The sequence below is a fragment of the Hyperolius riggenbachi genome, chromosome 10, assembly GCF_040937935.1.
Source record: "Hyperolius riggenbachi isolate aHypRig1 chromosome 10, aHypRig1.pri, whole genome shotgun sequence".
Taxonomy (NCBI): domain Eukaryota; kingdom Metazoa; phylum Chordata; class Amphibia; order Anura; family Hyperoliidae; genus Hyperolius; species Hyperolius riggenbachi.
The window spans coordinates 16,311,219-16,455,397 of NC_090655.1; the positions used below are offsets into that span (position 1 = coordinate 16,311,219).

General features: G+C 45.0%; 1 long non-coding RNA gene across 1 annotated transcript; it reads right to left on the reverse strand.

Annotated features, from left to right (window-relative positions):
* Positions 1 to 4,286: 4,286 nt before the first annotated feature.
* On the reverse strand, positions 4,287 to 79,543 carry LOC137535805 (uncharacterized). The gene is made up of 3 exons (XR_011024475.1): positions 79,475 to 79,543; positions 8,493 to 8,770; positions 4,287 to 4,421 (listed from the first exon to the last, which is right to left on the reverse strand). It is a non-coding gene; the product is annotated as an uncharacterized lncRNA (long non-coding RNA).
* Between the last annotated feature and the right edge of the window lie 64,636 nt (positions 79,544 to 144,179).

Genomic DNA, 144,179 nt, shown 5'->3' on the forward strand with positions numbered 1-144,179 from the left:
TCCTTTAGGAGTCCTATACAGTCAACCTTTCTTTTTTTTTAGCGTTGATGTACTTGTAAAACTTCTTTGGGTTAGATTTGATATCCCTAGTGTAACGATCGGTGTAACACAGAGAGGGTCTGATTACCGGTGATCTGCAGTATCACCGAGAATACAGATATATACCCGATTATTGATGATCTGCAGTATCACCGATAATCAGATATATCTCTAACCTCTGGACACCTGGGTAATAAGAGTGTTTGGTGCAACAGAAATACTTTGAGGACTGCACCTGAGGAGCAGGTGCACAGCAGTAAGGAGTACTGCACAGTAACACATTCCTTCCACAAGCCTGAGACTCTCCTGAGGGAGGGGTCAGGCTAGGAGTAGGAAGGACAGAGTGTGAGTGACACCAAGGAAGTGTGTCACCCCCAGGTCTGTGAGCTATCTCTAGACTGAGGAGATAGCTCTCAAGGTCGGGCAAGCCGGGTCGGCAACAGACAGACAGATCAGGGACAGAGACAGGAGACAGATGCGGAATCTTAAGAAAAGCAGAGTTCGGCAACAGAGAATCAGATATAGCTAAGTACCTAATCAGAGATCAGAAGAGTAGTCAGGAAAGCAGAAGGTCATAACAAATAATCAACAATGCCTAGTCTTGGGTGTGAGCTCCTTGATCATCAACACCCTGGAACTGGTCTGAGTATAACTAGATGGTAAAGCTAATTCCTAGTCTGAGGTGTGAGGTCCCTGATCATCAACACCTAGGAACTGGTCTAAATAATAACACAGAAAATATCACAGATACTGACAAGGTCTGAGTGCTACCACGTAGTGATCGCAACGCCAGACACCAGAGAAATGACCAGCACCCAGTATATATACTATAGCGCTCTCCAGCGCCTCCCCTAAGTGCTGGACCAATCAGAAATTGTTGAATTGTCAGCTGACCGGCTTGGTCAGCTGACACCCTTCTGGCTGTCATAAAAGTTCTGCCTCTCCACGCGCGCGCGCGTCCTTCTGAATCTGTGTGGACTATCAGACATGTTTTGCAATGTATCCGCTGTGCAGGGCGCAGAACCAGCCGCACCGCTATCCGAGCATGCGGCAGTTTCTCCGCGTTCAGCCATGCTGACAGATGTAGACCTATGCGTACAAACCGCCGCGTCAGATGCGGAATCCGCATGTCTATGCGTAGGTAATGCGGCAATGCGTATCTTTGTACACGTTGCGGCCCGCAATAGCGCTAATTACAATCAGGAATGCGGAGAAAGCTGCGCGTGGCCAGTCCTGTTGGGCCTGTCGGCAAAAACGAAACTAGCTGGCATCGGGGGACCAGAGGATTAGTGAGGGGCTGCGAGGGCACAGGACTGCTGCAGGGGGCTGCTATATAAGCCCCAGGTGAGTAAAACTCAAAACTCATTTTTTTCTGGCTTAAGTGTCCCTTTAAGCATTAAACAGGTTGTAGAAGATTCTAAACAAAGTAGAAGACAGTTCAGCTTTGCATGTATCTGAATTTCCATTCATTTTGTTTTGCTCTGCCAAGGTTGTTATGAGAGTAACATAACGAAGACATCTGAGACAATAGCTTTTTCTCAGTGAAGACGTTCCTGAATTATGCAGGCCTAGTGTATGCCAGGGCAGCAACCGAACATAAGCAGAAAACTGAGAAACAAAAGAGATGAGCAAAATGTGATCAGAGGTGACATATGCTCATCTCAAAACTGTGGAGAAGTTTTTTGTAGCAGGAAGAGGAATAATGACTGTGTAGTAGATAGATTCCAATTAATGGGGAGAAATTGTTTGCAAATTGAAAAATAAATGGTTGTGCTCCCTGATCTTCTCTGGTTTCCTGGCAGTGTGTGTACAGAGCATGGAGCAGCAGCGTGTGTACAGAACATGGAGCAGCAGCGTGTGTACAGAGCATGGAGCAGCAGCGTGTGTACAGAACATGGAGCAGCAGTGTGTGTACAGAGCATGGAACAGCAGCGTGTGTACAGAGCATGGAGCAGCAGCGTGTGTACAGACACATGGAGCAGCAGTGTGTGTACAGAGCATGGAGCAGCAGCGTGTGTACAGAGCATGGAGCAGCAGCGTGTGTACAGAGCATGGAGCAGCAGCGTGTGTACAGAGCATGGAGCAGCAGCGTGTGTACACAGCATGGAGCAGCAGCGTGTGTACAGAGCATGGAGCAGCAGCGTGTGTACAGACACATGGAGCAGCAGTGTGTGTACAGAGCATGGAGCAGCAGCGTGTGTACAGAGCATGGAGCAGCAGCGTGTGTACAGAGCATGGAGCAGCAGCAGTGTGTGTACAGAGCATGGAACAGCAGCATGTGTACAGAGCATGGAGCAGCAGCCTGTGTACAGAGCATGGAGCAGCAGCATGTGCACTGAACGTGGAGCAGCAGTGTGTGTACAGAGCATGGACGAGGCTGATTGTGCAGGTGGACACAACTTCACAAGGACACTCCCACCCCATGCCACACCTCCACCTACCCCATATACCCTTCTGCAACATGCTACACCTTCACCAGTTCCAGACAAACACCTGACCCTATAGCAACCGTCACCTGCTTCAGGGACACTCTCACCTCATGCCAACCTCCACCTGCCTCATGTCCCCTCCTGCCACATGCCAAACTCCACCTACCCCATGTCTCCTCCTGCCACATGCCATACCTTCACCAGTTCCAGGAATACTTTGCCACATGGCACATAGTTAGGCATTCACAAGCCTATTACAGGGTACCTTAAAAGTCATGAATGTCTTGGGGAGAAGAACTGAGGATAAATCTCACCAGAAGGGACAGAAAGCATAAAAACTCAACAGAGCTTCTAATTTCATACTATCCAACATTTAAATATTTTTTCTTCAAGGAGTTGGGCTTCAATTTGTGGTTCCCTAGCATTTGAAGATCATAGATGGTCAACTGTAAACCCTTTTTAGAGACGCGTTTTTAGATACTTCATTATATTTTTTTTACATACAAGTTACATTACTATACAATTCAAATATTTTCCTGTGCTTTATAGGCAAAGAAATACAGCTAAAATCCTATTCCACAAAGTTGACGGAATTGCATGTTATTATACAAGTAGTTACCCTTTCGTGGAGTACATTGTTGACACCGACGAGTTTTATAAACAAGCCTGATTGCGCAGGTGGACACAACTCCACAAGGACACTCCCACCCCATGCCACACCTCCACCTACCCCATAACCCCTCCTGCCATACGCCATGCCTTAACCTGTTCCAGGCGTACTATGCCCCATGGCACACAGTTAGGTATTCACAGGCCCATTACAGGGTTCCATAAAAGTCACAAATGTCTTGGGGACAAAAACTGAGGAAAAAAATCTCACCAGAAGGGATACAGAAAGCATAAAATGCCAACAGAGCTTCTAATTTCATACTATCCAACATTAAATTTTTTTTCTTCAAGGAGTTGTGAATGATTCAATTTGTGGTACCTAAGCAGTTGGCGATCATAGAAGGTCAAGTGTAAAGCCTTTTTAGAGAAGCCTTTTTAGATACTTCATTATATTTTTTACATGCAAGTTACATTAGTATACAATTAAAATATTTTCTTGTGCTTTATAGGCAAATAAATACAGCTAAAATCCTATTCCACAAAGTTGACGGAATTGCACGTTATTGTACAAGTAGTTACCCTTTCGTGGAGTACATTGTTGACACAGACAGGTTTTATAGACGAGCCTGATTGCGCAGGTGGACGCAACTCCACAAGGATGTTCTCAAAAAAACAGAAAGCTCTTGTGTTTGAGATCTGTGCGCGGAGCCACGGGGAGCCGCATCTGTAAAATTATACAGGAAGCTTCCCTCAACAACTGATTCACCCTGACAGTTTTACTGGAGTATATGAAAATTAGTATTAAAGATGTGATATGTAGGCTCCCTTCCAAGAATTCCAATCTGGTTTCAATAAAATTGAGAGGCTGATTAGAACTGAAGATACCTCCTGGTTTTGCCTTTGGCTATTATGTGTTCATTCGTGAAATGACTGAATGCTGCAGCTCTTTTTAATATTCACCTTTTTTAGTTTATCTTCCGTCCCGGACACAGCGGAATGATTAAAATAGCACTGCCAACCCATGCCGATATTCCCTTTAATTTGAAGCAGCCCTTCCCCGAGAAGAAAAATGACTTTGCCTGTGAAGTCCATCCTGTCTTCTCATTCGCTTTCTCCATCGGCTTCTGGGCGCGCTACTCATTTGAAGGAGGCTGTATTATGTCTTACGAACGTACACTAAGGATGAGAAATTGATGTTTGCTAGTAAAGTGGGGCTCTACAGCTGAAGTAGTACTTTTATTTCTTGGTAAGTTGGTCATTGCGGTGACTTTAGGATGAGTTCCATTAAGCTTGGCGATCATGGAGTTGATTCACAAAACTTATCTTCCTTATTTTTCACTCCGACTGTAAGGGGAAAAAATTCACGTGCTAAATAAACAAGGAACAAAAATGTATGAGATAAGAGACACACCAGTCCATAGGCATTTAAAGAGAACCAGAGATGAAGCACCCTCATGTATTTTATTACATTTATCAGTGGGAACATGACAGTAAACACCTACCCTGCTTTTAGTTTCATTGTTATCTGCTTAATTAGTCTATTAGCAACTGTGATAAGAATGCACCGACTATTCAGTCGAGGTTTGACCTGGAATCATTATAGCTGAGTCACTCTTCTGTGTAGTCTTTTCAAGCCCAAGCCTTCCCCTCTCCTGGCTTAGATTTCATGCTTTGCATACTGAGAGCTGTGATGATATGGGAGAGGCTGCTGCTCCTGAGAGAGAAGCTCTGTGGCTGTAATATGATCCCTGTGTGCTCTGTGTGCACTAGATACTGATAATAACGGCAGTTTCATTCCTATGAGAGACACTTCCTACAGGCAGATATCATACCAAAATGAAAGCACATAGATGAAAGGCTGCATTTAGCCTAGATAGCAGCATAGTCTCATATAGCCTAGACAGCACATCCAGAACAACTGATAACCCGGAAGGAGAAGGGATATGAGCCGGTGGCCATATTTGATTTTTCCTGGAGCAATAATGGATAAAAAACACTAAAAAAGGCACACCAGAGCGGCAAAATTATCAGGTAGAGCATTTATTTTTTACAAGCTATAAACTGATATGTTTATTTTGTGTGCAACGTTCATCTCTGGTTCCCTTTAACTTTTTCTCCTGAGTTTTCTCCTTGGTGATATTTTCAAAATTGTCAATAAAATGCCATTTAAACCACAAGCAAGCAAACAAATACTCAAAATAATTTTGACAGTATTTTTTCACCTACTTTTTGGCACTGTTTCCATTGCAAAATCCTGAAACATTATTCTAAATCAAAGCTGAAAACTTGTCACCTGGGAGAAAACTTTGGAAAAAAAGTAAATTGCATATGGCCCCTTATTCAGTTAACTTTTTCTCCTAAATTCTTTTCCTACATGATATTTTCACACTTTATCAATAAAAAGCCCTTTAAAGCCAACAGCAAACAAGAAAATACTTTTGACAGACGGCAGTACTTTTTCACCTACTTTTCAGTACTTTTTAAATTGCAAAGTGCTGAAAAGTTATTTTAACACAGAAAATGAAAAAGTATCTCTTAGGAATAAAATCAGGAGAAAAAAGGCCCATATCCAATTCTCCTGAGTTTTCTCCAAGGAGATATTTTCGGACCTTATCAATAAAATACTTTTAAAGCTCCCAGTATCCCAGAAAATAGTCCAACCAAGTTTGATATTTCTTTTGTGCCTACTTGTTAGTACTTTTTCAATTGCTAGGCACTAAAACGTTTTTTTTTTTTTTTTTTTTTTTTTTAGAAAACAATGGCCTCAATTCACTTAGATTATGCTGGAGATAATTAGGCAAGAGAAAACGTACCACCACACATAGATCTTGCCTTATTAAGGTGTAGAGATAAGTTTTCACAGTTAGAGAGTTCTCTCTTCACCTCCTCGGTAGTTATTTTCACATGCAGCCTGTCTTTAACTTTAGAATTCTGGAGTTATTTTAAGGATTGAAGAGTTAACTTTAGAGATCTCACCTTAGCTTAAAGACAGAAGAGTTAACTTTAGGTTTGCCAGAGGTAAAATGTTTCCTGAATACTACATGCCTTATCACCATGGTGATAACTCTAGAAACGTTATTAAAGACAGGAGATAAGCTTAGTGAATTGAGGCCATTATCTCCTTGGAGAAAACGCAGGAGAAAAGGTTGATTGGATAAGGGCCAAAGTGAATTGAATAAGGGCCAAGAAGTGATTCATTATTTGCTAAAACAAGTAATGAGAGATAATATACAATATACATTTTGTGCAACATCCCCATTTCTTTTTATTTGTTTTAACCTACAGAGTTTAGCCCCACCCCCACCTGTTTTATCTCATGAATTATTTCTTCTTATCTGTTGGTCGCATGATTTATTTTACCTTATAGTTGAAGTTAAAAAACAAATAAGGTGTAATAATTCATGCGATACGTTTTGTGAATCAGACCCCATGTGTGGTGCTGCCTTCTGAATTTTAAATCCACTAAGTCAATGTAAGTCCATGGGGAACATTTACCCAGTAGTTGAGAGAACTATGGATGAACACCACAGCCTTCAGGCCATGCTACCTTTAAAGAGATACCGAAGCTTCTTAAAATTACACTTTTTATTCAATATTTACCTTCAGCACTTTCAGCTCTGCTAAAACGCGGCAGAAAGCTGTTTGCAAACCCCCCAAATGCCAGGCAAAAATCCACGACTTTCTTGGTCGTGTATTTTTTCTGCCCAGGGAGGCAGAGCTTTGAGCTGCAGCTCTGCCTCCATTCACGTCAATCCCCGCGGATTTCCGCCTTCTCCCACCCCTCTCAGTGAAGGAAGACTAAGAGGGGCGGGGAGAGGCGGCAATCAGCTGGGATTGATGCAAGTTGAGGCAGAGCTACAGCCCAAAGCTCTGCCTCTATGGGAAAGCGCTGGTGTAAATGAAGACTTCAAGACACATCACAAGTTCACCAAGAAGCAAAAAGTTCAATTTGTTTAAAGCAGAGTGACAGAGCCTTAGTAGCTCAGTTTCCTCTTGTTCTTTGTACAGAAGTGTTCTGCTGCTGATGTCTATTGTAGATGTTCTGACTTCACCTTATCTTCTGTTCCTCTATTTAGCAGACCTCCCTGACTTCTTTTACCTTTCTGTCCCTCTTTTGCCCATTCTGCAACTTTTTGCATACTACCACCTGCCCCAACCAGACTTTGAATTGGCAGAAACTGTGATACATGATTACCACTAAGACTCCTTTCTTGAATACTTTTTTTTTTTTTACCTTTTTCCCATGACTCAGCTCCCATGACTAATAGATGGGGCAAACAATCAGCATAGGATTCTTTCCTTGACCAAAATGCTTTCAGGATAAAAAGCCATGAGAGTCATTTAGACTTGAGGACACCATAGGATATCTGCAACCAGCAGAAACCAGCTTTAAATGGGTCCATGTAGCTTGGAAGCAGTCACAACCCCATAAGAAAAGGAAAATCAGCCTCCACTTCAAACTCAAATGAATTCTTCTGTATTAAATGAACAATTCACATATTTTCAATACAACCTGAATTTCTATGAATGCGCAAAGGGAATATAATCATAACAAGCCGTGACACTAGTAGTTTGATCAAAAAGCCTAGTTTACCTAGCCATTGACTTGCCATAGGATATGTTGGATAGCACTATAAAACTATTCATAAATCACTACCTGTCACCAAAATTGAAAGATTTTAAGAGCTAGAAACCATTTTCCTTCCCCCTGTGGCACATACCTGAGGAAGTAACCTTGTCTACGAAACATATTGTCAAGTGCGCAATAAACTTTGTCTTGGCTATTAAGCTAGCGTAATGAAAGTAATCCGTTTACTCAGAGGCATCTGCAGAAAGGATTATAAGAGGGAGCACACCACAAAAAATGGGCGTGGCCATCAATCACAACTTCCAGGAGCGGTAGGGCAAGCACAAGTGCAGTGCAGTAAGAGAGCCTAACTCACGGGTCACTTCTCGCACGTTGCTAAAGTTTGACCCCCCTTGTCCCTCCTGTGCACACCAATGCTTTTGCTTGCCTCTTTTTTTTTGCATATTTATCTATTCTACTTTATGGTCTTTTGGGTACTTCTTATAGTTTTAGCTTCTATATATTTTGGAGCATTTAAATTAATGTCTAGATAAGAATTTGCTAAATAAACCGTTGATTAAAAAATAATAATAATATGTCTGTATAGGAAAACATGTTGGTGTTCAGCCAGCTAAGATTTATCTTTCAGGAAGTACACATACTTTTTAAAAGAGGAAGACAAATGAGTCTGGAATGAGGTAAAAAGCGGAAGGTTATGTCAGGTTTATTATGCTGACAATATTTCATATTAAGTACTCCTGAACGGCAATCCGGGTGTTACAAAGACGGAATGGCAATACACAAATTTTCCATCTCTTTAAAACTGATTTCGGCTCTCATCTCTTTACCTGATACGGATAAGTCTGGGTCCTTTACAATGCAAAGTGAGCCTGCTGTTCTGTGGAAATGGATTAATAACGTTTCAAGGTCATGCAGATGACTGGCGAGGCCTACAGAACTTCACCAACCTAGAAAAGCCAAGCGATGTCTAGTTAACTGCTGGAAAGAGCTCCTCTCTATCTCTCGCTCAAGAACATCGATAACTCTTGTAACTTGTAAAAAAGGCTGGAAATCCAATATTTTTTTTCTTTTTGCTCCCACAGTGGCCAGATCAGAGGGAAGTTTCCTTTGTAAAGAAAAGAGCAGCTTATGTTTAGCATTAAAGGTAAAAATGACACTGAACTCTCAAAGACGATAATCTTTCCCCGAGGTACGGGAAGGGTACTTTCATGGAATCATTAGAAACCGTTCTCATGTAAAAGAAGTACACCTGTGTCCACAGCACATAATACAATTTGAATTTTTACACAAGTACTTCTGAGCCAACTTTCTTCCATTTAGAGTCAATGGGCTCGATTCACAAAGCGGTGATAACCCAGTTATCACGCCTAAAAGACTTTAGGCGTGATAACCATTGCACCACACTGGTGAAAAGCCCCTTATCACGCCTAAACTCAGTTTAGGCGTGATAAGTTTAGGCCTGATAATTGTAGGTGTGATAAGTTTAGGCGTGATAAGTTTAGATAAGTTTAGATCGTGCGCAAAGTCCTGTGCGCAAAGTAGCGCCATTAAACTCTATGCAACGTTTCACGCCCACCAGACTTTGCTAGCGCAAAATTTTTGATCAGCTGTGCACTGCGGTGCTAACCCAGTTGGTGCTTAAACTTATCACGCCTAAACTTATCATGCCTAAACTTATCACACCTAAACTTATCACACCTAAACGTATCACACCTAAACGTATCATACCTAAACTTATCATGCCTAAACTTATCACACCTAAACTTATCACACCTAAACTTATCATGCCTAAACTGAGTTTAGGCGTGATAAGGGGCTTTTCACCAGCGTGCTAACTGTTAGCACGCTTTTGTGAATCAAGCCCATAGTATCATCATTTTTTGGGTGCCTCCTGGTTGTTTTTGTGCACAGTATTGTTACTACCCTACACTAGCAGGGTATTCACCCTACAATTCAATACACTAGCAGGGTATTCACCCCACAATTTATTTGTAGGGTGACAATTTTTTTAGAGCAGTGACTAACACATTGTTCACAAAAGTCAAGTGGGGACGGTACCTCCTTACATGCCCAGACTAGTGGTTGCCTCGTAGAGCAACCCACACTTGTGAGTATATACGTTTCCACTTTATTGTCTTGCCCATTGTTTGGCATGATTACACCCGGTGTCCATGTGTTGTTTTTGTTTTCACCAGTACTGATCACCTAGTGAATTTTTTTGGCCATGATTGTCATGTATGTCCATGAAGAGGTCAGAAGTGGTATTGCCTTCACGGTACACATTGGGATGAAATAAATATGGAAACGAGTCATCTTGTCCACAGTTATGCTTGCTCTAAAACAGGGCTGGCTCTCTCACGAAGCAAGGTGAAACATTTGCATCAGGCGCATGGATTACAGGGGCAGCATTTTTGTACTGCGTTTACCTTCCTCAGGAGGAATGGAGTGGCTGAGGGTGAGCAGCTTGTCTGTCACAGCCAGCCAGCCAGAGTGTTATTGTGCTGAGCTGCAGAATGTCATGGGAGAACATTAACCACTTCACCACTGAGGGGTTTTTCCCCTTGAACACCAGAGCAATTTTCACCTTTCAGCGCTCCTTCCATTCATTCGTCTATAACTTTATTATTACTTATCGCAATGAAATGAACTGTTTTTTTTTTGCCACCAATTAGGCTTTCTTTAGGTGGGACATTATGCCAAGAATTATTTTATTCTAAATGTGTTTTAATGGGAAAATAGGAAAAAATGTGGGAAAAAATTATTATTTTTCAGTTTTTGGCCCCTATAGTTTTTAAATAATGCATGCTACTGTAATTAAAACCCATGAAATGTATTTGCCCATTTCTCCCGGTTATAAAACCGTTTAAATTATGTCCCTATCACAATGTTTGGCGTCAATATTTTATTTGGAAATAAAGGTGCATTTTTTTTAGTTTTGCATCCATCGCTAATTACAAGCCCATAGTTTATAAAGTAACAGTGTTATACCCTCTTGACATAAATATTTAAAAAGTTCAGTCCCTAAGGTAAGGTTATTGTATTTTTTTTTTTAATTACAAAAAAAAAAATTGGGGAGTGTGGGAGGTAATGAGTTAATTTATTGTGTAAAACTAATGTATTTGTATATGTAAAATGCTTCAGGGTGTAGTTTTACTATTTGGCCACAAGATGACTATATGACCACAGTGAGTTTATTTACATGCGACGCTTACAGGAAGCACTACGAGGCTGGGAAGATCACAATGATCGCGCTGTTTCTCAAAGAAGCAGCAGATCATTTCGGGGGCTTAGATCAACAAACGGGAAAAGATTTTCCTGTTCATTGATCTCCGGGCAAGTGGGCGGCGGCGTGCACGAGCGGTGGGAGCGCGCGCATGAGCGGCGGGAGCGCGGACAGCAGTGGTAGCGCGGAAGGTACGGATTTCTCTGTCCCTTGGTTTTTTAGGGGGGAAAAAAGGGACGGAGAAATTCGTACCGTGGGGGGTAAAGTGGTTAAATGAGTAAATTGTTGGGTGCTGTACAATCATTCCAAATGGGTGGTGGTTGGGGGGGGGGGGGCATCCACTCCTCACAAGTTTGCCTCAGGCAGCAAAAAGTCCAGAACCGGCCCTGCTCTGAAAGGAATCAAGTTCCTACGGGGTTAATTTTAACTAAAAAAAATAAACAACAACTGCAAAGTATTGATTGATACAATTGGTGGAATCTCTTACAATGCCATAGATATCATTTTACAGTCACATCTTATGGTTGCTTTACTATACTGAAGCTAGGTAATTCTGTTGATACTGCCAACAGGAAGCACCCTAATTTACCACCTCCAGGTAGTATGAGGATTACCTACACAATCTGCTCACAGTGTTCACAATTTGTAGATCCTCATACTACACGGTGGTGGTAAAATTGGTCAGCGATTGGCTAATTATAATTTAAAGAGAACCCAAGGTGGGTTTAAAGAATCCTATTAGCACACAGAGGCTGGGTCTTCATATAATGCCCAGCCTCTGTTACTATTATGTTCCCCCCCAGCTTCCCTCCCCCCGCACTCTGCTGCCCCCCCCCCCCCCAAGGAAACCACCGTGCTAGCGACACGCTGCGTAAGCTGCGCCTCTGTAAGCTGATTGGAGGGAAGGGACGCAGGCACGGGAGCAGCACTAAAGAGGAAGCGGGGGAGCGGCGGAGAGTGACAGTCTGCATGTAAACAGCCTGCTAGCGACACGCTGCGTAAGCTGCACCTTTGTAAGCTGATTGGAGGGAAGGGACGCAGGCGCGGGAGCAGCACTAAAGAGGAAGCGGGGGAGAGACGGAGAGTGACAGTCTGCATGTAAACAGCCTGCTAGCGACACACTGCGTAAGCTGCACCTTTGTAAGCTGATTGGAGGGAAGGGACGCAGGCACGGGAGCAGCACTAAAGAGGAAGCGGGGGAGAGGCGGAGAGTGACAGTCTGCATGTAAACAGCCTGCTAGCGACACGCTGCGTAAGCTGCGCCTCTTTAAGCTGATTGGAGGGAAGGGATGCAGGCGCGGGAGCAGCACTAAAGAGGAAGCAGGGGAGAAGCGGAGAGTGACAGTCTGCATGTAAACAGCCTGCTAGCGACACGCTGCATGTCGCTAACACGGCGGTTTGATTTATGGGGGACAGCAGAGCACAGGGGGCCTGGGGGAGGGGGAGCTGCAGACAGCTTCAAAAGTTTATGATTATTTATTCCTGTGATACAATGACGGCAGCCATGTTCTGCCACATTGTCACAGGCTGAGGGCTGGAGATGCTATCAGCTTGCCTGTGTGTAAATTCAGTCCCCTCTCCTCCTCCCTCCTCCCCTCTGCCTCTGAAATCTCTGGCTAATAACGTCCTCCTCCTCCTGCCCAGACTGAGCTCCCATAAGCCCTTGCTACAATGCCAAGGCACTGTGAAAAAGCTGTGGGCGAGGCTTGTTTAGTTTATAGGGAATTAGAGTATTAAAACAAAACAAAAGTATTTGGCTCGAGGAATGCCCTATAAACTATATGAAAGGAACACAATTATGCAATGAGTAAAAGTTTATTTCAGATCCACTTTAAGTCAAACATCTCATCTGCACGCTTATTCAGGGGCTATGACTAAAAATATTAGAGGCAGAAGATCAGCAGAACAGCCAATCAATGTGCATGGTTTAAATGGAAACAAATATGTCAGCTTCCATATCCTTCTCAGGTCAGTTATCCATTAAAGTGGACCTAAACTTCCTCTCTGCTCTAAAAGATAAGCAACAGCATAATAACCTTTAAAGAAAAAAATCTTTGTTACAGTTGATAGAAATCCTGCAATAAATATACAGTGTGTCTACTTCATACTTTTATGGAAGCAGATATATTATCATCCTATGTTTACAAATAAGCTGCTCTGCTGAGGCAGCCAGCTGATACGTCTGAGAGATCAAATTACAGATGTGATTGGTCACAGATGAAATGAAATTAGACAGGCTAAGCTCTCTAAATACATACAGGGTGCATTTCTCTATGTTTTTATTCTGTCCTGTGCAAGAGTTCAGGTCCACTTTAAATATACGTAGGCTCTAGAGGGGGTTGGGGGAGGGATCTAAAAAAAGCAGAATCTTAACCGCCCACACCCCCCTCCCCCCAGTCATTCCCAATAGATCAATTCATTCTATTTCTATCTATCACACCCACCTCTGCAAATTCCCTCTTCCTTACAGACCTAAAATATTCAGGAAAAGAAACCTATTAAAACCTCAAATGTTAATTTCTTAAATCATTTCCATAAACAAAGGGGAAAAAAAACTAAAACAAAAAACAAACAAAAAAAACCTGCTTTTCTCAGCAGGCAATTAAACGAGTGTATCTCATCTTGTCGTCACGTCTTTGGTTCATCCACAGTAAACACGGCTAACTACCAAGTCATAAAACACATCAGCTGGGTTCATTACTTTTGAACATCTTTCCAAACGCGCAGTAAAATAAAAGGCAGCTGCCATTTTAAAATCTTATTATTATCAAGGGCCGGCTCCTTCTGCAGCACCTGCTTAGCGGCAATCTGCTAGCAAAGAGGCTCTAACCTTTTTTTTTTCTCGCCTACACATATATTTTCTTTAAAATTTTACATCTCTGACAGTTTAAAGTCTTTTTGTTTTGTTTTTTTGTTTTGTTTTTGTTTTATTTTTGAGACGTCTTGTCTTAGGTGAGTCTCCTCTCCTCTGCTGTCCTTCGATGGCAGAGCGAGGGTCTCGGATTCACCTGTGATGCCTGCCTGACAGCTTCGCCACACACATCAGGCCCTGCCAAATGCTCTGCCATTAATTTATGATTTAAAGTAATTAACTTTTGCTGATTAAAGTAATTATTTCGAGTGCATTGCACTCAAGCCCAAATGATGCACGCGGCCCCCTCTCTCCAGTTTGAGATAGCAGCATGCCAAGTGCTTAAAATCTGCACCAGGGAGCATGTAGCGGCTTCTGCCAGTCACACAGATATGCCATGTTTATGGCTGGCTTGTACTAACTGCTCTTTTTAATACTGAACGCTGGCAGAACGTTGACACAGTGTGAAACCTTCATCCGGTAAACAAGAGCAAGCTTCAATCCGGTGACACCGATGACAGGGCAGTACGCTTGAAATGAATCTTGCCTCTAGGCTTCTGGAGGTGGTGTTTTTTTTTCTAACTGCAATATATTCTGTTCTTAGTTTGATGGGGACAAAATATGCAGCTTTATCCAGGCCCCTGCCCTAGAGCTGCGTCCTGTCATCTGTATATTCTTTCATGATGAAGATACAAAACGTGGCGGCAAGAAGAATGCATTTCCTGCCGGTGTATCCGTTGGTATGACGCAGATTTCTTAAAGTGGGACTCCTCCTGACAGCCATTCGAAGTTGGATCTTAAGGAGGAACTTCAGCCTAAGCAAACATACTGTCATTAAGTTACATTAGTTATGTTAATTAAAATACGTAGGTAATATAATCTCTTACCCACCCTGTTTTAAAAGAACAGGCAAATGTTTGTGATTTCATGAAGGCAGCCATCTTTTTGGTTGAAAGGAGGTGACAGGGAGCATGAGGCACAGTTCCAACTGTCCTGCGTCCTGATCACCCGTCCCAGCTGCTAGACAATGAGAACAACAACATCAGAAATCCCATCATGCTTTGCACAGCATCAGGGGGAAAATGCCCGGGCAGTTTTCTTTGATGGGGCGGAGCTAAGTTCTGATGCTGGGAAACAGTTAAAGAAACACAAAGCCTTTTCAGTGCTGCTGAGTAGATTTTTAGTCTGGAGGTTAACTTTAACTTTAGGTTTGCCTGAGGTAAAATGTTTCCTGAATACTTCATGCATTATCACCATAGTGATAACTCTAGAAACGTTATTAAAGACAGGAGATAAGATTAGTGAATTGAGGCAGATGTCCTCAAATACATTGAAATCAATGGGCATCACATATTTTATCTTCAAGAAAGCTTATTTTTGTGAAAATGTGTAACTTGCAAAAATCCATTTTATTTATGTGAAGATTCTGAGTCAGGCAAAAATGTGAATCTCAGTGTGAATATGACTTCGTCATATGACTATCATGAAAATAAAAATAATTTATTTTTTTTTAGCAACTGGGAGGGGTGATCAGGACAGTTGGAATTGTGTCTCATGCTCCCTGTCACCTCCTTTCAACTGAAAAGATGGCTGCCCTCATGAAATCACAAACATTTGCCTGTTCTTTTAAAACAGGGTGGGTAAGAGATTATATTACTTATCTATTTTAATTAACATAACTAATGTAACTTAAGGACAGTATATTTGTTTAGGTTGAAGTTCCTCTTTAACTCTTCTGTCTTTAAGTTAAGGCGAGATCTCTAAAGTTAACTCATCAATCCTTAAACACTTAAGCCCACAGGGTTGTTTGTTGTTTGCATCTGAGCAACTTTCACCTCCCATTCATTTGCCAATAACTGTATCACTACTCGTCATCACAATTAATTGATATATATCTTGTTTTTTTCCACCACCAATTAGGCTTTCTTTGGGTGGTACATTTTGCTAACAATTATTTTATTCTAAATCCATTTTAACAGGAATATTAAGAAAGAAATTGAAAAAATTCATTATTTTTCAGTTTTTGGCCAGCATAGTTTGAAATGAATACATGTTACTGTAATTAAAACCCATGTATTTTATTTGCCTATTTGTCCCGCTTATAACACCATTTAAATTATGTCCCTATTACAATGTATGGGCGCCGATATTTTATTTGGAAATAAAGGTGCATTTTTTCAATTTGCGTCCATCACTACTTACAAGCCCATAATTTAAAAAAGTATATTAATATATTCCTTTGACATGCATATTTAAAAAGTTCAGACCCTTAGGTAACTATTTATGTTTTTTTTATTGTAATTTTTATTTTTTAATTAAAAATTTTATTTGGGTAATTTTTGGTGTGGGGAAGTAAACAGCTAATTTTTAAATGTAATTTAATGTATTTATTTATTAAAAAATGTATGTGGGTGCAGTTTACTATTTGGCCACAAGATGGCCACAGTCAAAAAAGTCCTGGAAGTGTGTGCGATGATGCTTCCAGGAACTAGAATGAAGACAGGGAACTTTTTTTTGCAGAAATACCACAGTCTCTGATGAGAGACCGTCAGTTTTTCTGTGGGGGACTTAGATCGGTGAATGGGTAGTATATTCCTATTCACTGATCGGGGGGCTGTTAATTAACTGCATGTGAAAATAACTACAGAGGAAGTAACTAATGGTACATACACATGTCAAATTTTTCCAAATGACCGGTTGTTTGGACGTCTGAATGACCTGATGTTTGGACGCCAAATCGGGCGTGTGTACAAACGGTCGTTCAGCTGATAAGACTGGATTTGACCGATCCGCCAAGCGGATCCTTCAAAACCAGCGTTATTAGCTGAACAACCGTTTGTACACATACCCGATTTGACGTCCAAACGACCAGTCATTCAGACATCCAAAAGACCCTTCCTTTGGAAAAATCCGACGTGTGTGCGCACCTTTACGGACTGAAGAGATAAGATAACTCGCTCACTGTGAAAACTTTTCTCTACACCTTAATAAGGCAAGATCGATGTGTGGTGGTAAGTTTTCTCTTGCCTTATTATCTCCAGCATGATCTTAGTGAATTGAGGCCAATGTGTTTTCTTTTGCCCATATATTTATGCAAATATTCTTCTCGCGATAACTATGTGGTGAGACCACTTCATGTTGTTATTATGACCGTGTCAGTGGCAAGCTGAATGGACTTTTAATGCGATTTATGCAGCACACATGTGACAATGTAACTTTGACCCTACTAATATGACAAGCCTAACCCAGGAAACTGTTTAGGAATACATATTGTTTGAGGAACATTTTGGTAATATGGACAACATTTCAGAGCCATCATTATAGAATACATATTGAGGAGATGGACAATAGCCCAATCTGTGATACTGGATATGGTTGGGATCCTCCTTATTGAACTATTTCAGACTGTTTGTCTGCAGGCCTCAGACAGGGTTATTGTATATGGTGATTATATATTGCAATCCATTTATACAGTGCGCACTGTGAGGACATTACTTGGTTCACCCTATTCACCGATTTTTATATTATGATTTTCAGAATGTTTGCAATAAAGGTTATGTTTTAACTACAATAGCCAATGTTGTGTGATATTCCATACTGTTTGGATTATATCCCAGTAGTTTTCTGGGTTGACTAGTAGCTATGGATGTCTCTCAAAGCAAGGAAAGCATATAAGCCCCCATTAAACGCAGATATCGAATTTGCCATAACTACTTTCTGTAGCAGTGCATTCCACGTCTTAATCACTCTTACTGTAAAGAACCCGTTCCTAAATAAATGGCTAAAACATTTTTCCTCCATGCGCAGATCATGTCCTCTAGTCCTTTGTAATAGCCTAGGGACAAAAAGCTCATCCGCCAAGCTTTTACTGTATATTGCCCTGTGACGTATTTATACATGTTAATTAGATCCCCTTTTCTCCACACCAAATAAACCCAGTTTATCTAACCTTTCTTGGTGAGACCTTCCATCCCTCGTATCAATGTCGTTGCTCATCTCTGCACCTGCTCTAAAACAGCAATATCTTTCCTGTAATGTGGTGCCCAGAACTGAATTCCATATTCCAGATGTGGCCTTACTGGAGAGTTAAACAGGGGCAATATTATGCTAGCATCTCTGGTTTTTATTTCCCTTTTAATGGACCCCAAAATTTGATTTGCTTTAGCTGCAGCGGCTTGGCATTGAGTACGATTATTTATCATATTGTCAAGTTTGATGTCCCCATCTGTATCCCGTTATTTTGGTATGGTGCTAGACCATTGGTACGACCAAAATGCATGACTTTATCTTTTTCAACATTGAATTTAATCTGCCATTTATGAGCCCATAAAGCCACCCTATCCAGATCCTGTTGCAGTATGTCACTATCCTCCTGAGACTTGAGGAATCTGCACAATTTTGTATCATCTCCAAAATAGCAACATTGCTTTCCACTGCATCTACTAGGTCATTAATAAATAAATTGAAGAGCACTGGACCCAGAACAGACCCCTGTGGGACCCCACTGCTAACAGACACCCATTTTGAATAAGATCCATTGACCACAACTCTTTGTTTTCTGTCCATTAGCCAGTTCCCTATCCATGCACACAAACTCTTCCCCAGTCCTTGCATCCTCAACTTTTGCACCAGACGTTTGTGGGGAACAGTGTCGAAGGCCTTTGCAAAGTCCAAGTATATCACATCTACAGCATTCCCAATATCCATATTAGCGTTCACTACCTCATAAAAGCTGAGCATGTTAGTCAAACAGGACCTGTCTTTAGTAAACCCATGTTGATGCTGAGAAATAAGATTATTTTCTACTATGAAGTCATGTATAGTATCTCTTAGTAACCCCTCAAATAGTTTGCACACAACTGACCTTAAGTTTACAGGTCTATAATTTCCCGGATATTATGTTTTTTGCCCTTCTTACATAATGGGAAAACGTGGGTTGTATGCCAATCTATTGGAACTCTGCCAGTAAGGAACACACAGAGAATACAGGAAATCACAAAACCATAAAGATCATTGCAGCACTTTACATTTTGCAGTGACATCTTGTGGTTGCTTTACTATGCTGCAGTTTAACTAATAATGTTGTTACTACCAACAATACCCAAATGGGGCACTTTTTTCCTACAGGTTTCCTTTAAGTGCTACTCACATGAGGCATTCATCTTACAGTGTATACTTGATTTAAGGTCCATCACATGTACAGAGATTCATGGCAGCAATATCGTTCCTGAGCTAAATTGTTAAAATCATATGAAGAAACATCTGTTGTGGGGTTAATGATTAATGACATGACAACAAAAGAGATTCCATTGTAATGGGATCAGTGAATAATGGCGCACAGCACCTATGCATAAAAATGGCGCCGCATTCAAAAGATACACTTATCGCTATTTATCGTTAGTACTGCATAATAATGGCGCACAGGGAAAAAAGAAGAAAAACGGCAGACACTAACGTTATTTAACAATAGTGGCACACAGTAACGGTATTTATCAATAGTGGCACACACTAACGTTATTTACCAATAGCACCCTACATAAGCCAAACTGCAGACGTTATTTAACTGAAAAACGGGGAATGGATTTAATGTAACACTGTCAAGGTTAGGGTTAGGCACCACTGGGGGGGTCTTAGGGTTAGGCACCATCAGGGGGGTCTTAGGGTTAGGCACCACCAGGGGGGTCTTAGGGTTAGGCACCACCAGGGGGTCTTAGGGTTAGGCACCACCAGGGGGGTGGTTAGGATTAGGCACCATCAGGGGGGTCTTAGGGTTAGGCACCACTAGGGGGGTCTTAGGGTTAGGCACCACCAGGGGGGTCTTAGGGTTAGGCACCACTAGGGGGGTCTTAGGGTTAGGCACCACCAGGGGGGTCTTAGGGTTAGGCACCACCAGGGGAGTTTAGGGGTTAGGGATAGGTACAGAGAGGGTTCTGTGTGTTAACAGTAAATAACAATAAGGCTTTAACGCTAAATAACAATAAGGCTTTAACGTTAAATAGCGATAAGCGTCAAACGGATTAGCGGCAACACCGTGCGCCATTATTCGCAGGCGCCATTTTCAGATGGATGCATTGTAATAATTAATGTAAACATAAAAACTAGTAGCAGGGTGGACTCCTTCACCTACTTGGTAACTGTGGTAACCAAATTAGGAAGAACCAAAGAAAATAACAACAACATAAAAAAACATAGCAAATCAAATGTTTTTTTTTAACTCTCTGATTTGAAAAAATAAAGAAACACCTTCAAGATTCCAAGATTAATCTCGGGAATCTGTCTTTTTACATTCACATGAATCGTTACCAAGAATAGCAGCTCCCAATTACACACATTCATAAACGGAAGTCTCTGTAGAACTCTAGGTGTAAGAAGGCCAGATAGTATAACTGATAAAGATTTGTTGCAAGTGACAAATCAACAGACCATAGAACCCGAGACTAAAATTAGGAAATAGAATTGGATATAGGAGATCCTCTACGCAAACAAGAGGAAGCCATTGATAATACAGCCCTGGATTGGAACCCCCAAGGTTCTTGAGAAGACAGACAGCCAAAGATGACTTGGAAAAGAAGTGTAGAGAAAGAAGCCAAGAGTGATGGGAAATTCTGGAGAGAAGTCAAGGCTTCTAGACAGACAAATATGGAGGACATTTCCAAGTTTTCAACTTCCCTAGGATACAGTCTTTACAACAACAAGAAATAAATCAAGCATGTCAACTTGTCTGTTGTAAACCTCTAGCACAGCTTCTGCTAGTCATGTTGTTAATCCCTTTAATCCCATTGCTTATGTTCTCTCACATCTTCTCTTTCCCTGCGGTGACCTCTATTGGTCAGGGGTAGTGTTGGGCGAACACCTGGATGTTAGGGTTCGGGAAAGTTCGCCGAACATGGCCGCAATGTTCGGCATGTTCGGGCCGAACCCCGAACTCCCCGAACATCCCGCTTTTGGGGGCCCTATGGGGTCGCAGGCATAAGGGGGGAGCATGCCCCGATCGCGGGGGGGGGGGGGGGGTCGGAAATTCCCCCCACCCCCTCCGCTAGCGCTCCCCCCTCTGCCCGCTTCCCCATACAAAAGTTTCAGGAAGTACCGGTACTACTGCTGAACCGCCCGCTGCCCGGCCTCCCTCAACGCGTCACTCTCCGGACTCCTCCTCCTCAGTCACTCACTTCACAGTGCCGCCCACTGCCAGCCACCCACTACCACCGGACCGGTACTTCCTGAAACTTTTGTATGGGGAAGTGGGCAGAGGGGGAGCGCTAGCGGAGGGGGTGGGGGGAATTTCCGACCCTCCCCGCGATCGGGGCATGCTCCCCCCTTATGCCTGCGACCCCACAGGGGGGCAGTATTCGGCCGAACAGGGCCCTGTTCGGCCGAACAGGGGCCCTGTTCGGCGGCCATTTAGTAGTTCGGGGTGAACCCGAACTTAAAAGGCCGAACACCATCAGGTGTTCGGCCGAACGCGAACATCACCCGAACAGGGTGATGTTCTGCAGAACCCGAACAGTGGCGAACACTGTTCGCCCAACACTAGTCAGGGGTTCATCTGTTAGGGGACATACAACAAGTAAGGCTACCATAACAGCTCATCACAGTGACTCCTCCCACCCATAACAAGTGTGGCCACAACACCTGCTCTGAAAAGAAGGTCTGGTGAGAGGGGGTATGAAGTTGATGCCCTTCATGGCAGGGATGAGCAGAAACTACGCCAGTGCGAATTTACGCATCATAGTTCGCATCTACGCATCGTAGTTCGTAGGTGAAGTTTTAAAACTACGCTTACGCATTTACGCATAGCGAAGTACTGCTACGTGTAGCTTACGCCCACTATGCGTAGCTAACATGTGTATTGCGTAGTGAACTACGAATGCGTTACTTGCGTCTAATTTTCCGCGTGCGATTGTATGCTTACAAATTTACGCGTTGGAAAAGGGAATGTACGCATAGAAGAGTTCCCGTTATAACCAGTTAAAGAGGAATTAATGTGGCTTAATGTGGCTTAAGCATTCGCATACACTACGCTTCACACTACGCGTAATTGCGTATTTTAGCGCATAGTCTACGAAATGCATACAAAGTGAATATTTGATTTAGAAGCCGTAGTTTGGCGAAGCGTAATTGCGTAAAACTATGCGTAGTTCCAGCGTAGCGAAGTTGGCTGACTACGACCATCCCTGCTTCATGGCCCTGGGCCCTCCTATGTCTGCCTGCAATAATTATCAAGTGCCTGTAAATTTCATCTGCCTTATTTGACAAATGATGTATCCCTCCCTGTCATTAGTTTAAAGGCCACTGGATAACTTTAGTGGAACCTGAGCAGGGCCGGGCCGAGGCATAGGCTGGAGAGGCTCAAGCCTCAGGGCGCAGTGTAAGAGGGGTCGCAGAATTCATTCAGCTGTCATTCCTAATTGTGTTTGAAGCAGAAAGAAATAAGAAAAGGGGATACATGGCAGTGACTGCAAGCCAGATAACTACATATTAAGGTGTTGGGGAGGTTGTGGGCCCTGTGGCGCCTCTTAGTCTAATAGCAATCAGTGTGTGACAGCTGGGGTGGGAGGGATGGAGGGGCGCACTTTGAGGTCTCAGCCTTGGGTGCTGGAGGACCTTGTCCCAGCTCTGAACCTGAGGGAGAAGTTGGGTGGGAATTTTTGTACTATTAAGACTTGACTGAGATTTGGCCTTCTCTGCTACGCAGACCTTCAGCCTTCTCTCCTCCTTGTCCTACTCTTTTGACTGAGCCTCTTGTTTCATGGACACGTTTCCATGACCACCACCAGCATGTAGTCCTCATAAATGCAGTCTGCTGTAAATCAGCATTTAAAAATTGAGTGTATATATTAATATTACCAAATTGGTGTCTTCTGGGTACAGTCAGCTGTGTGAAAGGGAATGGAAGCTCAGGATTATGGGAATTGAAAGACAGGTGAGTGGACAAATAACTTTAGTAATGAAGGGAGGGGAGTATGAATTGTAGGATAGATTAGGAGCAGGGCTGGTGCTGCCATTAAGGCAAAGGGGGCAATTGCCACAGGGCCCCTAACCACTGCCTGGGCTCCCTCCACCTTGTTGAACTTCCTAGGTGGTCTCCCTTGTCGGCTCATGAGTCCATGGAGGCCTCTGCATTATGTATGGCTGCATTGTGATAGACTAGCTCACCTGTACCGCCGCCCTGCTTCGTCCATGCTCTGTCTACATCCTTGCTACCTCTTTGTGACCCAAAAGCAGGTAATTTTACATAACATGCAACGCATGGAGAAGAGATAGACAGCGGGACTGAAGACAGAGCATGGACAGAGAAGCACGGTGGGACAGGTGAGTTAATACAATTTGGCCACGCATTGTACAAGGGTCCATGCTACAATGTGGAAAAGCGAGCGACTTTTTAAAAGTTGAACTAAGCTCAATGATTTGCACACCTGCACAGCAAAAACTTTATATATTTGGAAAAAAAATTAGAATTTTGTAGTTATTATTACTACTATCAGCAGCCCCTGAATTTTGACCAGCTCAGACTTAAAGGGTAACCGAAATGAGAAGGATATACTATATTTATTTTGACATCCTTATTTTCTTTTAATCTATATTGATGATCGTAATGTTCTAATTACAATTATGTAAAATTTGTGTAAAATTTTGCAATTACGGCCATATGTAATTAGGATTGATAAATTCATTCGTTTTTGTATTATCCATTCTTAATTTCACGTAATTGCATGAAAGTCCGTGTAATTTCTTGCCAACTTTATCAGTTAATAGCAAAGTTCCCATATTTGCTATTGCCAAAATTGCTACATATATTAACCTCTTAAAGGATACCCTAAGTGACATGTGACATGATGAGATAGGCACGTGTATGTACAGGGCCTAGCACACAAATAACTATGCTGTGTTCCTTTTGTTCTTTCTCTGCCTTGAAAGAGTTAAATATCAGGTATGTAAGTGGCTGACTCAGTCCTGACTCAGACAGGAAGTGACTACAGTGTGACCCTCACTGTTAAGAAATTCCCCTTTTTATCTCTTTCTTGCTCTCAGAAGCCATTTTCTACTAGGAAAGTGTTTTATAGTTGAAATTTCTTATCAGTGAGGGTCACACTGTAGTCACTTCCTGTCTGAGTCAGGACTGAGTCAGCCACTTACATACCTGATATTTAATCTGACCTCCTTTTCCTGCCATCAACAGAGCTTTCTGTTGGTGGCATCTGATTGCTGCTGCGATTACATTAAAAAATAATAATAATTTAAAACATTTTTTTTATTTAATTTTTTAATTCTCCTCCCTCCAAGATCCAGCACAAGGATCACCTCTCACAGGCATCAGCCTATGAGAGGGATCCGCTTATGAGCTACTCCAGGGGACAGCCAAGTGACAGGGCTGTAGCCAGTACAGCACTGAGCTAGATCACAGTGCTGTACAAATAGTAAACAGATGTTTCTTTGTTTCTAAGAGCCTGCCAGCAGCAATTGCGGGCTGGCAGGCTCATCATGGACCCCCACAATGTTTGTTTACGGGAGCTTGCGCTGTGCCTTCCACTGCACTATTTGTCGCTCTCAAAGGAAGTGGGCAGATTTTGACGGCATAGACACGCCCAACATCGTCCCCAGAGCCCATATAACCTGGATTAGTGGGAACTTGCCCTCCAGCCTCCATAGAAGCAATAAACAGTGCAAAATGGCCATCAGGCGAGCAGTGCCCTGCACCCACCGCTACTACCACACCTTTGAGCACCGGTATGTCTATGCACGCTGCACCGATGTAATATACCTACTTACTTGGACTGTGCCTCACTTTTTGAAGAATAAATGTACCTTGTAGTGCCGATCATTCTTTTTTTCTTCTTTGATCCCTGCAAATCGTCCTGGAGGAACGAGAGAGCCACTCGGTGGCCACCATCCTGCATTAGGCGGTTTTCAAGCCTTGTAGTTTTTGGAGAAAATTGATAAAAAAAATGCTTGTTGACACTATTCCCCTGAACATACTTAGCAATCTGTGGGACAATAGCACGTATGGGGACTTTGCTATTAACTGCAGTCGGCACAAAATTACGCAAAAATTACATGAAATTACGCATGATTGCAAAATCATCCCTAGTAAAAGCAATAGCTCCTGCATGTGCACTTCTCTTTACTGGGCGCGTGTGGTTTGGGAACTCGTGCATGCATGCTGCATATGGGCTCATCCTCATCCATGGGGGCTTTCTGGAATTCAGTTGGAAGGAAAAATGCCAGGGGGATAAGGGACCCTAGAGCATGGAAACTACACTGATATCTTACGTTTATAGCACACGGCCGGGGCACTGTTTATCTGCTTATGTTACCATTTCCAGTTCAGGTACTCTTTAAATGGCCAAGCAGGGAGTGCAGGTTCAATGGATACATGCCACAACATGTCAGTAAGCCCACGTTCATCAGCCAGGCACTGACTGTCTTACAAATGTCTGTAACAAAAGATCAAAGCAAAATAGTGTGGCACATCCCTTTAAAGAGGAACTCCAGTGAAAATAATGTAGCAAAAAAGTGCTTCATTTTTTACCATAATTATGTATAAATGATTTAGTCAGTGTTTGCTCATTGTAAAATCTTTCCCCTCTCCAATTTACATTCTGACATGTATTACATGGTGACATTTTTACTGTGGGCAGGTTATGTAGCTGCTGCTAGCTGTTTTGGCTGTTACAGACAGCTGTAAACAGCTATTTCCTGTCTGTGAACATTGTTACATTGTGGCAGTTTGCCCAGAGTACCTCGGTACTCAGAGCTTCTTGTGGGAGGGGTTTCAGCACAAAACCAGTCATACAGCGCCCCCTGATGGTCTGTTTGTGAAAAGCATTATATTTCTCATGTAAATGTGGGTATCAGCTACTGATTGGGATAAAGTTCAATTCTAAGTTGGAGTTTCTCTTTAAGTTATTGTAAGCTGTGGCTTAAATCAAACCGGCATTGTCACTCTCAGACCATGTGGCAGCACCTGTACTCAGTCACTATCACAGGAAGTATACAGTATCACAGGAATACACTATCACAGGAAGTATACAAGAGAAAACTGTTCAACCAGTACAATAAAGAACACTAGAGTGTGCACCTTCCGTCCATGATTTTAATTTCTTCCACAGTGACAGTATCCATGTGCAGTACATTTACTTCATACTTCAGTGCTATGCGCCATACAATAGTGCAAACATATGGACAGATCTTAGGTATCCGTAGTGTACTTGGTCATCGGTGCAGGAGGTGAGCACAAAGGTGGTGAGCGACAGCCGTTTCACGAAACACCTTTGTGCCCGCCACCCACCTACTGCACCGATGACCAAGTACACTACTGATACGTAAGATCTGTCCATAGGGGTGGAAGGCACAGCGCAAGCTCCCGTAAACTGTGGAAGAAATTAAAATCATGGACGGAAGGTGCACACTCTAGTGTTCTTTTTTGAACTGACTGTCTTACAGTCTACACTTTTTTTATGAATGTTTTTGTTGTCTTTTTTTGCATGCAAGTGAGCAACTCAGCATTTAAAGAGAATCTGTATTGTTAAAATCACTCAAAAGTAAACATACCAGTGCGTTAGGGGACATCTTCTATTACCCTCTGTCACAATTTCGCCGCTCCTCGCCGCATTAAAAGTGGTTAAAAACAGTTTTAAAAAGTTTGTTTGTAAACAAACAAAATGGCCACCAGAACAGGAAGTAGGTTGATGTACAGTATGTCCACACATAGAAAAATACACCCATACACAAGCAGGCTGTATACAGCATTCCTTTTGAATCTCAAGAGATCATTTGTGTGTTTCTTTCCCCCATGCACTGAAGTTTCAGGCTGCTCTTTTCTTTCTGCAAACAGCTTTGCCCTTGTTTGTAATTCCTCAGTATGTGAAAGCCCAGCCAGCTCAGAGGACGATTTATCCAGCTTGTAAAAGATAAGAGAGAAGAGAGAAGCTGCTCTAATCTAAATAATACACAGGCAGTGTGCAGAGAGGGGCCTGGAGGGGGGAGATGCATCACAGAACCACACCACTGAAGAACTTGGCAGCCTTCCAGACACAGGCCGACAAGTCTGACAGGGGAAAGATACATTGATTTATTACAGAGACAAAGATAGTATAAAGTGCTGCAGTAAGCCAGAACACATTAGAATAGCTTTTGGAACTTGTAGGATGATAAAAAACAGGATGCAATTTTTGTTACGGAGTCTCTTTAACATGTGGTGCAGAAAGCCACACCGTCCATCACGCAGCGCATCTGAGCATGGCCATGGGGGCAGGGAGGAGGAGTGTGCTCACATGTGACTCAGTGTGGTGGCCGCCTCTTCACTGCCAGTACCAAGCACTTGCAAGCCACCAGCCGTTGCACGGAAGCAGCTGACAGGCAGTAAATTCACCGCCTTCAGCTTCCCGTCTGAAAGAGGCCTACGACAGATCCATCCTCGAATAATCCCAATCATCTCCGCCCGTGTTTCCATTACCAGCCATTTTCCAGTTGGTTAAAATTTTAATGCGAAACGGATGTGAAACCGGCGTAAGGAAAACGACTACAAATTTGTCATTGTCAGGAGTTAGATTATACACCGGGCCAATTAGCGGTCTAACCTTTGTGCGTTCAACGCTAATATGGCCATAACATCGTAACAAATAACGGTCTGGGGTTGTGATGCCGAATGGCTGTGCAGCAACCAGTGCGGAGATGTTAATTTAATCGCCCTGTTAATCAGAGAGGCAGATCAAGTCAGTATAGAATGTGAACTCATTAATATAGAACGTGATACATTGAAAGGAAATTGAGCCCAGAGGAGTTTACATGAAAACATTGCAAACACTTTACTATTTCCACTGGGCTATTCAGATATGCAAATAGAAAAGTTTAATAAAAACTCTCTATAGACCGCCATCGAGTGAGTTCCAGTACATGATTATTTCACATGGGGGCATCATGATGAGTGACATGCAAGCTGTTTAATTAACTGCGGCGCTTACTGTTGGGTGAAAGCACAATCTTTCTATACGTTACTTTTAAAAGCAAATTAGTGCCTATTTTTAGCACGCTTTCCATGCTCTTAAGGCAACATTCACTCAAAAATGCTTTGTGACTTGTTTATTGTGTTTTAACATGCTTGTGTCTTATGCTCGCTGTGTACGCCTATGTTCAGCACCCTGGCAGCTGGTGACCTTGACTCAAACTCTTGGGGTTACATTTGTATCCCTGAGGTCCTAAAATTTGACCCCTGGTTGACCTAACTTAAACCCTGCTTAAACCCTGCTGTTGCTGTGGTGGGAGAACCCAGGGATGTTAGTAGACCAAAAGATCAGTGGCACGTGCCCCGGATCTATTCTGGGGTGCCCTGGATGTCCCCCAGGCAGAGTCAGCTGTGTTGCCTCAATGGCAGGCATGCTGGGAGCTGTGGTGCATCAATTAGGGGTAAGCTGGGTGCTGTGGCGTGTCTTTGTGGGCATACTGGGTGCTTTGGTGTTTAAAGGGGAACTGAAGGGAGAGGTTTATGGAGGCTGCCATGTTTATTTCCTTTTAAGCAATACCAGTTGCCTGGCAGCCCTGCTGATCCTCTGCCTCTAATACTATTAGCCATAGCCTCTGAACAAGCATGCAGCAGATCAGGTGTTTCAGACTTTAAAGTCAGATCTGACAAGACTAGCTGCATGCTTCTTTCTGGTGTTATTCAGATACTACTGCAGAGAAATAGACCAGCAGGCAGAGCTGGGACAAGGTCCTCCAGCACCCAAGGCTGAGACCCCAAAGTGCGCCCCTCCATCCCCGCCACCCCAGCCATCACACACTGATTGCTATTAGACTAAGAGGCCCCTCCATCCCTGCCACCCCAGCCATCACACACTGATTGCTATTAGACTAAGAGGGCCACAGGGCCCAAAACCTCCCCAACACCTTAATCTCTAGTTAGCTGGCTTGCAGTCACTGCCATGTATCCCCTTTTCTTATTTCTTTCTGCTTCATACATGATTAGGAATGACAGCTGAATGAATTGTGCGCCCTCTCCTACACTGCGCCCTGAGGCTGGAGCCTCTCCAGCCTATGCCTCGGCCCGGCCCTGCCAGCAGGGCTGCCAGGCAACTGGTATTGCTTAAAAGGAAATAAATATGGCAGCCTCCGTATACCTCTTACTTCAGTTCCCCTTTTGCTTTGACATTCTCTTTAAGTTATGCAAGTGACTGCCTATTTATGTGATATGCTGCATTTTATTTTATTTTTTGTTATTAATGGAGAGGGGGCTTCATCCAACATTTTGCTGGGTAGGCCTACTTAGACCGCCATTAAGTTCATGTACATTTGGCTCTACCCGTGACCACACCCACATTCTGGTAGGTGGCCACACCCATTTTCCAACTGGAGAGCCCAAAAGTGCCCTGGATCTCTTCGGATCTAAGCAACATATTGACCTTCCTTTCCTCCCATAAAGGAGTCCATCCTTCAGATCAGGTGTTTTTGTGGCTACACACTTGCTAAGGGTGCAACAATTATTTTAGCCATAGAGGCGGACATAGACCCGTGCAGGCTGTGCAGCCGCAGAGGGACCCCATGCCCTCTAGGGCCCATGCACCTGCCTGCCACTGGATGGTCACACTTGTTTAATGGCCCTTGCAAGATGGCTGTGGAATTCATCAAGGGTAGGGGTGTAAATATTGGGGAGGGGGGGCATCAATGTTTTGCTGGGGGGAGGGAGGATTAGCATGGTTTGTAGTTATGCCCCTGCTTCCAACCCATCCTAACACTTACTAATCTTTAGATAAGACACAGAACATTTATATCATGCTTTTCTCCTGGCGGACTCAAAGTGTTTCAAGGCTGCAGCTCCACAGTCGACCGACTAGGATCATTAAGGAGCCTTGCCGAAAGACTCCTTATTTTTTTAAAATAGTGACTTTGAGATGGCATTTGTACCCTGGCAAAAGGCTCAAATCCCATTATCAAAGGCAACAGCCTTACCAGTACACTAACTTTAAAGGATATACAAGGCCAAGTGCCACGTGCTAAGTGCCAATTGCAACGTGCCACGTCCGGCATGCTCCTGGCACACATTACACCTGCTGCTGCTGCATTGCCCTGCTCCTGCTGCCTGGGCAGCTCCCACCACCAGGCCAGGGTGCCACAGGCCACTGATACCACCTATATTTAACCCAAACACAATTGCTGTGTAATTTTTTGGAGGTGTCTTGACTGAAAACTGTCATGTCCCAGTTGTGCAGTTGGACTTTGGACACAACGTGAACTGCACGACCGCTGTCTGGAACCTAGGCCTAATGTTGACAGCCATTTTTTTTTTGCCGGGGGGAGGGGGGGGGATTTTAAGTCCCCACATCATCAATTAGTGTTCCCTTTTACAAAATAATTATGCTATTATGCTACATGCCTCATATACCCTAAAAAACTTTTTTAAAGCAATTTAAGGGCCACTTCCGGCTTTCTATCCGAATATCCAAATCCACCGGATACTAGGGTCGGATATCCGATTCGGATCGGAAAATATTGATCTCGGATATCCGACCGGATCGGATATCTGGGTATCCGGATCCGGGTCAATCTGGATTTTGAAAAGGGGTATCCGAGCAGCACTGTTCTTAGGTTAATATCTACATGATCTATTCTGGGGTGCCCCGGATGTCCCCAGGTAGCAGGCGGCAGTACCTATCTCTGGCCACTTGGTCTCCAGATTGGGCTTCTCCATTTAGTGTCTGAGAAGGAATCAGACATTGGAGCTCTATGGTCTGGTTCTTGGATGCTAGGGGGAGAATTGCCAGCGAGGATCTTTCCAGACTTGGAGAATGGATGGAGGAGATCAGTAGTTCCTCTTCCTGTGCTACTGTGCTGGGAAGGGGGGTCAGGGGGAGGAGCAATGAGGACACACACAATGATGCATGCTCCCTATGGAGGCTCCAAAGCTTCTAGCATGTCACTACAACACCCAGCATGCCCTATAGAGGCACCACAGCACCCAGCATGGCGCCACACAGCACCCAGCATGCATTTTTGTTTTGTATTAATGGAGAGGGGAGCTTCATCCAACATTTTTCTGGGCAGGCCTACTTAGACCGCTGTAAAGTTTATGTAAATTTTGCACCACCCATGACCACACCCACATTCTGGTGCATGGTCACACCCATTTTTGTCAGGAGTGCCCAAAATTGTCCCAGATCTATTAGGATCCTAGCAACACCCCTGCCTTAGGGTCACCTCAGGTTTACTTTAAGTTGGAAGGCCAACCATAGGTAAATGGTCCTTATAGCCTCAGACCATTTTGAGAGGGGTTATTAGCCCCCTAATCAATGTAGTAGCTGCCACACTAATGAAGTATTGCAGTTGCGATACTTCACAGCGTGCGGCAGTAAAAGGAGCGCGTGTAACCTAGTAAACAATGCGCATAACTAAGGAGCGCATGCTATGCAGCACGGCACGGGCAAAGCGTGCGCAGCGCATGCCAGTTGTTTTTTAACTTGCGCTGCTACAGTAGTGCAGTTTGATGAATCGAGTCCTTAGTGTCTATTTCTCAAAGGAAATCACATTGTGGAGGGAGTGGAGAGTAAAACCTGGTACACACTTTCAATTATGATTGGCAAATCGCTGACCAATTTTAACAACTCCTTGTAGTATGAGAGTTACCTACACAATCTATTTGTCTGTTTACTCTCATACTGCATAGAGATGGTAAAATTGGTCAGTGATTGGCCAATCATCATTGAAAGTGTGTACCAGGCTCTAAATCATATATAATACTTCTCTTCTGCCCTGGCATTTCTTCGCACCAGAAATTCTTTGCCTTCTCGCAGGGAACGAGTCCATGGCCTGCAGTCTACAGTGGAGAGAGGCTATTAGAAGTCATTTGAAGTCTTCGGGGCTGGTTTCACTTCCGCACGGATATTATCAATGAGCTTGTCAAGGCCCACCTTAACCTCCGCCGCTTGTTTCATCTGCTTCTTTCTTTCAGATGTCTGTCCTGGTCCCCACAGCCCCCAAATGACTAGCAACAGGATGTCATACACCTGTTTTGCTCAAGGCTGGGATTCGGAGCCCGCGTGCGATTTTGTGTACGCCTTGGCTGGCTTGCTGCTTTCCTCGACGTCTGTGTCACAATGTCAGATGATGGTTGTTGTATGTGCAGCTGTTGCATAAGAACAGTGCCAGGGGCGCAACTTTCCTGCAGTGAGTTTTAATTTGCTCTGCCCTCCCCAAAGAGATCCCTCAATTCACCTTGCTGAATCTGCTGTTGCTGAATATAAACTATGGCCACGCGTTTCTTAGACAACCTTCACCAAAGGGGACTTGGGAAAGGAGGGGGGGGGGGTGGATGGAGAGATGCTCAAGCGAGAAAAGAAACCGTAGAAGAACTGTGACCGTTGCATTCAAATGAGGCAGGCTTGAGAAAAAAATAATATGCAGAAATGAATATTCACTGGCCGACCTGACTTGTGCAGGCGGGCCAACGATGGCGAAACATGTTGGGATTGGTGATCCAGTCAGTCTGCATTAGATTTGGATAATAGCGAAGGACAGCCTCTCGTAAACTGAATAAGCCGTAACCCGACGAGGAGATATTCATGAGTGATTTGACTATGTCTCCTGGCAGGCTGGCAGAATTAGGTTGACAATCAAAACAGCTGTAGAGGAAGAACCGCGACCAGATTGCCGTCGGCAAAGAGAGGTCCTGTCAGTTTTCTTAAAGGAGCAGAGTGACAACGGGCTCTGATGCGCATTCATACGGGACATTACTGGCTGTTAGGATGGTCCGCTTCTCCGGTGGTGACGGCGATCAGTTACTATTAATATATGATGTGATGCAAAACGCTTCGTATGCGTGCGGGGCTGAGCAGACACAGAGTGATGGCCTGTCTCTTTAATAATGCAACAAAAAAAGGGGGGCATCGTCAGAGGTGCATACACAGAGCTGTGCGGCTAATAGGAATAGATTCTATTATCCCCCTGTAATATATGTTAATATTCAAGCCATTGTGATGTCACGTGTGTTTAGGGGGGATGTCTAGTGATGATGATTAGTTGATGAGCAAAAATGTATTTTAAAGTGAACCCAAGGTGAAAATAAACTGATGAGATACAGTAAACAATTGTATTTGTCCTCCTACTCCTAAAAAATTTTTTTGTTTGTTTTTTGTTATTTTTAGATAGCATATGGTTTTATTTTATATTTAAACATTTACAAAGTAGATTGAATGTTTTACTGTCTCTAATTAGTGGCAGCCTATTAAGTGTCCCAGAGTTAGAAACAGGTCAATAGTTCATGTAATTTATCTCTCCCTGGCCTCAGAAGTTGTATTCTGCCAGGAAAACGTTTATGGCTGTGATTTTCTTATCAGTGATGTTTACTATATTACCGACAAGGTACCGACAAGACAGAAGCTGTCACTTTCATGCCTAGAGATGAACTCTTTTAGGCAGCAAAATAAAACACGTAAAACAGCCTGATTATTAATATGTTTTACACTGTACATACACATGATTTATCTCATCAATCATGTCACATGTCGCCTTGGATACACTTTGATAAGTGAATATGCCCCACCCAGGAACCAAAAGAGAAAATCTGAATCCATTTAAAGGGGTATTCCTCAAAGTGTCACCGGATGGGGCGGTAAATAGAAATATTTGTCATTTATACCAACTCAGATTTTCTGGGTCTTTCAAAAGCAAAAAAAAAAAAAAAAGTTCTGTTTTCTGAGGAATGTCAATGAATAGGTCAGAAAAACAGTCAGTGAAACAAATAGGCTGACCAAAGACATAATAGAGTTATCCTGCAGAACAATAGACTCTGCCTGGGAGAAAGTTGCTTTTCTTCCATAGCACAACAGGATAGGGATGCTCATTTGGATTTCGGGGGAATTGAAATTTTTGCATTTCCGTATTTCTGATCAGATTGCGATCAGAACTCAAAAGTGGAAATCAGAAACAACTCGAAAGTATTTGGCCAACTATCTCCTGTCACACTGAATTATCTGGAGTAGTCATCACCATCACAGTCAGATTCCTTATGTCTAAGTCAACTATCAATGTAAATGACCTGTCAGTCAAATAGGACTGTGCTCTCTGACCACAAATCAGTCTGCTTGAGGCTCACATATGAATGGTCATGATGTGGGTGGAGTTTTCTGCAGGGCTGAGTTGGTTCTAGTCCCAGAATTAACACGCCACCATAAGCGGTATTAGGCTTTACTTTGCAAATAAAACCCTCTAGGGTTTCCCAAGCCAACCCCCAGGCCTCCCCAGGTCTCCCTAACTTTATTTGTGTCCCTGGGGGCCCCTGCAGAGTTTTTGGCAGCATTACGACCCACATAGCGTTAGTCTGCATGCTCCCCTATCTTCATTCATTTTCGAAGGGGTACTTCGCCTCCATGACCTGGAGCATGTTATTAAATAATAACAAGCACTGGGCTGCTGAGAAGAGGCGGCCCTAAGAGGATGAATATGTGAACGCACGGACAGGGGCGTATCTGGGCAATATAGAGCCTATGGCAAACACTGAAATTCCTGCCCCCTGGTCAGAGTGAGCCCCCTTTCTCCCGTACATGTGTTATGATTGCCTGTGTTTTTTGGCTCGGGATATTGCTAAAGTTACTTTTAATTAAATATTGCTTCTTATTCCCTCTCTGTCCTCTTTTCTAACGCTAAGCCAAGTGCGCCCTACATACATAAATTGAGTAGCCATGTTCCCCAGATAACATACAATCTGGTCTGAGTGATGGAAAGGCGTGGGAAGCAGCACAGGAGCTGGCATAGCATCCATGGTGCAGTGGCGCCCATGGTGCAAGCCATGTCAGCACCCCTCTAGATACACCTCTGTGCATGGACTAATAGAGAAGCAGGCCAGGGGAGCCGCAATTCTGCCAACAAATCTGCAGGGGCCCCAGGACAAAGAAAAAGTTGAAGAGAGGAGGGGGGGCTTGCAGCGCTCGGGCCCTGGGGCAATTGCCCCAGTTTACCCTTTGGAAGTACCCACTTTAGTTTGCAGTGAAATGAGGCACCTTTACAAATAGCCATAAGAAGAGGGAGCAACAGATCTCTAAGAACTCTAGCTTTTCATATTATTCTTCATTAGTTCATAGCTCTTTGATTTATCACCATAAGTGGGAAGCTCCCTGCAAACAAAACAACCCCCCAACCCTCACTGTGACAATATGCTGCACAAATAATCACCCCACGGTGAGAGGTTGCTATACAGACAATTTTAAAACACACCCAGCCATGCCCTAATCCTGCTTATAGTGAACTGAAGTGGACTAATGAAGTGAACTCAAACACTCCTGCAGCACACATGTAGGCGCGTGTGCAGGTGGACTAATTGTGCATTAGCAGGGTGTTTATGATCGTCCATATTGAAGAAGTGGCTAAGATAATCTATGCATATGATATCACAGGAATTAAGGCACCAATAAACCCCTAAACCACAGCACCAGGTATTTTGAATCTTTTTACTGCAAAATTGGTGAAAATGTGTTTTTTTTTTTGGGGGGGGGGGGGGGGGGTCTCTGTGTGTGATCCCATGCAGAATTTATGAAAAGGAGGGGGGGAAGTGTGAGCAGCAGGAGAAATCCAACAAACAGCATCTACAGGGAAATACAATAGCAATAGTCTAAGTGTTCCAACATGGGGGACTGACGAACAGGAAGAGATTGACATTGGGAGATACTTAAATACACAGTATGCTGTCACAAAAGGAAGAAGAAGGCCAGAAAAAAATTGGCTAAAAATATCCTAGCTGGATTAATCTGGATATTACATTATCATGCAAAATGGCTGCTTCTAGTATCAGAAGTCATTTCCTGGGGAGAGAAATTCACATTACTTACAGCTACAGACTTTTAGTAAGAAAACAAAAGAATTTGGATGACAGGCTTTGCTGTGCTCCTGATTGTAATTCCGTCATTATATATTGATCGTTGAGTACAAGAGATTTGGTTTGCTTGATTTATAACATCTAGCTTCTGCATTCAAGCTACACTGTTTTGCTGGGCATACACGGCTCGATCGATTCCCCGCTCGATTCAGCAGACGATTCTCTTATCTTCCTCTCGTTTTTCTTATCTTTTTTCATTGTGTTCAATGTAGAATTGAGCGGCGAAACGATTGGGCAGGAGGTCAGTCATGTTGGAAATTATCTATCGAGCCATCTAAATGGCTAAAAAACGAACCGTGTATTTCCAGCATTAGAGAAAATTGCATACTGTGGTGCTTCCAAGCTGAACTAGATATTACATTATTATGTAAGATGGCAGCTTTCAGTCCACCTGACCTTGAAGCAGGGCTTTTTGGCACCTGCTGTGTGCTGTGTAGCTCGGAAGCTTGGCTCTGCTATAGCAGTGATGCTATAATCTGCACCCCGCGCACAGGTAATCCGGTGATTGCTGGACCCCAAATTACTTCTACCTCCAAGTTGGAACAACTCGAAGGGGAATAGTAATTAACCCCCCCCCCCATCTCCCCCAGAATTTGTGTGGCAGCAGGGTGAGCTGACTTTTGGGTCACCCTGTGCCAAAAAGCCAAACTGTTTTTATTGATAAGAGTTCATTTGGAGTAGTTGATTTTTATTATGTTTTTTTTATATAATTGAGGAAAAAGGTAACCCGTGTGTCATACATTGGTCAGATTGTTCAAATGCGACAATTGATTACAAAAATTGATTGTAAATCTCGAATTGAGATAAAATATATATATAAAAAAGTATCGTGGGTGGCCATATTTACGATACTTTTACGCAGACTTTATGAGGATTGCTGTTTCTCTTAAAGCAGTAGGATCAGCCATACTATTCCAGGGAAAAAAACACATATATATATAGGTAGATAAATACTTGATCTACTTACATCACACATGTATTGTACTGTCCACGTTTTGATTTCAGTGAATGTTATATAGTAAATGATGAGAATTCTGTTCCTGGTGGGAACCATGTCTTTTGCCCACAGTTTGAGGCTAAATCCTGATGTCATTTCTGCCCTTTACTTTTTTTCTTGTCTCCTCCAATCACTGAGTCACCTCAGCCTTGCTTGTAAACACAAGTGAGTAGGTGATCAGGTTTCAGATAAGCAGCTAGGCAGGGGAATAAATGGAAGAGGAGGAAAATATTATAGATAAAAAGAACCCCCAGCATGCAATTCTTTGGCACCGACTACTAAAGATCCAGTGCTCCTAAGGTATATGATAACTCCAAATCATAACAGCAGAAAATGTTTTGAAAGTTTTGAATGCAGGATTAGCATCTTTATAACTTAATACACTCAGACCAGTTGCTGTTGAAATTTGATTTTTATGGTGACGATACTGCTTTAATAAAAGTCAGGTCACTTCAAATGGTACTTTTCCCAGCCTAAACAAATCAGCCTTTTCTGCACCGCAGCAGTTATAGAAATGCTTATTTTCCGTAATTTGCATGCACAAAGCCATCGTTCACAGCGCTTAATAAATCCAACCGATCCTTGATGAATTAATAAAAACATCCGCAAGAGTCTGAATTAGGAATTTCAATGACAAGTATGCTCCAGTGCACTAAAACTTAATAAGGGTGTAATCAATTAAAACTCTGTAAACCAAAACAATAACCTCCATTTTTATGCTTTCTGACTAATTTAAAAGCTATTATTGCGTGCATACTTTCTCGGCACGCATGTTTGATGCATATTTCCTACTGTTAATGAGTAAAAATGAATATATTCCAAAGCAGCCCGGTATAATGTACTTCTGCGTTTCCTCATTGCACTAAATTATTCCTGACAGCATTATAATTCATACTAGACAACTTAGCCCGAGCAGGTGGCCATAATTTTCAAGGAACAACGTGATTTCAGATGATGCCTACAGGATTTTCCATATAATGGTTGATTCAACCTCCGCAATTACACCAGAGGATTTCCGCAACAAAGTATTATGTGTCAAATTCTAGCCGCTGCAGAACAATGGCAAAAATGGAAGCAAATGAAAAAAAAAAGAAGCCTATAAAAAGTTTAGGGGGAAAAAAAGATAAAAAAAAAGAGAAATAGCTAAAAAAAAGCACTCGTTCAATCAGTTAAAAGGAAACTAAACTTGTATAGGAAAAATTCACATGGAGTACAGCAATGCTATAGAAACTATATTATGCTTGAATATAATTAAAGGACAACTGAACTAGAAAAAAATATATGAGTTTGTCATACCTGGGGCTTCTTTATTGTCTCCATATGCTGTTGGACTCATCAGCGTTGCCGGCCACCCCTTTGTCTAGGAGATATAAACCCCTTTTCACGACTGAATGGTGCATGCTCTATCCACTCTGTGCACCCTTTTAGTGTGTGCTCCTGCCCAGCTGTGTGCAGGTGTTTCAGACCAGAGCATCCTTGACAACAAAAGTTTCCACACAGAGCATGCTCAGAAAGCCCTAACTGCTGTGCACAGCTGTTCAGGAGTGCTATCACAGAAGGTATGTGGAGAGGACAGAGCATGCACTCTTGCTCTGACTGGGTTCATATGGCGCTTTGAACAGGCCCTATATTTCCAACAAAGAGGTGAGGCCAGTTAAGTTATGGGGCCATAGAGATTATGGGGGCCCTGAACAAGCCCCATATATGACCATTTCTTATATTTTTTTTACCAAGGTCAGGTACCCTTTAAAAATGACATTCCCACTGCTATCTTAAGATGACTTTGCAGACATGACAAAGGATTCGGATCTTTAGGGTTAATTCAGAAAACTGTTCTTGTACCATAAACGCCTGTTGTAAAGAAAAAATACTTAAAGGGGAACGCCAGTGAAAATAATGTAATTAAAAAAAAAAGTGCTTCATTTTTACAATAATTATGTTTAAATGATTTAGTCAGTGTTTGCCCATTGTAAAAGCTTTTCTCTTCCTGATTTACATTCTGACATTTATCATCACATGGTGACATTTTTACTGCTGGCAGGTGGTGTCACTGGAAATAGATGCTGCTTGCTTTTTGGGCAGTTGGAAACAGCTGTAAACAGCTATTTCCCACAATGCAACGAGGTTCACAGACAGGAAACTGTCAGGATCATTGTCCTGACAGTTTCCTGTGGGAGGGGTTTCACCACAATATCAGCCATACAGATCCCCCTGATGATCCGTATGTGAAAAGGAATAGATTTCTCATGTAAATGGGGGTATCAGCTACTGATTGGGAAAAAGTTCAATTCTTGGTCACGGTTTCTCTTTAAGTGAAAATAAACTTATGGTTTAAATCATTTTATCTGTAGCACTAATTTTAAATAGCACTTTCCCGGAGTTTCTATTTTCTAATTTTGGTTTTAAGGGTTTAAAGCATCAGTCTGAGGTTTAAATAATGTTGTATATCACACTGATATGGCTGCTGTTTATTCATTTTTTTTCTTTTTGTCACTATTCTGTTATCAGGAGTGTTTGTACAGCCACACAGAAGTCTTATGACCGCCAATGAATTATCAGGAGAGCTGTCACTGGGAGCCTATCTGCAGAGATGAAGCACTGGTTTACTCACACATCATCAGGCCTGTCTCCCCCCTCCCTGGGCCGACCCACTGGTTGCTGTGCTTGCCCACTAGCCACCCCACCCCCGTGTCCGTGCATGAAGTGTGCTGCGGCGCAAAATGTGCATGGCTCCAACACTGAAGAAATTGGCATGCACAACCTGATGTGGCAAAAAAGTGGGCGTGACCATGGCATGTTGTGGGTGGAACCAAATACTAGCAAAATACAGGTAGTCCCCGGTTAACACATGAGATAGGGATTTGTAGGTCGGTTCTTATCCTTTATCTGTTCTCTTTTGTCCCCCTCTTTTCTTCCTGTGCCTCTTTTGTCCCCCTCTGTCTCACCTCAGTTTGTGCCTCTTCTGTGTCCCTCTGTGTGACCTCATGTTCCCATCTCATCTCTTTCCTCCTTGTGCCTCTTTTGTCCGCCTCTGTGCCCCCTGTGCCTCTTTTATAGCCCTGTGTTACCTCTTGTCCCCTTCTGTCTCAGCTCATCACCTGCCCTAGTCAGGCATAGGTGACCCCAGTATAGATATCCAGGCATAGGTGCCCCCAGTATAGGTAGCCAGGCATAGGTTTCCCCAGTATAGGTAGCAATTTATAGCTTCCCCCAGTATAGGTAGCCTGGTGTAGATGACCACAGTATAGGTAGCCTGGTATAGCTGGTGCCCCAGTATAGGCCAGCAATATAGAGGTGCCCCAGTCTACGTATTCAACTATAGGTGGTGCCCCGGTATAGGTAGCCTGTTATAGTTGCCCCCAGTATAGGTAACCTGGTGTGGGTGGTGCACTAGTATAAGTTAGCCAGGTACAGGTGCCCCCGGTATAGGTAGCAAGCTATAGGCACCCCAGTATAAGTAAGTAGCCAAGTATAGGTGGTGCCCCAGTATAGGTAGCCACACAGGCCACATGCGGCCCTTTCAGCGCTTTGGGGGGGGGGGCAGGGCCCCCAGAAGCTCTGGGCCCCTCACTGCAGTGTCAGTTGTCCCCCCTGATGGCTGCCCTGATTATCGGAATAAAGCAGGAAAACCTAACCTTAAAATAGTTACATTTTCAGGTAGATAAAGGCATTTTTTTCTTAAATATGAAAAAGAACAAACAGTAAACTATAACGTCTCTATATTTAATATCCATGGTTTGTGTTGGCGCCGTGTCTTCCGTGACGCCTCTCTGTTGGCTCCGATCGCCATCGTTTTATGGTAACTCATTGTGGATGTTAGGGATATAAGTTATTTCTGTTCTTCTCAGCTAAACTTTATATTTTGGTTTGTGAATTGTAGCTCTGGATCCCGAATTCGTTTTATTTCCTCGGCCCCATCTTATAGCTAGGCTGAGACTTTCTTCTTGGTCCAGATAAATTGTATTGCAAGTGAATTAGGCCAGTTGGGACCGTAGTGGGAATGAAAAATACTAATGCATATACAATGGCCATAGATCTAGGAATATTTTTCTAAGCTCTACTGTTCACCACCAGCACCCACAAGACAGGCAAAGCAATCATGAATCATAAAATACTTTTTCACCTCCATTTAAAAGTGGAATAACTAGTTCAAACATGTAACAGAATTTGAAAAAACACTTGATTGATAATGATGATGATGATGGTAATGATTATTATTGTGTATTTATGTGAGGCTGACATCTTTCAAAGTACTTATAAAGCATACCCCGTATATACTCGCATACAAGCCGAATTTTTGACCCCCAAAAAGGGGGTCAAAAGTTGGGGGGTCGGCTTGTATGCAAGTCTTTTCTGGTGGTCCGTGGTCCGCGGCCCCCGCTCCCCCCTCCCCGCTCCCCCCGCGGCCGCTGCCACTGCTATTACTTGTTTAGGCAGCGGCTTCCTCTTCCTCGGCGCTTCCTCTTTCCCGCTCTCATGCGTGTATGAAGTGATCACAGCAGCGCGCCCGGCACTGCTGCTGTGACGATGCAGGGGGCAGGAAAGAGCGGTTCCCCTGGTAACGGTGATACAGATCGCCGCTACAGGGAGCCGCACTCTTTCCTGCCCCCTGCATCGTCACAGCAGCAGCGCCGGGCGCGCTGCTGTGATCACTTCATACACGCATGAGAGCGGGGAGGAGGAAGCACCAGGGAAGAGGAAGCCGCTGCCTAAACAGGTAATAGCAGCAAGGGGAGTGGGGAGCTATACTGGCCACTACCTACCTATACTTGGAACTATACTGGTCACTACCTACCTATACTGGGCACTACCTACCTATACTGGGCACTATACTAGCTATACTGGGCACTATATTAGCTAAACTGGGCACTTTACTAGCTATACTGGGCACTATACTAGCTATACTGGGGCACTATACTAGCTATACTGGGCACTATACTAGCTATACTGAGGCACTATACTAGCTATACTGGGGCACTATACTAGCTATACTGGGGCACTATACTAGCTATACTGGGGCACTATACTAGCTATACTGGGCACTTTACTAACTATACTGGGCACTATACTAGCTATACTGGACACTACCTACCTATACTGGGCACTATACTGGCTATACTGGGCATATACTGGCTATACTGGGTACTATACTGGGCACTATACTGGCTATACTAGGCACTATACTAGCTAAACTGGGCACTATACTAGCTAAACTGGGCACTATACTAGCTATACTGGTACACTACCTACCAATACTGGGCACTATACTAGCTATACTGGGACACGCTGGGGGGATCACGCGGCCTGCACCAATACAGAATTTCCTACCCCCTTTACTAGCTATACTGGGCACTATACTAGCTATACTGGACACTACCTACCTATACTGGGCACTATACTGGCTATACTGGGCATATACTGGCTATACTGGGTACTATACTGGGCACTATACTGGCTATACTAGGCACTATACTAGCTAAACTGGGCACTATACTAGCTAAACTGGGCACTATACTAGCTATACTGGTACACTACCTACCAATACTGGGCACTATACTAGCTATACTGGGACACGCTGGGGGGATCACGCGGCCTGCACCAATACAGAATTTCCTACCCCCGGCTTATATGGAGGTCAATCATTTTTCCCTGGTTTTTCAGGTAAAAGTTGGGGGGTCGGCTTATATGCGGGTCTGCTTATATGCGAGTATACACGGTACATAGTCAAGTCACTGACTGTCCTCCGGGGAGCTACCCTAGTCACAATCTAATGTCCTACCATACTACTATTATGTATTTATATCGCACTGACATCTTCTGCAGCACTTTACAAAGTACATAGTCATGTCACTAACTGTCCTCAGAGAAGTTCACAATCCCTACTATAGTCAGTCACCGTTTTATGTTACTGTTGTAGTCTAAAGGTGCTCATTAAAGCGAACCCGAGGCGGTGTTCTGACAATGCTATCTACACACAGAGGCTGGATCTGCCTATACAGCCCAGCCTCTGTTGCTATCCAGATCCCCCCTAAGTTCCCCCTGCTATCTGCTATCCCCCATAAATCACAGCCGCGTTGTGCGGGTTGTGTTTCCCCATGTACTGTCAGTCTGCTGCTCCCTCCGCCTTCTGCATAGCTCCGGTCCCCACCTGCGTCCCTTCCCTCCAATCATCGGGGAGAGAAGGGACGCGGGCGGGGACCGGAGCTCTGCAGGAGGCGGAGGGAGCAGCAGACTGACAATATAGAGGTAAACACAGCCCGCTGCGACACGCTGCATGTCGACAGCGCGGCTGTGATTTATGGGGGATAGCAGAGCGCAGGGGGGGCTTAGGGGGTATCCGGATAGCAACAGAGACTGGGCAGTATAGGCAGACCCAGCCTCTGTGTGCAGCTAGCACTGTCTGAACCCCACCTTGGGTTCTCTTTAAGGGCTTGTTCACACCTTTTTCATTTTTTTTTTCATTTTTTTTATAAGCCCTTAAAGCGCTTGTGCAATGATTCCCTTTGAGATGATTTTGCATTTCGATGCTGACCAAAGCACTGCCTGTACCATTTTCTGAGCATTTTGACTCAATGGAAGGTATAGGGAAATCGCTAAGAGCTTAAAAAAGCGCTTTGTATAGCGATTTCCTGAGCGCTTTTAAGAATTAATACATTGTATTTATTCTTTTCCGGGTCAAAGAGTTCCCTTCCTGAGTGACGTAAAACGCAAAAAATCGCTCTGCAAAAGCGCTTAGAAAAGCGGTGTACAAAAAATCGCTAACGCGCAGGTAAGCGCCGAGAGGCACTAAAAGCGATTGCACACAAAACGCAAGCGCGAGCGCTGGCGATTTATGATGTGAACAAGGCCTTTACAGTACAATTTTTTGTGATTTTTTTTTAATTTCTTCTCAACATATGAAAAAAACCAAGAGGCTGCTGGACCCAATCGATACTGAATGATCCCATTATCAATCATTTACTTAACCACTTGAGGACCATAGGCTTACATCCCCCTAGTGACCAGGCTCTTTTTGCTATTTAGGCCACTGCAGCTTTGGCCTCACTGCAGGGCTGTACATCTCAGCACACAAGTTATTCCTCCCCCCTTTTCTGCCCGCCAACAGAGCTTTCTGTTAGTGGGCTCTGATTGCTCCCCCAGTGTTTGTTTGCTTTGATATAAATATTTATTTCCTTTTTTTAAATACATTTTACGATTTAATTTTTTTTTTTAAACCCCAACATCCCTCCCCCCGCCAGCCAATCACAGCGTTCGGCTGTCCAGGGGCTGCCGCTGCGATCACGCCATTCGGCATGACGCGGTCGTAGGGGGCTTAAAGAGCTGGCTTATCAGCATGGCAGATTTTTCCCTAGATACCTAGATATAACCGTGACTGGTTTCAATATTGGGAATATTCTGGATACTTTAATTCTGTAGACAAAAATTAATATGACCTTTCAACCTGACTGATTATTTTTTTTTGGGGGGGGAGGGGCTCAGCGGCACCCCAGCGCATACTTTACCATCAGTTTGCACTTGATGTGCTTTTATGCTGTCTCTATTACTTCTAAGGGTACTTATCCGTTAGCCAGGCGCATCCTCTAGGTGGCGACAAAACTCCACCAGAGTTACATCTTTCCCTACTATCCATGTCGGCCTGGAGGGGGAATAGTAATTAGCGCCACCTGCCGGATGCGCCCGGCTAACGGATAAGTACCCTTCTAAGGGTACTTGTCATAACCGTCATTTTTCATCGTCATTTTAAATGACGTTGCAAAATCTTAATGCGAAATTTTGAGGAAAACATAATAATTTTTTTTGTAGTCATAATCGTCATTTTGCAGTTTCAAATAATTTTTGTGTAATTTTGTGCTGATTTTAGCGATTAATAGCATGCGATCTTCACCAAAGTTGCTGTGTATGTTAAAGCAAATAGTGGGGACTGGTAGACAAAAAAAAAAAATAAGCTGCAATAGTAATAGTTTAAAAACTATTTTTCCTTTGCATTTTCAAAATTGATTTTCTCAAAAACAGCATTGTATTTTTGGATTTTTTTTAACTTGTTCCCACTATTACCTTAACATACGTAGCAGTTTTTGTGAGCATAACATGTATGTAGAGATGACCCGAACGGTTCGCCCGCAAACAATTCCAGGCAAACTTTAGGTGGTTCGCATTCGCCGGCGAAAGCGAACTTTTGCGGACGTTCGATTTGCCCCATTATGCTCCATTGAGCAGAACTTTGACCCTCAACATCACAGTCAGCAGGCACATTATCACCAATCAGACTACACTCACTACACTCACCCCCTTATAAAAGGCAAGGTTCTCCAGTCGATTTACTCACTCGTCTGCCTACAGTAATTAGTTAAGGGACAGCTGCTGACAGACTCTGCTAGGGAGAGTTTAATTAGACTCTTGTAGGCTTGTTCCTAGCTGATTGTTATTCCTTACATTACCCTTCTCTCTCTCCTCACTCCCTCCCTCCTCCCAGAGGGAGGAGGGTCTCATCTTCCAGGGAATTGTAGTATTTCAAAATCCAACTTACATACCGTGGCTGGGAATTGAACCCAGGTCTCAGTGTGTAGTAGGTAACTCACATAACCACTATACCACCAACAACACTACATGCTGAAGCCAGCCTAGCATGTACCATTATGATCAATCCAAGAGAAAAATGAGCTTGCTTAAGGATTTGTAGCATGTCAAAAGCCAACTCCCATTGGCTGGGAATAGAACCAAAGGTCCCTGAATGCTATCACTCGGCCTTCAATGGTTTACCACTCCACTCTTCAAGTATCCAAAAGAAAAAGATAGAGGCAGCACTCCAGAAAAGGATTAAAGTGGTCTGAATATTGTCTGCTTACAAATTACAAGTTTCAAAAAGTGTAGTTTATTGTACCCTGAAAGCTGACATTGCATTTTATTCAAACTGCTTTTTATTATATATTAACATCTTCTAATGAGCTTTTCTGAACTGCGTGTGTGTGTCTGAAGCACAGAGAGCTCGTTTCCACTTGTTACACTGTGTTTACACACATTGTAACAACATTGGAATGTAAAGAAAGTGACTGTTCTCTACGGTTTGTATGTGGATTGAAGCTGAATAGCAGGACAAAGTGCTTTTGTTTAACCATTTCAGTGATGTTCTGAAAAAAAATTCTGGGATAGTAGCTTTCAAGCTGTGAGGAATCTTTTAGAGCAAAGTAGAAATGCTGGCTTTCAGACCACTTTAAGATGAATTGGAGCCCTAGGCAAGATAGCGGTTTTTGCCCAGATGGTCACCTGGCTTTTTTTTTAGCAGGATTTGGTGGGAGCTAATATCTGCTAGGTTTATGATCCATCTCTGCAGCACTCACTTAAGGTGGCCACACACCATACAATTTTTTAAATATCTGTTCAATTTAAGAATTGCAATCAATTTTTCTAACTGATTGTAACATTTCAAAAATATGACCAATGTACAACGCACGTATGTTCAGTTTTTCCCCAATTATGATAAAGCTGATTGGAAACTCTGAGAAAATTGCTAGGGTGTGTATATTAATAAATTGACAATCTAACACACACCATACAATCTTTAAAAAAATTGAAGTGAAATATCTGGCATTCCGGATCAATATAAATCGAAAAAAATGGTAAATCCGATCAGATTTTTCAGTCGAATGAAAAGAAAGCGTTCGATTTTTTCGGAAGATACGGTCGTTTTCATCGAATTGCTGTAAAATTGGATCATTTTATTGTATCGTGTGTGGCCACCTTAAGGTGGACGTTGTGGGATCTACCCAGATATTCTTTGTTATCGATCTACCCAATGGGCGCCCCTAGTTTTTGGAATTTTAAAGTGACTTCATTCCCAAGTGACAGTCATGCAAACAAGCTTGGTGACAAAGGACCTGATGCAGTAAAGTCTGGTAAAGTTGCCATGCAAAGGGAGCACATATACTAGTGAACCAGCTTTGTGCCACACGCATTCCCGGGTTAACAAGCTACTTTACCGGACTTTACTGCACCAGGCCCAATGTCACACAAGAAAAATAAAATGCGCCCCCCACCCCAAGATTTATAGGCAAGACTGCATTGTGGCCAAGACACTAGTGTTCTAAGTTTATATCTGCATAAAGGCCCTTTTCCACTGGCAGAAGGGATGCAATGGGACTACCGTGCCACATCCCATCACTTCTGAATCTGCTTCCATTCACGTAATTTCTGCATCTCCTGATATGAGTAGAGTTGGGCCGAACCTCCGATTTTAGGTTCGCGAACCGGGTTCGCGAACTTCCGCGGAAGGTTCGGTTCGCGTTAAAGTTCGCAAACCGCAATAGACGTCAATGGGTATGCGAACTTTGAAAAAAAAAATAATTATGCTGGCCACAAAAGTGATGGAAAAGATGTTTCAAGGGGTCTAACACCTGGAGGGGGCATGGCGGAGTGGGATACACGCCAAAAGTCCCCGGGAAAAATCTGGATTTGACGAAAAGCAGCGTTTTAAGGGCAGAAATCACATTGAATGCTAAATGACAGGCCTAAAGTGCTTTAAAACATCTTGCATGTGTATACATCAATCAGGTAGTGTAATTAAGGTACTGCTTCACACTGACACACCAAACTCCACTGAACAGAACAGGTATGCAGTGGCGGGTTCACTGAACAGGTATGCAGTGGCGGGTTCACTGAACAGGTATGCAGTGGTGGGTTCACAGAACAGGTATGCAATGGTGGGTTCACAGAACAGGTATGCAGTGGCAGCAGGATCACTGAACAGGTATGCAGTGGTGGGTGGGTTCACAGAACAGGTATGCAGTGGTGGGTTCACAGAACAGGTATGCAGTGGCAGGATCACTGAACAGGTATGCAGTGGTGGTGGGTGGGTTCACAGAACAAGTATGCAGTGGCAGGATCACTGAACAGGTATGCAGTGGTGGGTGGGTTCACAGAACAGGTATGCAGTGGCAGCAGGATCACTGAACAGGTATGCAGTGGTGGGTGGGTTCACAGAACAGGTATGCAGTGGTGGGTTCACAGAACAGGTATGCAGTGGCAGGATCACTGAACAGGTATGCAGTGGTGGTGGGTGGGTTCACAGAACAAGTATGCAGTGGCAGGATCACTGAACAGGTATGCAGTGGTGGGTGGGTTCACAGAACAGGTATGCAGTGGCAGCAGGATCACTGAACAGGTATGCAGTGGTGGGTGGGTTCACAGAACAGGTATGCAGTGGTGGGTTCACAGAACAGGTATGCAGTGGCAGGATCACTGAACAGGTATGCAGTGGTGGTGGGTGGGTTCACAGAACAAGTATGCAGTGGCAGGATCACTGAACAGGTATGCAGTGGTGGGTGGGTTCACAGAACAGGTATGCAGTGGCAGCAGGATCACTGAACAGGTATGCAGTGGTGGGTGGGTTCACAGAACAGGTATGCAGTGGCAGGATCACTGAACAGGTATGCAGTGGTGGTGGGTGGGTTCACAGAACAGGTATGCAGTGGCAGGATCACTGAACAGGTATGCAGTGGCAGGATCACAGTACAGGTATGCAGTGGGCTGAGGGCTCACTGAACAGAACAGGTATGCAGCCAGGAAGAAGTTAAGCCTAACTAATCTTTCCCTATATGAGAGACTGCAGCAGCTCGCCCTACTCTCACTAATGCAGGCACACGAGTGGCCGTAATGGCCGCCGCTGCCTGCCTTATATAAGGGGGGTGGGGCTCCAGGGGCTAGTGTAGCCTAATTGGCTACACTGGGCCTGCTGACTGTGATGTAGAGGGTCAAAGTTGACCCTCAGGTGCATTATGGGGCGAACCGAACTTCTTCCGCAAAACGTTCGCGTGCGGTACCCGCACGCGAACCACCTAAGTTTGCGCGAACCACGTTCGCCGGCGAACCGTTCGGCCCAACTCTAGATATGAGGAGACGGGACGCAGTATGCTGTAGATTCTTGGATCGCTTCGCACCGCTTGACCAGCACGTAATGGAAACTGTTCCATCGCCATGCATTGGTTTCAGTTTGGCTGCGGTGTGATGTAGCCACATTGTGCCACGTGTAGTGAAAAGGGCCCTAAGAGCCCAAGAGTTTTAAAGATGTGTGTAATGATTGATTGAGTTTTGAAGGTAGGCTTTTATTTTTTTCCAAAACTGAACTGGTATCTAAGGTAAGTTAGATAATAGCTAAGTGAAAAAGGAATGAGAATTGGCTCTTAGGTGCATGAGAAAGACAAACAACATTTTATTAATAACAATCACATATACATGCACAGTAAATACAAAAACACAAAACCAAAGACCCTATAAAAATCCCCCCCCACAACTAAACCCATAAAAATTCTCCCCATGCGCTAGACCAACACCAAAAAAAGGGGGCTGCAGTCCCCAGTGTGGCAAACTCTAGGACTCCTGTGCTCCAGAGGAGGGCAAAAGATGATGCTGATGAAAAAATGTGGCTATAATCACAATGGCACATAGATGATAAAGTTCATAACAGCCAGGCGGCTGAGGAATGGCATATGATGGCAAACCGGTGTTAGTATATTAGTGATCAATAGATGCAGTTAATAGCAGCCATGCAGGAAGTGCTGTAAATATTTCAAATGCAGAAAATCTGGCTGTTAGCTTATTGGAGGCAAGAAGACAGCAAAAAAGCAATGACAACTTCCATGGTAGATATGGAACAGGCTGTTGACAAGATGTTCAGCAAAACGAAGCAATAGATGTGTGTGGCACATGCAAGGAAAATCCCTCAATCGCAGGGCATGAATTAATTGCAGATGAACAGCAGGCAAACAAGATTATCCGACGATCAAATAACGACATCAAACAGTCCCCCAATCGCAGGGTATGGATGCACTATAAACGTGCTGGATGGAGATGTCATATAGTTACCAGTCCTTTGGGTGAAGGGTTCACACAGTGGTGCAGTTGGAAACTTGAATTGCCATAGGTGCCATGTGTAGCCAGCAAAGTGTCCTCCAAGTAGCACAGTGATCCCAATGGTGTGGAAGCTGAGGAGCGCTGTCAGGAGAAGCCTGACATGTTTCGCCGCAACTAGCGGCTTTTTCAAAGGCAGACAGCGGAGACATGTGTATGGACGCCATAATGGCGTCCATAAATACTGACCGCGGCTGCGCAGCTCCGCCCGCCCGCCCCCCAGAGACAGCCCCGCCATCCCCACACGCCCACCAACAGACGTGTGGGCGGCGAACATCCGGAGCGCAAATGCGCTCCAAACGACACCATGCCGGAAGTGCCCTGTGACACACGGCAGAAGGCGTCCAAGGAGTCGCCGCCCATAGGGGAGGACGGGGAAGGAGGGGACAGGCAGGCAAAACAGCGCAGCCGCGGCCAGCGTGGGGAAATATCTGAAAGCACAAAATTTAGCAGCAGATATGCAGAAAATATGAATAACAAAAAAGAAAAAATCAACAAACACCCCTGTCTTTCGTGCCCATGTCCTGGACAACTACAGGGATGATAATTACATAAAAATGACATTTGATCATAAATAACCCCACAAGCGCGGAAATCCGCGACAGCAGGCGATGGCATCCCAGAAAAACCGGGCACACCATGTCCGCGGACGCGGGCACCTGCGCACGCAGGTAAATCACCACACAAATATACATATATATGGGAGATGGAGATAAACCCGCTCGTATAGAAAAACATATCACTGTGGGGGTATCATGAATGAATCCCCCCATCAGTGAATAAATTGGCCAATAAAAAAGAGAAGCTACAGCTGAAGAAAAATCCTGAAACGAGAACGCGACCCAAAAGGGGTTAAAGGAGCCAGGGATGTATGGGCCCCTGCGGTTGGTTACTTGGAAGGCTCAAAGGAAGAAGGGGGGAGGGGGGGAGGGGGGAAGAAAAAAGATGAAAGAAAGAGGAAGTAAAAAGAATAAGAAGAACAGGAGAGAAAGGAAAACGGAAAGAAAGAGGGAGGGAAACAGGGAGAAGGGGAAGGGAAAGAGAGGGGAGGGAGAAGGTTGGAGGGGAAAGGGGGGGAGGAAGAAATAACGAGAAAGAAGGGAGAGGAAAAAGGAAAAACTAGAGATGAAGGGAAAGAGCAGACAAAATAAAGAATGGCAAAAAAAAAAAAAAAAAAAAAAAAAAAAAAAGTATCATGAATGTCAATAAAAGTTATTTGGGCAAGAACACTTGATAGTTGATACTATCGTTCAAGCCCTTTGGTACCGTGGCATTGAGGTTGAAAATCCAGCGGGATTCCAACTGTAGGAGGGCTCTATCAATGTCGCCACCTCGAGGGTGTACATGTATCCTATCCAGCCCCACAAATTTAATAAAGCTGGGATCTCCTCTGTGTTCCAAATGTACATGTCTAGAGATTGGGGATTTAAAATTGCAGTTTGCAATGTCACCCACATGATTTTTAATCCTTTCCTTAAAAGCTCTTGATGTCTTACCGATGTAGAAACATCCACATCTGCAGTAGAGTAGATAGATGACCCCCACTGTGTTGCAGTTAACAAAATGTCTTAAGTTCCATTGTCGTCCATTGGGTAACATTACAGACCTCCCAATCTGTAAATATTGGCAGTAAACACAGCCCCCACAGCTATAAGTGCCCGTAACTATACAGTGTCTCCGGGGACCAGTTTTGCCCCAGAAATGACTGGACGTTACGCAGTTTCGCAGGGTTTTACTGCGTTTGTAAGTGACCTGAGGGGAACATGATACAAAATCCCTCACTATTCTGTCATTCGTTAGCACATGCCAATGTCGAGCAAGTATCCTGTCAATCTCTCTATTTTGATCGTTAAATCGGGTGATTAAACGGGTAAGATTACAGCTAGAATCATCTTTATTCTTTTTAATCAAAAGAGTCGTACGGTCCGACGTTTTCGCACGTTTGTAGGCCTTTTTAAGCCAACGATCTTTGTAACCTCTCTCTCTAAAACGAGAGCGTAGTAATTTGGCTTCCTTTTCAAAAGTGATTTCATCACTGCAATTTCGGCGAGCCCTCAAATATTGACCCGTAGGGATGCCACGAATTGTGTGTGTAGGATGTGCACTGCTGGCGTGCAGGTATGCATTCGATGCAGTAGGTTTACGATACAGATTGGTTGACAGGAGACCATCGACACTGACATCGATTTTAAGATCCAAGAAAGCTATGGAGTGATGATTACACTCCATCGTGAATTTGAGATTCCAGTTGTTACGGTTGAGTGTAACAACAAAATCCTGCAACAGTTCAATGCCACCCGTCCAAAACATTAGCACGTCGTCTATGTACCTGTGCCACGCAACAATGTGGCACAGGTACATGACGAGGGCATCATTGCCAAAAAGAGTGCGCTCCCAACCCCCCAGGTACAGGTTCGCCAGTGAGGGGGCACAAGTGGTCCCCATGGCCGCTCCCTGCACCTGGAGGTAGTACATATCATCAAATATGAACACATTGTTCTGTAAAATGAAGGTCAGTAAATCAAGGACAAACTGATTGTGTGGCATCTCATCAATCCCCATCTCCGCAAGAAATTTGCCCACCACCTCCACTCCCTTATCCTGTGGGATACTGGAGTAGAGGGCCTCCACATCCAGGGTCACCAACAAAGAACCAGCAGGGAGCTGCAGTCCCTCAAGGATGCCCAGTAGGTGCAACGTATCACGAACATACGAAGGTAGACGATGAACATGTGGTTGAAGGTGCTTATCCACATACACACTAATGCGTTCGGTTAGTGACCCATTGCCGGAGACAATGGGCCGTCCCGGCGGTCGACTCGCGTTTTTGTGTACTTTGGGCAGGGCGTAGAATGTAGGCGTAGTCGGGTTCTCCACTTTAAGAGTCGAACCCACCTCTGCCGAAATCACGCCCCGACCAATCGCCACGTCGATAAGATCAAACAACATGCGCTGGTTAGTGATGACCCTGGATGCGGATACCCTCCGATACCACTCCTTGTTGCCAAGGATCTTCTGACACATGTAGACATATTGCTCTGTCCTCATAACCACCACGTTCCCTCCCTTGTCCGATGGTTTAACAATAATGTCCCTATTGTTACGTAATTCCATCAGAGCGCAACGCTCATCCTCTGATAAATTAGATTTCTGGTTGTTTGTTATCCATAAAGTACGGATGTCCCTCTCCACCAAAGAGACAAACGTATGGACACTAGGGCACAGGGAGAAGGGAGGGAACGCGGCGGACCTGGGCTTAAATTGTTGATTAATCTGTTCACTATTGGTTAGCCTAGGAGTCGTGAACCCAAAAAGGTCTTCCTCATCGTCCTGACCCGTTTCCTCACTCAACTTCACTAAATCCATTAATGCTCTATAATCTTGATTGGACCAATCTTTCCAATCCATGATAGCTCCCCCCAACGGGGCATTACTTTTCTTCTTATGTAAAGATCTTAGAGTGAGATTTCGACCGAACAGATGCAGATCCTTTACGAATTCAAACCTATCTAGATTGTTATTAGGGCAGAAACCAAGGCCCTTGCCCAAAAGGTCAATGGTGCCCTGAGATAGATTATAGCCAGAAATATTGACAACCTGCAAATTGCCAGATGGTGAAGATGGAGTCTGAATTGAAGGAGCTATTACATCTGTGCAGTCTGTTCCCCGTCCTCCCCTAAAAAACCCATAGAGGAGGACTGGGAGCCAGAAGGTCCACATGCTCCCAGGTCAGATTCACTTTCCTCCCCCTGGGAGTCAGTGGCACTTGTAAGATATTTATTAATTGGACCCACCTGCTTGTTTTTACCTTGCTTCTCTCTTTTTTTCTTACTCTCTTTATCCTTAAGGGTTTTCGGCAGAATCTTACCTCCCACTTTGTGGGGCTGGATAGGATACATGTACACCCTCGAGGTGGCGACATTGATAGAGCCCTCCTACAGTTGGAATCCCGCTGGATTTTCAACCTCAATGCCACGGTACCAAAGGGCTTGAACGATAGTATCAACTATCGAGTGTTCTTGCCCAAATAACTTTTATTGACATTCATGATACTTTTTTTTTTTTTTTTTTTTTTTGCCATTCTTTATTTTGTCTGCTCTTTCCCTTCATCTCTAGTTTTTCCTTTTTCCTCTCCCTTCTTTCTCGTTATTTCTTCCTCCCCCCCTTTCCCCTCCAACCTTCTCCCTCCCCTCTCTTTCCCTTCCCCTTCTCCCTGTTTCCCTCCCTCTTTCTTTCCGTTTTCCTTTCTCTCCTGTTCTTCTTATTCTTTTTACTTCCTCTTTCTTTCATCTTTTTTCTTCCCCCCTCCCCCCTTCTTCCTTTGTGCCTTCCAAGTAACCAACCGCAGGGGCCCATACATCCCTGGCTCCTTTAACCCCTTTTGGGTCGCGTTCTCGTTTCAGGATTTTTCTTCAGTTGTAGCTTCTCTTTTTTATTGGCCAATTTATTCACTGATGGGGGGATTCATTCATGATACCCCCACAGTGATATGTTTTTCTATACGAGCGGGTTTCTCTCCATCTCCCATATATATGTATATTTGTGTGGTGATTTACCTGCGTGCGCGGGTGCCCGCGTCCGCGGACATGGTGTGCCCGGTTTTTCTGGGATGCCATCGCCTGCTGTCGCGGATTTCCGCGCTTGTGGGGTTATTTATGATCAAATGTCATTTTTATGTAATTATCATCCCTGTAGTTGTCCAGGACATGGGCACGAAAGACAGGGGTGTTTGTTGATTTTTTCTTTTTTGTTATTCATATTTTCTGCATATCTGCTGCTAAATTTTGTGCTTTCAGATATTTCCCCACGCTGGCCGCGGCTGCGCTGTTTTGCCTGCCTGTCCCCTCCTTCCCCGTCCTCCCCTATGGGCGGCGACTCCTTGGACGCCTTCTGCCGTGTGTCACAGGGCACTTCCGGCATGGTGTCGTTTGGAGCGCATTTGCGCTCCGGATGTTCGCCGCCCACACGTCTGTTGGTGGGCGTGTGGGGATGGCGGGGCTGTCTCTGGGGGGCGGGCGGGCGGAGCTGCGCAGCCGCGGTCAGTATTTATGGACGCCATTATGGCGTCCATACACATGTCTCCGCTGTCTGCCTTTGAAAAAGCCGCTAGTTGCGGCGAAACATGTCAGGCTTCTCCTGACAGCGCTCCTCAGCTTCCACACCATTGGGATCACTGTGCTACTTGGAGGACACTTTGCTGGCTACACATGGCACCTATGGCAATTCAAGTTTCCAACTGCACCACTGTGTGAACCCTTCACCCAAAGGACTGGTAACTATATGACATCTCCATCCAGCACGTTTATAGTGCATCCATACCCTGCGATTGGGGGACTGTTTGATGTCGTTATTTGATCGTCGGATAATCTTGTTTGCCTGCTGTTCATCTGCAATTAATTCATGCCCTGCGATTGAGGGATTTTCCTTGCATGTGCCACACACATCTATTGCTTCGTTTTGCTGAACATCTTGTCAACAGCCTGTTCCATATCTACCATGGAAGTTGTCATTGCTTTTTTGCTGTCTTCTTGCCTCCAATAAGCTAACAGCCAGATTTTCTGCATTTGAAATATTTACAGCACTTCCTGCATGGCTGCTATTAACTGCATCTATTGATCACTAATATACTAACACCGGTTTGCCATCATATGCCATTCCTCAGCCGCCTGGCTGTTATGAACTTTATCATCTATGTGCCATTGTGATTATAGCCACATTTTTTCATCAGCATCATCTTTTGCCCTCCTCTGGAGCACAGGAGTCCTAGAGTTTGCCACACTGGGGACTGCAGCCCCCTTTTTTTGGTGTTGGTCTAGCGCATGGGGAGAATTTTTATGGGTTTAGTTGTGGGGGGGGATTTTTATAGGGTCTTTGGTTTTGTGTTTTTGTATTTACTGTGCATGTATATGTGATTGTTATTAATAAAATGTTGTTTGTCTTTCTCATGCACCTAAGAGCCAATTCTCATTCCTTTTTCACTTAGCCATTCATTTTCGTTGGCATGTGCATGAGTGAGACTTTTTTGTGAGGTATATAACAATTTTTGTATAGTCTTTATATTACCCTATTTGACGCTGCCCTTAACTTCGAGAGATTGTTTACTAGATTTATTAAAGGGTTCAGCCCTAAGGTCAGCGATCAAGGGGGGTTTTTTAGGAGGTGGAGAGAAAGTGATTGACCTGCTCTAATCATTTGGCCATGCTACAGTGGGACGAGATCGTGCAACAGGTTGGGGAGGAGTGCGCACGGGAGAGGGGGGTTAGGGGGGCGGTACAACTCATTAATTCAGGTTTCAGGAAACTAGAAAAGCTATATGAACAAAAAAGTAGAATATGGTGGAATATCAAGTTCAATAAAAATTATTTGTCCGAGGGGAAAATTCCCCTATGGCTACGCATCCAAATTTTTCCATTTAAAAAGAATTTGCCTGAAGGTTTTAGGTCAAGATGGGAAGACAATTTTGAGAAATGCTCTAGGGTGATGCTGGAGCTGATGCAGGAGCTTGAAGAGGTTGATTTGGTTGATATTGAGAAAAAAATCACCGCGGTTTTGGAATCTCTACATACTGTAAGGGAACACCCTCTATATATTACAAGAAACGACAATTTAAAAACTCATATCGCAAAATATAATAAAGAGATTGTCACCAGGAAGGACATCAAATTTGAGCGCGACAAAATCGCGTATAGGTTTGGTTACGCCTATAAGTGGGACAAAGCGCCCCCTAAAGGCAAAAAACCTATTCCACCTAGACATCCTCCGAAAAAACCATCACCACAGGCGCCTGCTGAGGCTCCAGCTAGCTCTAGTGCTGTTGAAGATTCTGACTCATCAGTTGGGGGAGCAGACAAAAGTTCTGTATCCTCAACTGATTTACACCCTGATATTCCTCATCGTCCAGTAACAAGATCAGTGGGAGGTAAGATTCTGCCGAAAACCCTTAAGGATAAAGAGAGTAAGAAAAAAAGAGAGAAGCAAGGTAAAAACAAGCAGGTGGGTCCAATTAATAAATATCTTACAAGTGCCACTGACTCCCAGGGGGAGGAAAGTGAATCTGACCTGGGAGCATGTGGACCTTCTGGCTCCCAGTCCTCCTCTATGGGTTTTTTAGGGGAGGACGGGGAACAGACTGCACAGATGTAATAGCTCCTTCAATTCAGACCCCATCTTCACCATCTGGCAATTTGCAGGTTGTCAATATTTCTGGCTATAATCTATCTCAGGGCACCATTGACCTTTTGGGCAAGGGCCTTGGTTTCTGCCCTAATAACAATCTAGATAGGTTTGAATTCGTAAAGGATCTGCATCTGTTCGGTCGAAATCTCACTCTAAGATCTTTACATAAGAAGAAAAGTAATGCCCCGTTGGGGGGAGCTATCATGGATTGGAAAGATTGGTCCAATCAAGATTATAGAGCATTAATGGATTTAGTGAAGTTGAGTGAGGAAACGGGTCAGGACGATGAGGAAGACCTTTTTGGGTTCACGACTCCTAGGCTAACCAATAGTGAACAGATTAATCAACAATTTAAGCCCAGGTCCGCCGCGTTCCCTCCCTTCTCCCTGTGCCCTAGTGTCCATACGTTTGTCTCTTTGGTGGAGAGGGACATCCGTACTTTATGGATAACAAACAACCAGAAATCTAATTTATCAGAGGATGAGCGTTGCGCTCTGATGGAATTACGTAACAATAGGGACATTATTGTTAAACCATCGGACAAGGGAGGGAACGTGGTGGTTATGAGGACAGAGCAATATGTCTACATGTGTCAGAAGATCCTTGGCAACAAGGAGTGGTATCGGAGGGTATCCGCATCCAGGGTCATCACTAACCAGCGCATGTTGTTTGATCTTATCGACGTGGCGATTGGTCGGGGCGTGATTTCGGCAGAGGTGGGTTCGACTCTTAAAGTGGAGAACCCGACTACGCCTACATTCTACGCCCTGCCCAAAGTACACAAAAACGCGAGTCGACCGCCGGGACGGCCCATTGTCTCCGGCAATGGGTCACTAACCGAACGCATTAGTGTGTATGTGGATAAGCACCTTCAACCACATGTTCATCGTCTACCTTCGTATGTTCGTGATACGTTGCACCTACTGGGCATCCTTGAGGGACTGCAGCTCCCTGCTGGTTCTTTGTTGGTGACCCTGGATGTGGAGGCCCTCTACTCCAGTATCCCACAGGATAAGGGAGTGGAGGTGGTGGGCAAATTTCTTGCGGAGATGGGGATTGATGAGATGCCACACAATCAGTTTGTCCTTGATTTACTGACCTTCATTTTACAGAACAATGTGTTCATATTTGATGATATGTACTACCTCCAGGTGCAGGGAGCGGCCATGGGGACCACTTGTGCCCCCTCACTGGCGAACCTGTACCTGGGGGGTTGGGAGCGCACTCTTTTTGGCAATGATGCCCTCGTCATGTACCTGTGCCACATTGTTGCGTGGCACAGGTACATAGACGACGTGCTAATGTTTTGGACGGGTGGCATTGAACTGTTGCAGGATTTTGTTGTTACACTCAACCGTAACAACTGGAATCTCAAATTCACGATGGAGTGTAATCATCACTCCATAGCTTTCTTGGATCTTAAAATCGATGTCAGTGTCGATGGTCTCCTGTCAACTAGTGTTGGGCGAACATCTAGATGTTCGGGTTCGGGCCGAACAGGCCGAACATGGCCGCGATGTTCGGGTGTTCGACCCGAACTCCGAACATAATGGAAGTCAATGGGGACCCGAACTTTTGTGGTTTGTAAAGCCTCCTTACATGCTACATACCCCAAATTTGCAGGGTATGTGCACCTTGGGAGTGGGTACAAGAGGAAAAAAAAATTAGCAAAAAGAGCTTATAGTTTTTGAGAAAATCGATTTTAAAGTTTCAAAGGGAAAACTGTCTTTTAAATGCGGGAAATGTCTGTTTTCTTTGCACAGGTAACATGTTTTTTGTCGGCATGCAGTCATAAATGTAATACATATAAGAGGTTCCAGGAAAAGGGACCGGTAACGCTAACCCAGCAGCAGCACACGTGATGGAACAGGAGGAGGGTGGCGCAGGAGGAGAAGAAGGCCACGCTTTGTGAGACACAACAACCCCGGCCTTGCATGAGGGCAAGAAGCGTGCGGATAGCAGGCTTTGTACCGCCATGCAGTCATAAATGTAATAAAGATAAGTGGTTCAATAAACAGGGACCACGCGGCAACGCTAACCCAGCAGCAGCAGACGTGATGGAACAGGAGCAGGCGCAGGAGGAGAAGGCCACGCTTTGTGAGACACAACAACCCAGGCCTTGCATGAGGGCAAGAAGCGTGCGGATAGCAGGCTTTGTACCGCCATGCAGTCATAAATGTAATAAAGATAAGTGGTTCAATAAACAGGGACCACGCGGCAACGCTAACCCAGCAGCAGCAGACGTGATGGAACAGGAGCAGGCGCAGGAGGAGAAGGCCACGCTTTGTGAGACACAACAACCCAGGCCTTGCATGAGGGCAAGAAGCGTGCGGATAGCAGGCTTTGTACGGCCATGCAGTCATAAATGTAATAAAGATAAGTGGTTCAATAAACAGGGACCACGCGGCAACGCTAACCCAGCAGCAGCAGACGTGATGGAACAGGAGGAGGCGCAGGAGGAGAAGGCCACGCTTTGTGAGACACAACAACCCAGGCCTTGCATGAGGGCAAGAAGCGTGCGGATAGCATGCTTTGTACCGCCATGCAGTCATAAATGTAATAAAGATAAGTGGTTCAATAAACAGGGACCACGCGGCAACGCTAACCCAGCAGCAGCAGACGTGATGGAACAGGAGCAGGCGCAGGAGGAGAAGGCCACGCTTTGTGAGACACAACAACCCAGGCCTTGCATGTGGACAAAAAGCGTGCGGATATAGCAGCAATGCTTTTTGCCGCCATGCAGTCATAAATGTAATACAGATGAGAGGTTCAATAAACAGGGCCCGGAAACGCAACACCATCCCAGATGTTCATTGGTCATGTTACTTGGTTGGGGTCCTGGAGTGTTGCGTAGTCATTTCCAATCCAGGATTGATTCATTTTAATTTGAGTCAGACGGTCTGCATTGTCTGTAGAGAGGCGGATACGCCGATCTGTGACGATGCCTCCGGCAGCACTGAAACAGCGTTCCGACATAACGCTGGCTGCCGGGCAAGCCAGCACCTCTATTGCGTACATTGCCAGTTCGTGCCAGGTGTCTAGCTTCGATACCCAATAGTTGAAGGGTGCAGATGGATGGTTCGACACAGCTACGCCATCTGACATGTAGTCCTTGACCATCTTCTCCAGGCGATCGGTGTTGGAGGTGGATCTGCACGCTTGCTGTTCAGTGGGCTGCGGCTGCATGGGTGTCAGAAAATTTTCCCACTCCAAGGACACTGCCGATACCATTCCCTTTTGGGTACTAGCTGCGGCTTGCGTTGTTTGCTGCCCTCCTGGTCGTCCTGGGTTTGCGGAAGTCAGTCTGTCTGCGTACAACTGGCTAGAGGAGGGGGAGGATGTCAATCTCCTCTCTAAAGTCTCCACAAGGGCCTGCTGGTATTCTTCCATTTTGACCTGTCTGACTCTTTCTTCAAGCAGTTTTGGAACATTGTGTTTGTACCGTGGATCCAGAAGGGTATAAACCCAGTAATTGGTGTTGTCCAGAATGCGCACAATGCGTGGGTCACGTTCAATGCAGTCTAGCATGAATTGAGCCATGTGTGCCAGAGTCCTACCAGAATCCTCATCATCCTCTTGTGAGCGTTGTGATAGTTGTTGTGATGCATCATAGTCGTCACCTTCCTCCTGGTCTGCTTCTGCTGACCATTCGCGTTGAATTGTGGAAGTCCAACGTGCACCGCTCTGGCCCTCGTCAGTGGTGGCATGAAATTCCTGCTCCAACTCCAGCTGTTCCTCCTCCTCTTCTTCGTCATAGCTGCTGGGGCCAGCGTTCCCTGAGGCGGATGGCCTGATGTTGGTACCATCACGCTGATCGTTTTCTCCTTCAGATTCCCCCAGTTGCATCATGACAGCTGTTTCCTTGATTTTTAACATCGACCTCTTCAGTAAACACAGCAGTGGTATGGTAATGCTGACTGAAGAGTTGTCACTGCTCACAAGCAACGTGGATTGCTCAAAATTTTGGAGGACTTGGCAGAGGTCCAACATGTTGGCCCAATCGGATCCACAGAAGCTTGGCAGCTGGCCGGATGCGCCTCGGTACTGCGCCGTCATGTACTGGACCACTGCACTCTTCTGCTCGCAAAAGCGGGCTAGCATGTGCAGCGTAGAATTCCAGCGCGTAGGGACATCACACAGCAAGCGATGGTGGGGGAGATTGAAGCGCTCCTGCATCTTGGCGAGTGCCCCCGAAGCAGTACTGGAATTTCTACAATGTTTGGACACTCGACGCACCTTCAACAGCAGATCGGGCACGCCTGGGTATGTCCTCAGGAACCGCTGAACTACTAGGTTCATCACGTGCGCCAGGCAAGGGATGTGTGTCAGCTTAGCCAACCTTAAAGCGCGAATGAGATTACTCCCATTATCACACACAACCATGCCCGGTTTCAGGTCCAGCGGTGCCAGCCACAAATCCGTCTGTTCCTTTATTCCCCTCCAAATTTCCTCCCCTGTGTGCTGCTTATCCCCAAGGCAGATTAGCTTCAGCAACGCTTGCTGACGCATGCCAACAGCTGTGCTGCACTGCTTCCACGATCCTACTGCTGCTGGGTTAGCGTTTCCGGATGAGGTACAGCTTTGAGATGCGTTGGAGGAGAAGGAGTCAGAGAGGTAGGTGCTGCTGTTATCCAGTGGGAGGGACGGCGGTGCAGCTGTTTGTGGCGTGGGCAACACCCGTGCCGTAGCAGGTGAGGAATCGCTGCCAGGCTCCACAAGGTTCACCCAGTGCGCGGTAAGGGAGATGTATCGACCCTGGCCGAACGCACTCGTCCAGGTGTCAGTGGTGAGGTGAACCTTGCAGGCAACGGCATTCTTCAAGCTTCGGGTTATTTTGCTGACCACGTGCTCATGCAACTCAGGCACTGCAGAGCGTGCAAAGTGGTAGCGGCTGGGAACCACGTAACGTGGGATGGCCACTGACATCATGCCCTTGAAGCTGTTTGTCTCCACCAATCGATATGGCAGCATTTCGCAGGCCAGAAGCTTGGCTATGCTGGCTGTTACTGCCACGGCCCGGGGGTCATTTGCTGGCAATTTCCTCTTGCGCTCAAACATCTCCGACACAGACAACTGAACCGTAGCGCTGCACACGGAAGGGCTGTTGGTTGTTGTGTTTGATGAACACTGGGAGACCTCAAGAGCACTACTCCGGAAAGTGACAGTGTCAGCGTCGTCTGATGTTTGTGAATGTTGTGAACCACGCAATGGCTGGGCTACTGCTGCTGCTGAGGCGGGTCTGGTGAACCCAAGGGAGGCAGTGTTGTTTCTGGTACCCTGTCCTGACGCGTTTGCCCAAAGAGTGGGATGTTTGGATAGCATGTGACGGCTCATGCTGGTGGTGGAGAGGTTGTTAATATTTTTCCCCCTGCTCAGGCGGGTCTTGCACACCTTGCAAATCGCCATGGTAACATCCTCAGTGCAGTCTTCAAAGAAAGCCCAGACTTTGGAGCACCTGCCTCCTTGCTGGCGATTTCTGTTTGCTCCTCTTTTGCCTCTCACTTGAACTTCCACGCTTGTGGTGCCTGAAATTGCGCGCCGCCTACCTTGTGGCACAAGGCGAACTCGTGCAGCAGTGTGTTCTTCAACAGACTCATCTGTGCTGCTGCTACGACGGCGATGTTCTCGTTCACAAACAAAATCTGGGTCTCTGTCCACATTGTCCATACCCTCCTCTTCCATCTCCTCAAACTCGTCATATGTCATTGTGGGCCACCGCCGTGGAGTAGAGCTCCCCACAACAACCTCTGCGCAGCACACTCCAACGTCGTCTTCCAGATCTTGTCGGCCGACCTCCTGCAATTGCAACCCCTCCTGCCCAAATTGCTCTGGGATTTGGGTTTCCGAGTCCTCTTCGGACTCGCCTCGTATTTCAGTGCGCGGTACATTTCCCACAGTTAACGGTTGTGAATCCAGGCACAACATTTCTGGCTGTTCCTCCATTGACCTTTGAAAGGTGGAAGTTTGTTGGGCTGGGAATAGCTCCTGCGAATACCCCATTGTGTCCTGAGGTAATTCATCGGACTGGTTATCTGGCAGTTGTGTGCGTGGTGTCGCTGCCGGTTGTGTCAGCTTTGTGCCCACTGGCTCCTTGTAACTGGCTGAGGACTCGGACCTCGTGCGTGATGTGCTGGTGCTGCTTAACCCACTGCTGGACGCTTGAGAGGTCATCCAAGTAATTATCTGGTCCTGTTCTTTTGGATTTGTGAGGGTTGTTGTCCTGGACAACATGGGTGGTATTGAGTGGGTTTTCTTGGGTGCTCCCCTGTGGCCTGTACGTGAACCGTCAGGGGAAACACCTCTTCCCTTGCCCCTCCCTCTTTCACCGGATTTCTTCCTCATTTCACTTATCCTTACAGTACACGCTGACTGGCAGCAGTACAGTGGCAGTACAGAAATGCTATACAGTACCACTATTCCCAGCAGCGACACAGAGCACAATGCTATACAGTGACGGGTGAGCGGTGTACCACTATTCCCAGCAGACACAGAACAGTGAACAGAATGCTATATAGTGTGGCTGAGCGAGCGGTGTACCACTATTCCCAGCAGACACAGAACAGTGAACAGAATGCTATATAGTGTGGCTGAACGAGCGGTGTACTACTGTTCCCAGCAGACACAGAACAGTACACAGAATGCTATATAGTGTGGCTGAACGAGCGGTGTACTACTGTTCCCAGCAGACACAGAACAGTACACAGAATGCTATATAGTGTGGCTGAACGAGCGGTGTACTACTGTTCCCAGCAGACACAGAACAGTGAACAGAATGCTATATAGTGTGGCTGAGCGAGCGGTGTACCACTATTCCCAGCAGACACAGAACAGTGAACAGAATGCTATATAGTGTGGCTGAGCGAGCGGTGTACCACTATTCCCAGCAGACACAGAACAGTAAACAGAATGCTATATAGTGTGGCTGAGCGAGCGGTGTACCACTATTCCCAGCAGACACAGAACAGTGAACAGAATGCTATATAGTGTGGCTGAGCGAGCGGTGTACCACTATTCCCAGCAGACACAGAACAGTGAACAGAATGCTATATAGTGTGGCTGAGCGAGCGGTGTACCACTATTCCCAGCAGACACAGAACAGTGAACAGAATGCTATATAGTGTGGCTGAGCGAGCGGTGTACCACTATTCCCAGCAGACACAGAACAGTGAACAGAATGCTATATAGTGTGGCTGAGCGAGCGGTGTACTACTGTTCCCAGCAGACACAGAACAGTACACAGAATGCTATATAGTGTGGCTGAACGAGCGGTGTACTACTGTTCCCAGCAGACACAGAACAGTACACAGAATGCTATATAGTGTGGCTGAACGAGCGGTGTACCACTATTCCAAGCAGACACAGAACAGTGAACAGAATGCTATATAGTGTGGCTGAGCGAGCGGTGTACCACTATTCCCAGCAGACACAGAGTGGCAGTAAACAGAATGCTATATAGTGTGGCTGAGCGAGGTACACAGAGTGGCAGTAAACAGAATGCTATATAGTGTGGCTGTGCAAGCGGTGTACTACTATTCCCAGCAGACACAGAGTGGCAGTAAACAGAATGCTATATAGTGTGGCTGAGCGAGGTACACAGAGTGGCAGTAAACAGAATGCTGAGCGAGCGGTGTACTACTATTCCCAGCAGCGACACACAATGACTGGGGGGGACCCTGGCTAGCGTGGCTGGAGCGCGAACTACCCTGCCTGCCTACCCAAAGCTAAACCCACAGACAAATGGCGGAGATATGACGTGGTTCGGGTATTTATTTACCCGAACCACGTGACAGTTCGGCCAATCAGAGCGCGTTCGGGTCCGAACCACGTGACCCGTTCGGCCAATCACAGCGCTAGCCGAACGTTCGGGGAACGTTCGGCCATGCGCTCTTAGTTCGGCCATATGGCCGAACGGTTTGGCCGAGCACCGTCAGGTGTTCGGCCGAACTCGAACATCACCCGAACAGGGTGATGTTCTGCAGAACCCGAACAGTGGCGAACACTGTTCGCCCAACACTACTGTCAACCAATCTGTATCGTAAACCTACTGCATCGAATGCATACCTGCACGCCAGCAGTGCACATCCTACACACACAATTCGTGGCATCCCTACGGGTCAATATTTGAGGGCTCGCCGAAATTGCAGTGATGAAATCACTTTTGAAAAGGAAGCCAAATTACTACGCTCTCGTTTTAGAGAGAGAGGTTACAAAGATCGTTGGCTTAAAAAGGCCTACAAACGTGCGAAAACGTCGGACCGTACGACTCTTTTGATTAAAAAGAATAAAGATGATTCTAGCTGTAATCTTACCCGTTTAATCACCCGATTTAACGATCAAAATAGAGAGATTGACAGGATACTTGCTCGACATTGGCATGTGCTAACGAATGACAGAATAGTGAGGGATTTTGTATCATGTTCCCCTCAGGTCACTTACAAACGCAGTAAAACCCTGCGAAACTGCGTAACGTCCAGTCATTTCTGGGGCAAAACTGGTCCCCGGAGACACTGTATAGTTACGGGCACTTATAGCTGTGGGGGCTGTGTTTACTGCCAATATTTACAGATTGGGAGGTCTGTAATGTTACCCAATGGACGACAATGGAACTTAAGACATTTTGTTAACTGCAACACAGTGGGGGTCATCTATCTACTCTACTGCAGATGTGGATGTTTCTACATCGGTAAGACATCAAGAGCTTTTAAGGAAAGGATTAAAAATCATGTGGGTGACATTGCAAACTGCAATTTTAAATCCCCAATCTCTAGACATGTACATTTGGAACACAGAGGAGATCCCAGCTTTATTAAATTTGTGGGGCTGGATAGGATACATGTACACCCTCGAGGTGGCGACATTGATAGAGCCCTCCTACAGTTGGAATCCCGCTGGATTTTCAACCTCAATGCCACGGTACCAAAGGGCTTGAACGATAGTATCAACTATCGAGTGTTCTTGCCCAAATAACTTTTATTGACATTCATGATACTTTTTTTTTTTTTTTTTTTTTTTTTTTGCCATTCTTTATTTTGTCTGCTCTTTCCCTTCATCTCTAGTTTTTCCTTTTTCCTCTCCCTTCTTTCTCGTTATTTCTTCCTCCCCCCCTTTCCCCTCCAACCTTCTCCCTCCCCTCTCTTTCCCTTCCCCTTCTCCCTGTTTCCCTCCCTCTTTCTTTCCGTTTTCCTTTCTCTCCTGTTCTTCTTATTCTTTTTACTTCCTCTTTCTTTCATCTTTTTTCTTCCCCCCTCCCCCCTCCCCCCTTCTTCCTTTGTGCCTTCCAAGTAACCAACCGCAGGGGCCCATACATCCCTGGCTCCTTTAACCCCTTTTGGGTCGCGTTCTCGTTTCAGGATTTTTCTTCAGCTGTAGCTTCTCTTTTTTATTGGCCAATTTATTCACTGATGGGGGGATTCATTCATGATACCCCCACAGTGATATGTTTTTCTATACGAGCGGGTTTATCTCCATCTCCCATATATATGTATATTTGTGTGGTGATTTACCTGCGTGCGCAGGTGCCCGCGTCCGCGGACATGGTGTGCCCGGTTTTTCTGGGATGCCATCGCCTGCTGTCGCGGATTTCCGCGCTTGTGGGGTTATTTATGATCAAATGTCATTTTTATGTAATTATCATCCCTGTAGTTGTCCAGGACATGGGCACGAAAGACAGGGGTGTTTGTTGATTTTTTCTTTTTTGTTATTCATATTTTCTGCATATCTGCTGCTAAATTTTGTGCTTTCAGATATTTCCCCACGCTGGCCGCGGCTGCGCTGTTTTGCCTGCCTGTCCCCTCCTTCCCCGTCCTCCCCTATGGGCGGCGACTCCTTGGACGCCTTCTGCCGTGTGTCACAGGGCACTTCCGGCATGGTGTCGTTTGGAGCGCATTTGCGCTCCGGATGTTCGCCGCCCACACGTCTGTTGGTGGGCGTGTGGGGATGGCGGGGCTGTCTCTGGGGGGCGGGCGGGCGGAGCTGCGCAGCCGCGGTCAGTATTTATGGACGCCATTATGGCGTCCATACACATGTCTCCGCTGTCTGCCTTTGAAAAAGCCGCTAGTTGCGGCGAAACATGTCAGGCTTCTCCTGACAGCGCTCCTCAGCTTCCACACCATTGGGATCACTGTGCTACTTGGAGGACACTTTGCTGGCTACACATGGCACCTATGGCAATTCAAGTTTCCAACTGCACCACTGTGTGAACCCTTCACCCAAAGGACTGGTAACTATATGACATCTCCATCCAGCACGTTTATAGTGCATCCATACCCTGCGATTGGGGGACTGTTTGATGTCGTTATTTGATCGTCGGATAATCTTGTTTGCCTGCTGTTCATCTGCAATTAATTCATGCCCTGCGATTGAGGGATTTTCCTTGCATGTGCCACACACATCTATTGCTTCGTTTTGCTGAACATCTTGTCAACAGCCTGTTCCATATCTACCATGGAAGTTGTCATTGCTTTTTTGCTGTCTTCTTGCCTCCAATAAGCTAACAGCCAGATTTTCTGCATTTGAAATATTTACAGCACTTCCTGCATGGCTGCTATTAACTGCATCTATTGATCACTAATATACTAACACCGGTTTGCCATCATATGCCATTCCTCAGCCGCCTGGCTGTTATGAACTTTATCATCTATGTGCCATTGTGATTATAGCCACATTTTTTCATCAGCATCATCTTTTGCCCTCCTCTGGAGCACAGGAGTCCTAGAGTTTGCCACACTGGGGACTGCAGCCCCCTTTTTTTGGTGTTGGTCTAGCGCATGGGGAGAATTTTTATGGGTTTAGTTGTGGGGGGGGATTTTTATAGGGTCTTTGGTTTTGTGTTTTTGTATTTACTGTGCATGTATATGTGATTGTTATTAATAAAATGTTGTTTGTCTTTCTCATGCACCTAAGAGCCAATTCTCATTCCTTTTTCACTTAGCCATTCATTTTCGTTGGCATGTGCATGAGTGAGACTTTTTTGTGAGGTATATAACAATTTTTGTATAGTCTTTATATTACCCTATTTGACGCTGCCCTTAACTTCGAGAGATTGTTTACTAAGTTAGATAATAGGGATGACTTAATATTTGGTCTGGATTTATGCAGGGGCAGACTGTGTTTTGATGTTTCTTTTCAAGATTGTAGAAATTTCAGCTGCTTTATAGTAAATGCAAACACTCGGCAGGCCCAAAACCACCCATCGATGTTGCTCTTTCCATCACCTTATGTCTGATCGTAACCAGCCTTTTCCCCCAGCCAAACACTAAAGTTTTCCTCTGAAACTTGTCCAGGTCTTTTTTAATTACCGAAATGGGTAAAGATCTAAAAAGAAATAATATCTGGGGAAAAATATCAACATTTCAATGGGTGTTATTCAGCCAAGCCAGGACATTTTATATTTACACCAGGCTTCAAGGATAGACTTTAATTTCCTATAGATAAGAGGAAAGTTTTGCTTATGTAGGGTTTGAAAGCTTGTGTTAAGTTTAACCACTAAATACGTTAAACCTGAGGTTTCTCCACGGAAAACCCAAAGTTTATTTCTAAGAGGTTCTTAAAGAGAACCCGAGGTGTGTTTAAAGAATGTTATCTGCATACAGAGGCTGGATCTGCCTATACAGCCCAGCCTCTGTTGCTATCCCAAACCCCACTAAGGTCCCCCTGCACTCTGCAATCCCTCATAAATCACAGCCATGCTGTGAGGCTTTGTTTACATCTATAGTGTCAGTCTCAGCTGCTCCCCCGCCTCCTGCACAGCTCCGGTCCCTGCCCCCGTCCCTTCCCTCCAATCAGCAGGGAGGGAAGGGATGCAGGCGGGGACTGGAGTTCTGCAGCAGGCGGGGAGAGCAGCAGACTGACACTATAGAGATAAACACAGCCAGCTCTGACAAGCTGTTTGTCAGCAGCGTGGCTGTGATTTATGAGGGATTGCAGAGTGCAGGGGGACCTTAGGGGGGTTTGGGATAGCAACAGAGGCTGGGCTGTATAGGCAGATCCAGCCTCTGTATGCAGATAATATTCTTCAAACCCACCTCGGGTTCTCTTTAAGGGAAGGAGGTATATGAGAAGCTGGTGCTTCGGATTTATAAGGCTTGAGATTTAGTCCTTTTATCTTTGAAAATTCTATCATAACTGTGAATAACCGGTGCTGCTTGGGGATTTTCGCCAAAGTCATTTTCACATCGAAAACGCTATTTTTGGTTTTGAGAAATTATTTGCAAAAATACTTTACATTCTTGTAATATGGTCAATGGAAACAATTTTTTCTTTCAGATGCGAAAATGTACAAAAACCAGCAAAAAATAGTACTTTTTAGCGCGAAAATTTTAGAAAAATGCTAAAAATCACAAATACATCACAAAATTATTTTCGATGGCATTTTCGCTCAAAAGTCGAATTTAACATTATTTTGTGAAAATCAGTGATGAGCAGAAACTACGCCAGTGCTAATTTAGGCATCGTAGTTTGCATCTACGCATCGTCTATGCATCGTAGTTCGTAGGTGAAGTTTCAAAACTACGCTTACGAATTTACGCGTAGCAAAGTACCGCTATGCGTAGCTTACGCCCACTGTGCGTAGTTAACATGTGTATTGCGTAGTGAACTGCGAATGCGTTACTCGCGTCTAATTTTCTGCGTGCGATTGTATGCTTACAAGTTTACGCATTGGAAAGGGGAATGTACGCATATAAGAGTTCCCGATATCAGCTTTTTAAAGGAATTAATGCGTAAAATTTTCTGCATACGGGCATAAGTATCCGTATACACTACGTTTCACACTACGCGCAATTGCGTATTTTAATGTGTAGTCTACGAAATGCATACGAAGCAAATATTTGATTTTGAAGCTGTAGTTTGGTGAAGCGTAATTGCGCAAAACTAGTTCCAGCGTAGCGAAGTTGGCTGACTGCGACCATCCCTGGTGAAAATTAATGCAAAAATAATATCGGCATTTTCGCTCATCACTGTGAATAAGTTCTGAACAGAAATGAATAGTTTAGTTGGAGTAAACAGTGGTCCATTGCATAAGACACACATTATAATGAGTTTGAACTGCAATGGAGACTGGCCATAGACTTTAATACAAAGCCTACGGCGCAGTACTGTGAACAGGCCCATAGAATTGTATGGCCAGTGAGTTGACATGCAGAATTATTATTCTGCAATCTGCAATGCAACTGAGCACTGTGCACTAGCCTTAAGGGCCCTTTTCCACCAGCTGTGTTGCATTGCAATTTTATGATCGCAATGATGACCTACTTTTAATGGTAGTTGTGGAAGTTCTTTTCCCCCAGTGTGATTTTATCTTTGCGTATTTTAAAAGCTCTGCTTGCTGCATTTTCATGCGATTGCACCTATGTTGTTTAATAGGAACGCATCAGAAATCACAATGGCTGCAACTTTTAATGCAATTTTAGTATGCAATTCCCATAATTCCTAGCTGGTTTCCTGTTTCCTACTTCCTGTAAAGCATGGCAAAGATGTCCACAGCGTGGTTTCATAGTTACAGTTATTTTGGTTGAAAAAAGACATACGTCCATCGAGTTCAACCAGTACACAGTAGAACGCCAGCCTGCTCCCTCACATATCCCTGTTGATCCAGAGGAAGGCGAAAAAACCCTTACAAGGCATGGTCCAATTAGCCCCAAAAGGGAAAAATTCCTTCCCGACTCCAGATGGCAATGAGATAAAATCCCTGGATCAACATCATTAGGCATTACCTAGTAATTGTAGCCATGGATGTCTTTCAACGCAAGGAAAGCATCTAAGTCCCCTTTAAATGCAGGTATAGAGTTTGCCATAACGACTTCCTGTGGCAATGCATTCCACATCTTAATCACTCTTACTGTAAAGAACCCTTTCCTAAATAAATGGCTAAAACGTTTTTCCACCATGCGCAGATCATGTCCTCTAGTCCTTTGAGAAGGCCTAGGGACAAAAAGCTCATCCGCCAAGCTATTATATTGCCCTCTGATGTATTTATACATGTTAATTAGATCCCCTCTAAGGCGTCTTTTCTCTAGACTAAATAAACCCAGTTTATCTAACCTTTCTTGGTAAGTGAGACCCTCCATCCCATGTATCAATTTTGTTGCTCGTCTCTGCACCTGCTCTAAAACTGCAATATCTTTTTTGTAATGTGGTGCCCAGAACTGAATTCCATATTCCAGATGTGGCCTTACTAGAGAGTTAAACAGGGGCAATATTATGCTAGCATCTCGAGTTTTTATTTCCCTTTCAATGCATCCCAACAGTTTGTTAGCTTTAGCTGCAGCGGCTTGGCATTGATTATGATTATTTAACTTGTTGTCGATGAGTACTCCTAAGTCCTTCTCCAAGTTTGAAGTCCCCAACTGTATCCCATTTATTTTGTATGGAGCTAGACCATTGGTACGACCAAAATGCATGACTTTACATTTTTCAACATTGAATTTCATCTGCCATGTATGTGCCCATATAGTCATCCTATCCAGATCCTGTTGCAATATGACACTATCTTCCTGAGAGTTGATGATTCTGCACAATTTTGTATCATCTGCAAAAATAGCAACATTGCTCACTACTGCATCTACTAGGTCATTAATAAATAAATTGAGAGGATCATTCAGAGGATCTTATTAACCATTTTCGCCTTTTGGACGTGACGTTCACGTCCAAAAGGCTGCTGCTCTGCGCGTTTGCGGGCTCCCACGCGATCGTTTGCGCCCCTCCAGTACCCCGGAGATCAATGAATGGGAACATTGTTCAAAGCCCCCCTCCGCAGCGATGTTCCCCCTACCTCTCCTTCCCTCCCTCCCCTTCTCAATATAGGTGGTACAGGACAGCGATCCGTCCTGTACCGCCTCAGATATGCTTCAGCCTATCAGATGGTGGCAATCCCTGGCCAATCAGAGGTTGCTGTGACAACAGCGCCATAAAATGTAAACACCGGAGATTACGTCCCTGGGTGTTTACATTTAGCCGGCGAGCTGCGATCAGAGGCTCGCAGGCTGCTCATGGAGCCCCGCTCTGTGAACTGACAGGAGTGGCCGTTTCCATGGAAACACAGGTGAAACAACCGATCGGCGGCGGCTGGTCGTTAAGTGGTTAAGAGAAAAAAAACATAAATAGTTACCTAAGGGTCTGAACTTTTTTAATATGCGTGTGAACAGAGTATACAACTAATATTTTTAAATTATAAGCTAGTAAATAGTGATGGACGCAAAACTAAAAAAATGCACCTTTATTTCCAAATAAAATATTGGCGCCATACATTGTGATAGGGTCATCATTTAAATGGTGTAATATCCGGAACAAATGAACAAATAAAATATGTGGGTTTTATTTATGGTAGCATGTATTATTTTTAAGATGTAATGGCTGAAAACTGAGAAATAATTATTTTTTAATATTCCTGTTAAAATGCATTTAGAAATAATTCTTAGCAAAATGTACCCCCCAAAGAAAGCCTAATTAGTGGAGGAAAAAACAAGATATAGATCATTTCATTGTGATAAGTAGTGATAAAGTTATTGGCAAATGAATGGGAGGTGAGAATTGCTCGGATGTACAAGGTGTAAAACGACTGAGGGCTGAAGTGAGTTTTCTCCTTGGTGATATTTTTAGACTTGTCAATAAAATGCCTTTTAAACCTCCAGCAAGTAAACAAATAATCAGAATCATTTTGATAGTACTTTTTCAGCTACCAGTACATTCTGGTACTTTTTCCATTGCAAAGTGCTGAAAACTCATTTTAAATTGAAAATTAAAAATTATCTCCTAGGAGAAAACTCAGGAGAAAAAGTTAATTGCATATGGGCCCCTGAGCTTAACAGAGACCCAGCTGAATATCACTTTGTAAAGTGTGACAGCATCTGGGGAGAAAAAGGCTCACAAAAGTCATGAAAGCTGGAACATGACTCTTTATTTTTAAAGTGAATGGTAATTGATATAAAAAAATATAAGCCAGATATTTACCTAAGGAGAGGGAAGGCTCTTAAATGACTGTATTTGAGATTCTTTTGAACACTTTTCCAACTGTGTGTAGGCGCCCCCAGTGGCATAGCTAAGGATGTATGGGTGCCAGTGCAAGTTTTACTTCGGGCCCCCCCAAGCACTCTATACATAATTGATACAGCACACCAGAACCTGCCAATGGCAACTACAGCGTCAGAGGAGCAAGAAGAGGATGGGGAACAGTTTGTTAATGATTACCACTATTCAAAGCATCTATGGAAGTTATAATTATCAGCACAGGATCAATACAGACCATTGAGGGAGCTTTGGGGTCCCTCTTTCCAAAGGTCCCTGGATTGGTGGCAACCTGTGCATCCCCTATTGCTATGCCACTGAACACTCCCAAACATCAACCAGGTCTAAGGCTCACACACTGTAGATCATGCAAAAACCCTGTGAGGCTCCAACACAATCATTGGCTATACACGGTCAGACGATGTGGTGATTGACGGTAATGGAACAAAAAGCCCGATTCTTGAATCACGGTGTGCAGACCTTCTGTATACTTTTTCCAAACCTTAGATAAAAGCTCATTAGTGATTGGTCTGAACCGCTTTTGTTGTAATGACCTGATTTTTGTTATGATAGGCTAGTGGATCCATCACCAAGTCCTATAATATGGGAAGAATAGACATCTATCCAATTTGTCAATCAAAATAAAAGATGCATGCAGTTGTTCCATATACCGTATATACTCGATTATAAGTCTTGAAATTTAGGTCTGACTCACTAAATAAAAGTATAAGGGTTGACTTATACACGAGTCATGAGCAACTCTGAGCACACTGAATACATGTGTGTACTAATAGTGACATTCTCATTGGCTGCAATTTACCCAGTGGTAAGTGACACTTTCTTGATTAAAGGGATACTTAAGTCAAGGGGCAAAAATGAGTTTAACTCACCTGGGGCTTTCCTCAGCCCTCTGCAGCCGATCGGTGCCCTCGCAGCCCCGCTCTGATGCTCCTGAACCCGCCGGCGATGACTTCCGGTTTCGCCATCACCGGCCGACAGGCATGGGAACGCGAGTGATTTTCCGCGTTCCCAGCCATAATATCACCCCCTATGCTGCTATTGCAGCCAGGAGGTAGTCTTATACTTGAGTCAATCAAAAAATCCAGCTTAGGAGAGTCAAATATTGGAGTCGAGTTAAACACGAGGTCGATTTATATTCAAGGATATATGATAATCATTTATTTTATTTTATTTTTTATACAATTTTTTTTTGCGATAGTGGACCTTTAAGTAGCTAAGCTGTATAGCCAGCTAATACCATCAGGATCGTCAAACAATAAGTGAACAACAGCAGGCCTCATATTTCCTTTGTGACAGGGTCACTTTATCTTGCGTAGCATAACTCCATTAAAAAGCTCCAGGAAGGAATCTCTAGTATATAAATATATCAGACTCTTGACATCCCGGAGACACCACGGTAGTGACTTCCTAATTCATTACGATGTTGTAATTCATGGAGAATTTATAGCTCGCAGCCTACGGTACGTTAATAATTTTTACTGATTGACAGATTATAAAAGGCGCAGAGCCGCTGATAATGAGCCCGCGAACGGCGTGGAACGGCGAATCCATCTTATTGAAATGTTAGATTGTTATAAAGTTTTAAATAAGATTCACTAGTAGTCATTTGTATGATATTCGCAGTAATGATTACCATTCTCATTATCATTATTATTTATTTCATATTCGCACAGGCTTCAGTCAATTAAACCGTGTAGTAAAGGGGGGGGAAAAAATACATAAATTTGGTATTTTATCTCGGAAACTCCAGCTACTAATGACGCTGGCGTCTGATTGCGCTTTAAATGAGGCACACTTTAAAAAAAAATATTCTGATAGACAGGAAGACAATTAAAAATATATGTTAATTGTAACCCAAAGCAGTTCATAAATTAGGCTCTATGTATTACTGGGCCCTGTGGCAAAATCATTTACGGACGGCCCTGGTACATACACACATAAAGGCAACCCCTCTAGGAAGACCTGGACCATTCTAATACAACAGAAACGCCACGTAACACAACACTAATTGCTTTCATGGTTGTTCGTTTGCAAAGTCAGCAGGCATGAGCTTCCGAATTCCGCGGAAGCTAAAATACCGAAATTCCGCCGGAATTGGGGTTTCCGCATGGTTCCGCGGAATCCGGAAACGTCAAACCAGAATGCGGAATAATGCGGAATTCCGGCAAAAACGAAATCGGAATGAATTGACCAATCAGGAGATGCGGAATGAGGTGACTAATCATGACAACAAGCTCATGGGCGCAAAATTCCGCCTGGTCGCCACCCCCCCAAAAAAAACAGCATTTCCGTAAAAAAAGGCTGAAATTTACGAAACTACACTTTTCAATCACGTTTCCGTAATATACAACAACTTTATTGACAATAGACAACATAGACACAATCATTTGAAAATTACGGAAGTCCGGATAAAAATTACGGAAAATACATGCGGAATACCGCGGAATACCACGGAATACCACGGAATACCACCGGAATGTGCCGGTATGCGGAATTGTCCCGGAAACGGAAATGGGCTCTTCTTTTTTGGTCACGTTCATTTAGGCTGAATGTACACTTAGATGCGTTGTATTGAGTTGCATTGAGTTGCGTTGCATTGCGTTGCATCCCATTGAAAAAAGCATGCTGCAATGCAACATGATGCAACTCAAGCCATCTAAGCATAAATCCAGCCTTAAAGTGGATCCGAGATAAACTTTTACTCATTGCATAACTGTGTTCCTTACATATAGTTTATAGGGCATTCCTTAAACCAAATACTTATTTTGGTTGATTTAATACCTTAATTCCCTATAAACTAAACAAGCCTCGCCCACAGCACCTCCAGCGCCTAGGCACACTAGTCTCATGTAGCCTCATGTAGCAAGGGCTTATGGGAGCTCAGTCTGGGCAGGAGGAGGTGTTACTAGCCAGGGAATTCAGAGGCAGAGGGGAGGAGGGAGGAGGAGAGGGAAGTGAAGTTTTCACAGGCTGAAGGGTGGAAATGCAGAGCAGCTTGCCTGTGTAATGATCACAAGCAGAACATGGCTGCTCTCATTGTATCTCAGGAAGGAATAATCATATACTGTTGAAGCTGTTTGCAGATAGATTTACTGTGTAAACCATCTAAACTTTAGATAAGATATATAGGCAAGTTACTTGTTATAGTTAGTTTTTCATCTCGGATCTGATTTAAAGGCAGTGGGTGAGGTCAGCTTCTGTAGACTTTCAACCAACTTGAATTAGCAATCTCAAATCCAACTTTTCAAGTTAATTGATGTGCAAGATTTGTACCCACAGATAAACGTAAAATAATATATAAACAAGAACAAGGACTTTTGCCCGACAGGTATTGGGGCTCGATTTATCATGGATCAGTTCAGGACTGGATTCTATGGGATTCAAGCTAGTGACATGACTGTTGATATGGAAGGGGGTGGGGAGCAGATTGGAGTTGTGTACGTTGGGGCATGGTGGAGTGGCTTCTCACTGGCGGGGTAAGTGGAGAGAACAATGCACTTAGGGTCATTCCGGCGCTGCTTCGAGGGGCCCTAAAGAACCATCATGCCTGATCTTTAGATGACATCGGGGGCTGCTGTACACACAGTCAACACAGTAACAACTGCATTCAGTCTGTATTGCAAGCAATCTAATATAATTATAAATGTTTCTGCTGTAATTAATCTTATCTCAGTCATCCTGGCTCTATTCTGGTACATTGCTGAGGAGAGGGAAGCTTGTTATCTCCCCTCCCATATTTCTGCTCCTCACAGATCAGCTGAGGGCAGTTCAGTGTGGCATGAGGTTGAGAAGAGAAATACAACTCACCCCTCTGCAGAAGCTGCTGAAATACAATCGATACTGTGCTCACATGTGTTTACTAAGCAAGATAGATATGGCAGTGCGGTTTCTAGAAGTAAAAAAAGAGTAAGGGAGGAAATGACATCAGGACTGACTTTAGTCAGAGGTTGTAAAGATGGAAAATGCCTGGAACAGTTTTCTCTTTATTTTCTATATAAAATTCACTAAAATCCAAACGTTCACAGTACAATACATATTTTATGTAAGTATAACAAGTATTTATCGTATATATGTGTTTTTTTCCTGGGATAGTATGGCTGTCCCTGCTGCTTTAACACGTAGAGAAGTAAACCTACTTTAAGTCTTACAAAGTTTCTTTTCCTAAGTGTTTAGTGAGGTTTTGCAGCGCAGGCCCGCTCTCTTCTGCGGGGTCTTATTTCATGCGCTCCGCCGTACAGCGAAGAATGCGGGGAGTGAAATATAGCCTATTATATTCAGGAAGCTCAGAGATTGACTTATTTCCAACAAAGTTAAACTGTTATTGGCCTGTAACAGGGAAATATTAACTTAACCAACTAGACGGGCCTCTGGTATTTCCTTTTACCTTTAAAAAGAGCCAGGAATCCAGGTCTTTAAAGAGCAAATATTTAAAATTGTCCCAGTTTTATGAACTGTGATTTCAGCATAGATAAAACTCAGGGACGAGGGGACAGATTTATAAGCTGAGCTTTCCATGGGCATGTACACAATGACTGCATTTTAACTCGTAGTTACCGAGCGCGGTTTAAAAGCCCGGAATATTTGGACAGGTTGTCCGTGGGGGGAGTCTGTACAGCTTTACAGATCGGAATGCCAGAACCAGTATGTTTGGTAAGCGAATTGTTTCAGCTTTCTATACCCCTAATCTGAGACACCTCTGAATTTTGATTGGTGGGTATCAGGCAACTTCTGGACAAATTTGGAGGTCACTCCCGTCCCGATGATTATTGTTTTTTTGTATTTTTTTTTTCTCTCTGGCGTTAAGCCGGCAGCAAAGAGGAAATTTGAGCACCAGAACCCCCGTAATTATCTTTGTTGCTGTTTTTTGTGTGCAGGGGAGACGGTTAGGGCTAAGCATCAAGAAAGGCGTTTGTGGGGAAGGAGGAATGGTTAGAATTAGGCATCAGGAAGTGGGTTTGTTAAGGGGGAGGTTAAAGGGAACCTAAACTGAGAAGGATATGGATTTTTCCTTTTAAAATAATACCAGTTGCCTGACTCTCCTGCTGTTCCTGTGTCTCTAATACTTTCAGCCACAGCCCCTGAACAAGCATGCAGATCAGCTGCTCTGACTGAAGTCAGACTGGATTAGCTGCATGCTTGTTTCAGGTGTGTGATTCAGCCACTCCTGCAGCCAAAGATGAGCAGGACAGCCAGGTAACTGAGATTCTTTAACTTCCATATCCCTCTCAGTTAAGGTTCACTTTAAGGTTAGGCACCACCAAGAGGCCGGTCTTAGGGTTAGGCACTAGAGATGGCCTGAACGAACTTCCGGGGGTTCACGATCGCGGAGAACCGCAACCTTTTGCAGAAGTTCGGTTCGTCCCCATAATGCACCATTAGGGTCAACTTTGACCCTCTACATCACAGTCAGCAGGCACATTGTAGCCAATCAGGCTAAACTCCCTCCTGGAGCCCCCCCCCCTTATATAAGGCAGGGAGTGCCGGCCATTACACTCACTTGTGTGCCTGCTATAGTGGGAGAAGGGACAGCTGCTGCAGACTGTTTCTCCTAGGGAAAGATTAGTTAGGCTCTTGGCTTGTTAGCTTGCTCCTCGCTGATTCTTATTGCTGAAATAGCACCCCACAACAGCTCTTTTGAGAGCTAATCTTGTTCTTGTGATCTATTTTTTTTTCTGTGTGTCCCACTAACACTTGTGTTGCATAAACAGCCTTGATAATTCATACTGTGTGTGCCACTGCCATGCCCAGCACATTCAGTGACTACCTGTGTGTGTGACAGGTGCACATTGTAATACCCATTACTTCATATACCTACCTACCAGTTGTTCACAGTGCACCCACCTACCTACGTGAGTTGAGCGCACGCAGTGTCACTGTGCCTGTCCACTACCTGTCTGTGTGTGACAGGTGCACATTGTAATACCCATCACTGCATATAACTACCTACCAGTTGTTCACAGTGCACCCACCTACCTACGTGAGTTAAGCGCACGCAGTGTCACCGTGCCTGTCCGCTACCTTACTAATAAAAGGGGGTATCAGCTACTGATTGGGATAAAGTTCATTTCTTGGTCGGAGTTTCTCTTCAACTTGTATGTGTACATTTTTGGAATGTGCAAGGAAACCGCTGTACCTACAGGAAAGCAACAAGGAAACGGGGAGATTATACAAACTCCATGCAGATAGTGTCCTGGCCCAGGTTATTGTTTACCTCCGATGAATAGGAACTAATAACTTGGATCACAGAGGCGCTCGGCCACGCTACAGATTTTCTGAGTTTCTCCAATTATTGCCTGATGAAGCGGGAGTGAGCCTGCGAAACACATTGCAAAGTGGAGTTTTTATAATAAATGTTATTAATTGATATAAAATAACGAATCCCTGTCTATATTTCCTGGAGGGAGGTAAGTCCACCGCTTACCCCTTTTAAACTGATTTTAGACGTTTTTATTCTGTTCAAAAATTTCAGCATAATAGCTTGGATCGCCTTGCCACGCCCAATCAAGACAGCTTCCAGACTTACGGGGCTTGATTCACAAAGCCGTGCTAACTATTTAGCACGGGTGTGCTAAACAGTTAGCACGTGAAGTGCTGTTCGCAGACTTTTGCGCGCGCAATTTGCAGCGATTTGCGCAAATTGCGCGCACCAAAGTCCGCGATCGCACGAATCGCGGCACTTTGCGCGCGCGAAAGTCAGCGAACGGCACTTCACGTGCTAAACAGTTAGCACGGCTTTGTGAATCAAGCCCAAGGTGTTTAAATCAAAACTAAAAAAGGTACCTGTTTAGTTTGGCATTTATGATCACATATTTCCTACAGTAAGACATCACAAACCGCAGCAATGTACTGATCTGAGTCAAGCTTTGTTGTTGTTGTTTATAACTGCCAGTGTGGATTGGAGAGGGTTGCTAGGCCACAGCGACCAGATCTCGGTTTCCAAATATCCTAGGCCTGTGCTACAATTCTCTTTTTAGGCCCCATTCACACTTAGAAGCGCAAAACGCTAGCGATTTTTGCCGGCGTTTTGCGGGAGTGATTTATCAGCGATTTCAAGCGGAAATATCACTGGACAGTGCAGCGATTTCTCCGCAATCGTGTTTAGCGTTTCTATAGCACTGAAACGCGATCGCCGGGAAATTGCCTGAAAATGGTGCAGGCTACGCGTTTGCATTTCGCGATTTGGGGCGATTTGCGGCAATTAGCGGAAATCGCCCAAGTAAGAACGGGCCCATAGGGTTTTATTACACTAGCGCTTACAAAAGTGTAAATGGGGCCTTAAAGTGGATCTGCACTTCTGCATAGGACATAAGGAAAGCAGAGAAAAATGCACCCTGTGTGTTTTTAGAGAGAAGGACCTGTCTAATCCCCCTCACCTCCAGGTAATCACAAGTGTAATTTGATCTCTCCGCTGTGTCAGCAGAGAAATTCGGCAGTTCGCGGCAGACAAGGCTAAAACACAGGAAACCCTTTCCCTGCTTCCATGAAAGCAGGATGTAGACACACTGAAGATTTATTGCAGGAGTTCTGTAAGCTGTTACAAACAAACGTTTTTCTCTAAAATGTATTATGCTGGTGCTTATCTTTTAGAGCAGAGAGGAAGTTCTGAGTTGAGGTCTGCTTTAAAGGTTTACTAAAGCAAAATAAAAACATCTGTGTAACTGATCTGGGGCTTCTTGCAACCCCCTGGATTCATCCTGTGCCCGTGCCATCCTTCCAAGTACCTCCATCGAGCAGCCATTGCCATCCTTCCAAGTACCTCCATCGAGCAGCGGCGACAGTCGGAAGCAACTGCGTACACACGGCCCCAAACTCTGCGCACCCTATTCACGCTCCTGCTGCTGAGAGTGCTCCTCCCAGCCAATACAAAATCTTTTAGTACCGGTTCGCACTACCAAAAGTCACCTTGTATAATATATAGAAAAGGATGTGTGCACTCTCTACGGTACTCCAAGGCAGTACCACATACATCCTTATCTATACATTTTCACATATTGCGCATGCACTCCTGGCAGTGTAAGCGCAGTAAGGAGGGGCGTGGCCGGCCAGCTTTGACTTTAGATTCCCTTGAAAGAAAATCTGTAATGAAAAAAACTCTCCTGGGAGGTACTCACCTCGGGTGGGGGAAGCCTCCGGATCCTATTGAAGCTTCCCCCGTCCTCCTCGGTCCCACGGCGGCGATGTAAATATTTACCTTTTGGCTCCAGCACAGGCGCAGTATCCGCTCTCTGCACGGAGATAGGCGGAAATAGCCAATCTGCGCCGAGCAGGCGCAAGTCTCCTGAGCAGTAGAGCGGACCCGACGGAGATCGGCTATTTTCGCTTATCTCCGTCAGAAGAGCCGCAACAGCGCCCCCGCTGGAGCCCGAAAAGGTAAATATTGCACAGGCTGTCGGATTTGTCGCCTGTGCGTTCCGGGGGCTGCAGCGAGACCGCCGTGGGACACAGGAGGACAGGGGAAAGCTTCGATAGGGTCCAGAGGCTTCCCCCTACCGAGGTGAGTACCCCCCAGGTGGACTTTTTTTCAGTACAGATTTTCTTTAATGCACTATGGGAGGCAAACAGACAACACTATTGACTTGCAGTTAAATACGGTAATCCCCTAATAAACAAGCAATCTGCACTCCTTGTGAGAATGAAAAAAAAGAGACCTTCTATCTCTCAGCTATTTTCCCCTTCCCTCTATTATCATACAATCTACGGATTTTGACTCACAAAGCACCATTTATGGATTCATCAAGAAGGGAAAGTAAGGTAAACGACGCAAATGAAAAAAAAAAGAAGCTGTCTGCAACAAATCAGGAAATAATGGAACATAGACGCACAGGTGCGAGTCACCATAGGGGTCAACTAAAGACCAGAGAAAAGAAGCAGACTGACATTGTTCAGTTTTATTAACTCATCCATAATTAGCCCATAGCTTAGATACAATTTAGCCGCTGCCATATGGGCTAATGTAGCAGTGAAAATGACCCCCTGTGCGGATGGCAGTCTGTCGCTGTGGTGGAAGATTATAATAAACCAACAGCGCACCCTTAATATTTACATTTAGTGCTATTCTGTGATGGAAAAAAAAAGAACAAAAAATAAGACTGGTTTTTACTCAGGCACTACAATAATACATCCATTTAAAAAAAAAAAGGGAAAAAAATGTAGGAAAAAAAATCATCCTGTAATATTTACTTAAACCACGCTTGCCGTTTGCAGGTTTTCATCACACTGATTGCAGTTATGTAAACGGGAGATATCATTTTCCGACTTGCAGTGACCATTGATGTGGCGCTGAGGATTTTAATGTTTCGCTGCTACCGGCTGCCAAATGATCTGTCGTTTAATAATCAGCAACACACAGAGCGCTTTTCAAAATGCCACCAGTCCGAGCATCTGTTGTTATTAGGTAGAATGGACGGGCCCGGCACAGCGATTGCATTCTGCTGCTCGTATCGCGCGCCGGGCGAGATGGAGAGGCAGTTGTTTGCCCCACCTAACGTCCTTGGGCTGCCTGCAAGGTGGGTAAGTTGTAAAATGTGACTCCGGTCCAAGGTAACGTGTTATAGTTCAGTAAGCAGAATGTCATAGTGTTAGGCCAGGTTCCCACTGTACAGCGGATGCCGAAGCTCGGGTACAAAATGAGATGCTTACCTAAAGAGAGGGAAGCCTGAGGAATGGATGCTATTGAGGCTTACCTCGCTGTTCCCAGGAAGATTAGGGACAAGGTATTGTACCCACTCATATAGGGGCCGGGCCAGGCAGCTCCTCTTCCTGCAGCCTGGCCGCGCAGTAGCCGTGCGAGCCCGCGCATGCGCAGTAAGCCGGAACCACAGGCCCATGCGGCTACTGTGCGGCCATTATGCAGGAAGAAGAGTTGAGCACAGGGATGAGCAGAAACTACGCCAGTGCGAATTTACGCATCGTAGTGCGTAGGTGAAGTTTCAAAACTACGCTTACGAATATAAGCATATCGAAGTACCGCTACGCGTAGCTTACGCCCACTATGCGTAGTTAACATGTGTATTGCGTAGTGAACTACGAATGCGTTACTCACGTCTAATTTTCCACGTGCGATTGTAGGCTTACAAATTTACGCATTGGGAAGGGGTTGTACGCATAGAAGAGTTACCGGTATAAGCAATTAAAGAGGAATTCATGTGTAAAATTTTCTGCATACGGGTATAAGCATCTGCATACACTATGCTTCGCACTACGCGTAATTGCGTATTTTAACGCGTAGTCTACGAAATGCATACAAAGCGAATATTTGAATTTGAAGCCATAATTGCATAAAGCTAGTTCCAGCATAGCGAAGTTGGCTGTCTACGACCATCCCTGGAGCGGCCCCGATCTGGAGGAGTGCCACGCTCAGCAACCAGGGCCGGATTTAGGCCAAAGCTACCCAGGCCATGGCTTAGGGCACCACAGGAGCAAGGGCACCAAAGCAGCAGGCTGAACTTATGCAGCATTTGCAAACTTGAGAGATCAGGCGAGCGCCTGCCCGTGGTACTCTGCTGCCAGTGGCCTGTGCAGCGGCCACCTTGCTCTCTGTGCATGCTTGCATTGTGGCCGGCAGCTATGGACTTGGGCAGCATTGGAGATGGAAAGGAAGAGGAAGCTTCGGCACTGAAAACAAGCTGAGAAATGAGTGACACTGATGGCTGCTGCGGTGTGAAAGCGAGCTGGCTACGTATAGTGAGAGGGGGAGTTGGGAAAAGGAGGGATAAAGGGAGTTATCTGGCTACTTATACTGGAGGGAAAGAGGGGGGAGTCACCTGGCTACCTATACTGGGGGGGTCATCAGGTTACCTATACTAGAGGGAAGGGGGGAGGGGTCATCTGGCTACCTATACTGAAGGGGGGTGGCTGGTGACAGTGGCCTTGGGCAGTAAAGAGTACAAATCCGGCCCTGTCAGCAACGTTGGGCTACAGACCACTGAGGGAAGCCTCAATAGGATCCTGAGGCTTCCCTCTCTTCAGGCTATTATGTTATTTTGAACCCGAGCTTCAGATCAGGGTTACTTTAAGTTGATCTGTGCTTCATCATTCACACATTACCTACCATGGCTGTGTTCACATTGCCATATATCCTCCATACCGTCCGCCGCTATCCCTGCACATCCTAAAACCGACTGGAGACCAGAAAAAGCAGGAAGCTCCGTGCTGGATTGTTAAAAATGTGAATCCTACCTAGCAACAGGGAGGATTCTCAATTTCTCATTGGTCCAACATGAACCAATTAAATTTTTCTGCATTTACTGTATTTATCACCCAGCACACAGCACAGAACGGTTTTCTACTAATTGTTTAACCACAAAAACTCCGTACGTACTTTATGGGCCTGTTAACCTCCCCGGCGTTCTATTGAGATCGCCAGGGAGGCTGCGGGAGGGTTTTTTTTCAATAAAAAAAAAACTATTTCATGCAGCCAACTGAAAGTTGGCTGCATGAAAGCCCACTAGAGGGCGCTCCGGAGGCGTTCTTCCGATCGCCTCCGGCGCCCAGAACAAACAAGGAAGGCCGCAATGAGCAGCCTTCCTTGTTTGGCTTTCCTCGTCGCCATGGCGACGAGCGGAGTGACGTCATGGACGTCAGCCGACGTCCTGACGTCAGCCGCCTCCGATCCAGCCCTTAGCGCTGGCCGGAACTGATTGGTCTGGCTGCGCAGGGCTCGGGCGGCTGCTGGGACCCTCTTTCGCCGCTGCTCGCGGCGGATCGCCGCAGAGCGGCGGCGATCAGGCAGCACACGCGGCTGGCAAAGTGCCGGCTGCGTGTGCTGCTTTTTATTTGGGGAAAATCGGCCCAGCAGGGCCTGAGCGGCGACCTCCGGCGGTACTGGACGAGCTGAGCTCGTCCATACCGCTCAGGAGGTTAATTCATATGAGCCCGCATACTAATGACTGTTCCTTGAACGCACAAAGAAAAAAACACTGTAAAAAAATTAGCATCTTACCACTTAAAGGGAATATCCGAGAAGGGAAAAAAAATGACATTTACTTACCCGGGGCTTCCTCCATCCCCTAGCAGCCAACATGTCTGCGCAGTACACTTCACACCATGAGCGAGTGATTGACAATGGCGCTCACACAGGCATATAAGAGGACGACCTCGCGAGGTCAGCCTCTGCACCGACAAGGACCCCGGGCCAGCGACTGGGATCAGAGCTGCTGCGAGGGATATGTCAACTGCAAGGGACTGGAGGATGCCCCGGGTAAGTAAATGTCCTTATTTTCCCCCTGCTCGGACTTTCCCTTTAACTACTTTAGCCCACAAGACGTAGCTCCTACGTCCAAATATGCATGCAGGACGTAGGAGCCAGGTCCATGAAAAAACGGAGCTGCCGGGGTTCGCAGGGCCGCAACCGCCGGGGTACACGGTCCACCCGTTATCCTGGAGATCAATGAATGGGAAAGCAGTTCACATTCATTGATCCAGGTCCCTTAGAATGATCGCTGGCTTCTATGGAGAAGCCATGATTGTTCTGTTACACATCCCCTCTTCACTTCCTGTAAGTACACTTGTGGCCAAATAGTAAAACTACATCTACATACATTTTTTTTTTTAATGAATAGACATTTTTACATTTAGAATTAACTGTTTATCTCCCACACACCCAAAAATACTCAAATAAAATTTTTAATTAGAAAAAAATTACAATAAAAAAAAACATAAATAGTTACCTAAGGGTCTGAACTTTTTTTAATATGCATGTCAAGAGGTTAAAATACTAATATTTTTAAAGTTATAAGCTTGTAAATAGTGATGGACGCAAAACTGAAAAAATGCACCTTTATTTCCAAATAAAATATTGACGCCATACAATGTGATAAGGACATCATTTAAATGGTGTAATAACCAGCACAAATGAGCAAATAAAATACGTGGGTTTTAATTATGGTAGCATGTATTATTTTAAAGCTATAATGGCTGAAACTGACAATGTTTTTTTCCATTTTTCTCTTAATATTCCCATTAAAATGCATTTAGAATAAAATATTTCTTAGCAAAATGTACAACCCAAAGAAAGCCTGATTGGTGGCGGAAAAAACAAGATATATAGATTATTTCATTGTGATAATTAGTGATAAAGTTATTGGTGAATGAATGGGAGGTGAAAATTGCTCGGATGCATAAGGTGAAAAAAAAACACTAAAGGCTGAAATGGTTAAGAGTGTTATGATCAAATCCTGCCCAGGGCACCATCTGCATGGCGTTTGTATGTTCTCCAAGTGCACTGCTTATGCCCTCGTTTCCTCCCACAACCCAAAAACATACTGGGTCAGCCTCTAAACTGGTAACACACTTATTTAATCTGAAGAAGGAGTCTACCTTGTTAAAATATACATTTTATTGAATCTCACAAAATAGCTAAGCTACACGTATATTAGTATAGTTTTCACCTGCTAGTAACAATACTGTCTCCAGGGATCAGCCCCTCACTTCTTGCTGCCACTGCTAATGACTATTTGATTACTTGTATGAAAAAGCCCCACCACCAACCCTACATGTTTCATCCATTAAATGGAGACATTTTTCACCCATTAAATGGAGGGCTTCGTCAGGGAAAAAGTGCCTAGTGACAAGGTTCCAGTTTATATTTAACAAGTTAGTCTTCTTCTTCCAGTTAGATAAGTGTGTTATTAGTATATATCAGATTTTGTCCTTTTTTTCCCTGTAAACTGGCCCTAGACTTTTTTTTTTAATAACGCAGGGCAGCATAAGTTACTGCACCTGGGAGATGATACGGACAGTTCATTATGTATTTTTTTTTAAGAATGTGATTAATGTTATTAATATCTTACAGAGCAACAACATTCTTCAAAATGAGGCTATTAGACTAATGAACCTCTCCGCGCGTTTAACCTCCACCTTTCCCAAAACTTCACTTTAAAGTGAACCTGTCTTGATAAAAATGACATTGCTGACTATTTTTTCTTTAAATTTCAAGAACGTAAGTAATCAAGTCATTTTATGGTTGTCATGACATGGAGAGACATTTACTAAGAGTAGAGAACAAGGGTCAGGACAGTAAGTCCAACTTTTTTCAGATGGACCCCCCAAAGATTTGTGATAAGGGCTTGTCGGAGAGCTGATCTGGACTATGCTACTCTTTAAAGTGGATGCGAGATGAAAAACTAACTATAACAAGTAACTTGTCTATATATCTTATCTAAAGTTTAGATAGTTTACACAGCAAATCTAGCTGCAAACAGCTTTAATATAATATGATTATTTCTTCCTGTGATACGACAGCAGCCATGTTGTTTGTAAACATTACACAGAGGCAGGCTTATCTGCATTATGAGCAAAAAATCCTAATCCCCTCTCCTCCTCCCTCTTCCCCTCTGCCCCTGAAATCTCTGGCTAGTAACACCTCGCCCTCCTCCTGCCCAGACTGAGCTCCCATGAGCCCTTGCTACTGTCTGAAAGTGCCTTGGCTCTCTGGAGAAGCTGTGGGCGTGGCTTGTTTAGTTTATAGGGAATTAGAGTATTAAAACAAAAACAAAAAAGTATTTGGCTTGAGGAATGCCCTATAAATAATAGGAAAGGAACACAATTATGCAATGAGTAAAAGTTCATCTCGGATCCACTTTAAGCAGGTGCCTGCATGAGTACAACCGTGCCTGCACAATAAGTCGTGGCCACTCGCGCATGACCAGCTCCATGCTACTGTACAGGTGCAGACATGATCACGTGGGTGCAGCGCGGCTGTGCTCATGTTGGCCGAGAAGCAAAGCCTCAAAATCCAGAGAGTCCTGGCAAGCAGCAGCAAAGAAGGCGTGGGAATCCTTTACAGGATCCAGAGGCTCCCTGTATTTTAGGTAAGTATTATTTACGTTTTGACCTGAGCATTGGATTGGGTAGACTTTAAAAAATTATGTCCCTCAAATCAACTTGTTGACTTTGCCAGGCTTTCCTCTTCTTTGGTAAGTACATGTTTCTTCACCCGAGCTTGATTTGAATGTGGTCATGGTAGAAGGCTAGTGGCATATTATACTTAGAACTTAGCTTGTAACCTGAAATAAGTATTCGCAAACTGTTTTATATATGGTTTGTTGTCTGCTGTCTGATCTTAGTTCCTATCCAGTAGAAGAACCGCACACCAAGGGGTGTGGATGCTGGTGCCGGACTCCACGGCTGCTCAATGTGGAAATTCAAAAGAGGAGTCCGCACACAGGCTTGCCGGAACAATGTGCAAACATGTATTGTCCCATCACATACACTTGCAATATATGTCATTTATTTTCAAAAGCACTTAGTGAATGGCAGTTGCTCCGTCCAACTGCCAAAAAAGTGTATGGTGAGCAGGGAGGCTGGCTAGCATATTTGTATAAATAATTTTCAAGGAGTGTCCTTGTAAAGAATAAAGGCCATGTAGAGATTCCCCCTTGAGGAGATGAGCTGGTCCAAAACCAGTCACTTCTGTCAGATTTCTACTGCCAACTGTAAGTGACAGCAACATAGGAGAAAATACATGTATGGCTCATTTTACTCTGGAAGAAACGTACTTCTTAAATGTGTTTACATGTATCTAAAATTTTCCACTTTTTCGCGATAGCGATCCTTTGATGATTATATATGTGGTCATTACTGGCATATCACTATTGCAGAGCTAATACCGCAGTTGGGGAAGGTCCCCTAGTGGACCCTTCTGGTTCAAGGGCCCCAGTGGGGTTGAAACCTCTGCATCCCTTATTGCTGCGGCACTGGTAACCAAGATTTTGAACTTCAAAAATATGTATTTAGGCCTGGTGCACACCAAAACTCGCTAGCAGATCCGCAAAATGCTAGTAGATTTTGAAACACTTTTTCTTATTTTTCTGTAGCGTTTCAGCTAGCGTTTTGCGGTTTTGGGAAGCGTTTTTGGTGTAGTAAATTTCATATATTGTTACAGTAAAGCTGTTACTGAACAGCTTCTGTAACAAAAACGCCGTCAAAACCGATCTGAACTGCCGTTTTTTCAGAGCGGTTTGCGGTTTTCCTATACTTTACATTGGAGGCAGAAACGCCTCCGCAATCCAAAATCTGCAGCAGCCCGGAAGTATGCGTTTCTGCAAAACGCCTCCTGCTCTGGTGTGCACCAGCCCATTGAAATACATTACCCAAGCGTTTCCACATCCGCAAGCGGATCGAAAAACGCTGCCGAACCGCTCTGGTGTGCACTAGGCCTTAGAAAATGTCTTGTCTTAAAGTTGGATAGTCAGCCACAAAACACATTCCAGTTAACCACTGCTCTAGGTTTATTATGCAGCCTGCAACCTGACCCTACATTGCAAGCTCTAGTACCACACCTGCACTGCAAGTATTCCAATCTAATTATAAATGTTTCTGCTGTAATGAATCTTATCTCAGTCAGGGAGAGAGAAGTTTGTTATCTCTCCTCCCACATTCCTGCCCCTCACTGATTGGCTGAGGGCAGTTCAGTGTGACAGGGTGAGGCTGAGAAGGGAAAATCTGCTGAAATACTATCTATGCTTTGCTCACATGTGCTGACAAAGCAAGCTAGATATGACAGAGCAGTTTCTAGGAGAAAAAAAATAGAGTAAGGGAGGAAATGGCATCAAGATTGGCATCAGTCAGAAGAAGTAAAAAGGGAAAATGCCTGGAACAGGTTTCTCTTTATTTACTATATAAAATCTACTGAAATAAAAAATGGACTGTACAATACATATGTTGTATAAGTAGAACAAGTATTTATCTACTTATATATGTGTTTTTCCCTGGGACAGTATAGCTGCCCCTGCTGCTTTAAAGGAAACCTGAGATCAGAAGTAAGATTTGATACTTACCTGGGGCTTCCTCCAGCTCCATGAGCAGCGCTGCGTCCCTCGCCGTCCTCACGGCCACAAAGCAGCCCTGGTATCTGTCTCGGTTGCGTCAGTCGGGCTCCATCTGCACATGGGCAGCCAATTGCGCATGCGCAGAAGAGCCTAGCTGATGTGACTGGAGGAAATTGCTTTCATTCTAGATAAATAAATATTTACACAGTGTACTGTAAATACTTGTACGTAGTGTACCGTTTTAAAGAAAAAAAAATAAAAAGACACAATCCACAGATATTCCCCCCCCCCATTCTTGCCAGCGAGGGGATCTCGTCTTGAGTAGTCCCATGATCTCTCCAAAATCTATTACATGTTCCAGATCATTGTATAAAAACACAATTCAGCTTCATAATATAAGGCCAATTCCCTGGGTGGGATTTGAAAAGATAAGTTAAACACTACACAGTAACAACTTAATTACATATGGAGGGCCGTACGCGGCGTTTGGCAGCGTTGTCGGCTCTGGACCGGCTGCACAATCTCCGACACATAATAGGAATTAATCACCATTAGTCTTACACACCAACAGCTGCATGCTTCCTCCCCAGTATCAGCCTACAGCTGCAGTCCGCTCCCCACCGCTGACAGCGACTGATTACAGCTGCAAATAGACCTATGTAAATATGACAGCACACAGTTTTCTTAATGCTTTATACAGCTAATTAACATCAGATAGCTTGATTGATACATCGGAAAATTCCCCTGCAAAACTTCGAATGCCTCCACATCTGGAACATATTAAAGAATGGCTCTGATTACGGGCCTGTAAATAATACTAGAGTTAAGGAGTCTTTGACATTTTATGCTCCAGTCACAAATTTAAAAAAAACTCCTTTTTTATAGCTCGGTGGTTCTCAAATATTACTCTTCTGTGAAATGAGGATGCCGTAGCTAAAATTCCTGTCTTGAGGTTTTGATTGCATAACAAGAGGGAGATACATACAAGGATTCAGTTTCTGCTCCTCTGGGTGGAGCTACTGCTGCTGGTTGGGTTGCATCATTGTGCCGTTCGAGCTGCAAGGGGGAAGGCACAGACTGAGATCTCTAAGAAGATTGCAGCATGAAGGAATGTCATACAGCAAGAGGCCAATGTCTTAGTTTCTGACTAGAACTTAGTGGACAGCATTTCTAGTTAGGCTCTCTGTAGCAGCCACAAGTTAACAAAGTAATTCTCATAATTCTAGAAAATCGACCCAATTCTAGAAAATCGACCGAACTACAAGCCTTCTATTAACTTTTAATGCTGTCTGTAGCACAGATTGTACTTCTCTGCAAGGATAGTACCTATAAGATAATGGGAGTATGGACTTCCTAAAAAGTACACCGTTTTAAAGAGGAACTCCAGTGAAAATAATGTAGTAAAAAAAGTGCTTCATTTTTTACCATAATTATGTATAAATGATTTAGTCAGTGTTTGCTCATTGTAAAATCTTTCTCATCCCGATTTACATTCTGACATTTATTACATGGTGACATTGTTACTGTGGGCAGGTTATGTAGCTGCTCCTAGCTGTTTTGGCTGTTAGAGACAGCTGTAAACAGCTAATTCCTGTCTGTGAACATTGTTACATTGTGGCAGTTTGCCCAGAGTATCGTGGTACTCAGAGCTTCTTGTGGGAGGGGTTTCAGCACAAAATCAGTCATACAGCGCCCCCTGATGGTCTGTTTGTGAAAATCATTATATTTCTCATGTAAAAGGGGGTATCAGCTACTGATTGGGATAAAGTTCAATTCTAGGTTGGAGTTTCTCTTTAAACTGATAATTAGCTGCACAAAGCAGGACAAATTGGGGTTGATGTATATACTTGTCAGGCCCAGTTTTAGGCTTTTTGCTGCCTGAAACAATACATTGTGAGTACGTAACAACCCCCATCCCCCATGTGTGTGTGAAAAGCTGGACCGAAGAGGAGAGACACTTCGGGCTGTGCATTTCAGGCACTGGCACTACACTTACCTCCCTCTGCTTCCTCCAAGACAGCATCTCCTCCCTGCTGGCCTGCAGCATCTGATCCAAAAACACACCTCTGGATCGCCACTGAAATTACTGTAAAATTTAACTTTATTGATTTAAGTAAAAAAGGTTGTCACCCTCCATCACCCCCCAAAACAATTAAAAACCCAACACCCGCACTAGCACACAACAGGAGCACACCTCCTAGAGACCACACACATACATACAACCCACATTCATCAGCAAGGATCGGCCGATCCGTATTCCACTGAATGATATGAGGCTGAATGTATTTCCTCGATTTATAGCAGCAGCTGGGAAAGTGCATTCATAGTCAGGGCCGGATTTGTACTCTTTACCGCCCAAGGCCGCTGTCACCAGCTGCCCCACTTCAGTATAGGTGACCTGATGACCCCCCCCCCTCCAGTATAGGTAGCCAGACGACTCCTCCCCCTTTCCCTCCAGTATAGGTAGCCAGATGACTCCCTTGATCCTTCCTTTTCCCACTTCCCCCCTTTCAGTATAGGTAGCCAGCTTGCCTTCACACCACAGCAGCCATCAGCGCGACTCATTTTTCAGCTCGTCTCCAGTGCCGAAACTTCCTTTTCCCCTCTGTCTCCAATGCTGCCCAAGTCCGTAGCTGCCCGACACAATGCAAGCATGCACAGAGAGCAAGCTGGCCACAGCATAGGTGGCTAGCAGCAGAGTACCATGGTCAGGCGCTCGCCTGATCTCCCTGCATTGCAATATTTGCAAGCTTGCAAATGCTGCATAAGTTCACCCTTCTGCTTTGGTGCCCTTGCTCCTGTGGTGCCCTAGGCCATGGCCTAGTAGGCCTTGGCCCAAATCCGGCCCTGTTCATAGTTCCTTAGATAGCAGCACAATTCTTTTATATCACAATTGCATCACATAAACCACACTATTCCGGGCTTGATGTCAGATAACCCAGGTCGTACTTGGTATGTAATTCGGCAGCTTTTCATAGATACATAACACTGCTTTATCTGATTGGCAAAGTGTCCCATTCAGGGCCTTACTCCGTTTATGCAAACGCTGGCTATCCGCTCAGCTAAGCAAATGTCCATGGATTCCACACTTAGCAATAAGGCTAACCACTTAGCACGGTGGCGTAGTGGTTAGCTCTCTCGCCTTGCAGCGCTGGGTCCCTGGTTCGAATCCCAGCCAGGGCACTATCTGCAAAGAGTTTGTATGTTCTCTCCGTGTCTGCGTGGGTTTCCTCCGGGCACTCCGGTTTCCTCCCACATTCCAAAAACATACGGATAAGTTAATTGGCTCCCCCTAAAAATTGGCCCTAGACTACAGTACTTACACTACATAATATAGACATATGGCAATGGTAGGGATTAGATTGTGAGCTCCTTTGAGGGACAGTTAGTGACAAGATATATATATATACACTGTACAGCGCTGCGTAATATGTTGGCGCTATATAAATGCTAAATAATAATAATAATAATAATACCTCTTTCTTGCTTGAAGAGCATGGAATCATGATCCAGACTGCGGCGTCCCGCAGTATCCAGATACCTGTAATGGATTGCACTTTTCAGCCCGGCCGCTTGCTATAAGGCAAACTTCCCTCCGTGTGGACGCCAGGGGCTCCTCGTGTCTAGCGCGTAGGCCACGCCCACATACACGTTACGCCCACCCACGTGAGCTTCGTCAGTGTGATGACGCTGTGGCCAGCCTTCCCTTCTATTGGAGGTTTACTAATCCTTATCTAATGACCTGTGCACCAGTGGAATAGATTGTACTGCAGCATCTGATCCCCAGGATGCCGGGTGTGTGTTGCATCTCCTCCTATAGCATCTCCTCCCTGCTGGCCCGCAGCATCTGATCCCCAGGATGCCGGGTATGTGCTGCACCTCCTCCCATAGCATCTCCTCCCTGCTGGCCCGCAGCATCTGATCCTCAGGATGCCGGGTATGTGCTGCACCTCCTCCCATAGCATCTCCTCCCTGCTGGCCCACAGCATCTGATCCCCAGGATGCCGGGTATGTGCTGCATCTCCTCCCATAGCATCTCCTCCCTGCTGGCCCGCAGCATCTGATCCCCAGGATGCCGGGTATGTGCTGCACCTCTTCCCATAGCATCTCCTTCTTGCTGGCCCACAGCATCTGATCCACAGGATGCCGGGTATGTGCTGCACCTCCTCCCATAGCATCTCCTCCCTGCTGGCCCGCAGCATCTGATCCCCAGGATGCCGGGTATGTGCTGCACCTCCTCCCATAGCATCTCCTCCCTGCTGGCCCGCAGCATCTGATCCCCAGGATGCCGGGTATGTCCTGCACCTCCTCCTATTGCATCTCCTCCCCTGCTGGCCCGCAGCATCTGATCCCCAGGATGCCGGGTATGTGCTGCACCTCCTCCCATAGCATCTCCTCCCTGCTGGCCTGCAGCATCTGATCCCCAGGATGCCGGGTATGTGCTGCACCTCCTCCCATAGCATCTCCTCCCTGCTGGCCCGCAGCATCTGATCCCCAGGATGCCGAGTATGTGCTGCACTTCCTGCCGTAGCATCTCCTCCCGGCTGGCCCGCAGCATCTGATCCTGAGGATGCCGGGTATGTGCTGCACCTCCTCCCATAGCATCTCCTCCCTGCTACCCCACAGCATCTGATTCCCAGGATGCCAAGTATGTGCTGCACCTCCTCCCATAGCATCTCCTCCCTGCTGGCCCGCAGCATCTGATCCCCAGGATGCCGGGTAGGTGCTGCACCTCCTCCCATAGCATCTCCCTGCTGGCCTGCAGCAGAGCCGGGACAAGGTCCTCCAGCACCCAAGGCTGAGACACCAAAGTGCGCCCCTCCATCCCTGCCACCCCAGCCGTCACACACTGATTGCTATTAGACTAAGAGGCGCCACAGGGCCCCAAACCTCCCCAACACCTTAATATCTAGTTATATGGCTTGCAGTCACTGCCATGTATCCCCTTTTCTTATTTCTTTCTGCTTCAAACACAATTAGGAATGACAGCTGAATGAATTCTGCGCCCCCTCCTACACTGCGCCCTGAGGCTGGAGCCTCTCCAGCCTATGCCTCGGCCCGGCCCTGGCCTGCAGCATCTGATCCCCAGGTTGCCGGGTATGTGCTGCACCTCCTCCCATAGAATCTCCTCCCTGCTGGCCAGCAGCATCTGATCCCCAGGCTGGCGGGTATGTGCTGCACCTCCTCCCATAGCATCTCCTCCCTGCTGGCCCGCAGCATCTGCTCCCCAGGATGCCGGGTATGTGCTGCACCTCCTCCCATAGCATCTCCCTGCTGGCCTGCAGCATCTGATCCCCAGGATGCCGGGTATGTGCTGCACCCGTAGTGCATCACTAACCAGCGCTGAGCAGATTGGCAGTGGGATCACCAGCCACACGTGAGGTTCTGCTCTGACTACAGCGGCAAGTAACAGGTCAATAAGGCACCGCTGTAGCCATGGATACAAGACGCTGGACAGGCAGATGGAAAGCCCATCGCTGGAACATTGAGAGCAGGTGAGTGAAGCAGTTTTGTGCATTTAGGGAGGGGGAAACAGGAAGTGTGAGGAGGGGGACATTTGAAGAGGGGAGCCACCTCTTCCTGCCCTCTAATTGTTGCCGCCCTAAAGCACGTGATTCATGGTGCTTCATGGAAGAACCGCCCCTGTACATTGTTTTAGGCTTAGATTATCACACCAACTTTAACGGCTATTTCTTGTAGTTTTAATAAGGCACCTAATTTTTCATATTACGGTTTTGCAGCTAACATATGAAAACAAATAACGCTAAACATACCATGTGAGAATAAAAATTACACAAAATTACCATGCAAGTGGTAAATCTATAAATTTCAAATAATAATAATACATATTTTTACATACACTCATGGGAAATTCCATTGTATGGAGCTGAGAAAAACCGAAAAGTTTCCTTACGTGATTAACGATCATATGAAATAATACACAGATTATCATACAATAAAATCAATAAAATATGTAATTGTGGTTCTGTGCATCATGCATCAAATTATTGTTATATTCCTGTTGTTAATACATTTTTTAAGTATTTTATTATCTTTATATAATCATTTGTAAATATGTTATAGTATATTTATATGTTATAGTATATTTATAGTAAATACTTATACTTTATAAGTATATTATAAATATCTACAGTTAGTGTATTGTATTATTACAAAACATACAGTATACACAATTATATTGAAAATATACAAAAATTGCTGCACATAAAGTTTTGGTAATGATTCAATACGTTTCTTGCTCATTCTTAAAACCTAGTAAGTGGTTGCTATTTTCGTCTCTCCACTTTGTATCTGCTAGGAACACTAGGAAATGGATATTCCCATTCACCGATCTAAGTTCCCCGCAGAAAAAACGACGCTCTTTAACCAGAGAGTGCTGTATTTCTGCCCCCCCAAAAAGTTTCCCGTGCTCTTAATTGTTCCTGGAAGCGTGATCGTACGCTTCCAGGAATTTTTAAACTGTTGCCATCTTGTGGCCAAATAGTGAGCTGCACCCACATACATTTTTTAATAAAGAATTACATTATTTTACATTTAAAATTATCTGTTTCCCTCCCACACCAAAATTTACCCAAATACATTTTTTAATAAAAATAAAATAAAATTCAATAAAAAAAAACCATAAATAGTTACCTAAGGTTCTGAACTTTTTAAATATGCATGTCAAGAGAGTATCTTATTAAATATGTTTTTAATTATAAGCTTGTAAATAGTGATGGACGCAAATTGAAAAAATACACCTTTATTCCTAAATACAATATTGGCGCCATAAATTGTGATAGAGACATAATTTAAATGGTGTAATAACCGGGACAAATGGGCAAATAAAATACATGCGTTTTAATTACGGTAGCATGTGTTAATTTTAAACTATAATGCAGGGGTGCCCACACTTTTTCGGCTCGCAAGCTACTTTTAAATTTGCCGAGGCCAGGAGATCTACCAACGTCTCAAATGCTAAGCACGCCCCCCCCCACGTAGGTTAGCCAGGTATATGGGCCCTCAGTGTAGGTTTGCCAGGTATATGGGCCCTCAGTGTAGGTTTGCCAGGTATATGGGCCCTCAGTGTAGGTTAGCCAGGTATATGGGCCCCCAGTGTAGGTTAGCCAGGTATAGGGGCCCCCAGTGTAGGTTAGCCAGGTATAGGGGCCCCCAGTGTAGGTTAGCCAGGTATAGGGGCCCCCAGTGTAGGTTAGCCAGGTATAGGGGCCCCCAGTGTAGGTTAGCCAGGTATAGGGGCCCCCAGTGTAGGTTAGCCAGGTATAGGGCCCCCCAGTGTAGGTTAGCCAGGTATAGGGCCCCCCAGTGTAGGTTAGCCAGGTATAGGGCCCCCCAGTGTAGGTTAGCCAGGTATAGGCCCCCCCCCCAGTGTAGGTTAGCCAGGTATAGGCCCCCCCAGTGTAGGTTAGCCAGGTATAGGGCCCCCCAGTGTAGGTTAGCCAGGTATAGGGCCCCCCAGTGTAGGTTAGCCAGGTATAGGGCCCCCCAGTGTAGGTTAGCCAGGTATAGGGCCCCCCAGTGTAGGTTAGCCAGGTATAGGGCCCCCCAGTGTAGGTTAGCCAGGTATAGGGCCCCCAGTGTAGGTTAGCCAGGTATAGGGCCCCCCAGTGTAGGTTAGCCAGGTATAGGGCCCCCCAGTGTAGGTTAGCCAGGTATAGTGCCCCCCAGTGTAGGTTAGCCAGGTATAGGGCCCCCCAGTGTAGGTTAGCCAGGTATATGTACCTGCAGGCAGAGGAGAAGAGGCGGCGAGGAGAGACTCTGGCAGGCCAATGGGATGTAGGAGAGAAGCGGCGGCGAAGAGAGAGGCGGCGCGGCCGCTACGTCATGGCTGGGGGCGGCGCCGGGCACGTTACACACGCACATTACACAGGCTGCCCGCCGCCGCCCCCAGCCATGACGCAGCGGACGCGCCGCCTCTCTCCTCCCTCTCTCCTCGCCTGCATGCATCCTTATTGGCCAGCGGCCAGCAGCTAAACACGAGCTGCTGGCCGCAACAAACATTAACGAGACGCGGCCAAGAGGCCGCGATCTACCAAGGAGGCGGTCGCAATCTACCGGTAGATCGCGATCGACCTATTGGGCAGCCCTGCTATAATGGCTAAAAACTGAGAAATAATGAATTTTTCCATTTCTTTCTTAATCTTACTGTTAAAATGGATTTAGAAAAAAAAATAATTCTTAGCAAAATGTACCACCCAAAGAAAGCCTAATTAGTGGCAGAAAAAACAAGATATAGATCAATTAATTGTGATAAGTAGCGATACAGTTATTGGCAAATGAATGGGAGGTGAACGTTGCTCGGATGCATACGGTTTTCAACGCTGTAGGCTGAAGTGGTTAAAATGAATAAAAATAGGGGAAGTGGTACTTACCTCCCCCTAAAAGGTTCAACATGAATTTTAGCAACAAAAACTTTAATTGTGTACTCCAAAATATGCAACGCGTTTTGTGGGACTCAGTCCGCTTCTTCAGGCAATGAAGCAGGAGCAACATTTCGAAGTCCCAAGTGAGCGTCGCATCTTGAGGGGTTCAAGCTCTCCTAATGCTTATGAAGTGGTTGCCTAATGGTAACTTACACTTTGAGTATAACTCTATATCAGTGATGGCTAACCTTGGCACTCCAGCTGTGGTGGAACTACAAGTCCCATGAGGCATTGCAATACTCTGACAGCTCTAAGCATAACTCGGGGAGGCAGAGGCAGGATGGGATTTGTAGTTCTGTCACAGCTGGAGTGCCAAGGTTAGCCATCACTGCTCTATATTATTACTCCACTTCACACTGTCTCAAACATACTACACTATTATGGTCTCTAGATTTCTCTCTTTATAGCCTATGAAATAGATGTGTTTCGTATGCACAAACTTAAAGGACTACTGTAGGGGGTAGGGGCCTCGGGGGAAAAAGAGTTGAACTAACCCGTGGCTTCTAATGGTCCCCCGCAGACGTCCTGTGCCCGCACAGCCACTCACCGATGCTCCGGTTCCCGCCTCCAGTTCACTTCTGGGATTTCCGACTTTAAAGCTGGAAAACCACTGCGCCTGCGCGGCCATGTCCTCGCTCCTGCTGACGTCACCAGGAGCGTACTGCACAGGCACAGACCGTACTAGGCCTGTGCAATACACTTCTGGTGACGTCAGTGGGAGCAAGGGTGTGGCAGCGCAGGCGCAGTGGTTTTCTGACTTTACGGTCGTGAACCGGAGGCAGGGACCGGAGCATTGGTGAGCGGCTGCGCAGGCACAGGACGTCTGCGGGGGACCGTTAGAAGCCCCACGTAAGTTCAACTCTTTTTCTCCTTACCCCCCTACAGTACTCCTTTAACAAGGTCATCACCATCTATAGAGCCAAAAAAGAGGGATTGTTTTATTTTTTTCCAGCAAAGTGCCTTTTTCCTTTCTTTCTTTCTTTTTTTTGGCTGCATTGCTTGTTAAATAATCTTCTTCTAATGATTTATCCTCCATTGAGGGATGACCTGTTTATCTACACAGATATTCTATCACATAAAACGTATCCCTACTCACAGACCGCACTAATGTTCCTCTCTCATCAGAGGAGTCGTAATATCATATCTGTAAAATGTAAAAATGTAACTCCTATCCAGAGACCAGTGATTTTCCCACGTTTGTTTTGACAATAATGGTATCTGGGGCACCATTTACAGATATTATACAGTGTGATGGGCAGGTATTCATAAAATTCAGATAAACTTCTGTCATCCTAAGGATTAGCTCTAACAGGCAAACCATTCTGTTTCCAATGAAACATTGGGCCTTATTCTAAATATGCTGTCTTAAAGCAGCTGTGGCCAACCTAAGGCCCCCTAGGGTATTTGCGGCCCGCAAACCCAACTTTTGTGGCCTGCAGAAGTGTCCTGAGGAGGAGGATCGGGGATTGTGTCATACTATGTCAAAGGTTTACACAGTGCACTTGCGTTCTCCACAGTAGCACTGTGATAGTTAGAGACCCTCATCCATTGGTTGCTGCAGGAACCACCCTCCAATAGGAATCAGCCTTATTCTTATTGGAGGGAGGTTCCTGCAGCAACCAATGGGCAAGAGTCTCTAATTATCACAGTGCTACTGCAAAGAACTCGAAAAACCTATGCCGCAATCCCCGATCCTCCTCCTCCTCAGCACAAATTCTTGCTCTGGCTCTCCTTTCCCAGATGATTTGTTACTGCTCTGGCCTCTCATCTCAGGGGACAGTGTGACAGCACCACCCTACCAGCCTGGCAAGCTGAAAAAAACGTTGCTTCACGCTGACCTTCACCCGCGGCAACTAATTGACTTGATTCACTTGTGCTGTGCAGGGGTGTGTGTCACCCAGAAAGCAGGGGTGTAACAATAGACCCTGCAAGGGATGCCTCCGCAGGGGGGCCCAGACGCCACAGGGGGCCCGTGGGGGGAAAAGTTTGAGAGACTAACAGCTAAGGGCATAGAGGAAAAAAAACGTATTCTGCTCTCACAGCATTGTTATATTGACTGCATGTGTTTACCACACAGATAAGGAATCACACACATTTTGGAATTTGTACACTGTCCCTGCTCACTATGGTTCGTAAAAAACATCTGTCTCACACTGTAGCTAAGTTCTAAAGACTTGACAAAGACTTTACAACTTTTTTTTTCAAAATGTGACTCCTTTGTTTGTAGACTTTCCCTTTTCAGCAAAATGATTCCTAGATTCTTATCACACGGGCTAATGACTTTATGGCCTCTGAATACTTTTACAACTCAATGGAGTGGAGATTGATGTCTGACTGTTGCTGCCTCATTGAGAGCTTGTGACATTCTGAATGTTTTGCCAAAGTTACATTGATACTATATCTTATGTTCAGCATGTCATTGTTGTTCCTCCATATAGCATGTGCTCTCATGTAGTAAAATAATACGGCTGTGTATGTACAGTATGTACTGGGAGCAGAGCTGCAACAAGGGACTTGTTGGCTGCAAGGGGCTGGAGGAAGCCCCGGGTAAGTAGATCTGGGGGTATCATAGATTGCCTGACGCTTCCTTTAAGTCTAAATGTTTTTATCTGCATGGGGAAAACACATTGGTCCTCAGTTTTCCTGTGCAGAAAGCGAGGGGGGTGGGGGGACCCATCCAAAGTTTTGAAGGGGGGCCCAGTGATGTCTAGTTACGCCCCTGCCAGAAAGCCTCTGCACACACACCCAGGTATCCAAGAAAATGGGCATCAAATGGTGAGTACAACAATTCTTGGTTTGCCGTTTTCTTTCCTTTTCCAACACCATGTTAACTGTTACTAGAAAAATGTTAAAGAGTTATATTTAAAATGTGTTTCGGCCCGCAAAATTTATCTTGAAGTGCGGCCCACGGGCAAAAAAAGGTTGGGCACCACTGTCTTAAAGGAACAGTATCGTGAAACCCATAAAATTGAAAATACATTTAAACACATACAAATAATAAGAAGTATGTTTCTCCTAGAGTAAAATAAGCCATACATTTCTTTTCTCCAATGTTGCTGCTATGACAGTAGTTAGTAGAAATCTGACAGAACTGACAGGTTTTGGACTAGCCCAACTCCTTATGGGGAGCTCTCAGGGTTTTCTTTATTTTCAAAAACACTTAGTGAATTGCAATTGCTCCATCTAACTGGCAAATAAAAGTGTGCAGTGAGCAGAAAGGGTGCCAGCATCTTTGTATAAATTATTTTAGGGACTGATTTTTTAAAGAATAAAGGCCATGCTGTGAATCCCCATGATGATATGGACTAGTCCAAAACCTGTCAGATCTGTCAGATTTCTACTACCTACTGTCTGTGGCAGCAACATAGGAAAAAAGTAATGTATGGCTCATTTTACTCTGGGAGAAACATACTTCTTACTTGTTTGTGTTTACATGTATTTTACATTTTATAATTGTTTTGTGATAGTGGTCTTTTAATCCATATTAAAGTGTAATATTATTGGTAATGTGTAAGCAAGTGCAGATCTAATTCTTGTGGCCACTTAGGAATTAGGGAAGAGATATAAATATATATTGTATATATACACCCAAAGGTCATCCAGAAAGTAACAGTCATTCGCATCTGTCTGCCTCTTTAGGTATTATTTCTGTGTGATTAAGATTGGATCTGTCAGGTTAACCTCTTCTCTCTCAGCGCTGCTTGTCACATGACTGCAGAACGCCAGTAACTGTTTGTACAGCAGCATGAACATGAAGCACCCCTCCTCCCCTCTCAGTTCCTCAAATCCATAAGTGAGGAGTGTGATGCTTCAACAATACTACAATGAGGGGATGGAAAATGTTTGAAAAGATATGATAAATATATATATATATATACACACACATATATATATATATATATATATATATATATATACACATATACACACACACACACATATATATATATATACATATATTTAGGTATAGTTATTTCAACAGATGCAGTGGAAGTGCAGACTTTCAGTTTTAATTCAGTGTGGTAAACGGGGCAGCCATCAGGGGGGACAACTGACACTGCAGTGAGGGGCCCAGGGCTTCTGGGGGCCCTGGGACCCCCCAAAGCGCTGGAAGGGCCGCATGTGCTGGCTACGGGCCTGTGGCTCACTAACCAGCACACTGCGTTCCAGCACTGAGAGAAGAGCGACATCAGCGCTTGAACGTGGGGAGCAGATGAATGAGACCGCTACTATACTATACTGGGGAACCTATAACTGGATACCTATACTGGGGGCACCAGGAAGAAAAAAGGGGGACAAAAAACAAATAAAGGATAAGAATGGACCTACAAGTCCCTATCTCATTCGATAACCGGGGACTACCTGTATCTTGCTAGTATTTGGCTCCACCCACATCATACCATGATCACGACCACTTTTTTCCGCATCAAGCTGTGCATGCTGCTTTCTTCAGTGTCAGAGCAATGCACATTTTTCGCTGCAGCACACTACGCTCACGGACATAGGGGTGAGGTGGCTATTAGGCGGGCATAGCAACCAGTGGGTGGGCCTAGGGAGGGGGGGGCCCAGGCCTGATGATGTGTGAGGGGCCCCAAAATTTCTGATGGCGGCCCTGCGGTAAACAAAACAATTACATATAAATGTGAGGCAACTAAAGTATTTTTTTAACACAATCCCTTCATTTCAGGGGTCTCAAAAGCATGACTCAAAAATGATTTAATGGGCAGGTGTGGGCAAGTCCGTTGTTACCTCGGTATAAGTTAAGCAGATAAAAGGCCTGGGGTCATATGCAGTTCACTTTTTCTCCTGAGTTTTCTACTAGATGAAAAGTCCCCACCTTGTCAATATAACGTATTTTAAGCCACCAGCAAACATGAAAAAAAATGTTTCCATAAAAAAAATTCCGGAATTACGGATGGTAATAATTCCACTTTGCAGAGTCATTTTTTAGTATAGGCAAACTAGGCAGTTTCTTAGGGTACCACCTGTTGGAGAGGGCTCCAAGGACCCATGTCAAGCACAGTTTACTTTATGGAACTATCATATATACTTGTTAAATATGTGATAGAAGGCATAGGATGAAAATGTGGTCAAAGTATTGTTCAAAGCCTTCAGACAAGTTATACCTTGTTGTCTAGCCAGTCCCTGATCAGCATGCCAATAGTAATTTGTTCATATATATTCATTTTAGCTACATCATTTGATGATTGTCTCAACAATGGCGGGGTTGGCTTGTTAACAGTCTTGCGGCAGCATTCTGTACTAGCTGCAGGCAGGTGTAGGTCTCTATTTGGAAGGCCTGCATAGAGAGCATCGCAATAGTCCAGGCATGATGTGATGAAGGCGTGAACTAGGGTTGGAAGATCCTCTGGGGAGATGAGGTGCTTAATTTTTGCAATATTACTTAAGTGAGAGAAGGAATGTTTCACAACAGCTGAAGATTTGATTCCTGAAGTATAATCCCCATCAATCAGTAAACCCAAGCTGTGCACAGTATTGGGACTAGTGAGGTCTAAACTCCCTACCCTCAGTGGTGTAGTATATGGTAGAGAACAAACGGGATAGTATCAAGCCCTGGAGCACACCACATTTTAGTGGTGCAGGGTTGGACTGGAAAAGCCCCAAGGCTACCTTTTGTGTTCTGGGTAGTAGATAAATCCTTAAAGAGAATCTGTATTGTTAAAATCGCTCAAAAGTAAACATACCAGTGCGTTAGGGGACATCTCCTATTACCCTCTGTCACAATTTCGCCGCTCCTCGCCGCATTAAAAGTGGTTAAAAACAGTTTTAAAAAGTTTGTTTATAAACAAACAAAATGGCCACCAAAACAGGAAGTAGGTTGATGTACAGTATGTCCACACATAGAAAATACATTCATACACAAGCAGGCTGTATACACCCTTCCTTTTGAATCTCAAGAGATCATTTGTGTGTTTCTTTCCCCCTGCAGCTATCTTCCACTGAAGTGTCAGGCTGTTTCTTCCTGCAGAGTGCAGACAGCTCTGCCTGTATGTAATTCCTCAGTATGTGAAAGCCCAGCCAGCTCAGAGGAGGATTTATCCAGCTTGTAAAAGATAAGAGAGAAGCTGCACTAATCTAAACAATACACAGGCAGTGTGCAGAGAGGGGCCTGGAGGGGGGAGATGCATCACAGAACCACAACACTGAAGAACTTGGCAGCCTTCCAGACACAGGCTGACAAGTCTGACAAGAGAGAGATAAGTTGATTTATTACAGAGATGGTGATAGTAGAACGTGCTGCAGTAAGCCAGAACACATTAGAATAGCTTTTGGAACTTGTAGGATGATAAAAAACAGGATGCAATTTTTGTTACGGAGTCTCTTTAATGCTGCAACCCAAGCTTAACACAGCACCAGGGAGTCAACCAGTCCACACCTGTATCCACCAGGGGTGTAACAACAGTCCAATAATAGAGAAAGAATGGGTCTCGACCTGGATTTTTAGGCCGATTGGCTAATTTTATTTAACAAATACCACAGTGCAAGAGCACAGTGCTCTTGCACTGTGGTATTTGTTAAATAAAATTGGCCAATCGACCTAAAAATCCAGGTCGAGACCCAGTCTTTCTCTACTATTACCTTTTTGTGTTCTGCCTGTCAGATACTCAGTTCTACCACAAAAGGAAAGTCTCCTATGGTTGTGTCCAAATCACAAATGCTCATTATTATGACAAATTAACAGATAGGTGCTGACTCAAAGAGGGATCCCGAACAGGAAAAAAACAGTGAAACCCCATTCTAATACATCTCTTGTGAAAACACAAAATTGCAAGCAGTAACGATAATGGTCACTTGTAATTTGAGTGGGGATTAAGGAGATCTTACCTACACCCCTTAAAACCCTTAAAAGTGTTAATGCAAAATATAAATAAGAAAACTAATATCAGAATAATTTATTTTGCCAAGTACAATCAGGGGTGGTACCCGGGAATTGGTTTTGGCTCATACAGGTTCTGGAAGGATGGGGGGAGGATGGGGGAAGGGGTCAGGCAAGAGCCGAGGCTGCCATACTACGGTGCCACCAGTTGCACATGGCATCATCTGTCATCCCTAATGGCTCATACACACGGGGTACGGCTGTCGCCGCAACCACGTGGCACGTTGCGGCGGCAGGTCACCCATGTGTTGGGCGAACATCTAGATGTTCGGGTTCGGGCCGAACAGGCCGAACATGGCCGCGATGTTCGGGTGTTCGACCCGAACTCCGAACATAATGGAAGTCAATGGGGACCCGAACTTTTGTGCTTTGTAAAGCCTCCTTATATGCTACATACCCCAAATTTACAGGGTATGTGCACCTTGGGAGTGGGTACAAGAGGAAAAAAAAATTTAGCAAAAAGAGCTTATAGTTTTTGAGAAAATCGATTTTAAAGTTTCAAAGGGAAAACTGTCTTTTAAATGCGGGAAATGTCTGTTTTCTTTGCACAGGTAACATGCTTTTTGTCGGCATGCAGTCATAAATGTAATACATATAAGAGGTTCCAGGAAAAGGGACCGGTAATGCTAACCCAGCAGCAGCACACGTGATGGAACAGGAGGAGGGTGGCGCAGGAGGAGAAGGCCACGCTTTGAGACACAACAACCCAGGCCTTGCATGAGGACAAGAAGCGTGCGGATAGCATGCTTTGTACCACCATGCAGTCATAAATGTAATAAAGATAAGTGGTTCAATAAACAGGGACCACGCGGCAACGCTAACCCAGCAGCAGCACACGTGATGGAACAGGAGGAGGCGCAGGAGGAGAAGGCCACGCTTTGTGAGACACAACAACCCAGGCCTTGCATGAGGACAAAAAGCGTGCGGATAGCATGCTTTGTACCGCCATGTAGTCATAAATGTAATAAAGATAAGAGGTTCAATAAACAGGGACCACGCGGCAACGCTAACCCAGCAGCAGCAGCAGCAGCAGCACACGTGATGGAACAGGAGGAGGCGCAGGAGGAGAAGGCCACGCTTTGTGAGACACAACAACCCAGGCCTTGCATGAGGACAAAAAGCGTGCGGATAGCATGCTTTGTACCGCCATGTAGTCATAAATGTAATAAAGATAAGAGGTTCAATAAACAGGGACCACGCGGCAACGGTAACCCAGCAGCAGCAGCAGCACACGTGATGGAACAGGAGGAGGCGCAGGAGGAGAAGGCCACGCTTTGTGAGACACAACAACCCAGGCCTTGCATGAGGACAAAAAGCGTGCGGATATAGCAGCAATGCTTTTTGCCGCCATGCAGTCATAAATGTAATACAGATGAGAGGTTCAATAAACAGGGACCGGAAACGCTAAACCATCCCAGATGTTCATCGGTCATGTTACTTGGTTGGGGTCCAGGAGTGTTGCGTAGTCGTTTCCAATCCAGGATTGATTCATTTTAATTTGAGTCAGACGGTCTGCATTTTCTGTGGAGAGGCGGATACGCCGATCTGTGATGATGCCTCCGGCAGCACTGAAACAGCGTTCCGACATAACGCTGGCTGCCGGGCAAGCCAGCACCTCTATTGCGTACATTGCCAGTTCGTGCCAGGTGTCTAGCTTCATGCCCGGTTTCAGGTCCAGCGGTGCCAGCCACAAATCCGTCTGTTCCTTTATTCCCCTCCAAATTTCCTCCCCTGTGTGCTGCTTATCCCCAAGGCAGATCAGCTTCAGCAACGCTTGCTGACGCATGCCAACAGCTGTGCTGCACTGCTTCCACGATCCTACTGCTGCTGGTGCTGGGTTAGCATTTCCGGATGAGGTACAGCTTTGAGATGCGTTGGAGGAGAAGGAGTCAGAGAGGTAGGTGCTGCTGTTGTTATCCAGCTGTTTGCGGCGTGGGCAACACCCGCGCCGTAGCAGGTGAGGAATCGCTGCCAGGCTCCACAAGGTTCACCCAGTGCGCGGTAAGGGAGATGTATCGACCCTGGCCGAACGCACTCGTCCAGGTGTCAGTGGTGAGGTGAACCTTGCAGGCAACGGCATTCTTCAAGCTTCGGGTTATTTAGCTGACCACGTGCTCATGCAACTCAGGCACTGCAGAGCGCGCAAAGTGGTAGCGGCTGGGAACCACGTAACGTGGGATGGCCACTGACATCATGCCCTTGAAGCTGTTTGTCTCCACCACTCGATATGGCAGCATTTCGCAGGCCAGAAGCTTGGCTATGCTGGCTGGCTGTTACTGCCACGGCCCGGGGGTCATTTGCTGGCAATTTCCTCTTGTGCTCAAACATCTCAGAAACAGACAACTCAACCGTAGCGCTGCACACCGAAGGGCTGTTGGTTGTTGTGTTTGATGAACACTGGGAGACCTCAAGAGCACTAGTCCGGAAAGTGACAGTGTCAGCATCGTCTGATGTTTGTGAATGTTGTGAACCACGCAATGGCTGGGCTACTGCTGCTGCTGAGGCGGGTCTGGTGGTGAGTCTGGTGAACCCAAGGGAGGCAGTGTTGCTGGTGGTACCCTGTCCTGCCGCGTTTGCCCACAGAGTGGGATGTTTGGATAGAATGTGGCGGCTCATGCTGGTGGTGGAGAGGTTGTTAATACTTTTCCCCCTGCTCAGGCGGGTCTTGCACACCTTGCAAATCGCCATGGTAACATCCTCAGTGCAGTCTTCAAAGAAAGCCCAGACTTTAACTGGCTGAGGACTCGGACCTCGTGCGTGATGTGCTGGTGCTGCTTAACCCACTGCTGGACGCTTGAGAGGTCATCCAAGTAATTATCTGGTCCTGTTCTTTTGGATCTGTGAGGGTTGTTGTCCTGGACAACATGGGCAGTATTGAGTGGGTTTTCTTGGGTGCTCCCCTGTGGCCTGTACGTGAACCGTCAGGGGAAACACCTCTTCCCTTGCCCCTCCCTCTTTCACCGGATTTCTTCCTCATTTCACTTATCCTTAAAGTACACGCTGACTGGCAGCAGTACAGTGGCAGTACAGAAATGCTATACAGTGGTGGGTGAGCGGTGTACCACTATTGTCAGCAGTGACACAGAGCACAATGCTATACAGTGGCGGGTGAGCGGTGTACTACTGTTCCCAGCAGACACAGAGTGGAAGTAAACACAATGCTATATAGTGTGGCTGAGCCGTGTACACAGAGTGGCATTAAACACAATGCTATATAGTCTGCTATATAGTCACCCCGAACAGGGTGATGTTCTGCAGAACCCGAACAGTGGCAAACACTGTTCGCCCAACACTACTGGGAGGGAACGCAGATTTTAGTACCTAAACACACGATACAACATGTTTTCCGGGGTCGGACTCTGAGGCACATACAGATGGTCCCGATCATCATCCTCATCATACAACTCTTCTCCTGAGTCTGACCCACCCACCACCTCTGCCACCCCAACATCCCCAGACACAGACCCCTCATCGTCCTCAACATTAACTTGGGATGCTGGCCTGAGCCAGACCTCCTCCTCCACATCAGGCCCCATCATCTCCTCAATGGCAGCCCTCATTAATCGCTCTGGCGACGGACTGATGGACACAACGTTCTCCTCCGGGGAGGGCTGCTGCTGACCACTGGCTGCTGGGGTGGATGTTATAGCTTGCGTGGGGCGTTGGCTGTTGCTGTTGTTGGGAGTGCTGCTCACAGCGGAGGTCTCTGGGGAACTCATGTTGAGCTCATATAGTGGTTGACGGTGAGTGGAGTATTACTGATCCCAGCAATATACACACTGACTGGCAGAGTACGCAATGCTATATAGTGTGGCTGAGCGGTGTACACAGAGTGGCAGTAAACACAATGCTATATAGTCTGGCTGAGCGAGCGGTGTACTACTGTTCCCAGCAGAATCAGAGTGGCAGTAAACAATGGTATATAGTCTGGCTGAGCGGTGTACATAGAGTGTCAGTAAACAATGGTATATAGTCTGGCTGAGCGAGCGGTGTACTACTGTTCCCAGCAGAATCAGAGTGGCAGTAAACAATGGTATATAGTCTGGCTGAGCGGTGTACATAGAGTGTCAGTAAACAATGGTATATAGTCTGGCTGAGCGAGCGGTGTACTACTGTTCCCAGCAGAATCAGAGTGGCAGTAAACAATGGTATATAGTCTGGCTGAGCGGTGTACACAGAGTGTCAGTAAACAATGGTATATAGTGTGGCTGAGTGGTGTACACAGAGTGTCAGTAAACAATGGTATATAGTCTGGCTGAGCGGTGTACACAGAGTGGCAGTAAACACAATGCTATATACTCTGGCTGAGCGAGCGGTGTACTACTGTTCCCAGCAGACACAGAACAGTAAACAGAATGCTATATAGTGTGGCTGAGCGAGCGGTGTACCACTATTCCCAGCAGACACAGAACAGTGAACAGAATGCTATATAGTGTGGCTGAGCGAGCGGTGTACCACTATTCCCAGCAGACACAGAACAGTAAACAGAATGCTATATAGTGTGGCTGAGCGAGCGGTGTACCACTATTCCAAGCAGACACAGAACAGTGAACAGAATGCTATATAGTGTGGCTGAGCGAGCGGTGTACCACTATTCCCAGCAGACACAGAGTGGCAGTAAACAGAATGCTATATAGTGTGGCTGAGCGAGGTACACAGAGTGGCAGTAAACAGAATGCTATATAGTGTGGCTGAGCGAGCGGTGTACCACTATTCCCAGCAGACACAGAACAGTGAACAGAATGCTATATAGTGTGGCTGAGCGAGCGGTGTACCACTATTCCCAGCAGACACAGAACAGTGAACAGAATGCTATATAGTGTGGATGAGCGAGCGGTGTACCACTATTCCCAGCAGACACAGAACAGTAAACAGAATGCTATATAGTGTGGCTGAGCGAGCGGTGTACCACTATTCCCAGCAGACACAGAACAGTGAACAGAATGCTATATAGTGTGGCTGAGCGAGCGGTGTACCACTATTCCCAGCAGACACAGAACAGTGAACAGAATGCTATATAGTGTGGCTGAGCGAGCGGTGTACTACTGTTCCCAGCAGACACAGAACAGTACACAGAATGCTATATAGTGTGGCTGAACGAGCGGTGTACTACTGTTCCCAGCAGACACAGAACAGTACACAGAATGCTATATAGTGTGGCTGAACGAGCGGTGTACCACTATTCCAAGCAGACACAGAACAGTGAACAGAATGCTATATAGTGTGGCTGAGCGAGCGGTGTACCACTATTCCCAGCAGACACAGAGTGGCAGTAAACAGAATGCTATATAGTGTGGCTGAGCGAGGTACACAGAGTGGCAGTAAACAGAATGCTATATAGTGTGGCTGTGCAAGCGGTGTACTACTATTCCCAGCAGACACAGAGTGGCAGTAAACAGAATGCTATATAGTGTGGCTGAGCGAGGTACACAGAGTGGCAGTAAACAGAATGCTGAGCGAGCGGTGTACTACTATTCCCAGCAGCGACACACAATGACTGGGGGGGACCCTGGCTAGCGTGGCTGGAGCGCGAACTACCCTGCCTGCCTACCCAAAGCTAAACCCACAGACAAATGGCGGAGATATGACGTGGTTCGGGTATTTATTTACCCGAACCACGTGACAGTTCGGCCAATCAGAGCGCGTTCGGGTCCGAACCACGTGACCCGTTCGGCCAATCACAGCGCTAGCCGAACGTTCGGGGAACGTTCGGCCATGCGCTCTTAGTTCGGCCATATGGCCGAACGGTTTGGCCGAGCACCGTCAGGTGTTCGGCCGAACTCGAACATCACCCGAACAGGGTGATGTTCTGCAGAACCCGAACAGTGGCGAACACTGTTCGCCCAACACTATGTATAACGCGCGCGCCCCGAACCTTCGTCCGTCGGAGCTGTCGCCAGGCAACTGTTGCTAGTCCACATGTGTATGCGGACTAGCGACAGGAGACGCAATGCAAGTGAAAGGAGCATCCGGCCGGGGGATGCTCCATTCACAGATAGCTTCCGCCGCGTCTCTGCCTTTCTGGCGAGACGTGTGGATAGCTGTCGCTGCCCGGGAGCTGTCGCTCCCTGGTCTCTTGTAGCCATGCAACGGGGGACAATTGTGCCCTGTGTGTATGTAGCTTAAGGAGACATGGGGAGGGGAAAGAGGGAGGAGAAAGCTAAGCAGTGTTAACCCAGTTCTTCATAGAAACCTGCAGTGATGGCTGACGTTGCTGAGACAACCGGGACGGTTGTTGGCATCTGGTTATGCTGGCCAAATGATATACATTAATATGATATAAAGTCATAGGCAGCACAGCACAATTTTGAAAATAATAAGCAAATAAGTAAAAAATAGGTTATCACAATAGTCACATAGGCAATAATCCACTGAGAACAGGTCCTTCAGGAGATAAACACAACTGGAGGTGGTTAGGTCCCACCCGGGTATCGCTTCCTCAGAGGTAACAGCTTGGGGCCTCAGTATTCATCATCGTGGGGGACCAAGCTGTCTCTGGTCCTATCCATCTCTACATGGACATGTTACCTGGTGATAGTACTGTCAGGAGATGAGTAAGGGCCTCTTTCATTTTTAAAAGATTTTATTTTCCATAGACTGCAACATGCTTGACTTGAGTAGAATGGGACTTTTTCCTTCAGAATTTGAAGCTTTTTCTTTTCCCTTTATTTTCTATTGTTTTGGGTATATACCTTATATTGTATTGTTTACAGCCTGTGCTTTGTAAATGGGCTTACCTGCCATCTCTGCCATAGGAAGTCATGTGACACAGGGGAGGATCAAATGACAACTAATGATTAGACACAAATGAGGGGAAATTAACTACCTAAAGACCGCGTCATGCCAATGGGTGTGACCGCGGTAGCAGCCCCAGGACCGCCTAATGGCAATTGGCGTCAAGGCCTGGGGCTGGCTATAGCAGGCGATCGCGCGCGCGCATCTCTGCTTGGTAGGCTCCGCTCCGCCTTCAGTCTCCCAGCAGCGATCGCCGCTTGGAGTCTGTTAGACTGCAAAACCGCTGTCTTTTTACTTAGTACAGCGCTGCGATCTAAGGCAGCAATGTACTGGGGACAGCCGTGTGAAACGGCTGTCCCACTGGGGCACACTGGAGCGATTGGCTCTCATAGGCTGAAGCCTATGACAGCCGATTGCTATGATTGGCTGGCGGGGGGTGGGAGGGAGGCAGAGGAAGGGAAAAAAACAAAAAAAGTTAATTCATAAAAATAAAAAAAAATGCAATAAATATTTGTAAAAAAAAATAAAAATAAACAATGGGGGGGGGGGGGGGGCGATCAGACCCCACCAACAGAAAGCTATGTTGGTGGGGAGATAAGGGGGGGGATCACTAGTGTGCTGTGTTGTGCGGCCCTGCAGCGAGGCCTTAAAGCTGCAGTGGCCTATTTTGAAAAAAGTAGCCTGGTCTTTAAGGGGTTTAGCACTGTGGTCCTCAAGTGGTTAAAGAGGTCTTGTGGGGGGGAGGGGGGTGTTTAAAAAATAAAAAGGGACACTTACCTGGTGCTTCTACTGGCCCCCTGCAGCTGTCATGTCCCGCGCCGTCCTCCTATGATCCTCGGTTCCCTACCACCAGTCCCGGTCTGGTATTCGTCTAACTAGACAAATAGTACTCACTCCCGCGCGTTATCGGGAGCTTACTGCGCAGGAGCAGTACGAAGTTGTCTTGTACTGCGCAGTAAGCTCCCGATGACGCAGGTGGGAGCGAGTATGCGCGCAGCTGCAGTCTAATTAGACGCCTGATTAGACCAGCGGTGGGGCACTGAGGATCATTGGAGGAGGGTGTGGGACATTACAGCTGCAGGGGGCCAGTAGAAGCCCCAAGTAAGTGTCTGTTTTTATTTTCAAACACCCCCCCCCCTACCCCCAAAGAACCCCTTAGACTAAACTCTGTAAATACTTTCAGGGTGCATTTAAAGTTTCTAAGTTTCCTTCTGTCCTGTGCAAGTGTTCAGGTCCACTTTTACTTTTTATTTTTGTCAGTTTAGGCTTTCTTTAAATTCAGTGTTCCGTAGCGCTGAGTGGAGAGTTCTGCTAATATGCAAATCTCCACTCACACATAAGAACAAGCGACAGCAAGGAATTCAAAGGCAGCAGCTGGCAGGAAAAGTGATTGATAGCTCTCGTCATTAATTTGCCCCTCTCGGTTTCCTCTTCCGTGTGAGCGGAGAGCAGCAGGCTAGGCGAATCCTTTGCACTGCAACCGCACATCAGCCGCACAGATTATCGACACCTCCGCTATCTCCGCATAAACTTTTTACTTTTCTAAACCATCCTCTCTCTTTCTGCGATGAAGTCCGTAAACAGATTTAGAGAAAACGATTGCGTCTTTCCGTTCGGTCGTCCTTTAATTGGAAAGCTTCGCCTTTATAGAAGAACACGTCCAGAAATTAAACCGCTAAAAAACAAAGCTGCTCTCTCTGCTACAGAATCGTCTTCGTTTTTTTTTTCTTTTTACTCCCCACCAAACAGCTGCGTTTCATATTTTATGTATGATGATTTTTGTAGCCCCATCTGCTGTCTATTTCTGGAAGTGATTGTAAAAGGAATAAAAGATTTACGCGCACGACTTTCTCGAACTTGTACGCATCTGTGTGTTATGTAACCTTCTTCTTCTGCTGCTGGGGCGGCTGATGGATGGGAGAGCTCGCCGCTTTCTGCAGAGCGAGATGGAGAAGACCTGAGATTTCAGCCCCGATCTCCGCTCCGCCGGTGATAAACTTGTGAATGGCTAATTAAGGCTTCCATATTGTTAATGAACATTGATGGATGGGATTTTGGTTGCGGATCACGATACATTCATCGGGAACTTAACCACTTAATGACAAGCTGACTTATAAAAAAGTCCTGCTAGAGCCTCTTAACGGCTCCAGGACGGTTTTATAAGTCAAACAGTGCTGCTGCCGCTGTGCGCGTGCATGTGCGTGCGTGCACATGCACGCTCCCGCGCATGCATGCGGTTGCGCACTCCTACGTGTGCACGTGCAATAGTGGGGGAAAAAAACTCCATAGAAAAAATACACCTTTATTCTCAAATAATATATTGTCACCATACTTTGTACTAGGGACATAATTAAAATGTTGTGATAACCAGGACAGATAGGCAGATAAAATGTGTGGGATTTACGTACAGTAACAGCGTTTATATTAAAACTATAGTGGATGAAATTGGAGAAATTGAGTATTTTTTCATTTTTTCCTACTAAAAACAAATATCAACCCCAAAAAGCCCAATTGGTGTAGTAGATTTCTGATATTGTTACAGTAAAGCTGTTACTGAACAGCTTCTGTAACAAAAACGCCTGGCAAACAGCTCTGAACTGCCGTTTTTCAGAGCGGTTTGCGTTTTTCCTATACTTAACATTGAGGCAGAAACGCATCCACAATCCAAAAAATGCCTCACCCCGGGAGTATGCGTTTCTGCAAAACGCCTCCCACTCTGGTGTGAACCACCCCATTGAGATACATTGACCAAGCGTATCCGCAACCGCAAGCGGCTGCAGAAACGCTGAAAAAGCCGCTCGGTGTGCACCAGCCCTGAAAGGTGAAAATCGATCTTGTCCGTTAGGGTAAAAACGCCTTTGGGGTGAAGTGGTTAATGGTGTCATTTTTTTCTGTCCTATAGGAAGCTGAAATCAAAGATTTTGAGGGTACTTAAAGTGAAGCTCTGGTCAAGATAGGACATTGTTGTTTTGCATGTGGCCAGTCTGATATCCAATAGCCAGTTATCATTAGCATTTTTTTTATTAGATACAGAAATGAGGCAGAGATTGCTGTACAAATGTCCAGTGGCGTAGCAATGGGGGTGCAGAGCAGAGGTTGCGATTGCACGTGGGTCCCCCTACGCCTCTGTGCAGAGGTTGCGATCGCACCGGGGCCCGAGGGGCCCACAAGGGGCCCTCCTTTATCTATCTTATTTTCCTTTTCTTGGTGCTATCCTGATAATGAACACCTCTAATTGTGCATTGAATAGTGGTAATCCTTAACAAGCTATTTTCTTACTCTGATTACTCCTCTCTGAAGCTGCTGCTGTCCTTGTTAGATTTTGGGGCTCCATATCAATGCAGTATCTGGGGCCCCATGTAAAACTTGCACCAGGGCCCCAAGCTCTTTAGTTACGCCATTGCAAATGTCCTCTCCCATCTCACCTGACTTCCATTCTTCTTCTAGCCTTGGTTTGATGGAGCAGAGTGTTCTGAACACACAGATAGGCAACCAGTATAACAAGTTAGAACTCTTTACTGAAGAAAAAAAAGCAGATATAAATCATACACAACCCCCGGGAAATGTAGCTTACTTAGAACAAATAGTAACACAGAATGAATACAGGAAATAACAATCCCATAAAGATCATAATCACATTTTACACACAGTGGCATCTTGTGACTTTTTTTTTTACTATACTGCAGTTTAGGGCATAATTCCAACAGTTCTGAGGTAACAGAGAATGTTTATCTAGACTCTTCTCTGAGTATTATCTAAATTACTTTCTAAACCAGGGGCATCGCTAGCCCCAAAGATCAGCGGCACGTGCCCCGGATCTATTCTATTCTGTGGTGCCCCGGATGTCCCCCAGGTTGAATCAGCTGTGGTACCCCAATGGCGGGCATGCTGGGAGCTGTGGTGCATCAATCGGGGGTATTCTGGGTGCCTCTGTGTGGTAATACTGGGTGTCAGTGGCGTAGCTAAGAAACTATGGGCCCCGGTGCAAGTTTTACATGCCCCCCCCCCTCCCCCCCAAGCACTCTTTACATAAAAATTGATACTGCACACCAAAACTTACACAGACAACCACAGTGTCAGAGGTGCAAGAAGGGGATTGGGAACAGCTTGTTAATGATTACAAGTATTTAGAGCATCTATAGAAGTGATTATTACCACCACAGGACCAATAGAAAACTAATACTGTGTTTGAGGTAGGGCCCCTCTGGCCCAAGGGCCCCGATGCGTTCGCAACCTCTGCAATCCCTATTGCTAGTTACGCCACTGCTGGGTGCTGTGGTGCCATGCTGGATGCTGCAATGCCTTTATGGGGGCATGCAGGAAGCTGTGGTCCTTCTATGGGGGCATGTTGGGAGTTGTGATGCCTAAATGGGAGGGGGTCCACTAGAAGATTAGGGAATGCTATGGGGGAACTGCCAGATAACCTGGCGGCAGTCCAGCCCGCCCATCAGAAAGCAAGACCAGCCAGCACAGAAGCCAAGTAACTCTACCTAGTTATGTTTAAAGAGGAACTTCAGCCTAAACAAACATACTGTCATTAAGGGCCCTTTTCCACCAGCGCGTTTGCGCTGGCTGAATCGCAAAGTCGCAAACCGCTAGCGATTTTACAATCGCTACTGTTTGCTTTTTAACATAGGAATCGCGGTAGGTCATTTCCACTACCGCGATTCGTTTTTTACCCGAACGCGCGGCGGAGCGATATTTGCCGCGATTTTGCTATGCAGTGCATAGCATAGCAAAATCGCGGCCGCAAAACGCCGGGGAATCGCCGGTTTTGCGATTCAGCAATCGCTAGCGTTCAGCATGAAAGCTAGCGACTGCAGGTGGAAAAGGGCCCTTAGTTACATTAGCTACGTTAATTAAAATAGGTAGGTAATTTAATCTCTTACCCAACCCGCTTTAAAAGAACAGGCAAATGTTTGATTTCATGAGGGCAGCCATCTTTTTGGTTGAAAGAAGGTGACAGGGAGCATGAGACACAGTTTCAACTGTCCTGTGTCCTGATCACCCCTCCCAGCTGCTAGGCAACGTGAACAACAACATAGGAAATCCCATCATGCTTTGCACAGCATCAGGGAAAAAAAGCCCAGGCCGTTTTCTTTGATGGGGTGGAGCTTAGCTACTGTATAGCTAATAATTAGGCTTAGGTAATTAAAATAAAGTTCTGACGCTGTGAAACTGTTAAATAAACACCAAGCCTTTTCAGTGCTGCTGAGTAGATTTTTAGTCTGGAGGTTCACTTTAAGTGACACTGTCTATTTATGTAATATGCTGTATTTTTTTTCTTATTATTATTAATGGAGAGGGGGCTTCATTCTACATTTTGCTGAGCAGGCCTACTTTCACCACTGTTAAGTTCATGTAAATTTGGCTCCACCCATGACCCCACCCACATTCAAGTGCATGGCCACATCCATTTTCTGGATGAAGTGCTCAAAAGTGCCTCGAATTTCTTGGTTTCTCCCCTGTTCTAAACAATGCTCTTTACTGCTTATCATCTGACTATGGTAAACACTTAGAGAACTTACAGAAGATAATCTGTACTCTAAAATTCTTACAATAAAAAGCATACCATTCTATTCATTATGTTCTCCTGGGCCCCTCTGTGCTGTTTCTGCCACTCCCTGCTGCAATCCTGGCTTGTAATTGCCAGTTTTAGGCAGTGTTTACAAACAAAAGACATGGCATGTGATAGGCTGAGAAGAACTCAGTCTGTGACTCATACAGAGCCTGCAGGGGGCGTGGAGAGGGTGTGTATAGCTTCTGCCTATAACAAACAGAGCAGCACATTCTTGCCTGAATGCCTGAGCTTGACAAAGCTGTCAGAGGAAAGAAGATTAGATTATATAACAGAGAGAATACATCCACTTTGCAACTAGGAAAGGCTGCAGTAAGACAGACCATATTAGAACAGGAACTTATAGGATAGAAGAAATAAGGCTGAACATTTTGTTACAGAGTCTCTTTAAAGTAAGATAAAACATAACATTGAATAAAAATGTGTTTTCCTACTTCTTATTACCTATACAGTTATCATATTGGATTGTAAGCCTCTGACAGGGTCCTCCCTTCCCTAGTGTAATCTACAACATTGTGTGATCCTTTCCTATGACGGCCTGTTCTTGTATTACTGGGCCTACCTAACCAGCCCAAATCACATGATCATGTATATTGTAACATTTGCCTTGTACAACTTTGTTCTATGTTGTATAAGCTTGTTATGTCTGTCGTCCTTGTATCATTGTATGTATTTATTGTCCAGCACTGTATGTTGGCACTTTATAAATACAATAAATAATGATAATAATAATATTTGCTTTTGTGCACAAGTAATATTGTCTGTTTACAAATCACAAGTTTTCAAAGTACAGTTCATAAGCTCTGAAAGCTGTCATTGCATTTTATTGCATAGTTGCTGTATTTATATCTTAACATCTATGTAGGGATCCCTTCACAGCTCTCTCTGCTTCTACAGCAGAGAGAGCTCATTTTTACAGCAGCTGGGAATGTATGTGACAAAGGAATGTAAACAAAAGATAATGTTATCACCTCTTTGGATGTGGTCAGAAGCTGCCCACTGAAGCAAGGAGCTTTACACTGAAGAACAAAGTGCTGTGTTTAACTGTTTGAATGCTGTTCTGCTACAATTGTTTTTGTGGTAGTAGATATTATGCTGTAAATATTTTTTTAGAGCAAAGAGAAATTGCTTAATTTCATACCACTTTAAGTATCCTCTGTTAATAAAATAGCTAAATAAGAAGAGCTGTGATGACTAACAGACAAGTAGTGAGGATGAAGAAGAGAAATGGAAAGAGGTGGATTACTCTCACTTTGAGTTTATTCGTCTAGTGAAGAATTTGAGTCAAGGTAGGTACACACATTAGATAAAAGTCGGCTGACAATAGCTGCTTCGGCTGACGGTTGTTCACCTATTTAGTGTGTGTACAGCGTACACTCGATGTTGCTCAAGGATCTAAGCATACCCGATCGCCATGTTATTTTCTCCGCCCCACCCGGTTGGTTGTACAACAACTGTTGTTCTTGTGTCCCCCCCCCCCATAACTACCAGTTGCATCATTAGCCTGACATCTGTACAGCATCGGTTCCCAATTTGTTGCCTGAGGGATTATTTTTCCGACCCCCAACAGGTGACAATCATCGCATGTGTGGGCTGCTGAGCTTAAAGAGACACTGAAATGGAAAAAAAATATGATATAATGAATTGGTTGTGTAGTATGGATAAATACTAGAACATTAGTAGCAAAGAAAATATTATCATATTTTTATTTTCAGTTATATAGTGTTTTTTATAACATTGCATTACTCTCTAATATTTGCAGTTTACACACTACTCAGCATTCTAAATGATTTTACAGAGCAGGTCAGTGAACTTTTGAATTGTCCTCTGCAGAGTAAAAGAAAATACAGTGACTGACAGTTGAGATAACAAGCTTCAGAAGACAGAGCTCTCTGCGACTTTGAAAGTCGTGGAGCTCAATGGCTCTTTTGCATAGATAACAACTGAAGTTTCTTAACTCTTCCTGTACTGGAAACAATATTAGACTCATGTCTCTGCTCCTAATGTTTTATTTCTTAGCTGTACTAAACATACAAATCATATCATATATATTTTTTTCGCTTCAGTGTCTCTTTAAGAAATGAATGCGAAAAGAATGTCGGCATTTTTGCTCATCACTACCGTTCACATATGAATTCATTGGAGTAATGTAAGGCGGGCTATGTAATACCAAACAGTGTACACGTTTACAGTTGCAGTGAGGCATACTTTTTAGGTACTGTATGTTTCACCGTATGCATTGCATCATATGCGCAAAGCACAATCTAATTTTTCTCCTCCATTGAAATGAAATCCAGCCATTTGAAGTACAACTGTATTGAGAGGTATATGGAGACTGCCATATTTACTTGCTTTTAAGCGATACCAGTTGCCTGGCTATCCTGCTGATCCTCTGCCTCTAATACTTTTTTAGCCATAGCCGCTGAACAAGCATGCAGCAGATCAGGTGTTTCTGACATTATTGTCAGGTCTGATAAGATTAGCTGCAAGCTTGTTTCTGCTGTTATTCAGACACTACTGCAGCCAAATAGATCATTAGGGCTGCCAGGCAACTGGTATTGGTTAAAAGGAAATAAATATGGCAGCCTCCATATCCCTCTCTCTACAGTTGTCCTTTAAAGCCTTTGGAATATAGTTAGTTAACCAGCTGTGAGCTAATTTATCTGCAGTTGCCGAGTTTGATTGGCTCAATTTATTTATTTATTTTCTTCTTACTTCTTTGATTTCCTGGTGACAGGTGACAATCACCCTACACAAGAACCAAAATGCTTATGACCAGAGAAGTAAACCAGATAAGTCAGTTATGAACTTTTTGATGGATTCCCTATTAAGGGAAAGGCTAAATTATCTTGTAGGGAGCCAAGCTCCACATTTTTTCCTGGTTTCTAATAACTATAGGAGCAGCCATGTTCCCCCTCCCCTTCTAGCTGCCCATTATTTATTATATGGCCTAGGATACCATTGTTATGCAGATGACACACAACTGTATCTGTCCTTCAAGCCTGGCACCCAAGACCCATCAGCATCCATAAATGCGTGTCTAGTGGATTTACAAAATTGGATGAACACCAGCTGGCTGAGGCTGAACTCGGTAGGTGCTCCACACATGATGGATAAAGTTCAAAACACTCACCACCTCAAAGTAGCAATTGGGGGAGATACTGTGCAGTATAAAGACTCTGTGCGAAACCTTGGGGTGATCCTGGATGGAAATCTAAAACTCAAACAACAGATATCAGCTGTCGTCAAGTCTTCCTTCTTCCATCTAAGAAATATAGCGAAAATCAAACACCTTATCCCAGCTGAAGACCTACCTGCCCTGGTTCACGCATTTGTATCCTCCCGCCTAGACTACTGCAACGCCCTGTTCATCGGATCTACAGAAAAGGTTCTGCGCCCCTTACAGCTAGTACAGAATGCTGCAGCCAGACTCCTAGCCAATGCCCCCCGCAGCTCACACATCACCCCAGTACTGAAAACTCTTCACTGGTTACCAGTAAAATGGAGAATCAATTTTAAGATCTGCCTGCTGACATTCAAGGCTCTACACCACATGGGACCCAAATACATAGCGGATCTATTGGAACTTTATGCCCCTCCACGCACCCTCCGCTCTGCCAACAAGATGAAGCTGATTATTCCCAGGATACACCTAACATTTGGGGCTCGGGCCTTTTCCTATGCAGCCCCTACTCTATGGAACTCACTTCCACAATCAGTACGAGAGGCTCCCTCTCTGGACAGCTTAAAAAAAGGCTAAAAACTCACCTCTTTTCCCGAGCCTTTGAGACTGCATAATGCAGGGTCACAGCGCATTGAGTCCCCAGGGAGAAAAGCGCTATACAAATATTATTGTTATTGTTATTATTTATTTAGGGGAAAGCATCTGTGACTTCTCTATGAAGCACAGTGTCCCATCTACCCACCCCCCTGCTGATGAAAGCTTTTGTTTGCTCTCCGCTTGCTAAGTGCAATAAAATAATTACATCAGTTCTTATCTGCCTTAAATATCTGCTGTGGGACAGGCCTCAAAAGAGGCTAATAAAGCCTTCTGCTAAACTCTTCAATGTAAAAAGAAGAGGTAAAATTCATTTGTTTTCTTAATGAGCCACATTGTTGGCGTGCATATTTCATAATTTAATGTGCTATTGAGATGCCCTGGGTGCTAAACATGGTGCTTTGTTCACTTGTAAAGTAAACCTGTATTGGGGGGAGATGATAGTTAGATGCCTACCTCAGTGGAAGTCTTTGGATGGTCCAGGGACTTCTCAGATCCTCCTAGAGGCTAACATTCCAGTGGAGGCTTCTTCTTCACTTTCTTGTTAAAGAGACGCTGTAGCCACTTTAAAAACTTGATTTTACCTGTTATTTAGCTTAAGAAATATGGCCAGTGCTAAAACGCCACATCCCCGTGGCAGAACGAGGGTTTTATAACCCCCAAATCCCCACTTCCTGGGAGAGGCAGAGCTTAGCGCTGTAGCTGTGTCTCTACTCACATCAATCCCTGGTGATCAGTGGTGGATTGACGCTAATGGAGGCAGAGCTACAGAGCTTAGCTCTGCCTCCCCGGTCAACAAAAGCCACGACTTTGAAAGCTGTGGATTTTTGCCCCAGGATTCGGGGGTTATAAAACCCTCGTTCTGCCCTGGGAATGCTGCGTTTTAGCACTGGCCATATTCCTTAACCCTCCTGGCGGTTTGTCAACATCCGCCAGGGGGCAGCAAAGCCATTTTTTTTTTTTTTTTTTCATGTAGCGAGACAAGGTCTCGCTACATGATAGCCGCTCCCATCCCCCCAGCCCCTCCGATCTCCTCCGGCGATCGGAGATCAGGAGATCCCGTTCAAAGAACGGGATCTCCCTCCTGGAGGGCTTCCCTCGTCGCAATGGCGACGGGCGGGATGACGTCACCGACGTCATCGACGTCGTGACATCAAAGGGGACTCCGATCCACGCCACAGCGCTGCCTGGCACTGCTTGGCCAGGCAGCGCACGGGGTCTGGGGGGGGGGGGGGCGGCTGCGGCACGAAGGATAGTGGTGGATCGGCGGGTAGCGGCGGCGATCGGATTGCACACGCAGCTAGCAAACTGCTAGCTGCGTGTAGCAAAAAAAAAAATTATGCAAATCGGCCCAGCGGGGCCTGAGCGGTGCCTTCCGGCGGCATAGCCCGAGCTCAGCTCGGGCTTACCGCCAGGAAGGTTAAGCTAAATAACAGGTAAAATCAAGTTTTTAAAGTGTCTTAAGTGTCTCTTTAAAGTGAACCTAGAGCCAAGGGAAAAAAATGAGATTTACTCACCTGGGGCTTCCCTCAGCCCCCTGCAGCCGATCGGTGCCCTCCTAGCAGCATAGGGGGCGATATACAGGCTGGGAACGTGAAGAATCACTCGCATTCCCATGCCTGTAGGCCGGTGACGGCCAAACTGGAAGTGTTCGCTGGCGGGTCCTGGACCATCGGAGGGGAGCTGCGAGGGCACTGATTGGCTGCAGGGGGCTGAGGGAAGCCCCAGGTGAGTAAATCTCATTTTTTCCCCTTGACTGTAGGTTCACTTTAAGCTCTTGGCCATGGATGAGCGCAATCCAAACTGAGCATAAGCAAGTTAGGTCCAATCTATGCATGCCCAGCAGACACATATGGGCCGCGCATGCACAATCCACGCTGTAACCTATTTGCCAAGCTTTTGCTGCATAGATATAGAGGGCTCCTGCATTGGATCAGTGGGCTGTAGAAGGATCCGGGAATTCTCTGCACCATCCAATGGGTTCCCACTACTGAAGTATCTAACTTTTTTCCCCGACTTCAGGTTTTGCCTCTATTATTTATGTAAGTAAAGAAAGAGAACCGAGAGCCAAATATAGTGTAGTAAGTACTGGTAATGGGTATTATAAAATAGAATACAACGATATACTCACAAACCAGGGTTACCTCCAGGCAACCACTGTAAAGGCAGCTGAGGAGATTGACCTGTCCTCACTCAGGGTTAAGAAGTCGCTCTCTGTAGATAGGAAAAACAAGAGGTATCCCCCTCCACCAGGGGTGGATAATTAGGTATAGCGTAAACAAGGACAGAGGCGCCAAAAGAATAAAAGCAATTATTAAAATGTTTAAAAGTGCTTAGGAGGCAGTGGTGGATTTACCTCCTGTAAGCAGACACAACAAGCTGTGTATTCAAAAAGGTAGATTTATTGGTACACTTCAGGGGGTCACCGCAATGCGTTTCGCAGGCCTAAACCCGCTTCATCAGGCAATAGTGAATAAGAGTACACGATTGGGGACAAGAGGCATAGTTAGTGTGTGATCTCAGACATTGTGCATTAAATACATCATCAGTATAAAAGTTTATAGAAAATTAAAACTAATCAAATTCATCTGATTCAAACCTTGAAAATATAACAAGATAAACATAATGCATGAACATTCAGGTAAAAAGTATAATAAAGAATGGTGCTATATAGTTTGTATAGGAATAGTATAGAAGGGGGGTGGAGTATGTGGGGAGACAGTGTAAGCCTGCAATTGGGGGGGGGGGGGGGGGTTATTGGTAGAGCGGGTGTGGGGATTTTTGAATACACAGCTTGTTGTGTTTGCTTACAGGAGGTAAGTCCACCACTGCCTCCTAAGCACTTTTAAACATTTTAATAATTGCTTTTATTCTTTTGGCGCCTCTGTCCTCGTTTACGCTATACCTAATTATTCATGTAAAGTTCTTACCGCACTTCTAGTTGGTTCGATCTAATCAGTTAAATTATGTTTTTGGGCTACAGAAGGCAGCTGAAGTATAGGAAAGCCACATACCTACGGACAAGACGTGAAAACTGTAATTGGTGTCCTTGGTGGGAGTGGAATGCAGAACTCTAGAGCCGCAAGAAAAGAGGGCTAACCATGAGCAATTTGTACTTTCCTACACTAAAGGTGATCAAAATACTTTTACTCAACAGAAAAAATAAAATAAACTCTTACGTTACTTTAACCAACTGCATTTTTAAGCAGCTATACATTTTTCCCAGTTTTGAAGGTTTTCCCAGGAGGACAGCAAAAATATTATTTTTACTCAAAGTTTCTAAAAAAATGGACTTAGACTGTGATTTAAAAGGTGTCAAAGAGGCCATTTCCTGCTCAAGACAGAGAACCTTTCTGTGTTCGCTAAAGCCCCAAAGGTGTTAAGAAAAGAGAAAAAAATGGACAGAATTAAGAAGCTGCCTTTTCAATGTTAAGGAAACTTCATGATGTACGAACATTCCATCATCTGTGCCGAGAATTAAAGGGGGAGCTTTGCCGGGGACGTCCCTTACATACGTCGTGTATTCCCCATCTCTTTATTTCTAATCATTGAGCATGTTACTTCAGCCAGTTGGTAAACACGTAGTCCCCGTGGCATCAGCTCAAATGCCAACCTATGGCTTAGCCATTAAGGGGGCTTGCAGAGCAAACGCTGCTTTTTACGAGAGACTAAGCATATACTCAACACGAAGACCTCAGCTACCATCATGCTGGTCTGGGCATTCTGGGTCTCTTCGCGTTGCTTGTGTCTGTTAAGTAGCCTTCTATTGCAATGCATCAAGGCATATGCCTTTGGTTGTTTGAGGTTACTTTTGAAGTGATGGATAAAAGTTTTATTACGAAGATTCTTGAACTTCTCAGACTTTTTTTTTTTTTTTTACAGCGTACGTCAAAAATTAAAAAAAAAAAAATTATATTTATAGTGATCGCTGGTCACAAAATTAACACCAAAGGGAACCAGCTGTGAATGTTATTTACTGATTCTACCACTGCCATCATCTTGGGAAGCCGTATAGGCCGGCCTGGATTTACATCACGGGAGCCTATAGGCACAGATGTCCTGGCACCCCAGACTTCACACTCCATGAACCTACAAACCCCCGCCGAACCACACCGCACTTGTGCTGGCTGTCCCAGCTGTCTCTTCTCCCTTACCCATCATAGGTAGCTACAGGTGTCCCTTAAGGTCAACACACACCATACAATCTTGGTTGTTCAAGCCTACCACTTTCATGTAGTATAAGAGCTTATCCAATCAATCATTCAAGGTATTTTCAATTTGTTGGCCCTTACACTACATAGATTTGGTAAATCTGTACAACCAAGATTGTATGGTGTGTGTTGAGCTTTAGTATTAGGTAGCAAGAGGTACTCTTAATATTAAGTAGCTAGAGGTGCCCCCAAGTATTAGATACCCAGAAGTACCCTCAGTATTAAGTTGACTGAAGGGAGATGTGATCAGTGGAATGTCACGAGCAGGGTGATTAGCCTCTCATTTACACTCTCATGAGGACTCTGCATAGGGAAGGAGGAAGGCACTCTGGGGGAGGGGCGTGAGCCGCCTTTTCATCATCAGGCGCCTGTAGGCATGTGCCTACATGCCTTATGTAAATCCGGCCCTGTGTATAGGAAATATTAACCATGCTGGATTTAAGCAAAGGACCCCTGCTTGGTCCGGCTACAGGTCGCTAGTGATGGGTCACTAGATGCAAATAACTTCTGAGATGATGCAAAGTTTATATTGACAAATATTGTAAAATGTTAAATACATGTGTATGCGTACGTATGAAGTGCACACTTATCCCAGTGTAAAATGCACTAGAAATTACTTTTTTCCTAAGTCGCCGTGCCCGTGACAGGGAGTAGTAAAAAATCTCAAAGATCTGACAGGTTTTGGACTGGCCCATCCACTCATGAGGGGTTCTCAGTGTTTTCTTTTCTTTTTTTTTTCAAGAACACTTACTGAACAGCTGTTGATGATTTCAAAAGTCAAAATAGTAACACATTAGTAATGAGGCTGGTTGGCATCTTGGTTTAGTTTCTTTCCAGGGAATGTAAAGAGTCTGTCAGATTTGTACTACTTACTGTAAGCAACAGCAAGATAAGGGAAGAGTACTTCATAGTTAATTTTAATCTGGAAGCAATGTACTTCTTACAATTGTTTCCAGTACAGGAAGAGTTAAGAAACTTCACTTGATATTTATGCAAAAAAAGCTTCTCTGAGCTCCATGACCAAAAAAGCCCTGGACAGCACTGTCTTTTGAAGCTCTTATCTCAAATGTCTCTGATTGTTTCTTGTTTGTTTATGGTTTTCCTGCAGAGGAATGTTCAAAAAGTCAGTAGCTCTGCTCTGTGAAATCATTTAAACTGCTGAGTGTAATGTGTAAACTGCATATATTAGAGAATTATACAATGTTATAAAAAAGCTATATAACTGAAAATACAAATATGAGGCTCTTTTCCTTGCTACTAATGTTCTATAAATTATCCCTACTACACATACAATTCATTATATCATAAGTTTTTTTTTCTTCAGTATCACTTTAACCATTTATGCCTCCAGGACGTAGTACCTACTTCCAGGAGGCCACGTGCGCGTCTGCACGCTCCCGCGGCCGATCGCGCGCGTGCACACGCACTCCCGGCTGCGGATTCGGTAGCCCAGGAATCAATGTATCGGGCTATGGTGCCCGATCACTGATTCCTCTCTCCCGCTGAAAAAGCGTCAGCTTCTCTTGGAAGCTACGCTTTTTCTGAAGCTATGTTCCTCTAAGCTTACGTTGTACGCTTAGAGTAACGTCATGTAAACAAACTCAAGTTTGCCATCTTGTGGCCAAAAAGTAAAACTACAAGTAAAAGTAAAAAAACATTACAATACACAAAACTTCCCCAAATAAAACACTATTTATATCCCACCCTCCCAAAAATGTCCACATAAAATGTTTAATAAAAAAAACAAAAACATTACTATAAAAAAAAGCAACACATAAATATTTACCTAAGGGTCTAAACTTTTTAAATATCTATGTAAAGATGACATATTTCTCTCTATTTTTTTTGTATAAGCTTGTAAATAGTGATGGATGCAAAACGGAAAAAATGCTCTTTTATTTCCAAATAAAATATTGTCATAAGTAGTGATAAAGTTATAGACTAATGGATGGGAGGTGAACATTGCTCAGATGCATAAAGTGAAAACGACTGAAGGCTGAACTGGTTAAGCAGCTTAGAATTGGATTGACCAAATGCAGCTGCTGTTTTTAAGTGGCCCAATACCAAGCTGCGGCAAGAGGCGTCTCCCTTCCCCAAATGTCCCCCTCCTTGCACTCTCTGTCTCCTCCTCCTTAGAGGCATGGCGCCGCTTCACTCACCTGCTCTCAGTGTTCCATGGCTACAGCAGTTCCTCATGTTGACCTGTAACGTGCTGCCGGGTCACATGAGACGCCTCTGTCGTCAGAGAGGAAGCAGGACTTCATGTGTGGCTGGTGATCCCATTGTTAATCGGCTGAGAGCGGTGAGTTAGGGCGGGTGAGTGGGCACCAGGGGGTAGAGATGGTCTGAACTATTTGCCCGGCGAATAGTTTGTGCGAACAAGGAATGTTTGCATGCTTCCCATCAGGCAAATGCATGCAGTGTTCGATTCGCTGCCTATACATTATAATGTTGACCCCTCATCCCAAAGTCAGCAGACACAAGGCAGCCAGTGGCATAGCTAACGAGCTGTGGGCCCCGATGCAAGTTTTACATTGCCCCCCCCCCAAGCACTCTATAAATAATAATTGATACTGCGCACCAAAACCTGCCAGTGGCAACTACAGTGTCAGGGGTGCAAGAAGGGGATGGGGGGCAGTTTTTTAATGATTACCAATATTCAAAGTATCTATAGAAGGGATTATTATGAGCACAGGATCAATAGAGAGCTAATACTGCAGTTGAGGGAGGGTCCTTCGGGCCCCTCTGGCCCAAGGGCCCCAATGGGTTGCAACCTCTGCAACCCCTATTGCTATGCCCCTGATGGCAGCCAATCAACTATCCTTCCCACCTGGACCCCCCCCCCCCCAACACCTATCAGAACACCAGCACAGAAGCCATTTTGCAGTCTGTGTTTGGCTTCTGTCCCTCATGGACAGTGTGTTGCTGACAGGGAGAGAGTTAGGTGGGCCTGTGTTCTGTGTCCTCAGTGCAGATTCTTGCTGCTACCACATTGTCCTAAACAGCTAAGCCCTTCTTAGAGCTGATACATTGTTTTTCTTGCTATTGTATTGCTCTACTGTGGCCAGAGCACAAGTTAGCTGTTGGAGACAGGCCTGCTGGTCCTACTAGTGCACCGATGACCATAACCCAATAATCCTTCACCACCACTACTGGGTGGCCTCTAGTATCCACTACTACCCCTGTATAAGGCCTCAGTGCAGAATCAGTGTTTTCTTGGTCACTTAACTGTCATTGAACTACCTCAACCTGACCATAGAGGCTGAAAAACCGACATCGCCTGCACTCCCACGACTGTGCGCACAAGCACGGTGGCCACTACACAAAGATTGCCACCGAGGGACTAACATTTATGTCCTGGAGGTGTCAACTAGTAAAAACAAAGATATGCTCACCTGACGCAATCACTTAAGCTCTTTGCAGTTGTTTGTGGACTGCGGTGCATTAAATGCGGCGTTTCGTCTGTCAGTGTGAAGCGGGTGTAGCCCTTACACTACCTGATGGGCGTATACACATGCTGGACACTTTAACCACTTTACCCCCCGCGGTACGGAAATCTCCGTCCCTTTTTCCATCTTTATAAAACCAAGGGACGTAGAAATCCGTACCTCCCGCGCTACCGCCGCTGTCCGCACTCTGCGCTCCCGCCACTCGTGCACGTCGCCGCCCGCTCACCCGGAGATCAATGAACGGGAAAATCCATTCCCGTTCGTTGATTTAAGCCCCCAAAATGATCTGCTGCTTCTATGAGAAACAGCGCGATCATTGTGATTTTTCCAGCCTCATAGTGCTTCCTGTAAGCGTCCGGAAGGTCGCATAAACAAAACATCACTGTGGCCATCTTGTGGCCAAATAGTAAAACTACATCCTAAAGCATTTTACATATACAAATACATTCGTTTTACACAATAAATTAACTCATTACCTCCCAAACTCCCCAATTTTTTTTTTTGTAATAAAAAAAAATAAAAAATAAAGAATAAAAAAAAACATAAATAGTTACCTTAGGGACTGAACTTTTAAAATATTTATGTCAAGAGGGTATAACACTGTTACTTTATAAACTATGGGCTTGTTATTAGGGATGGATGCAAAACTGAAAAAAATGCACCTTTATTTCCAAATAAAATATTGGCGCCAAACATTGTGATAGGGACATAATTTAAACGGTTTTATAACCGGGACAAATGGGCAAATACATTTCATGGGTTTTAATTACAGTATCATGCATTATTTAAAAACTATAATGGCCGAAAACTGAAAAATAATGATTTTTTTCCTACATTTTTTCTTATTTTCCCATTAAAACACATTTAGAATAAAATAATTTTTGGCATAATGTCCCACCTAAAGAAAGCCTAATTGGTGGCAAAAAAACAAGATATAGTTCATTTCATTGCAATAAGTAATAATAAAGTTATATGAAAATTGCTCTGGTGTTTCAGGGGTAAACCCCCTCAGTGGTGAAGTGGTTAAAGCACTTTTTTCCCACCAATTTAGAAATGTAATGTGATTTCTGACCTTTAGAGATGAAAACACGGCTCTGCTTAAATTAAGTAATTTTGGGTGGTGGTACCTTTGGCATCGCCCCCCCTCTGGCATGCCCCCATCCAGGTGTTAGGCCACTTGTAAAAACTTTTCCATCACTCTTGTGGCCAGAAACAGTCCCTGCAGGTTTTAGAATTCACCTGCCCGTTGAAGTCTATGGAGATTCACCAGATTCTCCTGTTCGTGAATCTTTGCGGAATTTCGCGTTCACCTTTCGCGAATCATACATTTGATATTTGCCCCATCACTACTAGGGGAAAGCGGGGACTGGTCTGGAAATTAAGGCGGACAATGTCGGGCCAGCAAGGTGTCGGATGCGATGTTACAAGACCAATTCCGGGTATTTGCCTGCGTTGTATGGGCAGCTGACAGGTCTCTCTAATCAGATTCCGTCAGAGAGAGATTTGTTTCTTGGTAAAATCTTCCCATCATCACTAGATATATAGGTGCGTACACACGCACTACTATAGAGAACGACGGGTCCGTCAGACCCTCCCGCTGGGCTAGCGTCCTCCCGACAGCAGTGCGTGTGTACAGTCTGTCTGCAGACTGATAAGGCTGTTTATGAACGATCAGTGGATCGTTCAGAAACAGCCTTATCAGTCTGTCTGACAGACTGTACACACTCACTGCTGTCGGGAGAATGCCTGCCCAGTGGGAGGGTCTGACGGACCCGTTGTTCTCTATAGTAGTGCGTGCGTTTTTGGCTGATAAGCAAACACTTGAAGATCAGATAAGCTGGAACCATGGAGTTGAGCTGACTGTACCGTACTGTACCGGAGGCTGACTGTACCGGAGGCTTTAGGGGCCTCTCCTCCTACTTCTCCCCAACCGCAAGTGTAGCCAATTAGCAGAAAAACCTCCCTGTTCACTCACAAAAACACGTTTCCAGTAGTGTGTGTAACTTTTTCCTGCTTCCAGGCATTGCTGCATAGCAGAACACTCTTTGCTGCCATTCGCCGACTCCCGATCACGTGACCTGCATGGGGTTTGGATACTAAGGGGGCCCCATGCTATCATTTTTGCAGGGGGGCCTGATTAATTCTAGTTACGCCCCTGACTGTACCTGTTTTGTTGCTGAAGTGCTAACATTAGCTTATGCATATTTCATACTCATCATTGATCAATACTGCCTGAGGAAGGATTTGGGTTTTATTTGGAAATATACTGCAAATTAAGCTCACAGTGGCCGGCAAATGTTATTCACACAGATGAATATGCCTCTGCTTATACATGGTCAATCAATAATTTAGACAAACCCTTTATACATCATATGGATCATATATCACAGAACTTTATACATCATATATTAACAGGAGGTTACTCGTGCTATTATGTTAGTGAATCAACCCCAATAAATGACTATACTTTTCTCCTATGTTGCTATCACTTTTACAGTAGGTAGTAGAAATTTGACTGAACCAACAGGTTTTGGACTAGTCAAGTTTTTCATGGGGGATTCTCAGGAATTTATTATTCAAAAAATATTCTCAGGATTTATTTTCAAAAGCATTTAGTGAACAGAGGTTACTCAGTCCAACTGCTTACAGTATATACTCGCATATAAGCGGACCCGTGTATAAGCCGAGATACCCACTTTTCCCTAAGAAAACCAGGAACAAGTGAATGACTCATGTATAAGCCCCTCCTCAGTATAGTCCCCTCCACAGAAGCCACATGTGCCCCCAGTACATTTCAGCTCCCCTCTCCATAGCCAGATGTGCCCCAAGGATGATACAGCTTTGTCTCAAGAAGAATTCCCGAGCATTGCACAGCTGACACATTGCTTGCATGCTCTGCTGCACAAGCCAGGGGACACAGATAGTCTTGAGCAGCGCACTCTGCACACCATGTTGCAAGGGATTGGGGGGGGGGGGGGCAAGGACACTGCAGGGAGCCAGATGGCAAGAGCAGGATTACTAGTGTGCGATCCTTATGCTCCAATGACAGTAACAAACCTGCTCCACCATCAGTTCTGCTCCACTGACTTGCGTATACGCTGAGGGGTTAACTTTTCAGCAAATTGTTTGTGCTGAAAAATTAGGCTTATACATGAGTATATACAGTAGACAGAGTACAAACAGGTGTTTGTGTGTGTGTGTGTGTGTGGGGGGGGGGTGTCTGCATCTTTGTATCGATTCCTTCCAGTGAGTGCTTTTGTAAAGAATAAATTAAATACTGAGAATCCCCCATGAAGAGGTGGACTAGTCACAAACCTGTTAGTCCAGTCAGATTTTTACTAACTACTCTAGGTGACAGCAACATAGGAGAAAAGTATTTTAAAGCTCATTTTACTCTGGCAGAAAAAGACTTCTTATTTGTATGTATTTTCTTATTACATGTATTTTTTGTGATAGTGGTCCTTTAACCTATTTGTATGTTTTGGCAAATGTTGGAAGAAACAGGAGTGCAAGGAGGAAACCCAAACAGACTTGTAAACACAAATGAAAATACAAACTCTGTGCAAATAGTTCCCTGGTTGGGATTCGGACCTGGCAACCAGTGCTGCACAGTTAGAGTGCTATCTCTTATGTCTAGGTAGTCATAGAGGAGTGGAGAGGGCAATTAGCAATGCATTCATGTATAAGGTCAGTATTGTAAGTGGGTCAGGATTGGTGGAGTGATTTAAAGGCAAAGCACAGTAAATTGAATTTGATTTTGATTTGAGCTTGAAGAGTTTAGCTCGGGCATACTTCAATAAATGTGTCATTGAGAAAAAAACAATAAAACAGTTAAAACTTAAAAAAAGTAGATTTAAACATAAAATAAAACTGGATTATCTTAAAAAGTCATTCTTAGGAGAAGGAAGATAGATACAATCGTTTATTTCTTTAGTTCATCTTCACCTTCGGTGTCCTTTAAGCTGCAGCATGTCATGTGAGAACATTAAATGAAGCAGAGTAAATTGTCAGGTGCTGTGCATTCATTTAAATAAGCGGGGGGGAGGGGGGTTGCGGCATCCTAACAAGTTTGCCTGAAGGAGCATAAAGTCTAGAACCGGCCCTGACATTAGTCATGTATCTTAATATCAATTGGGAGGAGGCCGGCCTGTTGACTGCATTGCACTGGTCCAAGAAAAGGAATCTATTCTTCCTGTTTGCAAAGGGGATGAGTTCTGTCAAATCACTCAGATGTTTTGTGAGCCTGCACACTGCCAGTACATGGATCTCTGTAGGATGTTTATATAACTACATTGGCAAACGCAGGGGGAGATTACAGCTGCCCAGAATCCCCTCTCAGACCAGGGACAGTGCAATATCGGGGGACAGGCACAAGTTGAGACACCAGAATATCTGCAGGTATCCTGCAGCTCACAGCACCGTGCTGCTGCCTGCACTATGTTCCGCCCCTTTCTTTACCTGCTACAGCTGACTTTGGATGGAGCAGCACTGTGTGTACAGAGCATGGAGCAGCTCTGGAGAACTTAACAGAGTCAGGTATGAGCACAGCCCTGTGCCCTGCTGTGTGAAATCTTTACTTTCCCCTTCATTACCCATCAGATCCTGTCAGTCGGTCGGGAAATTGCATTATGTTATGTGTACCCAGCATGATGCCCGAACATTATATTATATTATATTGAGGGAAACCTTTCAGGAATACCCCCCTTGAAAATCCTGGGTTTGCCCCTGACCTAGAGTATGATGGATTTTCTCAAGCAGTGCAGGGTAAAAATGTTGTCCCCACCACACAAAAAACATAAAAATTGGGAAACGATTTAAGGTAGGTTAGGCACCTTCATATAACGATCTGTTGTTCCTTTTAGGACTCTTTTACATGGCTGGCCAAACTGCTTATTTGTCAAACAGTTGAGCCGCCCATCTGCCGGCCACAAGTACCATTCGGCTGACATGATATGCAACCAAATGGCAGAGTTTGGTAATACTACACATGTTACCCAGCAGCCAAAAATCGTGTCATGTTGTATCTGATTACGGCAACCCACATGCTCAGATGCAACTTCCTGTGTGGGGGCACGTGTCCACTTCCTGTCCACTGCCTGAGCCAAGAGCTAACAAGTGCCCGGCCAGTGGACAGGAGCAGCTGACAAGCAGAGAATTCACCCCTTTCAGCTGCTCGTGGAAAATTATTCAGATCTAATAGCAATGCCAGAGACGTCACACAAAAACTTGTACAGAATATAAAATCATATTTGCCGTTTAGACAACATTTTTGAGGGTTTGTCTCTTATTTGCCAGGGAAGAACAATGGAATTTAAGAAACAATGCATTTTAGTCAATGGAAAAGGTGGAATTTGAGATGTAATATGGAATGCATTGATGGCAATGCGGCAGGCAAAATTTAGGTGGAATTGGAGTAATTTTTCCAAATTCCGCCTTCCCCATTGACTTCAATGCAGTCTACTGTAAATTCCAAATTCTGACAAGATATGGTGAAATGACCCCAAACTGCCCCGACCATTAATATAGTTATAACCCATTGCAGATTTTTCTCCCGCTGCAGACAGACAGTGGGGTTGATGCAGAAAAGGCCAGTAAAATTGAATTGACCACCGTGAGGCTATGTTACCGGCCTGTATGTAAACCAAGTAACCTTGTTGTGCCGATAGTGTGAGAGCATTACCATAGCAACACACGTAAACAGTTTATGCGTGGTACAGGGGGTGGTGTACATGTACTACACTACAGCCGTACTGTGCGTACACTGTTTACGTGCATTGCTATGGTAACACTCTCGAACTATCGGTGCAATGAGCGTTACTAGGATCAGTACAGGCCGGTAACATGGCTGTTCGGTGTGCTATGTTACTGGCCTTTTTTGCATCAACCCCAAAGACATATGGCTACATATTGTTCACAAATATTGCCTCTTCTCAGCAATTTAGGTATAGTGTTTGGGGGTAATAGGCTATTGTCAGCATCTACGGCTCTCCATCTGTTCTCCAGACTCCTTCGTATAAAGCTCTGTACACACACGAGATGAAACTCGGCTGAAATGGCCAATAACGTATGTCGATAATCCAGTGTGTGTGTGGGATCCACTGACCCCTCTCCACCAGGACTGGGACAAGGCAAAAGAGACTCCAGCCTCAGGGCGCAGTGTAGGAGGGGGCGCACAACTTACTCAGCTATTATTTCCCTATCGTGCTTGAAGCAGAGAGAAATAAGAAAAGGGGATACATGGCAGTGACTGCAAGCCAGATGACTAGAGATTAAGGTGTGTGTGTGTGTGTGTGTGGAGGGAGGGATGGACACTTTGGTGTCTCAGCCTTGGGTGCTGGAGGACCTTGTCCCGGCTCTGCTCTCCACCACTCAGCTAGCAATCTGATCTGGTAGATCACTACAGCTAAATGATGGCATAAAGCATTGTTCTCCCAACTTCCCCGCCCACTGCATGATTTCATTCCAGGGTCACACGGCCTTCCGCACAGACCAGCTTTTAAGAGAGCGGCGCATCTGCACAACCTCGGCCCTGAAATGTTGCACCAGAGATCTGCTACAGATCCCCATCTGGCAGCATTGATTGACTGTGTGTCTGGGCCTTTAGCCTTGCTTACCTGTCAGTGATCTAAATATTACATCTGTAATATGTTATCTGATTGTCAGATAATCCACTTTTTTTTTAATCCACCGATTGTCTGCAATCCACTTCTTTTTTCTGTGCTTATAGCAGGCCTGACATGCAGATCACAGATATAGTATTTTCATGACAGATAGGTATAGAACAAGACAAAACAAGTAGTGGGAAATATTAACCTCCCAGGCATTTTGATTACGTGCGCCGCACGGCCGCGGGAGTTTTTTTTTACCTACATTTTTTTTCATGTAGCTAGCCTAGCGCTAGCTACATGAATCTCCCCTCCCTGCTCTCTTCCTCCCACCCTTCCAATCGCCGCTGGCGTTAATTAGTGTTGGGCGAACATCTAGATGTTCGGGTTCGGGCCGAACAGGCCGAACATGGCCGCGATGTTCGGGTGTTCGACCCGAACTCCGAACATAATGGAAGTCAATGGGGACCCGAACTTTTGTGGTTTGTAAAGCCTCCTTACATGCTACATACCCCAAATTTACAGGGTATGTGCACCTTGGGAGTGGGTACAAGAGGAAAAAAAATTTAGCAAAAAGAGCTTATAGTTTTTGAGAAAATCGATTTTAAAGTTTCAAAGGGAAAACTGTCTTTTAAATGCGGGAAATGTCTGTTTTCTTTGCACAGGTAACATGCTTTTTGTCGGCATGCAGTCATAAATGTAATACATATAAGAGGTTCCAGGAAAAGGGACCGGTAATGCTAACCCAGCAGCAGCACACGTGATGGAACAGGAGGAGGGTGGCGCAGGAGGAGAAGGCCACGCTTTGAGACACAACAACCCAGGCCTTGCATGAGGACAAGAAGCGTGCGGATAGCATGCTTTGTACCACCATGCAGTCATAAATGTAATAAAGATAAGTGGTTCAATAAACAGGGACCACGCGGCAACGCTAACCCAGCAGCAGCACACGTGATGGAACAGGAGGAGGCGCAGGAGGAGAAGGCCACGCTTTGTGAGACACAACAACCCAGGCCTTGCATGAGGACAAAAAGCGTGCGGATAGCATGCTTTGTACCGCCATGTAGTCATAAATGTAATAAAGATAAGAGGTTCAATAAACAGGGACCACGCGGCAACGCTAACCCAGCAGCAGCAGCAGCAGCAGCACACGTGATGGAACAGGAGGAGGCGCAGGAGGAGAAGGCCACGCTTTGTGAGACACAACAACCCAGGCCTTGCATGAGGACAAAAAGCGTGCGGATAGCATGCTTTGTACCGCCATGTAGTCATAAATGTAATAAAGATAAGAGGTTCCATAAACAGGGACCGGCAACGGTAACCCAGCAGCAGCAGCAGCAGCAGCAGCACACGTGATGGAACAGGAGGAGGCGCAGGAGGAGAAGGCCACGCTTTGTGAGACACAACAACCCAGGCCTTGCATGAGGACAAAAAGCGTGCGGATAGCATGCTTTGTACCGCCATGTAGTCATAAATGTAATAAAGATAAGAGGTTCCATAAACAGGGACCGGCAACGGTAACCCAGCAGCAGCAGCAGCAGCAGCAGCACACGTGATGGAACAGGAGGAGGCGCAGGAGGAGAAGGCCACGCTTTGTGAGACACAACAACCCAGGCCTTGCATGAGGACAAAAAGCGTGCGGATAGCATGCTTTGTACCGCCATGTAGTCATAAATGTAATAAAGATAAGAGGTTCCATAAACAGGGACCGGCAACGGTAACCCAGCAGCAGCAGCAGCAGCAGCAGCACACGTGATGGAACAGGAGGAGGCGCAGGAGGAGAAGGCCACGCTTTGTGAGACACAACAACCCAGGCCTTGCATGAGGACAAAAAGCGTGCGGATAGCATGCTTTGTACCGCCATGTAGTCATAAATGTAATAAAGATAAGAGGTTCCATAAACAGGGACCGGCAACGGTAACCCAGCAGCAGCAGCAGCAGCACACGTGATGGAACAGGAGGAGGCGCAGGAGGAGAAGGCCACGCTTTGTGAGACACAACAACCCAGGCCTTGCATGAGGACAAAAAGCGTGCGGATATAGCAGCAATGCTTTTTGCCGCCATGCAGTCATAAATGTAATACAGATGAGAGGTTCAATAAACAGGGACCGGAAACGCTAAACCATCCCAGATGTTCATCGGTCATGTTACTTGGTTGGGGTCCAGGAGTGTTGCGTAGTCGTTTCCAATCCAGGATTGATTCATTTTAATTTGAGTCAGACGGTCTGCATTTTCTGTGGAGAGGCGGATACGCCGATCTGTGATGATGCCTCCGGCAGCACTGAAACAGCGTTCCGACATAACGCTGGCTGCCGGGCAAGCCAGCACCTCTATTGGGTACATTGCCAGTTCGTGCCAGGTGTCTAGCTTCATGCCCGGTTTCAGGTCCAGCGGTGCCAGCCACAAATCCGTCTGTTCCTTTATTCCCCTCCAAATTTCCTCCCCTGTGTGCTGCTTATCCCCAAGGCAGATCAGCTTCAGCAACGCTTGCTGACGCATGCCAACAGCTGTGCTGCACTGCTTCCACGATCCTACTGCTGCTGGTGCTGGGTTAGCATTTCCGGATGAGGTACAGCTTTGAGATGCGTTGGAGGAGAAGGAGTCAGAGAGGTAGGTGCTGCTGTTGTTATCCAGCTGTTTGCGGCGTGGGCAACACCCGCGCCGTAGCAGGTGAGGAATCGCTGCCAGGCTCCACAAGGTTCACCCAGTGCGCGGTAAGGGAGATGTATCGACCCTGGCCGAACGCACTCGTCCAGGTGTCAGTGGTGAGGTGAACCTTGCAGGCAACGGCATTCTTCAAGCTTCGGGTTATTTAGCTGACCACGTGCTCATGCAACTCAGGCACTGCAGAGCGCGCAAAGTGGTAGCGGCTGGGAACCACGTAACGTGGGATGGCCACTGACATCATGCCCTTGAAGCTGTTTGTCTCCACCACTCGATATGGCAGCATTTCGCAGGCCAGAAGCTTGGCTATGCTGGCTGGCTGTTACTGCCACGGCCCGGGGGTCATTTGCTGGCAATTTCCTCTTGTGCTCAAACATCTCAGAGACAGACAACTCAACCGTAGCGCTGCACACCGAAGGGCTGTTGGTTGTTGTGTTTGATGAACACTGGGAGACCTCAAGAGCACTAGTCCGGAAAGTGACAGTGTCAGCATCGTCTGATGTTTGTGAATGTTGTGAACCACGCAATGGCTGGGCTACTGCTGCTGCTGAGGCGGGTCTGGTGGTGAGTCTGGTGAACCCAAGGGAGGCAGTGTTGCTGGTGGTACCCTGTCCTGCCGCGTTTGCCCACAGAGTGGGATGTTTGGATAGAATGTGGCGGCTCATGCTGGTGGTGGAGAGGTTGTTAATACTTTTCCCCCTGCTCAGGCGGGTCTTGCACACCTTGCAAATCGCCATGGTAACATCCTCAGTGCAGTCTTCAAAGAAAGCCCAGACTTTAACTGGCTGAGGACTCGGACCTCGTGCGTGATGTGCTGGTGCTGCTTAACCCACTGCTGGACGCTTGAGAGGTCATCCAAGTAATTATCTGGTCCTGTTCTTTTGGATCTGTGAGGGTTGTTGTCCTGGACAACATGGGCAGTATTGAGTGGGTTTTCTTGGGTGCTCCCTTGTGGCCTGTACGTGAACCGTCAGGGGAAACACCTCTTCCCTTGCCCCTCCCTCTTTCACCGGATTTCTTCCTCATTTCACTTATCCTTAAAGTACACGCTGACTGGCAGCAGTACAGTGGCAGTACAGAAATGCTATACAGTGGTGGGTGAGCGGTGTACCACTATTGTCAGCAGTGACACAGAGCACAATGCTATACAGTGGCGGGTGAGCGGTGTACTACTGTTCCCAGCAGACACAGAGTGGAAGTAAACACAATGCTATATAGTGTGGCTGAGCCGTGTACACAGAGTGGCATTAAACACAATGCTATATAGTCTGCTATATAGTCACCCCGAACAGGGTGATGTTCTGCAGAACCCAAACAGTGGCAAACACTGTTCGCCCAACACTACTGGGAGGGAACGCAGATTTTAGTACCTAAACACACGATACAACATGTTTTCCGGGGTCGGACTCTGAGGCACATACAGATGGTCCCGATCATCATCCTCATCATACAACTCTTCTCCTGAGTCTGACCCACCCACCACCTCTGCCACCCCAACATCCCCAGACACAGACCCCTCATCGTCCTCAACATTAACTTGGGATGCTGGCCTGAGCCAGACCTCCTCCTCCACATCAGGCCCCATCATCTCCTCAATGGCAGCCCTCATTAATCGCTCTGGCGACGGACTGATGGACACAACGTTCTCCTCCGGGGAGGGCTGCTGCTGACCACTGGCTGCTGGGGTGGATGTTATAGCTTGCGTGGGGCGTTGGCTGTTGCTGTTGTTGGGAGTGCTGCTCACAGCGGAGGTCTCTGGGGAACTCATGTTGAGCTCATATAGTGGTTGACGGTGAGTGGAGTATTACTGATCCCAGCAATATACACACTGACTGGCAGAGTACGCAATGCTATATAGTGTGGCTGAGCGGTGTACACAGAGTGGCAGTAAACACAATGCTATATAGTCTGGCTGAGCGAGCGGTGTACTACTGTTCCCAGCAGAATCAGAGTGGCAGTAAACAATGGTATATAGTCTGGCTGAGCGGTGTACACAGAGTGTCAGTAAACAATGGTATATAGTCTGGCTGAGCGAGCGGTGTACTACTGTTCCCAGCAGAATCAGAGTGGCAGTAAACAATGGTATATAGTCTGGCTGAGCGAGCGGTGTACTACTGTTCCCAGCAGAATCAGAGTGGCAGTAAACAATGGTATATAGTCTGGCTGAGCGGTGTACACAGAGTGTCAGTAAACAATGGTATATAGTCTGGCTGAGCGAGCGGTGTACTACTGTTCCCAGCAGAATCAGAGTGGCAGTAAACAATGGTATATAGTCTGGCTGAGCGGTGTACACAGAGTGTCAGTAAACAATGGTATATAGTCTGGCTGAGCGGTGTACACACAATGCTATATAGTCTGCTATATAGTGTCAGTAAACAATGGTATATAGTCTGGCTGAGCGAGCGGTGTACTACTGTTCCCAGCAGAATCAGAGTGGCAGTAAACAATGGTATATAGTCTGGCTGAGCGGTGTACACAGAGTTTCAGTAAACAATGGTATATAGTCTGGCTGAGCGGTGTACACAGAGTGTCAGTAAACAATGGTAAATAGTCTGGCTGAGCGGTGTACACAGAGTGGCAGTAAACACAATGCTATATAGTCTGGCTGAGCGAGCGGTGTACTACTGTTCCCAGCAGAATCAGAGTGGCAGTAAACAATGGTATATAGTCTGGCTGAGCGGTGTACACAGAGTGTCAGTAAACAATGGTATATAGTCTGGCTGAGCGGTGTACACAGAGTGTCAGTAAACAATGGTATATAGTCTGGCTGAGCGGTGTACACAGAGTGGCAGTAAACACAATGCTATATACTCTGGCTGAGCGAGCGGTGTACTACTGTTCCCAGCAGACACAGAACAGTAAACAGAATGCTATATAGTGTGGCTGAGCGAGCGGTGTACCACTATTCCCAGCAGACACAGAACAGTAAACAGAATGCTATATAGTGTGGCTGAGCGAGCGGTGTACCACTATTCCCAGCAGACACAGAACAGTAAACAGAATGCTATATAGTGTGGCTGAGCGAGCGGTGTACCACTATTCCAAACAGACACAGAACAGTGAACAGAATGCTATATAGTGTGGCTGAGCGAGCGGTGTACCACTATTCCCAGCAGACACAGAGTGGCAGTAAACAGAATGCTATATAGTGTGGCTGAGCGAGGTACACAGAGTGGCAGTAAACAGAATGCTATATAGTGTGGCTGAGCAAGCGGTGTACTACTATTCCCAGCAGACACAGAGTGGCAGTAAACAGAATGCTATATAGTGTGGCTGAGCGAGGTACACAGAGTGGCAGTAAACAGAATGCTATATAGTGTGGCTGAGCAAGCGGTGTACTACTGTTCCCAGCAGTGACACAATGACAGGGGGGACCCTGGCTAGCGTGGCTGGAGCGCGAACTACCCTGCCTGCCTACCCAAAGCTAAACCCACAGACAAATGGCGGAGATATGACGTGGTTCGGGTATTTATTTACCCGAACCACGTGACCGTTCGGCCAATCAGAGCGCGTTCGGGTCCGAACCACGTGACCCGTTCGGCCAATCACAGCGCTAGCCGAACGTTCGGGGAACGTTCGGCCATGCGCTCTTAGTTCGGCCATGTGGCCGAACGGTTTGGCCGAGCACCGTCAGGTGTTCGGCCGAACTCGAACATCACCCGAACAGGGTGATGTTCTGCAGAACCCGAACAGTGGCGAACACTGTTCGCCCAACACTAGCGTTAATACCCATCAGGAAATCCTGTTCTGAACGGGATTTCCTGTAGGGCTTCCCCCATCACCATGGCGATGAACGGAGTTCAGTGCTAGCTGCGTGTTTTAAAAATAAAATTATGCAAATCGGCCCACCAGGGCCTGAGCAATCCACTGCGGCATTACTGGATGAGCTGAGCTTGTCCGTAACGCACAGTAGGTTAAGAATAGATAGGCAATGGAAGCTAGTGGTCACCACCATTTTCCCTTTTGTGTTGTTTAAGGTGGCTATACATCAGGCAACTTGGCAGTCGATCGAACATCCGATTCCATTATTATAATTGGAAAAAAAAATCGGTGCCACCAAGTGCATGCCAGATTGACAATGCAACCAATTTTGGGCCAAAATTGGTCGCATTAATCAGTCAGACATGCTTCAAGATGTAGGGCCTACTTGCTCGGTCAGGTGCACCTCGGTAACAGTGAGCGATATCGGGACGAGTGATGAATGCGAAAAAAAACCCCAACGCTTTCCCCCCTAATGTGTAATGTACCCCCCTGATGCCCATTGCGCTATACATTAACTGTCCGTGGTCATCGCTAGTCTTCCACTGGTTCCGGACACTGTTCTTCGTTCATACCCGTGCCCCACATGGTTGCCGGAGTATCGCAAGCTTGTGTGCGATGTCACTTACACACCTGTGTTACTTCGACAACCATGTGGGCCACGTATATGAAGGAAGGATAGTGCCCGGAATCAGCAGAAGACAAGTGGCGGCCACAAACAGGTAATGCATAATGCACAGAGGAGGGCGTGCATTGCACATTAGGCCAGTGAGATGGCGAACATGGTGTCAGAAGGCTGTTTCTGGATCATACTCAGCATGAAAATAATCGGGAATCGGCCTGCGTTGTATGGGCAGCCGACAAATTTCTCTCTAATCAGATTTGATTAAAGAGAGATTTGTCTCTGCCCATCATTGCTACTCTAAAAGTGTGGCTACCTTCAGACTGCTGGTAAAGGCAACGTAAACGAAAAACAGCCAGGAGGTCCTCGTATCTCAGAGAAGTAACACCAGGAATGGATACTAATTACATTATTGATCAGGTGGCAATTTGGCCTTAATTTAGCATAAAAGTACAGCTATCCTTTAATCTAGTTAGTTTTTGCATACTTATACAGGGAAAACATTAACACATATAATGTGAGGTCCACCCACCAATGGCCACCCTTAGATTGCTATTGTTTTGTCTATTTTTGTACCAGGGAGACAAGGAAAAAAAATAACAGAGTAGCATGAACAAGTAACTGGAACACGAGAAAGACAAGAAAGAGAAATTGGTTACTTGACTTCTCCAAACCAATCAGATGGGATTTGCCCTTTTTAATATTTTTGAAGATTGCTTTATGATCCCATTGACCCTCTATTAGTGAAAGCTTTTCCCTCAACCAAGGTAATTAAATTATGAAATCACAGCAGAGATCTTCAAGCCTCTCATAAAACAAAAATTAAAAAAGAGAAGCTAGGAAAAAAAAAATCCACCAAAGGCCTCTCTGTTAATGCAATATTGTTCCCTACTGTTAATTACATTGAAATAGGCGAGGACTATTTTGGTATCGCTCATATGCTTTGAAAAGTACTATCCAGTTTATCATACCTGTCAACCCCAGTGCATCACAGGCTAATACTTTATTAAGAAAAAAAGAACCATCAGGGAACTGCTGATCCCATTTAAGTACATTGGGCAGAATGTTAGACTAATTAAAAAGCATATTTTTACATTATTAATTCCTGGGTTTCACACTTAATGAATCTGAAATGACAGCTTTTCCATCTGTACATATATGTTCATTTGCACTTTTTCATGCTAGAGAAAAAAAAAAAAGAAAAGAAACACCAGCAAAAAAGATTGAGCACGCCAAAGAAGTATTTTAAGGAAAGGTATTTTTGTCCCCGTCTGTTTGATAGATAATATACACACTTCATTGAACATTTAAAGGTGAATGTTGAGATAGATTTTTTTTTTTTTAGTCTTCTGGAATTGCGCTAAAAGTATTTTAGATGAGTTATAAAATATGGTTTTTAAATGATATTATGATTTGCAAACACTTAAAAATAATTGCAGCGCAGTTGAGAGCGCGAAATCCCCTAATCTTTATTGCGTAAGACAATGTGATAAAATGTTTTACAGCCAAAAGCTCATTTTGTATCTGGAAAATTGTGTAAACTGATGAGAAAAATCTCATTAAAAATGGGGCTATTTTTAATATTCTTCGAAGAGGATGCTGCGGCTTGGCCGCCTCTTATTGTTTATTAAATTGGCCAATTGTGAAAATATCGTCACAATCTATTTAAATAAAGACATAAAAGACGGGAGCTATACAATTAGGCAGGATCGTTAGTATTAGTTTCAACATTTATTTTATAAATGGCTCTCAAAGATAATGAGAACGTGGAAGGTCTGTTTGCCTATTTAAATGAGGTACCCTGCTTGTCATTCCTACAGTAGGTGCTATATTACTTAAAACTTTTTTTGGCACATGCCAGTACTGTATGCACTGTAACCAGAAGCCAGAACTCTTTTTTGTTTTTTTTTAACAGCGGTATACTAATAAAACACGTTGCTGAAAAAAAAAATCCTAATGTGCTCACAATTACC